Raw genomic sequence first — 144,179 nt, forward strand, 5'->3', positions numbered from 1 at the left:
ACCACATTTACCAGAACACTTTCATAGCTCCAAGTTCGTTGTTGCCGTCCACAGTGTCATTGTAACGTAGTTAATCAGAACAGAGATTCGACAATATTAAAAATTTGCAACAGGAAAAGTAAAAAAAATATTTTTTTCTGTCACTTTTACTCCAGTTACCGAAAAAAAACCTAAATAAGGTGGAACTTGTTCTATGATACTGTTGCAATAAAGCACAGTACCAGTACTCTTCACACCTTTAAGCCAATTTCAGTGAATGTTTCTGTGTGGATATCATATGGCTACAGGTACTCTACTACTCAAAGGTAGTGCTATGTAATTTTGTTTTTCATATTAGCAAGTCGTATTTACATCACCACCACTATATGCTATTATTGTGATATAAACTGGTAGAAAGGGATTAATTCATTTTCTTATATATATATATATATATATATATATATCCATTCAATTCAAGGCCCATGGTAGCATTATGATGCATTATGCACAGAATGATTTGGTTTGAATGCACTAAGTCAGCAGGTATTGGAACTGGTGCAATAAAGTTCAGAGTTGATTGCTTGTGATGTTCATGTCATGATTCAGGCTGAAGGAATTGAGTTACTAACTCAGTTGCAGGTCCACAGTTCTTCCACGTCAGTAACGTTATGACTCTAACCACTCTGACAAGTTGGGATTCACAGTAACCATCCCATTGCCTTTGGGACACTACTTACCATTTGTCGTTTTACATAGTGATCGAATGCTTTCTGTCAGTTATGAAACTCACGTGCACATAAATCACATAGTATAGCTTTCTATATAAATAAAACATAAAGTTATGAGTATTTAGGGTTTCCAATGTGCTGCTGTGAGGTTACCACATTTGCAAAGGGCTGTTACCATTATTTCATGGTGTTCCACATGAAAGCTACATTGCAGTGTATAACAAAAGTGTATGGCGCAAATTACAGGACACATTCCTCATACGCAGAAAAAGAAATTATGTCATATGAACTTAGGTTTGGAAAAGCTTTGTTTTCATGTTACATTTTCTCCAACTCATTAATCATGGGAAACACACAAGAACAGACCGTTCTAATTATGGTGAGCACGCTCTCTTGGTGACATCTGGTTACAGTGTGCACAGCCAGTGCTTTGTTTTACATGTTCCTGCTGCCATGTGATGTATGTCATTGCTTGTTTGTGGATAACATCAACTGTTCAACGATCACTACGACCATTGCAAGCAAACGGCTTACTATGTAGATTTAATCACATAACTCCCAGAATTCTGAAATCGTCACAAGCCCTAGGCCATGTCGCTGCCCTATGAAAGCTATTCACACACCACCCTCCATGCCCTACATCCCCATGTCCCCTGTACCTACAGAACGCCACCCCCTCACACCCCTACTTGTCGATGTCATCGTGCTTTCTGCCAGTGGCGTGAAAGCCTGACACCAAACCAAAATTAATTTTTATAATTCAAATGTGTGTGTGTACACATCTGCCATCTGCACTTTGCCCAATATAAAGCGTGGCCAACAGCAGCAGCAGCACCGACCAGCTGCAAAGAAGAAGACTATCAATTATTTTGTCAATATTTTTTGTTATTAACAGGGTCAGTTTACGTGAGGGCAGCAACTAATGTTTTTCTGCTTCCATGCATCACTTAGAGACAGCAGCTGCATGTGTATTTTACATATGAGCTGACCTATCGTCATAAATTAATAATGTCATGACATTCTGTGTTTATACTTAAGGTTCTTTGTCATTGTTACAGATCCTTATCCAGTATCGACCAATCTGCAGGACCAGGACACTCAGGTGTTCTGTGATGTACTAGTGCCTCAACAGGAACACCAGCCACTAGCCACAGGCTGTCTTCCCAATCAACAGACATGTTTCATTGAAGTATTTAATGACACTACTGCAGCCAGAGCTACTATAGCTCACCAATCCACAGATATGACCCACAAGAGTACTGCTCTCACTAATACTTACAGTATGATAGCGAGTGGATCTAAGCACATCACTGTGTCTGTCACCAGACTGTGACTTTGATGTGATAATAGAAGTGAACAACACACATTGTGTTGGTACTTGAGTTCAGTATTCATGGTATGAGTGGAACTACATTTGCAAAGTGATGGAATATATAGAGAGGAATATGGCGAATGAGTAAGGTTTGATAGTACATATGTATAGCAAATATGTATGTTGAGACAATGGCAGAATTAACTTCGTGGGATGTGAACATATATCTAGAACATACAGGTGCTGTTAAACTTGAAGTTCTGTATTATCAACGTTGAACCTATCTAGCCCTCAGACGCTCAGTTCACAAATGATATTCCAATGTATGTATTCATGCCTGTTGGACTCAGTGCAATATAGGCTGAATTTAAGGCCTATAGAGGAGACCTTTTTGTTGAATACTGTGATTGAAAATAAGTGTATATATGTATGGATTTATGTACAACAATATTATGAAAAGAAAACTTGGTACTCATCATATAGCGGAGATGCTGAGTCACAGAGAGGCGCAGGAAAAAGAATATCACAATATAAGCTTTTGGCCGACAAGGCCTTTCTCAAAAATAGCAACAGACAGGCCTATTCCACCTCACTGGGCATGTTAACACACAAGACATACCTTTATGGTCACTGGATAATCCCTGAGCTATGCTTTAAACTCCAGTGCATGATACGAAAATTGAAATTGGGGTAACAATATCCAGAAGTTGCATTACTGGACCATTCTTTTTTAATAAATCGTGGGTAGTCAACGTTATAATTTAATGCTCCACGATTTCAGTTGCCAGATAAAGGAATACGAAATCAACTACTCATGGTTTCAGGAAGATGGCACCACTGTGCACAGAGTTTACTACATTATGCAGCTTTTGGAAGAGTCTTTTGGGGAACGTGTCGTTCAAAAACCATATTGCTTCTTCGCTCGCCAGACTAGACACCGAATTGTTTTCTTTGGAGAGCAACATAATCTGGAGTACACTGCAACGCCCCCGCACGTTTTGTAATTTAAAAACTGAACTAACTTTGTATGTGTTAAGCATATCACAATCAGATCTTCAGAAAGCGTTTTCCAATCAAATACAAACTTGTATAGCCGCACATGGACGTCACTTCCAACATGTGCTGTAACTGCACAAAAACTTTCTGAACACCACGTATAATCAGAAACTAACATATGTTCAGGTTGGTTCTCTGCCTTTGCAAATCAATGCTCACTGTGGAATATTTATTTTATACCTATGGGAGCCCATTTCTTTTCAGCTCCAGTGACACATTAAAGTACATGGGTGTGTGTGGAACAATTTCTTTAAACTTTACGTATCAGAAGCGTTTCCAAATTCTGCTACATCTACTTACATACACCGCAATCCACCAAACGGTGCGTGACGGAGGGTACCTCGTACCACAACTAGCATCTTCTCTCCCTGTTCCACTCCCACACAGAACAAGGGAAAAATGACTGCCTATATACATCTGTACGAGCCCTAATCTCTCTTATCTTATCTTTGTGGTCTTTCCGCGAAATGTAAGTTGGTGGCAGTAAAATTGTACTGCAGTCAGCCTTAAACGCTGGTTCTCTAAATTTCCTCAGTAGCGATTCACGAAAAGAACGCCTCCTTTCCTCTAGAGACTCCCACCCGAGTTCCTGAAGCATTTCCGTAACACTCGCGTGATCATCAAACCTACCAGTAACAAATCTAGCAGCCCGCCTCTGAATTGCTTCTATATCCTCCCTCAATCCGACCTGATAGGGATCCCAAACGTTCGAGCAGTACTCAAGAATAGGTCGTATTAGTGTTTTATAAGCGGTCTCATTTACAGATGAACCACATCTTCGCAAAATTCTACCAATGAACCGAAGACGACTATCCGCCTTCCCCACAACTGCCATTACATGCTTGTCCCACTTCATATCGCTCTGCAATGTTACGCCCAAATATTTAATCGACGTGACTGTGTCAAGCGCTACACTACTAATGGAGTATTCAAACATTACAGGATTCTTTTTCCTATTCATCTGCATTAATTTACATTTATCTATATTTAGAGTTAGCTGCCATTCTTTACACCAATCACAAATCCTGTCCAAGTCATCTTGTATCCTCCTACAGTCACTCAACGACGACACCTTCCCGTACACCACAGCATCATCAGCAAAGAGCCGCGCATTGCTATCCACCCTATCCAAAAGATCATTTATGTAGATAGAAAACAACAGCGGACCTACCACACTTCCCTGGGGCACTCCAGATGATACCCTCACCTACGATGAACACTCACCATCGAGGACAACGTACTGGGTTCTGCTACTTAAGAAGTCTTCGAGCCACTCACGTATTTGGGAACCAATCCCGTATGCTTGTACCCTAGTTAGGAGTCTGCAGTGGGGCACCGAGTCAAACGCTTTCCGGAAGTCAAGGCATATGGCATCCGTCTGATACCCTTCATCCATGGTTCGCAAGATATCATGTGAAAAAAGGGCGAGTTGCGTTTCGCAGGAGCGATTCTTTCTAAAGCCGTGCTGATGCATGGACAGCAACTTCTCTGTCTCAAGGAAATTAATTATATTCGAACTGAGATGTTCGAGAATCCTGCAACAAACCGATGTTAGGGATATCGGTCTGTAATTTTGAGGATCCGTCCTTCTACCCTTCTTATATACAGGCGTCACCTGTGCTTTTTTCCAGTAGCTCGGGACTTTACGTTGGGCAAGAGATTCGCGATAAATGCAAGCTAAGTAAGGAGCCAATGCAGTAGAGTACTGTCTATAAAGCCGAATTGGAATCCCATCAGGACCTGGCGATTTATTTATTTTCAACCCATTCAGCTGCTTCACAAGCCCAGGGATGTCTATCACTATGTCCTCCATACGGGAATCTGTACGAGACTCAAACGGCGGTATGTCTGTACAATCCTCCCGCGTGAAAGATTTCTCAAATGCTAAATCTAAAATTTCAGCTTCCGTTTGCTGTCTTCCGTTGCCAGGACAGACTGATCAGTGAGTGACTGGATGGAAGCCTTCGACCCGCTTACCGACTTTGTGTAAGACCAGAAATTCCTTGGGTTATCAGCAAGATCTTTTGCTAAGGTATGACGGTGGTAGTGGTTGAATGCTTCTCTGCAGGATGAGAATTGTACATTTTTCCATAGTTTGAAAATTTCAAGTTCTGATGTCGCTAATTATCACATTGTTTTTATCACATATTTTAGTTGTGGCGACCCTGCGAGGATATTTCTCTTCTATGAATCCTCTGATTCATTGTTATTACAAATAATTGCATTGAATGTTGATTGTATCAGTGCTCTCCAAAGTTGACGATTTTGGTGACGCCTGCCATGATCTGGTTCTGTGTCTTTCTGATAATTTAATGTTTTTGTCATGTCAGGGTCGTCCGAATTGATTCATTATTGACCTACCATGCCCAGATATAGAATTGATGTGTCTGGTTTTCTTTGTGCTTTTCAACATTTTAGTTAAATGTTTCACTTATGTTATCAATACTTGTGGTGAGAAAATGTAACTTCATATTTAGATTCATCTTTTGCAATCAGTTTACTAAGTATTTACATTTTATCTGTGTTTTGGTGTTTGAAATTAAGATGGTTACAACTGTGCTGGTGAAGTACAGAGTTAAGAATTCAGGCTATTTGTGATCGCTGTGTGGTTTAAAGCAATCCAGTGCAGTCAATTCGTGGGATGTGGCGTCACTGAGCTGTACTTGAAAATTTTATTCAGATTGAAATATATAAGTGACTCATGTCTTTTATTTTGTTCAGTTCAGTGAATAGGAGATTATTTTTTGAGGACGACAGAATTTGATATATTCTAATTGGATTTCTCCATATTATATCGTAAGTATTTTTTAGTGTGTGGGAACAATATTTTTGGGCTTTGAATGTAGAAATTATTTTTGCAGTGCTGATTTTAGTTTCATGTACATACCTTGCTGTGTCAGGTGACTACTTTCTCACATTGATATGGGCTCATTCTATTTTAATTCTGCTTTTAGAGGAACGTGTCCGAATCGGTACTTCTGTTCAGTTTTATGAATCAGATATTAGTAAGCGGAACCATTGGCTTTCCACAGTAGTAGTGGTAGTAGTAGTAGCTTTATTCATGTGTAGATCTCTTTTTACAAGGATATAGGACATGTCAAGTATTTACAAATTTAGATCAATTTAAAATAAGCTAATTCGTATACACATATATTTACAGACTTATATATTTAGAGACAATCATTAGATTAACTAATGGTATACAACACTTTTCTTACAAATAAGTTATAAAATAATGTAATGCCACATTGTTCACTCATAACCTACTATCAGTCACTGCACACTCTATACACACAATGTTTCATTCACTGCACACACACACACACACACACACACACACACACACACACACACACACACACACACACACACACACTCACATACCACACACACTGGTGATCTCTGGGCCATTTTCTATACCACACCTTCCCATTTGTTGTCCTGAAAAACTGAGTCAGCATCCCTCCATAATGAGCGAGATGTTGAGCTCAGAAAGAGGAAGAGATGTTAGTTTTGTGCTATGCATAGTTTGGGCATAAGTATTGCTAGAAAGGAAAAAAGAAGGAAAGAAACACAAAGTGAAGGTGTTATGTTGGATATTTTATAATCATTAGTATTATTTATTTGTGTAACATTTGTTATCAAACCCCTATTCTGTTTTAGCTAAGTAATCCCTCAATGTATAAAATTTATTGCATAACAGGTACTTTTCAGCTGCCTTTTTAAATAAGTGTATTTTTGCAATTTCTTTAATCTCTTTTGGTGATATATTGTACACCTTTATTCCTTGGTAGAAAATTTTGTTTTGAGTTTTATGTTTATTTTTTCTTGGTAAATGTAAGTTGAGTCTATCTCTTGTTGCATTGTCATGGACAGAGCTATTTGTGCAGTAATGACCAATGTTATTTTTGATGTGTACATCTGGCTGGTAAATGTATTCACATGGAGCATTTGAAATCCCCAGTGTTCTGAACAGATCTTTAAAATGAGCTCGACTAGTATTTTCGGTTGTTATTCTTATGGCTGTTTTCTGGAGTTTGAAAATTGTGTTCATATTTTGTGCATTTGTTCCCCAAAATAGAATGCCATAGCTAAGAATTGAGTGTACATATGAATAATATGTAACTAAAAGACATTGCATGTTACACACTGATGGCAGGATTCTAAGGGTATAGCATGCTGATGACATTCTGTTTCCAAGTACCTTTGTGGATTCACACCACTTCAACTGAGAAACAATATTCATTCATAGAAATTTAACATTGTTACACAGTCTATAGAGGTGCCATCTACATTTAATTTAACATTGACATTTTTCCTCTTCAAACTGAAATTCATGGCATTAGCTTTCTTTATGTTCATTGCCACTTTATTACTTATTGACCAATCATAAACTTCCTTGAGAGTTTCATTTGCTTTCTCAGCAAGGAGTTCTCTTGTTTTCTCAGTGATTGTAATATTACTGTCATCAATGAAGAGGATTTTTTCACCATGAGTAACACTACTGGGAAAGTCATTGATGTATGTAAGAAACAGTATTGGTCCTAATATGCTACCTTGCAGAACCCCTATATTAATGTATTTTGATTCCGATAAGTGTTTTACTAAATGTTTAGATCTATTTGAAGTATGTGTTATCTCTACTCTTTGTATCTTATCTGTTCGGTATGATCAAAACCAGTCATTAGCTACCCCTCTTATTCCTAATGCTTCTAATTTATTTAATAGAATCTTGTGGTTGACTGTATCAAACCCTTTGAAAGATCCAAAAATATGCCTGTGACACACTCATCTTCATTAAGAGCATCAAGTACAACTTTTGTAAATTCTACTATGGCTGGCTCCATATTTTTGCCACTTCAGAAACTGTGATTCGCTTAAAAGATTGTATTTATTCAGGTAATTCATTAATCTGCCTTTCACAATTGCTTCTGTTATTTTTGAGAATGCTGACAGCAGGGAAATGGGTCGGTAATTCTCTGTGTCTTCTGCATTACCTTTCTTAAGCAAAGGCCAAATCTTGCCGGTTTTAACTGCTCTGAAAATGTCCTTGGTGTGAAGGATCATTTATTATATTTTTTAAGGGACCTTGTGTAATTCCTATGCATTGTGTCAGTACACACATTGGTATTTCATCTAAGCCTACTGACTATTTATTTTTTAGTTTTTGATTTGTTTTGATGACTTCATTCTCTGTGGTTGGTGGTAACATCATTGTATTTAGTGCAACATTATTTACAGGTGTTTTTTTGTTTGGGGGAGTTTTTGCTGTAACTTCTCTGCAATATTTGAAAAATGCTCGTTTACATAGTTTGCTTAATGCTGTGGATCATTTATTACTTTATCCCACCCCCTTAGCAGTATGTTATTCTGCATTTGTTCGCCTCTCCCCGTTTACTGTTTTATAAAATTCCAGACTGCTTTGCTTTCATTCTCTGCATTATATATTATTTTGTCATTAAATGACTTTTTTGCAGCGATCAACACTGTCCTATAGATCTTTTTCTATCTATTATAGAAATTTAAGAATTCTGGATCATTGCGAATCTTTTTCATGGAACTGAGGTGTTTAAGTGTTTGAGAGGACTTCTTAATACCTGCTGTTATCCATCTGTTTTTGTGAGATGTTGATACAGACATGCATATTTTGGAAATGCCTTTTCAAAGTTCAATTTAAACAATGTGGAGAATTTAGAGAATTTCATATTCACATTGGTTTCCTTATACGCTTCATCACAGATTTGTTTTTCTAATTCTTTTGAAAAATCTTTTGTATAAATTTCTGATAGATGTCGTTTGTAGGCTTGTAGTTTAGGGAATTCATGTTGTTGAGCCGTGTGCGGCTCGTGTTGATGCCGCTCATAGCTTGGAATCTTGTAATAACGATAGTAGCGTCTCGTTTTCTTAGTGTGTTCACTGGCGCCACTATGTTTGCTCGCCTTGTCTGTCCGTGATTGGCAGCAGCAGCGCTCATTGCTAGCGCTTATTGTGGCACCATCTTTGGAGCAATAGTGAGGCCCGGACAGCGAGTACTCGCCCAACCGCTGGCGACACAGATATACCGTCTGACAGAAGGATGTGGTCGCGAGAGTGCACGACCACGTCAAGGCCCGGATTCAGCAAGCTGTAGTTGAATGGACCGTGATATTCGAGTAGTGCGACTTTCACCTGTGTGTGTGTGTGTGTGTGTGTGTGTGTGTGTGTGTGTGTCCACCCATCGAAGTGATCTCATGGCAATAAGCGGTCAGTCGACGATTCATACTGGAATCCCTCCCGTGCCTGAGTGGGGACGACTGTTGGTTGGTCATTTGGTCGGTCGTCACAGCGGACGACGTGCAGTTGGTCTTCCGACCGCTTATGGCTTCTCCGTGTTTGTTCCGACTTATAATTCGGCCTTGCTGTTTCACAGTGACTGGTTTTAGTATTGCGAGTTGTTGCTGGAATTGTTTTCTAGATCCGTGTATATCTTGTGTTTTTGGACTAGCAGTTATTTTAATGCTGTCCGCGAACGGAAATCAGTTTGGTTGGAGCGCAGCGGTGAGCAGGTCCTTGCAGCGCGAGGGCAAACCGGGGACGCTGGCAGCGTGCTGCCACTGCCAGATTTAGGCGGAGTAATGCGAAAGCGACGAATTCATTGAGTGAAGAGTTAACTGCTAATGCTACCTCGACTATTCTGAGTTCTCTCCTTTGGTCGGCAGGTTGTTGCTCGCAGGGCCGCTGAGCTTGGCGGCAACGAGTGAAGTGTTTCGAGGTGGTGAAATATTGCAGTCGTCTTTCTCTATTTGTTATTCATCATTGAATTTAGTATTATTATTGTTATTAGTGAAGGGCAACCAGTGGTATTTTCTTCCTTGTGGCCGCTAACAATCCAGTTACCTGCCCTGGAGGTTAGCATACTTTTCCGGCAGTGTACCATACCTCGTCATGTTGATGCTGTCAGACACATCGTGTAGTTCGACGGCTTCTTGTATCGTACTGTGCATTTTTTTTGGGTGGTCTATCTTGGTTCTAGTGTTTCCTTCGGCCTTGGGTGTTTTCTGTAGATGTAGTGCTGTCCGTCTCTTTGCTCTTGCCTAAAATATTCCATCGTTGTACCGGTGATCAGACGCTGGGCGGATTGGTTAGTCGGTCGGTCGGTCAGCGCTTAAGCTGCCTCTAGTTTGAGTTGCCATCCTGTTAGGTGAGTACAACTCTTGGCTACCTGTCTCACCTTACCTTATGTTTGAGTTACCTTCCCAGGCCGACCCTTGGAACACTTGCTGATAACCGCTTGTTCTGATTCATTAGATTGTGATGATTGTTTTAAGGATATTTGTGATTTTCTAATTATTGTTGGTGTGGCCTTCAGCCGAGCAATAATTTCACTTCTTTCGTGATAAGGCCTTTACAATAAGTTTTTTTAAAGCAAACTTGTTTTAAAAGAAAGGTATTTGTTGAGATGTGTGCTATTTGTAATTGTTTTCCTGATTTATAATTCAGGCCTTCAGCCGATGTTGTTTGAGGTTATTGTTGGAATTTTTGTTAAAATTCTTTTTCATTTATAAGGCCTTCAGCTATCATACAGTCGATTTTTTAAGAGATTGTTTTAAATTTTGATTTCTTTAAATGAAGTTTACGTATTTGTTGTACAACCGAGAGTAACTGATTACGGCCCCGTCTACAGTTGTAACATTATCCTGCCCCATCCTGAGAAATCAGCTCTCAGTTGTGAGACAGGTTTGGTGAAATATTTATTGTAGAGGCAATTTTGTGAAGATGCAGGCCTGAGAAAATTCAGCCCTCCCCGGCCGGAATCTGATAATGAATGTACTGAGATACATACTGTAACTAACAAAGGAGGCATTTCTAGACAATTACAGGATGTTAAAATGTTGAGCATAATATCATTTACACCATTTGCTAATTTATTTGCCTGGGAGATAGGTACTTGGGACGTGAAAATCTTATATGTGAAGCACGATCTGAAGTATTATGATTATTTGAAGTTTTGTAGAAGTTCAGGCAGTACTTTTGTTAAATACTCTAGAGCGCGTTTCTGCAATGGTACTTTGTTAAAATGTGTTTGTTCTGAGTCCTTAGTTTTCTGATTGGTCTGATACGGCCTGACATGAGTTCCTCTTCTGTGCCAAACTTTTCATCTTGGAATAGCACTTGGAGCCTATGTCCTCAACTTGTTGCTGGATGTATTCCAATCTCTGTCTTGCTCTAGAGATTTTATCCTCTGCACCTCCCTGTAGAGACATGAAAGTTATTCCTTGATGTCTTAACAGATGTCATATAATCATGTTCATTTTTATTACCAGTGGTATTTATATATTCCTTTCCTCGGTAATTTTGCGGATGACCTAATTCCGTACCTTTATCAGTCCACCTAATTCCATTCAGTAGCGCATTATCTCAGACGTTGTCATTCTCTAGTGTTCTGGTTTTCTCACTACCATATAATGTTTTGCTCCAAACGATTCTTAGATAGTTCTTCATCAAATTAAGGCCCATAGTTGATATTAGTAAACTTCTCTTGGCCAGGAATACCTTTTGCCAGTGCTAGCGTGCTTTTTATGTCCTTGCTTCGTCTGTCATGGGTTATTTTGCTGACCAGTTAGCAGAATTCCTTAACTTCACCTACTTCGTCATCCCCAATTCTAATGTTAAGTTTCTCGATGTTCTCATTTCTGCCACTGGTCATTACTTTTATCTTTTTTCGATTTACTCTCAATCTATATTATGTACTCATTAGACTGTCCATTACATTCAACAAATCCTGTATTTCTTCTTCACTTTTACTGAGGATAGCAATGTCGTCAGCGAATCTTGTGCGTGATACCGTTTCACCTTACATTTAATCCCACTCTTGAACCTTTCTTTTATTTCCGTCATCGCTTATTTGACGTATTGATTGAACAGTCGGGCCGATACAGTACATCCCTGTCTACTCTTTTTCAGTCAGAGCACTTCGTGCTTGGCCTCCCACTCTTATTGCTCTCTTGGTTGCTGCACATATTGTGTACTACTCGTATTTCCCTATAACTTGTCCCTATTTTTCTGAGAATTTCGAAAGTCTTGTACCATTTGACAATGTCGAACGCTTTTTCCAGAGTGACAAATCCAATGAGTATGTGTTGATTTTTCTTCAGTCTTGCTTTCGTTATCAACCGCAACATCAGAACTGCCTCTTGTACTTTTATCTTCCATAAAGCCACACGGATAGCCGCCTAACAGATGCTTAATTTTCTTTTCCATTCTTCTGTATACTACGCTTGTCAGTAAAATGAGCTGTTAAGTTGATCGGCTTTTGCTGTCTTCGGAATTGTATGGATAATGTTTTTCCGAAAGTCTGATAGTACCTCGTCTGTCTCACACATTCCGCACACCAACATGAATAGTTGTTTGGTTGCCACTTCCCCAAATTATTCTAGAAATTCTGATGGAATATCATCTATCCCTTCTGTCTTTTTTGACCTTTAGATTTATAAAGCTTTTTTAAATTCTGATTCTCATACTGAGTCCCCTATCTCTTGTATATCGGCTCCTGTTTCTTCTTGTGTGACGTCATCAGTCCAGTCTTCCTTCTCACAGAGGCCTTCAATGTATTCTTTCCACCTACGTCAGTCCCTCTGACAATCATTTCTTTTCCGATTTCTTCACATTTTTCATGCAACCATTTTGCCTTCCCTTACCTGCACTTCCGATTTATTTCAGTCCTAAGTGACTTATATTTCTGTATTCCTTAACTTCCCTGAACATCTTTGGACTTCCTTATTTCATTGATTGACATGTATTTCTTCTGTTATGCATGGTTTCTTCGCAGTTACCTTCTTTCTACCTATGTTTTTCTTTACAACTTCTGTGATTGCACTTCTAGAGATGCCCATTTCTCTTCAACTGAGCTGCCTACGAGCTATTCCTTATCGGAGTATCTACAGCTTTAGATAAGTACAAGAGTAGAACGCTATTCTGTCTTTGGTTGTTCAATCTTTTTCTCATGATCACCTCCCCCTTGAGTCTCCCTCTGATGATTTGAATGAGGGGCTAGTCTGGAACCTTTTGCCAGTGACACTCCTTCAGCTGCAGGCCACTTGCCCTGTGGATAAACAAGTTTCAAGTGATATTATATTATTAAAGAATTCAGAAAACAAAAAGAGGAGTTGGAAGTTAGTTCAGAGGAGGATATATCAGAAAATGGGGAAAAGATTGAGAGTTGCAAGTTGGTTGTTAGGGATCACCAGAATTCAAATAGCATTGCAATTGAGAGGGAGACTTTGGCTGAACATAATGCTTACGCAGTATAAGTTAAACTAAAATTACGAGCTTAATCTGATTTAGGATTATTCGCAGTAAACATACAATATGCTGAGGTGAGTGTGGGGAAACACGATGCACCAGACTCACAGTGAGTATAAAGTTTGATCTATATATTAATATGAGAGTTGGGCAAGATGTTTCACAATTTGGACCTATCAGGGAAGTTTTTGAAATCATATTTCAGTAAGTAAGCTGACAATGAACTAAACAGAGTTGTTGACGACTGTACGTCTTCTTCTTGAGAATGAATGTGGCTTTGTGAATGCTGTGACATTAAGGGGTAAACCTTCAAAGTATTTAATGTTTTTGCTGAAAATTGGCGGTTGCTATTGCCAGATGAATGTCACAGTATTTGATTTGTATTATTGTTGTGATACCTTCTTTTCAGTCTGGGAATTGGTTGATTTGATATGGGAGGCTTTCAACAGGTCTGCATCATGTTTGGGGCTTTAACCAGCTTTCTGTACCAGCATTGTCAGCTTCAGTGCTTTTCAGGAGCTCAGAATACTCTGACAATTTGCTGGGAATGGTTACAAAATTAACTACTCGCCTGTGGAGGGGGGGCTTTTTTTTAAATCTTTAGCTAATACTTCAGTCACCTATAGACAGTTATCTGAATTGGATAGGGAGTGGTCTAAGCTAAAAAAAATCTTATGTGCGCCCTGTACAGAGATAGCTATTTAAAGAGCAGCCTCTGATATGTAGTGAATACCTGGTCTATTTAGGTGACTTCAATAAATCAGCGCATATGTAGGTAGCCGTAGCCTATCTCGTCACAAAACTTTAGAAGTCTCTGGTTCAAGCCTTCCCTTCGACTCAGAACCACAATCTGGTCTGGGGCCAATATTGGACATTGCGAACTTTGTTGACTCTCGGTGAGCAAGTCTGGGATTCTCAACCTCTGCCAGAAACTAATTGTATTCATGAGTAGTGTCTCCACTGGTTGAATCGACTCGCAGATGTGTCAAGAGTTAGTCTCAAATATCGCATCTTCTAAAGACCTAATTAACATCATATAGAATCTTGTCCAATGTATGTTGTCGCCTTTGTTGTTATTCTTTCAGTTTTTGGCATACCGATATTTGTGTGCATCTCAAGCCCTTTCGCAAACTGTTTCAGATGAGTGTTTCAATCGTCTATATCATATGAGTGCTTGTATAATTTTCCGTCCACTAGATGCATTTAGAAACGATGACGTAATGTTTGAGATCATGTTGTAGGTTTCCAAACCAGTCAGTGAAACACTTAAACTCTCTCTTTAGATCAATCGCTGGAAAGTATTAGCACATAAAACTGATTATCGCGCTTTTAGATTCAGTGTATATGACATTACACGTAAAGCTTGGTTGGTGCATGGCCATGAGGGACAGATGTCTGCGTACCTTTCTATTAAAATTTTGGCAACGTGAAAAATTGTAGAATACGTTGTTTTTGACAAGTAGAGACGCATTTCTACGTATGTGCCATCCAGTCTGTTCTTAAGCTTGCCGTCAAGATCTAAATTTAATATTCCACATTCTTTTGATGTCCATATAGTCTTAGGCAGTATATTTCTGGTGCACATTCCGTAAAATCTCGGGATCTATAACTTTCCAGAACATTTCAGCAGATTGGCATTTGTAATTGTTCTGTTGGTTAATGTAGCTTGTAATGTAATAAAATAATTTTGTTATTTTGTGACTTAGTGTAATGTAATGAAATAAAATGAGCCATACTTATATTTTAAAAAATGCAATGGCTCAGCATAAAAGAGAAATAACTAATGTAGGAATATTAACAGCGTAATATGTTGTTTAACTTAGCCCGACGTGTATAAGCACTCAGTAACTAGCTCAGTTCTCAGGGTAGTTACCTAATAGTCGATAATTGTCGTTTTCTTATTTCCCAACACTACGGATGTGCTTATTGCACCAGAGAATATTTGCCACGTCTGTTTGATGAACACCACTGTAATACATAACTTATCGTGGTTTCGTGCCGATTCCCCAACATAAGATAAGAGTGGCATCTACAAATGAAATCTTATAATGGAACTGGAATCCTGTGACCAGACCTTTTCTGCCGTGAATGTTATCTCGTGATATAAAGAAAATCTGTAAATAAAATTGTTAAATTATTAGTAGCTGCGGCCAGTTTCGTGGGATCTGAAATAAAGTTAATTGTCCTAACCGACAGCACGTCTCGTCGATGAGCTAAAAGAAAAATGTTAAAGATTTTTCTAAGATGGCGCCTAACAATGAAAATTCTTTGTTAAGGCCCATCTCTACTTAAGGCAGTCTAGGTATCAGATTCACAACAGATTGACCACATACAGTAATTCTTTTGACATAATAACCATTATATTTTTCGGGTTTTAAGTACAACTTACATTATCAGCTGGTACAGTAAGATGAGCTTTACACAAGAACACCCTCTTAGTTCCGAATCCAAGCAGATAACGTAAGCGAATGACAAAGGAAAGATAGTTCATGCATAGAAGCGCAAGAGTCCATGGAATAACATGTCCATTGCAGTTCTATCTCTTCTTCTTTGGCGTACTTGTCGATTATTTATAAAATTTGTCGTAATATTTAGTTTACATTTCTTTTAAACCCAAGTCCACCCAGGAGAAACAGTACAAGCTAGACGTTTTGATTTTTGTTCAATAATAAACAGAAACATTCCACATCTGTGTGGATTTAAATATAGTCGTTTCCCATTAACTGTATGCTCCAACATCCAGTTGTCTTTTTACTTCGTTGAGTTATTATTGCACGTTATTGACAATTTTGACTGTTTGGGCTATGGTTGCTGTTCCTTCCAACGACCCTAAACCTGAAACATCTACCAGTGCAGAAATTATAAATTAAAAAATCCTCCTGATGATGTTTCAACATTGCAAATCCCATGGAATTCTAATGTGTTTTCCTCTTATTCTTTTCTGCTTCAGAACACGTTCAGTTGCCATCATTGATGACTGAATGCAGTAAGTAATATAATGTTAACAAACTTCAAATTTCTCAGATGCAGATAAATTATCTTCTAGTAAGTAACGAAGAACAACTTAACGTGACATTACCAATATATACGCATGCAAGTGACCAAGTACAAGTAGAGCTCGCACTCTGACGCTACCGCAAAAAATTATCTGCGGCATACAGATAATTACTGGGAATCGAGAATCGACGATTTTGTCTGTTGTCGATATTGATGCTGGTAGGTTTTTTGTGCCGGTAATTGCAAGACTTTCCTGTGATATAATTACGCATTAACAGTTTTACGATTTTTTCTTTTACTTATGCTGCAAAACCTTGCCTCTTGTCAAATTTCATGATTCTAGGTCAACGGGAGATACCCTATAGATTTTGATGAGTGAGTTTGCGAGCATCATAATAACCATATATTTTAATTGCATTGACTTACAAGCTTAAATCTTTTACAGCACAAAGAGACCGTAGATCTTAGTATGTGACATAAATTCCAATATGATACATTTATCCGTTCAGAATATCACCTACTGAGGTACGGAAGCCTAAAGACTCGTTGCTCACATAATCTGATTCACTAAATTCGCAATTGTTAGGAAAATATCCCCTCATGGTCTTTAGTTTCTACAATTCAACTGCAATACATACTTTTCGACGGAATGTATCAAAAAATAGAACGAATCTACAAATGAGAGGTCTATACTGCATCTTCTCTCTCACTGGATTACTGCAATACTCCTCCTAAATGGTTTATACTACTTCTCTGTATTTGATGGCAGCAAAGAAAGTGGCCTGTATTGTGATTGACTACTTCAGCATCATCCGTCATCGTTTGTTTACATATATTTGTAATCAAGCAATGACCATCTAATTGCTCAAGTTGTGAAATACGACTGAGATTTTGGAGTGAAGCCTGTAGTCCTGGTTACAGTTGGCATTTGCTGCACACCCATATACACCAGTGAAGTGACCGTGATCTCCGTGTGTAACATCTCCTGTCTTAAACTGTTCTTAGCTCCCATATGACAGAGCTCTATTGATTGAAACACTGTTCATCCTTGGGAATTACGTCTATCTTTTTATTTTGTAATAAAAACCCATTCACTGTCTCAGTGATTACTTACAGATGTTCAGTAAACCATGTCATGCAACCACGACCTCTGCTGAATCTAAACTCTAAATGTCCATCATGATAGCTACAGTGTAAGAATGGAAGATTAACGTTTGACGTTCCATCGACATCGAGGTCGTTAGAGATGGAGGTATAGAGTATGTAATTGGATGCACTGAACTGTGTATGTAAATGTACTTGATCACAATAAGAACTAGAGTTACTACTACCACTGTAAGTAGCAACTGGTTCTAACATACATTCTGTATCAGCATAAATTATAAAGGACAGCTTTAGCTTATTAGTAAACTTGATAAGTTTTATATACTCATTGTTGCAACCAGATATATTGACTGGGTTAAGCTGTATGAAGTCAACCAAGTTTGCATTTAACTTTAGTTTTGAATGAAAACAGAACAAAAACTGCTCACATATTTGAAGGTGATGGGTAGTAATGCTGCTACGTGCTACCTTGAAAGTTTTTTATGTAATATAAATGGTATCATATCAGCAGTATGCAACAGCAATAGATTTATGTGTTTGCTGCGATGGTACTTTGTGGCATATAGTGGTACAACTCGAGATTGTTCCCTCTCCTTCTACCCTTTCTCTCTTGTTCATCTTTATCCTCCTCATCTTCTTCTATGGCTGCCACTCACAATCAAAGTACTTGATACTATACATATTAAGAGAGTCACTTCTGTACTGCTTTTACAGTATTACAAATGCCTCAGCTTGGTAGGAAATGATATATTAGCGAACTGCAACTTGTTACACTTGGCAAATATGCAGACACACCATGTGCATGTGCATATTATGGGATACAAACGTGAGATACTAACCAGCTAGCAGTGACCAGTGACCACTTCAAACATGCATAATCGTTTGTATAAACATTTATTACTGTTTGTAAACATACTATCAATTTTGATAGTTTTCTGTATAGTCCTGTATAAAATTCTTTGTCTTTATTAACAGTATTATGTAGTTGTAATGTTTCTTTCAAGACCCAGCCCGAATTCCTCTCCTGAACAGATTCAATAGCCTGTCACTAATATTACTTGACTACCACTCATCACTAATTTCAGATGGCGTTAAACTTCCATTTTTATATTTAAATACATTCCTCATTCTTTTTATGTAGGTACGTTTCTTTTACTTTGCCTGACACAGGCAAGAGGAAGTTGCAGACTAATAAAAAGTTAACTTTAAGAGTTGGTTAATTTTATGTACTCTTGTTCTCAAATATGTAAAAAAACAGTCGTTCAGGATGCATGTAATTTTCTCAAACCCTACCTGATTAGCTAGCACACTCGTACTTATTGTATTCTTAAACGCAAATTCAACAGAAGCTCACTCTTTGATTTTTATTTAATGAGCTTTGTAGGCAGTTCGAAAATCTGCTACTGAAATGCAGAATACTCACCAAATTTATTATGAAGCTTGCTCTGTGTTATAAATACACTGAGGCTTGTCTATAAATGACATAAAATTGTTATACGAGTCCGCAACAGTTATCACTAGTCACTGTAATGTTATGCATTGATGGTTATATTTTTAATTTTTTAAGAAAAATGCACCTTAACTCTTTTTTGGATCAGCCATTGTCAAAATCTGTCAGATAAATATAATGAATGGGAAGCAATATTTCTACAATAACTACAGTAGCAGACTGCATAAAAACAGAATGAAGACATACCACATTAAAAAAAATTATACACTGTATGTCATCAGTTACACGCGCACTTGTAGTGCTGTCCAGAGAGGCAGCCTAGCTTAAAGTACAAGAGTCACGTGGCGCAGTGATTAGCACACTGGACTTCCTTTCGGGAGAACAATGGTTCAAATCCGCGTCCGACCATACTGATTTAGATTTTCCGTGATTTCCATAAATCGCTTCGGCAAATGCCACGATGGTTCCTCTGAAAGGGCAAGATCGAATTCCTTCCCCATCCTTCACTAATCCGATGGGACTGATGACCTCGCTGTCTGATTCTCTCCCCCCAAATGAACCGACCAGACAACCTTAAATTACACTCTGTGTCCGTTAAGTGACGTTAAAAGCAATAGAACCTGTCAGTATTAATTACAAATAAAACAATTATTTCATAAAAGTAAGAATTGTAATCGTCATGCTGAAATTCAAAAGTGCCTCTACAAGTTGAAGATATAGTCACTGGATGACAAATAATCTGTAAAAGTAATGAGTAAGACTTCTCATATTAAAAATTCAAATTTACGGCATATATTAAGCATAAACTCATTTCATAAAAATTAATCTGTAAAAACTGAAATGGACAACGATGCTGATCAAACATTTTCGTTGTATAGCTATAACATTATATCAGACAGTTTTTAACGTAACTATACCACTACTGTAAGATATGTAACAATGCGTTTCAATCAATTTTAATTTTTGTAATTTGAGGGTATAACATGTAATAACTTTAAATTAAAAATACACTCCTGGAAATGGAAAAAAGAACACATTGACACCGGTGTGTCAGACCCACCATATTGCTCCGGACACTGCGAGAGGTCTGTACAAGCAATGATCACACGCACGGCACAGCGGACACACCAGGAACCGCGGTGTTGGCAGTCGAATGGCGCTAGCTGCGCAGCATTTGTGCACCGCCGCCGTCAGTGTCAGCCAGTTTGCCGTGGCATACGGAGCTCCATCGCAGTCTTTAACACTGGTAGCATGCCGCGACAGCGTGGACGTGAACCGTATGTGCAGTTGACGGACTTTGAGCGAGGGCGTATAGTGGGCATGCGGGAGGCCGGGTGGACGTACCGCCGAATTGCTCAACACGTGGGGCGTGAGGTCTCCACAGTACATCGATGTTGTCGCCAGTGGTCGGCGGAAGGTGCACGTGCCCGTCGACCTGGGACCGGACCGCAGCGACGCACGGATGCACGCCAAGACCGTAGGATCCTACGCAGTGCCGTAGGGGACCGCACCGCCACTTCCCAGCAAATTAGGGACACTGTTGCTCCTGGGGTATCGGCGAGGACCATTCGCAACCGTCTCCATTAAGCTGGGCTACGGTCCCGCACACCGTTAGGCCGTCTTCCGCTCACGCCCCAACATCGTGCAGGCCGCCTCCAGTGGTGTCGCGACAGGTGTGAATGGAGGGGCGAATGGAGACGTGTCGTCTTCAGCGATGAGAGTCGCTTCTGCCTTGGTGCCAATGACGGTCGTATGCGTGTTTGGCGCCGTGCAGGTGAGCGCCACAATCGGGACTGCATACGACCGAGGCACACAGGGCCAACACCCGGCATCATGGTGTGGGGAGCGATCTCCTACACTGGCCGTACACCACTGGTGATCGTCGAGGGGACACTGAATAGTGCACGGTACATCCAAACCGTCATCGAACCCATCGTTCTACCATTCCTAGACCGGCAAGGGAACTTGCTGTTCCAACAGGACAATGCACGTCCGCATGTATCCCGTGCCACCCAACGTGCTCTAGAAGGTGTAAGTCAACTACCCTGGCCAGCAAGATCTCCGGATCTGTCCCCCATTGAGCATGTTTGGGACTGGATGAAGCGGCGTCTCACGCGGTCTGCACGTCCAGCACGAACGCTGGTCCAACTGAGGCGCCAGGTGGAAATGGCATGGCAAGCCGTTCCACAGGACTACATCCAGCATCTGTACGATCGTCTCCATGGGAGAATAGCAGCCTGCATTGCTGCGAAAGGTGGATATACACTGTACTAGTGCCGACATTGTGCATGCTCTGTTGCCTGTGCCTGTGCCTGTGGTTCTGTCAGTGTGATCATGTGATGTATCTGACCCCAGGAATGTGTCAATAAAGTTTCCCCTTCCTGGGACAATGAATTCACGGTGTTCTTATTTCAATTTCCAGGAGTGTATAAGTACATAGTAAGGGACTAACATGTGAATGTAGAAAGAACTGTACGTTTTGGTACTATCTTCATGTCACAGCTGTTGTTTGCTTTCGGCGTTGCCAGCGTGGTCATATCTACAGTGGCCCACTGCCGGTGCACACGCGGTGGAAGGCGGGCAAGCAACCTCCTCATCCCAGCCCCTCCCCAACTCGTTGCACTACTACGCGAGCAATTCTTTGGAAATTTCAAAGTATCAGTTCAGTCTGAAACCATTTCGTTCATTATGCAAGCACTGTGGCTCCTTTTTGTGGTGAACAAAGATCTCCACTTCTTCTAGTATGTCTGGGTTGTAGCTTTTATGTGCGTTGTGTAAATTTCTAAATTATCTTGCATATGGCCTATTTAATGTGCATCAGTATACAGATTATTACAGGAAGTACTATTCTTTTCATCATATGTGTGGTCTCTAAACCTAACTGCAAAATACTTGCCAGTTTGGTCAACGTAAAATTTGTTACAATCTCGGCAGTTTGTTTCGTAAACATAAGAAACCGTAAATTTATTGTGGTTCTCGCTGATTCTATTGCGTAGCCTTGTGTACCTCCCCTCCCCTGACCCCGGAATTCCTTTGGTGCGAAAACCTATGTTCACCGTAGCTTTTTTTAAATAATGATCGATTAGTTCGGAGAGTGCACCACGTGTGTTATTGCTACATACTTTTAATGGTGAACATCCTTTTTACAGTCATCAGTTTCCTTTTTTCCCCTCAACCTGCTCATTTTTCCCACGTAATACTCTTTGTATCCGTTGACCGTCTCCACTTGCATGGTTCTTTCTGGATTTCGTCATTTTCAAGTGGTCACTTAAATATCGTACATATTGCTGATCTAAAATAAGTACTTTTGTATCTGTCTTGATGGACAGAGTTTACTGATGTAATCTTATAGGTGTTCTTTGGTTTTCTGAATACTCCATGCAAATGCGTGCCATCTTAAAGTGACCCTCTCTTTCAACCTCGATAGAAAATTTAATTTTTCGACTATTTGCACTCATCTTTTCGGCTAAATTGCAGACCGTTCTGATCACCTTGATATAACAGTATGTTGTCGCCAACATATCTTCTACAACAGACAATCAGCCAAAGCCCCTGCTAAATTACATTGACGTAACGAAAATCGTATCACCAAGAATGATTTGTCCTCTGAAATATGTTTATTCACACTTCGCGCCAGTCGCATAATAGTGGCGCTACTAGCGCAGCTATGAGGATGCAAATCAGGTTTTCTTTAAATACACGTAGTAACGGTCGTGAGCGTTACTTACCTCTGGGACTGGCCGTGGTGCGTTGATGTTAGTCAAGAATGTTTTTAACGCGACAAAGACGCCATTGTCAAAACCTCACTGAGTTTGAACGAGGTCGCGAAATAGGGCTACGAGAAGTTGGATGTTCCTTCTGCCATATTGCAGAAAGACTTGGCACGAATGTAGCCGCTATACGTGGTTCCTGGCACCGATGATCATGGGATGTGTGGTCGCAAGAAGACGGACGGCCACATGGCATTACCGAGGGGGAGGATCATGCTGTTCGGGGTATGGCTCTGGCTCATCGTACTGCATCTGCTGCAGAAATCTGAGCAGCAGTTTCATCTCAGTGAGACAACGAACTATTGAAAATTGGTTACTTCAAGGACAGCTCCCAGCCAGACACGCTGCAGCTTGCATTTCCCTGGCCCAAAACCACCTCGATTCGCGACTTCAATGGTGTCAATCGATAGCTCATTGAAGGGGAGGTGTAGGGGTGCCTTGTGTTTTCTGATTTGTTGGTTAGGAGGAGGCCAGTTGAGGACGCCAAACAACCCGTCTCTGTGCTAGATACACAGGAGTTGTGGTCTGGGGTGTGATTTTGTATGACACCAGGAGCACTCTTGTGGTTATCCCACGCGCCCAGACTGCAAATTGTACGTCAATCTGGTGATTCGACCTGGTGCGCTGCCATTCATGAAAAGCAGTCTAGGAAGTGTTCCCCTGCAGGATACCACTCGCCCACATACCACTTTTGTAGCCGAATATGCTCTACAGAGTGTCGACATGTTGCCTTGGCCTGCTCGATCACCAGATCTGTTTCCAATCGAGCACATATGGGACATCATCGGACGATAATTCCAGCTGCATCCACAAACAGCAGTAACGGTCCATGTGTTGACCACCCAAGTGCGACAGGCATGGAGCTTCATCCCACGAACTGACATCCAGCACCTGTAAAACACAATGCATCCAGGTTTTTTGCTTGCCAGCAACATTGTGGCGGCTACACCAGTTATTAATGTACCAGCACTTCAATTTGCAATGCTTTATCTCGCAGTTACATTAACCTTGCAAATGTGTTACCTAGACAAATGTATTCCCTAAATTTCGTTATTACATATTAATGATTTTTTGGTTTTGCTATATTTTCCGTCATCGTATTTCCTATGGCTAATCCACCTTCTGATAACATATTTGTTATTAAATTTAAAATAGTTAAAAGACAAACATAATTCTAAAATTTCCATTAACTTAACCCACTCACCATAACTAATTTTATGTGTATGCCTCGCAATTTTACTTTATAATGTCCAGAGTTTCACTCACGGGTATGTTTATATACAAGTTTTCTATATCGAAAGAGCAAGTGTTGCAACTTTCTGAATCTCTGTATCTTTGAACAGGTTCGTGAACTTTTATGAAATGACTGAATACTTTCTTTGTAAATAACAACTCCTTCTGCTTGTAACACCACCTACCGCCCACAGAGTGTAATTTAAGGCAGGATTCCTCACGGAACAACACTAGCGATGATACAAGTGTATGTGTTTCTAACGAAGTACAGTGTAACAAGTCTTTAAAATGTGATATGTCTTCACTCTGTTTTCGTACAATGTCGTATTGTAATTATTGTCGAAATATTATTTTTGAATTGTTCTGCCTGCCGGTGTCTGATGATGGCTTTGACAGAAAGGCGTTTGAATTTATTTTTTAAATAAAAATATAGTAGCGATAAAGACGGATAATTACACTCATATACACTCGGATTTATCATGCACTACAATGTTCTCCAGCTCTCTTTCGCCGTTTTTGTGACCCTTTTGTGGTGAACAGCAATACAGATTTAGTCCTACAGGAAAATGTTCCTGTTGTAATTTATAATATACTAACATCTACATAATTTGCTAGGTTAGTATTTATGAAAGAGTCTCGAATTCAAGTCCATGTTTCTCAGCCTATTGGTTTATATCACGAGGAACTGTCCAGAGGCCACAAAGGTCGTCTTTGATGGGAGCAGAAAATCATGCTCACAGATAAATTTTACAATCCTTTACACAGAGAATGACCACTGGCCCAAATTTCATTGTTGTGTATATTTTTCGGCCTTTTCTGTGGATGACAGCTGCTGTGTACGTTTAGTGCCTCTCTGTTTCCCAGCTGTTTCAGATTTTGCAACTCTGAATAGGGAGCAAGCAACCATTAGATGAAAGCTGTAAGAAGGATTGGTAGTAGTGATAGCTAATATACGACAGATTTACGTTTGGAAGAGTTGCCTGTATGTTCATGTGCGTCTGAGGAAAACATTGAACGATGACCATGTTGGCAATGCAGCAAGAACATCAACAACTTGCTACTCCTAGTAGATATCTTGCCTTTATTACCTCCCCTTCTGCTTGTTCAGTAAGTTGAGACTTGTGGCAAGCAGTGCGATTAATCACTCAATCGAAAGATGCATTCTCAGCAAGATGAGACATGTCGATATCGGTATATGCCAGCTGGTCAAGGGTTGTTTTAACAGGCATTGCGTTTTGTCAGAATATCGTAGCATGTCTTCTCAGCAAGCTGAGATTAATCAACGACTTCATATGTGCATTCAACGAATCGTCCTGTGTGTCATATTAGACCGAGCTTATTCAAATGCTTTGACGAAAAGCATTTGCCTCATCAACTGTGTGCTACATAAGAAATACGTTGTAAGAAAATTCCGATTGTTTCGACACTTTGCAAAATGGTTCAAAGCAGCATTATAGAAACGTGAGCCAATTTTTTAGCTTACATCCTTAACACAAGAAGTGTGACTTTGCAGAGTTGTTGATTATGACAGACTAAAAACAAAGTAATGTGTCGTTAGTAAAATAACCACCCACGACAACTGTTATAACTGTCTGAAATGCGAGAGTTTTTACAGCGCGGAATACATACAAGAATGTTCCACTTGAAAATTATGTAAAGTATCAAGTCGGTGTGATTGCGGAGAAGATGAAAGTTTATTAGCGCAGTATTACTGAATGTCCACAATGAGCAGTTTCTGTGACTGGAAAACTGAGCGAGTTAGATTGATTGTAGCTTTACTGTCGACTAGAAAGCAACTCAAAAACTAACGCTCTAATCACAATATGACAATAGACTTCCTTATGCCCGTAGCTTTGTTAATAACTCAGAAAACTATTGCCCACAAGATCATAAAACTTTCTGAACTCAAATCTGTAACCAAATGATAGGCAATTATACAACACAATTTCAACAGTAGGCTGAGTAACTGCTCACATGGTTGTCAGCAGACAGGGACTACAGAGTCAGCAGTGTCCTGCGTGACTTATCTTACCAAGCATGTCACCTCAGCTATGCCTCATCGGAATATCAGTCAGACCCCATTTGAAGCACTCGGTTACAGTTCATTGGACTCTGGGGGCATGCGTTTTATATAATGCTTCACGTACAATGCGACTACTGCTGACGTCTTTAGATGTGTAGTGTCGGAAGTTCCACGCGGCTTTTCGCGGATGATACTGTAGTATACAGAGAAGTTGTAGCATTAGAAAATTGCAGTGAAATGCAGGAAGATTTGCAGCGGATAGGCACTTGGTGCAGGGAGTGGAAACTGACCCTTACATTGACAAATGAAATGTACTGTGAATACAAAGAAAGAAGGATCCTTTATTGTATGATTACATGACAGCGGAACAAACAATGGTAGCAGTTACTTCTGGGAGTATGTGTACGGAACGATTTGAAGTGAAATGATCATATAGATCATATAAAATTAATTGTTGGTAAGGCGGGTGCCAGGTTGAGATTCATTGGGAGAGCCCTTAGAAAATGTAGTCCATCAACAAAGCAGGTGGCTTACAAAACACTCGTTCGACCTATGCTTGAGTATTGCTCATCAGTGTGGGATCCGTACCAGGTAGGGTTGACAGAGGAGATAGAGAAGATCCAAAGAAGAGCGGCGCGTTTCATCACAGGGTTATCTGGTAAGCGTGATAGCGTTACGGAGATATTTAGAGAACTCAAGTGGCAGACTCTGCAAGAGAGGCGCTCTGCATCGTGGTGTAGCTTGCTGTCCAGGTTTCGAGAGGTTGCGTTTCTGGATGAGGTATCGAATATATTACTTCCCCCTACTTATACCTCCCGAGGAGATCACGAATATAAAGTTAGAGAGATTCGAGCGCGCACGGAGGCTTTCTGGCAGTCGTTCTTCCCGCGAACCATACGCGACTGGAACAGGAAAGGGAGGTAATGACAGTGGCACGTAAAGTGCCCTCCACCACACACCGTTGGGTGGCTAGCGGAGTATAAATGTAGATGTAGATGTAAAATTTTTTGGAGGCTATCTCGTAAAATTGACTGACATTGAGATGTGGTCGGCTCGCATTGGTGCCATTTGTTTTTTGGCATTTTATCACAGTTGAGTGGCGTCTTATTTCTCCCTGAGTTACTATCGTAACGATCTGCTGACTTGCCTCCATCAGTGGGAGCAGCAGTGCTTATCGATACTAGTACTGCTGTACCATCTTTGGTGTGACCGCTGTATTTCCGTGTGGGGCTGTGTGGCAGTCGGTCGGTTGGGAGAGAGCAGCGAGGAAGACTCCGCGGCGTGAGGTCAGGCCAAGACCGCTGGCAGCGTACACGCGCGTTTGAATTGTGAGGCGCTAACTGCGAAAGCTACAAATTTTTTTGCCAACCGAACCTGGACACTGAAGTTGAGTGATCAGTTAACCTTTTATGAAACCTCAACGGCTGTGAGATCTCTTTGTTCATTGCCGGTTGTTGCTCCCTCGGCCATTCCGGCTAGCAGCAACATATGGTGTGTTGGCGTCAGCGAAATTTTGCAGCCGTCTTCCTGTATGGTCATGAACTATTAAATTGGTTGTTACTTATCAGTGAAGTGCACCACCTTTATTTTCTGCCTTGTGGCCGTTAACGCCCCAGTTACCTGCCCTGCTCGTTAGCATAGTTTTCCGGCAGTGTGTTTTTCCTCGCCGTGCTGATGCTGTCCTGCACGGCATGTAGTTTGACAGCCTGTTTGTTTGTTCATATTTTTTTTAGAGTCGCTATTGTGCCTTCGCTGTTTTCGGACGCCAATTTTGACGACGTAGTGCTGCTGGTATCTTCGTCCTTGGCTGATACTTTCCGTTGGCGTGCCATTGGTTGGGCGGAAGGGAATTGATTAGGTTGTTGGTTGGTCCTTCAGCTTTCCCTGGGTCGGATTGCCATCCAATTGTTTAACCCTACTCTTGGCTGCCTGTCTCAACCCACCTTATGTTAGAGCTACCTCCTCAGGCCGACCCTTGGAACACTTCTGAGCACCAATGTTCTGTTGGTTTTCGATTGTGATTTTCATTTTGTCTGAAGTACTGCACGAGGCCTTTAGCAATCTATTAATTTACTTTGATTTAATTTCAAAATAAGACCTTCAGCCATCTTAAATTAAAATTTGAAAACTGATTTGTTTAAAACTAATTTAAAAAAATTACATGAAATTCTTGTTATCCACACCCTAAGTCCTGAGTTGTTCAATGTCTTGTGTTTGGCCTTCACCCAAGTATTTATTTTCTCTTTTAAAGGCCTTCAGCTGTGTGTATTCTTTAAAGCAATTTTTAATAACTTGTATTAAGGCCTTCAGCCATTCTTGTTTTTGGTGTGGTTTTGGGCCTTCAGCCCAGAAGGTATCACAAGTTTTACTAACTAGGCCTTCAGCCGTATTGTTTTAATTTGATCCTTTTAATGGAATGTGTAATTAAGTCCTTCTTAGGAAAATAGAAGTTAGAGTGTTTGTGGAACAAACAGTAACTCATTACAGCCCCTTTTCAGAAGCATAACCTGATCCGCTCTATCCTGCAAAACCAGATTTTAGACATCATTATTCAGTCCTGACCTGAATACCTTTGTTGATACTCATTCATATTAAATAGTGTACATTGATAATAGTACAGATATAGTGATACTGTTTCACCAGTATTGTCAGTGTCTTCACATAATTAGACAGACTTTAAAGATGTAGGGCTACTGTAAGCTATACCAGTTCTGCCAGTATGTTTACGTATTTCGATGGACATTTTCATTTTAGTGTCAGCAGACAATGCATAACTTCAGATGAAACGATATAATAATGTATTTTCACGCTTTCCTTAACATCAGTAGTAACATATGTGATCTTTTCTGAGACACTTGATTTCACGAGTTACATGCACTACCATACGGCTTTGAAAGTAATGAAATTCTAAAACATAAAAAATATATTTATAATCAGTCTGCCAGTGTGCGGATCTTAAAGCGTACTGAAAAGTCACACATCCGAATGTCTTATGTGAAAACTGTTAATTCATGTGAAAAGTATTTTTAAATAAAATAAATGTTGTTAAGATTCAACATTTTTATTCTTCATGTCTACATGTTTGTAGTCTCTACTGCTAAAGGTTCTCAATTGTAGGGTGTAACGTGGCAGTGCGTAATGTAAGTGTGTTGTTGCATGAGAATCATGGTGCTGTAATCGAGTTTCGAATTCATAGAGTTTATCGCGTGGAGCAGCCTCTCCTTCAGCGTGGAAATGACAGACCGCACACAAGCCATGCGACATCTGCAGCAATCTGATGTCTCGCGTTCACTTCATCGATCATCCTCCATACAGTCTCAGCTTGGTTCCATCAGGTTTTCATCTGTTTGTGAAACTTAAAGAACAACTTTGAAGACCTTGCGTCGATAGTGATGAAGCGGTGCAAGTATAGGCGAGGTTGTGGCTCTATCAATAAAGTAAAAATGTTGAATCTTTGGTCATCGCAACAGTAATTCGTAGGCTAGGAAGCAGTAGACAGACCAGGCAGCTATTTCTTTTTCTTTATTGTTATTTTAGCGCAACGACCTTGCCGCAGTGGATACACTGGTTCCCGTGAGATCACCGAAGTTAAGCGCTGTCGGGCGTGGTCGGCACTTGGATGGGTGACCATCTAGGCCGCTATGCGCTGTTGGCATTTTTCGGGGTGAAATCAACCTCGTGATGCCAATTGAGGAGCTACTCGACCGAATAGTAGCGGCTTCGGTCAAGAATACCACCATAACGATCGGGAGAGCGGTGTGGTGACCCCACGCCCCTCCTATCTGCTAGAGATGGGCAAAACTGTTCTTTTCAGAGATCGGATCAGAACTGTTCACTCCCTGAAATGAATTAGCTCTTTTTCATGACTCACCACTCATTTACAATAGAAAATAAATGGAAGGCACATTGCCCTTTAAACTTGGTTTATTCCAGTACTATACCTGTATTTTGGTCTTATTTGAGCCTATTTTGAAGTAACACAGGTAATGAGTAAGAATTTTGTATTGTGTATTGAAATTTCCACGATATGACAAAGTTTTTGATTATTGATTTATTTTGCACTATCGTGGTTTTTTGGGTGATCGGAAAATGTTGTAACTTGAGATTTACATTAACAATATATTTGGCTACAATGTATTAAAATATCATTAACCTCATACAAATACATCGCAAGCCATATATTTTTAAAGTGAACGTTTCCTTCCGAAGACGCCTAAAATCGCAAAATCCGTACCAGAATAAGAAAAAAACTATAAATTTGACTGTAAAACGAAAGTGCTGCATATAGCCTTACGCAGAATAAAACAAGGAAAATATTGGTGTATCACATTTTGCGATACGTTTATCGGTTCGCTCGTAGTTAAAGCGTAAATTCGAGTGTCCATAATAAAAATCCTATAGTAAGAGGAGTCGTCAGGAACCTAATCTAATCAGTTTAAACAAATGAAAATAAAATAAAAACAAATGATGTATACATAACATAATAATGTAATATACGTAGCGGTATTACTACGAAGAACAATATCCAGTAGAGACGAACTCCGATGCAGAGCCGCTGAGTCGAGCAGGTCGAGCCGCGAGCTGTATTACTGCGTGAGCCGAGACCGCAGAGACCAGAGTGACACCTGAGTCGCTTTGCTCAACGCTCTGGCTAGAGTCGAGACGGTGGGGTGAGCGTTGAGCGGGCGAGTTCCGAGGGTGGGGGGAGCGGTGAACTCACCCGCTCCGAGACAAATCGTCTGTTCTCTTGCGAGCAGGTTGTTGCAAGTAGTTCCTATGTTATCCGCTAGGTGGCTCTCTGTCCTGTTGCTCGCATCAACTGCCCAGAGGGCAGGACGTGCGACTGAGACGATCGCCGACAGAGTGCGATGCGAAGTCAAGCTGCGCCAGACACTGCGCGCGGCAGACGACGCACAGAGACGGCACGGCATATGTGAAACACTAAATCCAATGGGGCACTGCACAATGGAGGCAGCCAAGGTAGAAGCAGGGCAGAGGCCGGCGCTGGCTGTGTTGTGTGGCGTGGACTGTGCTGTGACCAGCAGAGGCGCCGCTGATATGCTCCGTCTCTCTCTCTCTCTCTCTCTCTCTCTCTCTCTCTCTCTCTGCCGTGGGAAACGTTTGGAGCTACCGTTCTTTTTTTCTGAATCACTGATTGTTCACTCCTTTGAAAGATTCAACTCTATGAATTAGTTCAAGAGTGCATCCCCCATCTCTACTATCTGCATCCTCCACTGAGGATGACACGTCGGTCGGATGGTCCCGGTAGGCCACTCGTGACCGGAAGACGGAGTGCTTTTTTTAAATTGTTATTTTAATACCCTGTACAAAAGGTATGCCGGCAGAGAATAGATAATATGTAGACAGATACACAGAAAATACGAATATGAAATAACAGGTGACTCACATAATTATAATAACGAATACGTTCGAACTTGCATAAGCAAGTGCAACCGTACACGAAGGCACAATGAGTACACTGTCAAACGGTGGAGGGCACTGAAGAGACACAATTGCACTGGAACGGAGAAACACTGCACAGAAAGCACTGAATATGATCTTCGATGCACTGCACACACTATTGCAAGAAAAAAAGGGGGGGCTGCCATAGAGAATAGGGGAGGGTAGGAGGGAGGTGTGGAGGACACCAGTGGGAAAGAAGTGAGGGGGAGGGGAGAGGGTAGGGTTGGATATGGAAGCCTGAGGGGGGGGGAGGAGAGGGAGAGAGGAGGGGGAAGGAAGTTAGGAGGGAGAGAAGGGGAAGAGGGAGCCCTGGAGGAAAAGATCAGGAGAAGGGGAGGATCAAATCTGGTAGGACGGGTAGATGGAGGGGACGATGGCATCATCTGGGAGGGGAAGTTGGCGGAAGTCACGTTGGACAAGGGTATGGAGTGTGGAAAGATGGAGTGCAGGTGGGATGCAGGAGTACAGGCGCGGCAGTGGGTTGGGGTGGGAAAGGACGGGAGAGACAAGTCGGTGAGGTCAGGGCAGTTAGGCACACTACAAAATGTCAACAGACAGAGCTATAAATGAATAATCAAGTACATTTACTTACCTTTTTAGAATCTGTCATGCAGAAATTAGTAAGAATTTCCTGTTTGTGAGTAAAGCCATTTATCAACTCAGCAGTTAACTATCTTTCAAGCTGCGCTGGTTCTCGCAGACCTAACTAGCTATGACGGCGGCAGCGATTGTTCCGTGGAGCTGAGTTGTTGAACTGAGGAGACGACCTGCGCTGATGTACTGGTCCCCGAGCGCTGTCGTCGGCGTCCTTTGTCAGTGCTGGAGAGGGCGCTGGTGTCTTGTAGTCTTCCCGCAGAGGGGAGGTGCTGCGCCTCATTTGCGTGTACTGTCACGCTCGCGCCACCTCTTGGGATCCGCCGATAGTGACGTTCGCGCTGGAAGGCTTTCGACAGCCAGTGCATGCATGGTGTCTTACGGTGGCACCTAACAAATATGCTATAGTGACGATATCAACAAACTGGTCTCTCGCTTTGAGAAATGTATTTGTTGTCGGGGTGACAATGTGAGAAACAAATATGTAGACGAGAAGAATAAAGATATAGAATATTAATAACTTTTATTTTATTTGAAAAGTCTTAAGAGTTTTCTCATTCAAATTCAGAGGCATTACTTTTCAGCATGTTCTGGTGTATATAATATATATCCAACTGCAAGTGACCAGCTGTAATTTCGTAACTTAGAGTAACCATTGCACATGAAATTTTCGGATGAGGTTAAAAAAATGGTTCAAATGGCTCTGAGCACTATGGGACTTAACTGCTGATCGGATGAGGTAATACAGCGTTTGGCAACAACATTTTCTAGTGAAGTTTAAAACAATCATTTATAAAAGTGTGTGTGACATGGAAATGCAGTAAGTAACACCAGTAGTGTCAAAATATTAAAGTATTTTTCAGAAATAACTCAAGTCCTGTTGACAATTTGGAACATGACGCAAATTTACGCAAATCAAATATGACCAAGTTGGCAGCTACATATTGCTCGGCTGCTTTGTGTTAATGGCTGGTAAAATACCAACCCACGATAGGAGGAAAGCTAATTGGCCAACTGGAATCCTTAAGATGGGGTAGAAAAAATGGAAACTGGTCTCTAAAATACTAGTTTGTGATTCGGAGACCTAAATATGTGTGTTTTGGCGTAGAAACTCTGACTTATGAAGTGATCTAGCTTAAGAATAAACTAAAAATGTGATTGATCTTTAAAATGTTGGGATTTCGTGAGCTTCTGGGCGTTCTGCTAAGATGTTGTTTCCATTTTCTGAGCGGAAAATGGAACCGAAAACTAACCAGAACACCCAGGACCTAACTATTGATCAATCACTCTAAGCAAACCTGAGAGATCACATTACAGGGATGTGACTGGGATATCTCTGATTCGTCTATTTCAAAGAAAAAGATATCATTAGGAGAGGGGAGGCACATGTGATGTCATACAACTGGGGCTTGGCTTATGGCGTCATGTATACGAGATATACAGTAGTACGATACATACATTCGCACTGAAAAGTGTGCCAAGATCGGCATAGCTAAACTACTGGTAGTAACTGGCAGCAAATACCGTTATTATAAATTATTAAAGAAGATGAAACGTAAAAAAGTGTGAACATACACAGATCTGTTCTTAAATGAAATTACATCGTAATTCTCTGATTATGCTATAGTTACCACAAGCTAAAAATTAAGCACTAAACAAATACAGCGCCTGTTGTCTACGGGGAGCGTCTTTGACTGGAAATCAAAACGTCATGAGACCCGGGTTCGAACCTTGCTACTACTTAAATTTCGATTAAAAATTATCAGTAACGGTGGCCGAAGAACGACGGCATAAGAAGTCACACTTGTTCTGCCAATGCCCTTGTCAAAGAGGGTGGGGGTGAGGACAGGTTCAGGACACTCGCTTGCCCATGGAGTGAGAAACTGACCCTAAAAGGCGGAAGAATAAGCAATGATCAACGTCTTGAGGATGCAGAAAGCATTGGAAACCACTGCATTAAAGACACATTTTGTGTATCCCAAGGACATGGGGACTGTAATTGGAAATATTGCAAGTTTCAGGCGATAATACTGGTGGAGCAATAATCGCGAAGAGCCTGAAACGGGAAGCTAAACTTGGGAATATCAGTGTTTCGGGAAAAACTTTACTTTCTGTAAACTGAATATTAAACAACCAGCTCCACTTAAACTTCGTAGTGACTTATTTAAAACACCTTCAGATTTAGAGACAACTCTTTTTTTGGATCTGGTATTGGATCAGTATGTAGTCTCTAACATAGTGTATATCCTACATTCGCCACAACGCAAGCAGTGCAGTGTTACAGACTAAACCACAGTGAAGCCATACTCTACACGACTTATACCTCCCTGCCTGTTGTCGAACTACCTGTTTTATACTGTAGCAGCGTCAAAAGTTATCGAAACATTTCGGTATTTCCAGATTTGTAGTACTGGAATTTGTGTTCAGCATTGTGCAAAATTATTTTTTCTGATCTGGTCCATTCACACTAAATTGTGACTTAAGTTTAGGATACAGTTCTGCTGAATTTCCTGCTCATTTCGTAAATACGAGTAAAATGTCGACTGCAATTATTTGAACCACACTTCATTAATTACGTGAGATTGAAAGCACTTTGCTTATCATGTTCTAAACATTCACTTCAAATGTTGGTTCTGATGTATTCTAATGGACACCTTCGGGTACAATATAAAATTGCTCCAAATTATTCGTATCTTGTGACACTATTCTTCTAACTGATACTGATTTCGTGTGATTCATGTATTCACCTTAGGTTTCTCCTTTACATATCGTCTCCAGAAGTCATAACGCTTATTGAAAGTCAGATACATCTGTATTATTCGCTGGTTTTGTGGGAGATATCTTCCAAGAATTAATCCCGCATTGTCCAAAATTAAAATATTGCTCAAATTACTTTTCGATGCATTGTTTGAAAAGCATTCTGAGACAACTGAAGCATCACAGTTTATCTACAAAGTGAAAATACTCAGATTAAGATAAGTTTTTTGAACCAAAAGACTATGGTTTAATTGATATTAACTAGTTAATTTAAATAAATAGATTTTTTGTCCATTTCAGAAATATTTTACCTTGGCATGAACGAGATCCCTGGCCTTCATTTGGACATTTTTTGGGTGATTTTCGGTTTTGGATGCTTTCAGTCCTGCCATCATGCTGTTTCAATGAATATATTACAAACTACCTGAATTAGAGCGGATCAGTAGCCGTGGGGATCACGTTGTTGTATTTTTATGCAATGAAGCATTCTGAAAATATGCTTTCAGTGTTAGTTTGAATTGTAGGCATAATAATTTAATTTATAAAAAACATTTACTTCTGTTTTAGCAATTGGCTGATGCCATAATAATGACCTCGAAAGCCACCATTAGAAAGAGGAACCTGCATCAGCTGAATAAGGGCAGTTGTGGGGAGGCATTGCAGTGCACCCTTTAGTGAATTACAACAGTTGGGAGTGACAGTTTCAGATCACATAGGGCATTTTAGATTCTGACAAAAAGTGTCAGCTCTGACGAATGTCATTTGTAACTTGAAAAGTATGTTGGTATAGTTTGTTCAATGATAGTAAACAAATATTACACAATTTTTTGTTTGTTTCTCAGTTCCTCAATATCTTCTCAAATATCAGAGGAAGCTGTGAACCTGCAACCATAAACAAATCAACAACCACAATTCAGTATGCTATATCCAAGGGAGTTGTGGACTTGAGAGACTCCAGAAACAATTAAAATAATTATTTCACCTGTAGCCTTATTATTGACTTTTCAGCCAATTTCTGTTCGGTGTTTTGATTTATTTCTTTCATATTAATGTGTAAAATTACTCCTCAAGTATACACAATTTGTGACGGGTCTCCAACATATAAAGTAACGTGCAGTACATGTACCACCGACAATCACACTATTATTTCAAAGACAGTTTCCTTCAACTTGTAGCTTAAAATATTTTTTCTTTTTTTTACATACAATTTTGCTGACATATTGATTTATGGGTGTGATATTGTTATCATTAGTACTCATATGCTCTCATATTTCACAAAAATACGGTGACACTGAGATTTCCTTGTATTAATTGTATTTAAGTCTGTAACGTTTGTGGGTTTTGAATTAGATTACCCATTAAAGTAAACCCAGATATGCCCTGAATTCAAAGAGATGTTCTTGCGTACACTATGTTTAGATCTAGTAATGTGATGTGATTACAAATTTATAGAATATTACATAGACTGACAATGTATACCCTGTGAAATTGTTTATAATGGACATAGTAAAAGTAATCTGAATTTACATGAACCTGAGTAATCGTAACTATCTTCTCAGTTTGCATGAAAATGTGTAATGAATGTGGCTTACAGCTGTGTGATGTGCTGTGGGCATGTGGACCTGTTCTGTTATGGAGGTTCATCAGCAAGTAACCACACTTTCTATAGGAGAAAAGAGTGTGACACTTCCAGCTCTGTCAGATCAGATACCTACCTTTTATGCTGAAAAATAATGCATAGAAATGACAAATACAATGGTCCCAGTGATTGACTCACGTTTTGACATTAACTGCAGTAAAAAATCTAGAATAATTTTCTCTTTGACATCGTGATGCGAATTAAGAAGATAATTACACACGAACTAAACGATATCTGTAGAAGAATAACAAACACATACTACAGAAGTGCTCATCCTGCACACCATCAAACTATATCTCACCAACCCGTCGAGCCTCTAATGTAGAATCGCTCCATCACACTGCACAAGACCTTCCGCAAACATTGACAGCAAACAAACATGTGTCTTCAACCATTATATCCAGTGTTCACCGCTATGCGGGCTGTGACTAGATTGCTCTGCTAAGCTGGAATCAATGAGTTCTTCCTAAACGCTATACAGACTAATACAAAGATAACCAATGTTGGCTGCAGTTGATAACTGGGTACAGAACTGTATCCTTGCAGGAAACTTGCAATGAGGCTACCGAAATTATTAAATATTGAATGTTGCAAACGGAAGTCCGCTGTCAACTTAAATTCGTACTTTAGAGAAATACTAGTTTGTATTCTTGTGTAAACATGAATTTCTTGCCACTGATTAATAAGTTTCAATAGCTTTTGCAGTGACTACAGTTGTTAGGTGACGTAACTAATGTGATAACACATGACCACTAACTTTATATGATGGAATAAACTACATTAATTTCATTTAGTGGTTCTCAGTATTCGTCACGAAATACTTTCCGTAGCATAAGTAGACGTAGCAAATAATTAATTACACATAATGGAGGATATAAGAGTGCAGCCACCACTCATGTCACATCATTACAGTTTCATCTTAGCCCGAAATAAATTGCAGGTATTGACAATCTATGTAACTTTATGAGAGTCACTTCCAGTATTACCTAAAACAACTAAAAGTATCAAACTACTGATGTTGGTTTTGAGATAATATTGAGTTTTTATATAGCCCTCATTTCACATTCTGAGCTATCACTGAAAGGAAATGAACTTGATGTGGCGCTCTGTCTGCTGCTTATATACACTCCTGGAAATGGAAAATAGAACACATTGACACCGGTGTGTCAGACCCAACATACTTGCTCCGGACACTGCGAGAGGGCTGTACAAGCAATGATCACACGCACGGCACAGCGGACACACCAGGAACCGCGGTGTTGGCCGTCGAATGGCGCTAGCTGCGCAGCATTTGTGCACCGCCGCCGTCAGTGTCAGCCACTTTGCCGTGGCATACGGAGCTCCATCGCAGTCTTTAACACTGGTAGCATGCCGCGACAGCGTGGACGTGAACCGTATGTGCAGTTGACGGACTTTGAGCGAGGGCGTATAGTGGGCATGCGGGAGGCCGGGTGGACGTACCGCCGAATTGCTCAACACGTGGGGCGTGAGGTCTCCACAGTACATCGATGTTGTCACCAGTGGTCGGCGGAAGGTGCACGTTCCCGTTGACCTGGGACCGGACCGCAGCGACGCACGGATGCACGCCAAGACCGTAGGATCCTACGCAGTGCCGTAGGGGACCGCACCGCCACTTCCCAGCAAATTAGGGACACTGTTGCTCCTGGGGTATCGGCGAGGACCATTCGCAACCGTCTCCATGAAGCTGGGCTACGGTCCCGCACACCGTTAGGCCGTCTTCCGCTGACGCCCCAACATCGTGCAGCCCGCCTCCAGTGGTGTCGCGAGAGGCGTGAATGGAGGGACGAATGGAGATGTGTCGTCTTCAGCGATGACAGTCGCTTCTGCCTTGGTGCCAATGATGGTCGTATGCGTGTTTGGCGCCGTGCAGGTGAGCGCCACAATCAGGACTGCATACGACCGAGGCACACAGGGCCAACACCCGGCATCATGGTGTGGGGAGCGATCTCCTACACTGGCCGTACACCACTGGTGATCGTCGAGGGGACACTGAATAGTGCACTGTACATCCAAACCGTCATCGAACCCATCGTTCTCCCATTCCTAGACCGGCAAGGGAACTTGCTGTTCCAACAGGACAATGCACATCCGCATGTATCCCGTGCCACCCAACGTGCTCTAGAAGGTGTAAGTCAACTACCCTGGCCAGCAAGATCTCCGGATCTGTCCCCCATTGAGCATGTTTGGGACTGGATGAAACGTCGTCTCACGCGGTCTGCACGTCCAGCACGAACGCTGGTCCAACTGAGGCGCCAGGTGGAAATGGCATGGCAAGCCGTTCCACAGGACTACATCCAGCATCTCTACGATCGTCTCCATGGGAGAATAGCAGCCTGCATTGCTGCGAAAGGTGGATATACACTGTACTAGTGCCGACATTGTGCATGCTCTGTTGCCTGTGTCTATGTGCCTGTGGTTCTGTCAGTGTGATCATGTGATGTATCTGACCCCAGAAATGTGTCAATAAAGTTTCCCCTTCCTGGGACAATGAATTCACGGTGTTCTTATTTCAATTTCCAGGAGTGTATATATAACATAGTTCACGCTGAAAGTTCTTTTTATCAGTTTACTGACTGACAGGTAAAAAGTATCATAACAATGTAATAGCCAGTTACAGTAATTCTTCCTACTTGTCGAGAAGCATGGTATCTAGATGTTACTGGTGTCACAAGGCAACTTTATTTTAGCTTGAATAATAATTCCAAGCAATTTATTTAATTAAACCCTCATAAAATTATGTTGCAAAACAGAAGACAATATTAACTATATGCCTATGAAGAAGAAAGACTTAATTGTTCGACTTCCCTGTGTACTCTTCATACATTTTTATAGGTAATTCTTATTTGAAGTATTAAATGACTTTCGGTTTTGCTATTTTATTTTGAAGAGAAGCTGGAAAAACTGAACGACTTCTACTTCAGCACACCTCGTGTCAAAGGCCTTTCACAAAGGAAAAGAAAAAAATAGTGGTCCTAGAAGCATATTTTACTCCAGGTATGAGAAAGTGGTCATGACAGACAACGGACTTACAATGATTGTTGGTTGAAACAATGCTGGATGGGAAGAGATGGAGGTTGACATCAAAGCTCTGCAAATTTGGCAGCACGAAAGCTAAAATGAGGGATAAATTCAGTCATTACAATACTTCTGATGGTAACACAAATGTCTCAGAAGAATATTTACGTAAGGTTGTAACCGTAAGCATTTGCAGTGAAGTTTTTATGTACGTTATTGCCAACAGTACATTGTATGTATTGATGATGAGTTGGAAATGTCACACATACCATGGAACATGTTTTATCAGCTGTGGCTGGAATAGGTTCCCATCTCCTTTGTGGCATTAATTTCAGAGTGTCACTGAGCTATTCACTTGACACGGTGATTCGGACATTACTTATTATTTCAAAAGAAAGGATACAAGTCTTCACTACATAATATTAATTGGTGTTATTCATGTCATAGTTTTGTAACACAACAAAGCATTAAGACAAATTTTCGCTACTCTTGGTCATCCTTGAAATTTCGAAGAATGGCGAAGAATGAATAAGACACATTGACAACCTGAAAAGAAATAAAGGAACAGTTAGAAGCTATTCCTAGAATTATTACACTGTTACTTAAGAATTCTTAAGCCATTACTTTTCAGTATCTATTACCTGCATTAACATAGCCAATATAATTTCTGTACTGCCATAAAGATTGTAAGAAATAACGGTTTCATTGGTTAATAAGATAAAATTTGTTTCTATTATCAGTGCAACAGTTGTGTCAAAGTCAAAGAACTTGCTCTTTATTCTTTTGTCCCACTTCATTTTCTAGTGATAGAACATTGCAACACTTTCACAGGCTCATATATTAAATGATTTTTGGTAAAATGCGCGAAATAATAATAGGAAGTATGACAGTGAATAAGGTTATCTTGAATTAATAACAGTTGGTGGACAATGAATATGTGTGATTGTTAGCATTAAAGATTATTAAATTATTCTATACAAACGCAGGACTCCTAATGTTACATACACATGCTGTACACGTTGTTTCCGTCAGAACTTAGGAGACGACGGATAAACACAAGCAGTATTTATATTTATCAGATTGGTGCAGCACCGCACACTGCAACAGCGTATGTGAGAATGTTGAGGAACTTTTACCCTGGACGCCTCATTTCTTTTTTAAGTGACATGCTGTGGTGAACAAGGCCATCAAAGTTATTGGCCTGGCCATTTTCTTCTTGGGATATTTGCAAGAGCCTATCTATATTAATAAAACTCAAGGATTAATGTTGAACTCTGCTGTTAAAGAGGTGGATTTGACCGGAAAACGCCTGTGACTTCTAGCAGAGAGCTCAAAAGTGTATTCAAGAGACTTAACACCGCTTGGTTGACATAATGTTTCGTAAATAACTATGAAAGCCAAACATAAGAAGTTAACTTTGACTTTTTGTGTGTGAAACATCTTACTTTAAAATCGTCATAATATGGTTTAACTGAAAACCGTTTGTTTGGTGTAAGTCAGCTTTTAAATGCCATCTGAAAGGTCAGGTGGTATAACATCAAGCAATGTGGTTCAGGTAACATAACGCATAAAACTCTGAAGACAAATATTTGTGATAGTCCAGTGTAAATATCCTGTAAAGCCAATATGAAATATAGAAGTTACATTGTTGTGATCTGTGTTCAAATTATTAGGCTGAACACATGTACACAGCCATTAAGGTAGAATTATTTAGGGAGATACGCCATAGACAGAATCTTCTCTGTAAACAACTGTTAATGATTTACTAAATTTGTTTTCTTAATTCTATATCTTTAAGAACTTCTATAATCTTCATGGATCTAATAAGCGATTATGAGTGAGGTTCTGGACTACCTGTCAAACAACTAAAAAGTCGTAACCTCAATACCCAAGAGGTGCCACATTTATCGACATAAATCACGGAAATCTGACATTAAACAGAGGCCCGTGTGTGGATCACCCCTGAGTTGGCTTACTAGACATACAATTAATTTAATTACTTCAAACCCACAGCAAAATAAATGACATAATAGGGAATGAGAATGGGTGTGGTTGAAAAATTAATGACAAAGACCTATGGTATCACAAAGAGAATTGTTAGCTAATATCAAGTTGAAGAGAGAATAAACATACAAATAGAAACTTCAACTGTGTAACTAACTGGAATTTACGTGTAAATGAGACTGGCTACTGTGAGTGGAAGGATGTCAGTCTAGGTTAGCGCACTCTGCCGTATTGTTCCACTGATTGGTCTCTCACGTGAAGATACAATTAAATATACAATGGACACTGGGAGTAACAACTGCGAGTACAGCTGCTATGAAAAATGATGGTCATCAAAACGATTGATAGGCTTTTGAATTTTCCGAAGCTGTGCAACATTACTGATACAGCCGGTGAAAGACGAGACACTGTTGTCAGTGTGCGGGCTCTGCTGAAGTGTCGTACTGCGGTAGATGACCACCACATCCGCTGGTGATTATCTCACAAGCGCGAAAATATGAAGTTTCGCCCGCGTGTCCGGATGTCTTTACAACTAACTGCTCTCCCTCCGTAGAATCGAAAGAACTCTAGCGACTGTCCTCCGCGATGGTCGAGAAGCAATTCCTCGTCTCTCCCTTTTAGCTGAGAACCTTATGAAAAACAGCCATTCCTCCCGATGTTCAAGAATTAAGTTATCATGGCCCAGCATTGGTTACTCTGCCAATCATCTTTTCTAGCAAGAAGACCTGATCTTCCTCAATCAATCACTGGAGTGCAGTACACATTCTGTTCTCTGAAGAAACAGCACACAATGCCTGGAGGTCCTGCAGCCAAACTCCCGGCTCATTTCACAAGATGAGGGAAGCTCCCTAGTGAAAACAAGCTCCGTCTAGTGCATAAAATGATTTAGTGGGCACTGTTTCGGTGGGGCGTGGTGACACCTAAGAAATCCGACATCCGGAGAAATTGGCTGTTCCGTCTCACCGCTGTTTTAGCTGGGCGCCAGCCCGACGTTGCTTTGCCTGGACGAGCACATGGGATAGGGAGACCAGACTCCCACACAATGCCCACTCGCTAATGAAGCGGGCAGACCTGCGCCAGGATGCCCGGCGTCGCCATTTTCTAAAGAAGTGTCATTTCGGGTTCAGCCATGGCGTTCCCACCCTCTTGCTTGGCCGCTAGCGTAACAAGGCCGGCCCAGGGCCCATTTTGGTGACTCTAAAGGAATCCGCGAACTGGCTTGCTGCTTGGAGAACGTTCTAAAGCTACTCCTGCTGCAATGGTCACCTCCAGCACCCAAAAATCTGTTTAATTCTATTACTGCTACTGAAGTCATGCAAGTACTGTGAGATCAGTCAGTGGTTTACACTATCCCTAATAGTCCACCAGATTAATATCAATCAGGGAAAATTTCGATACTCCAAAGGCGGATGAAACTGTATGATAATAAAAAATAATAGAAGAGGTCCCTGACGGATATTACCACAGCAGTGGCCTGTCCAGAAGGCACCGCCGTCTTTCAGCTATGTGACACAGAAGGAGGTAAATCTACTTAGAAAGACTGTGTACACTTCGCTTGCTACTGTATGCGTACTATCATTTGCTACCATGTCAGTGTCAATAGGTAAACCATACTCTTCAATGCTATAGAACAATCAAGTTACAACAATATTAATACTCATGTGTTTATATATAGGAAGGACATAGTTTATAATCTTTTCTCGGTGTTGGTTGTCTGGAAGATTAACTTGTGCACCAGTCGATTTTCGGATTTTCGGATTGCCAATGTGCACAAATTGCAGAATGCTGTTAAATACAGCGCAGCAGCTGTTTTATAAGCTGCGGTCAGACATGCATAATCCCTTCCATAGTTAAACATGTAGCTTAAACAATTTTCTTGAGCTGAGGAAGATCTCAAAGTTTGTATTAATCATGTATCATGTTACATTGTAAGATGGGCCGGTGAAATTTGTTCACTACTGGGTTTGTGATTTGAAGTATAAGTAAATTACATATATTTACAGTTTGAGCTCGCCTTTGTGAAACATCCTTATGGTTATTTACGATAACATTGTTAGTCCCCTGGTAGTCTTATTCCTTCACACAGAAGTACGGGTTCGATCTTAATTAGTCACACATATCCATTCTGTCAAAAATTCCTGCAAAAAATTCTGTTATATAAAGATCAATAAACTAATAACCATCTACACGAAAGAGTTACAGTATTTCAGATAACTGGTCAATTTTAACGTATACAAACTTCCAGTTACTGGATTTCTAATATTTGCTAGAAGTAGTTACCAGTTACAATCATTCCAAATATTCCTCTCAACGCCACAGTCTCTCTCCTTCATAGCAGAGTTCTCAGCTTCTTCATGACACCATGACTAGTCCTCCCACTGCTAAAGTACAAATATATAATGGCATCCATCACCTAGACCTAGTGCTTCAACAAAAAACACCTTCAAATTTCAATTATTTGTTCTGAAAAATGCTTTTTTAAGCGTATGTTTAAAATCGGTATAGTGTTACTGAAGTAATGTGAAACATATAGTTATAGTTAACGAATTATAGTTGACATATAATTGTTGGTTTCTGCGGTTACATCTGACTCCAGATTTTTCCCAAACAATACAGTCAGATATAGCATCAAGTAGTTACCAACTTAGTAGAATGTACATGTTACCCCTGGAGTGCTATTCCCACATCGCAAACCACTTGTTACCGGTGGTACAGCAGGTCTTAACAACGGTTCTTTGTAGGTAATAAATTGTTGTTATTTGAAACATACGGAAGCCTGTTGACGTAGTAGACAAAATTGAGGTTTTAATGTCAATTTTACTTTTTGACACTAAAATCACGATTCTTTAATACTGGTCAATGTTTTCGAGGGAAGTGTTAAGGTCATGGTCTAATGTGCAGCTGGGGTGATATGGGACACCTGATACGTCTAGGTAAGACTCTCATGGGTGACACGTACGTAAGCATCCTGTCTGATCACCTTCAACAATTCATGTCCATTGTGCATTCCGATGGACTTGGGCAATTCCAGCAGGACAATGAGACACTCCACACGTCCAGATTTGCAACAGAGCAGCTCGAGGAACACTATTCTGAGTTTAAACACTCCCGCTGGCCACAAAACTCCCCAGACATAAACATTATTGAGCATATCTGGTATGCCGTACAACATGCTGTGCAGAAGTGATCTCTACCCCTAGTACTTTACGGATTTATGGACTCCTCTGAAGGACTCATGGTATCAGTTCCCTCCAGCACTACTTCAGACATTAGTCGAGTTCATGCCATGCTGGGGCTGCACATTAGACTGAACAGTCCCCGGCTTACATGCAGGGTCTATTGGATTCATGAGGATCTCTCCATACCCGTACACGTCCATCAGCTCAATAAAATTTGAAACGAAACTCGTCCGACCGGGCAACATGTTTCCAGCTATCAACAGTCCATTGTCGTTGTTGACAAGCCCAGACAAGACGCAATGCTTTGTGTCGTGCGGTCATCAAGGGTACAGGTCTGGGCCTTCGGCTCTGAAAGCCCAAATCGATGATGTCGAATGGTTGGCACGCTGACACTAGTTGATGATCCAGCATTCAAATTTGCAGCAATCTGCAGAACGGTTGCACTTCTGTCACGTTCAGCGATTCTCTCCAGTCGTCGTTGGTCCCATTCTTGCAGGATCTTTTTCCAGACGAAGCGATGTCGGAGAGTTAATGTTTTATCGGATTCCTGATATTCACGGTACAATCGTGAAATGATCGTAAGGGAAAATCGCCACTTCATAGCTACCTAGGAAATGCTGTATCCCATCGCCCTCGCATCGGCCATAACACCACGTTCAAACTCACTTAAATCTTGATAACCTGCCGTTGTAGCAGCAGTAACGAATCTAACAACTGCGCCAGATGCTTGTTGTCTTAAGTAGGCGTTGCCGACCAAAGCGCCGTATTGTGCCAGTTTACATATCTCTGTATTTAAATACGCATGCCTATGCCAGTTTCTTTGGCGCTTCAGTGTATGTCCATGTGTAAGAAAATAATGTGCTGTAATCAAGCATCGAATTTTAAGTGTTCATCCACACATGGAGCACTGTCTTCTTCAGCATGATAACGACAGATCACACACAGTGCTATGACATCTGCGTTTCACTGTCATAAATCATCCTCCACACAGTCCAGACTTGGCTGCATAAGACTTTCAACTATTTCCAGAACTTAAAGAAACCTTCGAGGACTTTACTTCGATGACGATAAAGCAGTTCAAGCACAAAGAAGGTTGTGGCTCTGTCAACTATGTCAAACATTCTACAGTGACAGTATCGAGAAACCGGTCTTTCATTGATGGGAAAGTGTTCGTCGACAGTGTGGCTGCGTTGAGAAACAAATATGTAGACATGAAGAATAGAGATGAAGAACGTTAAAAAAGTTATTTTGTTAAAAAGTTTAAAGTTGCCACACAAAAATTTCGCAGGCATTGCTTTTCAGTACGTGCTTATAGACTGTGCTAGATGTCGCGTCGTCTGTTTCTGGATAGCCATCGTTTCTCAGTTACAGTATGTAGGAGGTTTTTATCACAAATGTCAGTTCGTTTCATTTTTATCGTTCAGTGGATAGTTTGGATATACAGCGCAATTATTTGTGAGAGAATGTCTATCCACTTATATGACCCACGAAGTTTAAAACACATCCACATACGGAATATTACCATTTTGCTCAAATTTTCAATGATACTTGCATTCATCTGGGACAATTCTGAGTGGTGCTGTGTACCAAACTGCTAAATTAACGTCATGACATACCAATTCTGAATCCGACCACCATGATCGGTTAGGTGTTTAACTTGCCAGAGAAACTCTATCTGCAGCAACTGTTTTGTGCAACTTCCTTCCGAGTCTGTGTGGGCCAAACGAAAACGGAAAAACTTATCGATAATGCAACACATAATGATGCATATATCACTTTCTTCTCTATAAATGTTAGTGCATTAATAAATCTAGGTTTCTTTTCATAATTCAAGCGTTTCCTTAGCTTCAGCGACCTTTACCAGTTAACCTCAGAATGATGATAGTATGGCTTCCTTCTTCAACTTTTATATTCTGGAAACTTTTTCTGGTAACTTTTCACAAATTTTAGCGTATCTTTTAGTATTTTCTTCAACTACGACAGCGCTCGCAGATAACATATTGTCTGTCTGCCACATGTTCTCGAAATTTGTAGTAATCTGCTGATAATTCCCTTGGATTTTAGCGGTAATCAGTGGGTGATTCTTCTCAATTTCCCTGGTTTGACGCTTAAAACATTCGTTATTGTTTAAATTTTTGCATCAACATATGGGCAGATGTTCTATCTATGCAGCCCTTTTCTCTCAGCCTGAATGCTTCAAATGTGTACATACTTTTTCATATATAATATATGATGATGTAATTACCTCTTCGTTTACTTCATATGTATGCCATCTACATTAATTTCTCGTCACATACATACATCTATCATCTTTTAATAACGATCTCTTGGAAGTTTCATATTTATCATTCATCATTCAATTTTTTGGTTTTATCAATAACGAAAAAGCTGTACTGCGTGTTATTCCAGAGATCTCTGCAAATAACTATAAATTCAGTGAATGTCAAGTCGGCCCCTATTTGTGCTTGATAGGTATGTTTTAAATCCATATTACCTTGTTATAAAGTGACAATACGGTTGTATTATTCCTTACCAAGCGTTTTGGAATCCGAGAATATGTCTGGCTCAAATAAAAAATATTTGCTTCCATACGAAGACTGAATGAGCAACATTTTCGCTTTTGATCCTGATAGTCCACAGTAAAATCATTAAACATAAACACAGCATTCATCTTGACTCTTTCTAGCGGTGGTATATCACTGCTTTCACAGAATATCTTGTATGTTATACCGTCAGTGTCATCCAATAACTCCTCTACACTCTGGTATTTGCGCTGAAATAAAGTTTCTGAAAATTAATACACATCTTCGAAGTGAACTCCATCCACATGCGTTAACAATGATACTGTAACATTTATTGCTGTTATCCAAAAGACTCATAATTTTTGTCGTATATTGTAGGTCAGAAGTGCTCCATTCTTATTCTGTTTTTCAATAGGGTTGAGGTCCAGTCATCTACTATAATGTCCTTGAGTGGAGAGTATGTTTCTCCCACCAAACCATAATAATGAATACTTCTTTGCTGCATCATATAAGAAATTTCGTAAACAGAGAAGAAACGTTCATATGTCTCGTACTTTTTCATTTAATATACTCCTACATGTAGCAGGATACACGAACATGTTCAAATAAGAAGATACTTTTATGTGCACTTACGGTATAATGCAGTCATATACAGGGTGCTCCTTTGATAGCGACCGGGCCAAATATCTCACGAAATAAGCATCAAATGAAAAAAAATTACAAAGAACGAAACTCGTCTAACTTGAAGGGGGAAACCAGATGGCCCTATGGTTGGCCCGCTAGATGGCGCTCCCATACGCCAAACGGATAATAATTGCGTTTTTTTTTAATTGGAACCCTCATTTTTTATTACATATTCGTGTAGTACGTAAAGATATATGAATGTTTAAGTTGGACCACTTTTTTCGATTTGTGATAGATGGCGCTGTAATAGTCACAAACGTATAAGTACGTGGTATCACGTAACATTCCACCAGTGAGGACGATATTTGCTTCCTGATACATTACCCGTGTTAAACTGGACCGTTTACCAATTGCGGGAAGGTCGATATCTTGTTGATGTACGGCTATTGCGATCAAAATGCTCAACGGGCTTGTGCTATGTATGCTGCTCGGTATCCTGGACGACATCATCCAACTGTCCGCAATGTTCGGCGGATAGTTACGTTATTTAAGGAAATAGGAAGTGTTGAGCCACATGTGAAACGTCAACCGCGACCTGCAACAAATGATGATGCCCAAGTAGGTGTTTTAGCTGCTGTCGCGGCTAATTCGCACATCAATAGCAGACAAATTGCGCGAGAATCGGGAATCTCAAAAACGTCGGTGTTGAGATTGCTACATCAATATTGATTGCACCAGTAACATATTTTTATGCACCAGGAATTGCATGGCGATGACTCTGAACGTGATGTACAGTTCTGCCACTGGCCACAAGAGAAATTACGGGACGATGACAGATTTTTTGCACGCGTTCTATTTAGCGACGAAGCGTCATTCACCAACAGCGGTAACGTAAACCGGCGTAATATGCACTATTGGGCAACGGAAAATCCACGATGGCTGCGACAAGTGGAACATCAGCGACCTTGGCAGGTTAATGTATAGTGCGGCATTATGGGAGGAAGGATAATCGGCCCCATTTTATCGATGGAAATCTAAATGGTGCAATGTATGCTGATTTTATACGTAATGTTCTACCGATGTTACTACAAGATGTTTCACTGCATGACAGAATGGCGACGTACTTCCAACATGATGGACGTCCGGCACGTAGCTCGCGTGCGGTTGAAGTGGTATTGAATAGCATATTTCATGACAGGTGGATTGGTCGTTGAAGCACCATGCTATAGCCCGCACGTTCACCGGATCTGACGTCCCCGGATTTCTTTCTGTGGGGAAAGTTGAAGGATATTTGCTATCGTGATCTACCAACAACGCCTGACAACATGCGTCAGCGCATTGTCAATGCAAGTGCGAACATTACGGAAGGCGAACTACTTGCTGTTGAGAGGAATGTCGTTACACGTATTGCCAAATGCATTGAGGTTGACGGACATCATTTTGAGCATTTATTGCATTAATGTGGTATTTACAGGTAATCACGCTGGAACAGCATGCGTTCTCAGAAATGATAAGTTCACAAAGCTACATGTATCACATTGAAACAACCGAAATAAAATGTTCAAACGTACCTACGTTCTGTATTTTAATTTAAAAAACCTACCTGTTACCAACTGTTTGTCTAAAATTGTGAGCCACATGTTTTTGACTATTACAGTGTAATGTATCACAAAGCGAAAAAAGTTGTCCAACTAAAACATTCATATTTCTTTGCGTACTACGTGAATATGTAATAAAAGTGGGTGTTCCTATTTAAAAAAAACGCAGTTGATATCCGTTTGACCTATGGCAGCGCCATCTAGCGGGCCAACCATAGCGCCATCTGGTTTCCCTCTTCAAGCTAGACAAGTTTCGTTCTTTGTAGTTTTTTCGTTTGACGCTTATTTCGTGAGATACTTGGCCCGGTCACGATCAGTGGACCACTCTGCACATATTGCTATACATGGATGCACAGCATGCAGTGAAACACGGTATGATGATTTTGTATGTAAGATGTAGATGCTGATACTCTTTGTTAAGCCGGTGCATCGTTTTTACGAAAAACTGTACTCATATGCGTCGCGTCCATTGATAGCATGTTAGGAGACACAATTTGCATACATTTAATACTCAAAATTAGAAACCTTTACAGGCCATGGGAAGACCCTATCACATACTGCATGGTTGCCTGATAGCATTGATGGAGTCTGTTTAGGTGATGTATAATGTGACCAGTGACGGGCGACGCGTAGTAATGTTGCCACAGCCAACTTAAGTTCGTGTAATTGTTCAAACGCTAAATAAAGCATCCCTAAGTGTTTAAATAAATAAAATACCTGTTCTTGTCCTGTTAACGTTACATGAAGACGTCTGACACGGAGAGGAGGTAGCTGACATGTGTCTGAACTCTCTGCACTGGTTGACTTTTGAAAAGCTACGGCCCGATATTGTTTAAGCAGTAAACCGTTTAAAGAAAATGTTCACGCTTCAGCAATAAATAAAAAAAAAGTTTCTCCTACATGTTTAAAACACTACATACATGCCTGACGGCTATGGTTTGTAATAATATAACATAGAAGACCAATTGCGTCACATACACAAGGTGCCACCCTGGATTTTCGAAAAACGTTTCCCGCCATCTTAGGACTAACGTACTGTCTTCAGTAGTATATACGTCCACTGTAACTCAACACAGGTGATCCATATTGGATTTTAATGTCAGTAGGGTGGGGAGGAGAGAGGAGAGGGGGGAAATATTTTGCCTGTCCTAGAGCTATCAGGAGGAGGGGCAATGACGTTGACCTTGATATTAATAAGTGTTTGAGAGGGAAGGGACGTGGTCTTTGCGTGTGTTGTGTCTTATAGACAGCAAAAACTGGCTGCAAATGCTCGAGATACAATTATCATTCATTCACCAACACATGAATGATGTCATGACCGAAAAGTAAATGAATGCAGTTGATAATTTTTATCTCATGCTGATTAAAAGTGAGACATGAGCACACCAGATTTCGACTTATTCTTGAAGGTGAAAATCCTATGCAGAGACATCGTCTTTTTTTCTTTGGCTCAGAAATTCCATGCTGAACTGCTGAACGTAAACGTTGTATGGAACAGTTAAGTTTTCCAGGCACTGAAACTCTAAAATGAAAGTGATTCAGAATCACTGAGAGTATGGAATGCTGAAGAGATACCTTGAAACAAATTAACCCACAGATAAACAATACGTTTTATGTTAGCCTGCGGGCTTTCATAGTCATTGTCACTGAAGGTAAAATCATCTGGATTGTTAGGCCATGTCACGTTCCTCTTCAGTTTCTTCAGCTTCTTGCACAAACGAAGTTTCAATCTCTCTGTTGGGGATCTTCTAGTGTTCCCAGTTAGCTGACCTGCGACACCACAAGATCCTGATGAAGATCCCAACAGACGAGTTGAAATGTTGTTTGTGTTAGAAGAAATCGAAAAGGAACATGACACGACCAAACAAGCCACAAGATTTTACCTACAGACAAAATAGCGTTTTCCTAAAATGAACGCCGCATTTTTTTACTCATACAGTTATTCATTTAAACTTTTATTTCATTTCACAATCGATTTTGACTTCTTAAGCTTTTAACCAGCGATTAGTCGCATAGAAAAGCGTGCTGTACTACCACTATTAAATAGCAACAAAGTCGCATGAAAGCAAATTAACAAAAGGTTTGTTACCTAGGAAAGGTGTCACATATATACAAATTGCCGGACATTCACAATTTCTATTTAAATTCGTTTTTTTTGTAAATTTAATTGTTAATGATGATTAGCCAGTAGCTGGTGCACATAAGCAGGGAAATGTAGAAAGACAGAATGCTGACCAAAGCAAAAAAGCGAGGGCAGTCTAATAATTTCAGAGTCCTCGATACGTAGATTTCTGTGTGTATGAAAAGAAAAAGGAAACTAATAAAAATGAAATAAAAGTTAAGCTTTACAATATAGAAGTTCAAACATTTAAAATTACACATAGTTGATAGACAATATGAACAGTCCTAAATGTTAGTGTATAAACTATCAATAGTCAATACTATTTGTTAGTGTGGAAACTAGAAATGTAATTGTTACTTTAGATTCAATTAGCAGTGAGAACAATAGGAATAGTGTGGTTCTGTTTGTCTGATGATTAGTATATCTGTTTGATTTGTAAGTGAATTAAAATTTGCTTCTCGAAGAATATTTATTTTCTTCCCTTTCATTCTATTATGAATTTGATGTTTCTGGTAAATGTTTTGGAAAGTGTGTTTTTTGTGTATGAGATGTATCGTTAGAGTGTGGTGGTTCTGTTTGTCCGATGATTAGTATATCCGTTTGATTTGTAAGTGAATTAAAATTTGCTTCTCCAAGAATATTTAATTTCTTCCCTTTCATTCTATTATGAATTTGATGTTTCTGGTAAATGTTTTGGAAAGTGTGTATTTTGTGTATGAGATGTATCGTTAGAGTACTTGGACAATTTTCTTCACATATTGTGTGTTCTTTAAATCGAATTCTGAAAGTTCTTCCGGTTGGCCCAATTATACCATTTCACAATCGTCAAACCCAGTTTTATATATTTCTAACTTATTTAATGTTCCATTCTATGAAAAGTGTGTCTTATAATCCTTTTAACATGGTTGTCGGTGTGAAATCCAATTTTATTTTCGGTTTGTTTAAAAATGTTTGGTTCTTTGTTTGATATGTTACCGTAAAACGGGGAAACTGAGAAATTAGTCTTTTTTAACAGTTTTTTTTTTCTCTGGAATAATGTCATTCCTGGCTGATTTTCGTTTGTGCTTTTCTTTAATCACTTATGCTTCAAAATCGTTCTCTTTGGCTAAATTTTCAAGGATTGTTATTTCTTTGTTAATCTCATCTTCATAGCTACATGAAAGAATACTTTTTTTGAAAATTGCACCTTTTTCTTTCTCTTCTGTTCGTTCTGTGTCGTCTTTGCGAGTTCTTTTTGTTCGGTTATGAACAATGAGACTGTTTCTTTTATATGCTCCTCTATAACTTCCTTGCAATCTGTACGTACTCGTTCATTTTATTTATGAAATTTCCCTCATATTACATGATCGCTGCAATTAAGGCACGGTATGAGACAGACATTGTTCCAGAATTAGCCTCCTCACCGCCACGAATGACTCCCTGGAGAAGGGGAAGAACCCTCCAGCGGTGATTCGTAGAGGTCTCTGCGCGCGGTGCATCAGCAGAAGCAGCGACTTCTTGATGGAGAGGGGGCATCCCTGCAGTGACGTCACTGCGTCGTACGCCGCCACGGCCAGGTTCTCGCTCTGCAACAGTCCACCAGCACCCACTTCATTAATGTCCACGGTTATATACACAACAGTTCCGTGCATGTAAACATCTTCTGTTACTTTATCTCTGGAAGAAACTACGCAATCTTTAACTCGTTTCGAATTATAAATATATGGATCAGGAGCTTTGATAGCCTACGGTTCATGGTCAGAATCACACTGGAAAAATTACATTTTGAACATTATCACACTTCTCATAATTCGACTGTTACTCACGCTCAAACTATAGAGTTCACGACACATCTACTTCAAGGTAAATTACAATTGGCACCCCACAAAGGCCAGTCATCGGTCGTTTACTGCTCCAGCCTTGCCTAAAGACACACCCCGTTAATTTGAAGCAGAGGGAAGAACGAGATTGCCTCCAGTTAATGAAAGTATTTCAAAATGGAACATTTGCGCCGCAGTGAGTCTACGCTGATATGCCGCATTCTTCCAGCGCCAATAATCGAATTTTAGCGTTTCAAAGATAGCAATCTGATCGTGCATCTCAGGTCTGCAGTCTACCAATCTGAAAAAGGAGGAAGGGAGTAGTGAGAGACTGAAGCTTTGGTTTGCGCTCAGAATAAGTCCCCTGAAAATTGCCAATGAACGAAAAAGAATTGGAAAAAATAAGTTAACATATTTTCATATTTCCATGCACTGATACATAGCAGTAATATCTTTGGAAAACCTTCTTCCCTAAGGAAAGAGTATTATGTGAATGAAATGTAGTAACTAGAATTACACAAGATTAACTTGAATTCCACCGAGAAAATTTCGGAGGTTTTATAAAGATGTTTTCTCAGTGACTCGATACTAGGAACCAAAAGTCTTTTGTCAGTGATTAAAGCGTAATTGCTTTTCGTTTGATTTCTTAATCCTATTTGTCTTCGTGTCTGTACCGTATTGAGATGCTAAAATTAGTATATGAGTTTTGCTATTTGAGCAGCAAATTAACTGATAATTGCAGAAGTAGAGAGGATAGAAAATGCAGACTAGCAATAGCAAGAAAAAATTTCTGGTCAATGAGAATGGTTTGGCGTCTAATCAATTTAATGTTAGGAAGATAACTTTACTTTATACTAACACACAACTACTTCTCCAATGAGGGCAAGGTATACAAACAAAACTACGGCACAGCCAAGGGCACCCACATGGCACCCTCTTACGCCAACCTGTTTATGGGGCACCTAGAGGAATACATCCTTTTCTTTATGAGTTATCTGTGTTCTGATTAGTTTGATGCGGCCAGGCACGAATTCCTCTCCTGTGCCAACCTCTTCACCTAAGATTAGCACTTGCAACCTGCGTCCTCAATTATTTGCTGCATACACTCCAATCTCTCTCTTTCTATAAGCTTTTATCCTCTACAGCTCCCTCTAGTACCGTGGGAGTTACTCTGTGACGCCTTAACAGATGTCGTACCATCCTGTCCCTTATTGTCCTTTCATCGCCGATTCTCCTGAGAACCTCCTCATTCCTTATCTTAACAGTCCACCTAATTTTCAACATTATTCTGTAACACAGCATCTCAAATGCTTCGATTCTCTTCTCTTTCGGTTTTCCCACAGTCCATGTTTCACTGGCATACAATGCTGTACACCAAATGTAAATTTTTCAAAAATTTCTTCCTCAAATTAAGGCCTATATTTGATACTAATAGATTTCTCTTGGCCAGGAATGCCTTTTTCCAGGTGCTAATCTGCTTCTTATGTCGTCCTTGCTCCGTCCGTCATGGGTTATTTTGCCGTCTAGCCAGCAGAGTTCCTTGACATAGCCCACTTTGTAATGACTAATTATTATGTTAAGTTTCACGCTTTTCTTATTTATGCTACTTCTCATTAATTTTGTCTTTATTCGAATTACTCCCAATCCATATTCTGTACACATCAGACTGTTCATTCCATTCAACAGGTCCTCTAATTCTTCTTCACTTTCACTCAGGATAGCAATGCCATCAGCGAATAGTATCATTGATGCATGAATTGAACAGTAGGGACGAAAGCCATCAACCCGGTGTTACACCCTTTTTCTCTTCTTGTTCTCTCTTGGCTCTTGTACGTATTGTATATTACCTATCTTTCCTTATAGCTTACCCTTATTATTCTCAGAACTTCGAATATCCTGCATCATTTGACAGTGTCGAACACTTTTTCCAGGTCGACAGATCTTACGAATGTATCTTGGTTTTTCTTTAGTCTTGCTTCCATTATCAACTGCAACGCCAGAGTTGCCTCTCTAGAGCCTTTACCTTTCCTAAAGCCAAACTGGTCGTCGTCTAACATATCCCCGATGTTCTTTTCCGTCCTGCTGCATATTATTCTCGTCAACAAAGTCGATATATTAACAGTTAAGTTGATTGTGTGATAATTCCCACAATTGTCAGCTCTTGTAGTCTTCGGAACTGTGTGGATTGTGTTTTTCGAAAGTCAGATGGTATACCACCAGACCAATATATTCTCCACACCAACGTAATTAGTCATTCTGTTGCCACAGCACACAATGATTTTAAAAATTCCGATGGAATTTTATCTATCCCTTCTGCCTTATCTGATCTTAAGTCTTCCAAAGCTCTTTTAAATTCTGATTCTAATCTGGATTTCATATCTCTTCTATATAGACTCCTGTTTCTTCTTCTATCTCGTCATCAGATAGGTCTTTCCCCCATAATGGCCTTCACTGTACTCTCTCCAATTGCACTCTTAATATTACCACCCTTGCTTTTAATTTCACAGAAGGGTGTTTTGACTTTTCTATGTGCTGAGCCAGTCCTTCTGACAATCATTTTTTTTTTCGATTTGTTCACATATTTCATGCAGCCATTTTGTCTTAATTTCAGTTCACTTTCTATTTATCTCTATTCCAATTGATTTGTATTTCTGTATTTCTGAATTTCCCTGAACCTTTTTGTACTTCTTTCTTACATCGATCGCTCGATTGACTTTGATACCCAGCGTTCCTCCTCAGTTGACTTCTTTGTACCTATGCTTTTCTTTCCAACTTTTGTGGTTGTACCTTTTAGAGATGTGCATTCCTCTTTAACTGGATTGGTTACTGTTCTAGGCATTATCACAGTATTTATAGCCTCCGAGAACTTCAAGCGTATCTCTTCATTCCTTAGTATTTCCATATCCGTCTTCTTTGCGCATTGGTTCTTCCTGATTAGTCTCTTAAACTTGAGCCTAATATTCATCAGTACTAAATTGTGATCTGAGTCTATATCTGCTCCTAGGAATGCTTTACAATCCTGTATCTGATTTCCTAGTCACCCTAAACCTCTGGTCTCGTTTAGGTTCGTTGATGATACATTCATGATCTGGACTGGGCCAAGAAAAATATCCTTATTACTTCACAAGCTCAGCAGAATGTCTCCGATCCAATCCACCATGTCTTCTTCATCTCAGCGTTCTACCTATGTGAAGATTGACCTTCACCTCTCTGATTGCGGCTTTCACACTTCTGTCCACGTTAAATCTACCAACAATTAACAGTATCTGCAGTTTGACATCTAGCATCCCTTCCACACCAAAAAGTCCCTCCCATACAGCCTGGTCACCTGGGGATGGGGTATTTGCAGTGATGAGAATTCCTTTACTCACTATGCTGACTGTCTCAAAAAGGCCTTCACATACGAGCACTATCCTCCAGACTTAGTCGACAAACAGATCGCTTGTCCCATATCTCCACATACCCCAAAACCTCTCACCACCCCCAAGAATCAGCTGCAAAGGAGTGTCCCATTTGTCACAAAATGCCACCCTGGACTGCAACAACTTGAGCACAATCTTGTCAAGGTTTTGATTATTGTCATCACGCCCTGAAATATGGGACAGTGTGAGTGTGTGGGTTTTATTTTGTCAAGTTGCACAATGGATTGATCCAACAAGTACCCTTTGGCTCGTGCAAGAAACAATTTCCACCTCACACTACTACAGAAGTGAGACAGACGCTCCTAATGTACCAACAAGAACTTCTTGAAAAACATTCAGCAACAAATATCTTCTGGAGTCGTCCACTGTAAGGGAAAGACACAAAAATATTCTATATTCTTATGTAACTAGCGGAATACTTGGGTACTGGAGTATTGCTAGTTACTGTAAGAAAAACATTAAGCGAACGAAAAATGTTATTTATTGCAAAAAATTCTGAGAAATCAAGTGAAACTTTTTCGTATAAATTAATAAATTTCCGGGTTATTTTTAGGACAGTAGATTGCCTCTTATGGTTAGGAATACTATTATTTTACAAAGTATGGAAAGGTTCTTTTCTCCTTTATCTTTAAGACTGTTATTTACTTGGCAGAATGGCTGAGTGCCGTGCCTACACAAATTGAATAACTTTTGTAGGTATGGTCAAGGCTGTCACACGAGTAATGTAATGGAATGTACTGTTAGGGAGGAAAGATGGGGCTTACATATGCTGTAGTGCACAATACAGTGAGCTGCGGTGACTACTGTCTGTGTCGCTAGCTGCTGACAAATAACACAACTATCTCTTTCTATCTGGATTGACCTTCGCCAATCAAACTCTCCCTATGCGTTGAAGAAGTCAAGGACTCCTATCCATCCCTAGTCTATTGGCATGGTACACCAGTCACATAAACAGTCCACTGTGATGCCACTCAGTATTCGCTCACAGGTGTTTAACTAGTACTCTGTCCGTGTTCACACTGCACAATAAGTGTGGCGGCCAACACAGTGAACAACACTTAATCGCGAGCGACTCAGTACAGAGTATCACTCCGATTCACTAACGACAGAGGTGCTCTCCCAGTGAAGTACTGAGGAGAGACTTTATTCCTTGCTCTTTGCATACACATACGAGCGCACTCACTCTCATTATGTGTTCCCGCTCCAAGAGCCACAATGGAACGGCTCCTTTTTCTGGAAAAATTGCAAGGGTATGTTATTCGCTGTCTTCCCTCACGCCTCTGGCTCTTTGTGTCAGAAATATTCCGCCAATCAGCATTGTCGTTTAAGACGACCAATGCAGAAATATATAGCATCTCCATTAGGCGTATACTGCCCTCCTGTGAGAACTCCCTAACTATGCAGTCAGCCCGTCAAAAAAATACGTCTTCTGGGCGCTCCCACTCAATGTAGCGGAATTTGCTTTTAAGCCGAACACGGGGGTCGTTATCCCTTTGCTCTGGCAAAAGCTGTCCTCTCTCTCTGGGCGGTCGCTCCGGCTGAAGTAGGTGTGTTGATTCACCCCTCTGAAGGGATGGGCCTCCCAGCACGCTGGCTGCCTCTTTAGAACGAATATTCCTGTGGCCGTCATGTTGTGTACACCAGCCTCGACCTTTTCAACCTCAGTGCACACTTTCGATTTAATTATTAGATTTGCATATTGCTTACATGAATTAATACAAAATTCACTCTACCTTATTTAGTTTGGGTTCGAATGAAGCGTCTTGATGTGCAGAATACGATTGTGAGGACGGAATATGTAAGAAATGAAGGTCAGGAGACCACGCCACCTTACAACATCTTAACCAAGATCCTTCCCACTCTTCCTAAACTGATGTTATATCGCCCATCCAACCTCCAGAACATTCTAGTTCATCCTTGTATCACTCCAAATGTCAGCTCCTTGCCACAGGGATGATATCACTATTGAAGATCCAGGTGTAAGATGTGCACAATCGACAAACCCTGCCTTTACCATACTAGTCCTGTCAAAGGCTTATCATACCACATCAGAGACAGGGCCACCTGTGAAAGCGAACATGTCATATACCAGATCTGCTGCAATCATTGCACAGCTTTTTATACTGGTATGACTACCAACCAACTGTCCCCCAGAATAATGGCTATCGTCAAACTGTGGCCAAGAGTTTAGTGGACTACCCTGTAACACATAATTCGGCTGAATAAAACATGCTTGATTTCAATGACTGCTTCACCAACTGGGCCATGTGAATCCTTACCTCCACCATGAGATTTTCAGAACTGCGCTGATGGGAGTCATTCTTACAATAAATTCTCCAATCCCGAAATTATCCTTGCCTCAACCTACAGTCTCCACACCCTCCAGCCTACAGTTTCTAGTTTCCAACCCCTCTGTCCTACGCATCTTTCCTATTCATGAACTCTCACCTTCACTGAACACCCCAATCATTTCCCCTTGCAGCTAATCTCCTTTTCGGCTACCAGTTTCTCCTTCCGCCTCCCCGTCTTCCCACAGTCTCACAATGCTCCACCAAGCAGCCTTGTCCTGTTGCTGTCGGAGATGAAAAGGTCCCAGCAAAACTATAGTGTTCTTAGAGATATGACTTGACTCATTTTGACCAATTCCTGGACTAAACTAACATATTTCAACAATATTAAGCATAGAAATGTTATAAATGTTTGGTCACTCATAGATCATTCACAATAATTACAAATAAAGGATTGTTCATAAACAAATAAGCTCGTGTTTTTGCGCAAGTTCTCTCACATTAAATGACAACGAATTGTCGTTAGATCATTTATGCCTCTTGACAGATGTGTCTCTTGGATAAATTTTCAGTTGTGGTGTCTGCTAACACATGCAATTGGCCACTTTTAAATTAGCTAAGTTTTGTGTAGCATTTGCATCAACATTGAAACAAAGTTACTGGCAAAACAGTAAACTGTTAATTAAATAATTACAAAAGTATGTCAACATGTAAGGTATTCATCATGTGTTCATTAGCTGTGTAAATGTGGAGAATACGATGTTCTGACAAGCATTTGCATAAGTCAGTGTATTATAAAACAGATAGAGATGAGTGCTTTCAGGGATGACAGATATCGTGCAAGGCTATCATCTGAGATGTCACACATTGAAATCGTATGAAGCGGTTAAAAGTTGTTAATGAAGAGGTTCATTACGAAAATGTATATTCGCTACCAAGTATTGGCTTCTGTAATATTTCAAAGGTACTGAAATACTGTTGTGTCACTGGATGTGCTTCATTTTATTCCGTAGTAGAAATTAAGCCATTACGTATCTGACTGTAAATAAATAAAAAATGAAAATCAATTTAGTAGCAGATTGCAGTTGTAACACTAATGATTTATGCAACAACATGACGTTTTTCTATTAATTTGAGCTAAGAAACTATTTGACATACGCTTAGCTGCCAGTCTAGTGAAGGCTAGCGAAAAACATTTTCCTGTGTGACATTAACAACTGTGAGTGCAACTGCATTATTGAATGCCTGTTCTGTCCTCAGATCCTTGTTAAACTGTAAAACATTCAGTTAATGGGCAACTAACCCTTCTAAATATCAGTTTTTCACAGTCAGTTTACGTACATTGGTAGTTTAAAGTTTGCACCTGTGTTTTTGTGGTGGCTTTTCTGACTAGTAATCAAAACGTCTTCGGTTCTGGACTAGAACCTAGTCACTGGTTAAATCTGGACAAAAAACATCACCAATGGCGGCCGAAGACCCGGCATAAGACGTCATCCTCTTTCTAACAGCAGTCAAAAGAAGGCGCAGGAGCGGACAGGAGTTCAGGGCACTCTCTGGCCCTTGCGGTGGAAAACTGCCCCTAAAAGTCGGATGAGTCAGAAATGGTCACTGGCATGAGGATGCAGAAGGGAATGGAAACCACTGCTTTAAAAATACATGATGTGTATCCACAGGACATGTGGCCTGTAACTGAAGTACAGTGTAGAGTCAAAGAAACTGATACACCTGCCTAGGTCCCCCGCGAGCACGCAGAAGTGCTGCAACACGACATGGCGTGGATTCGACTAATGTCTGAAGTAGTGCTGGAGGGAACTGACACCATGAATCTTGCAGGGCTGTCCATAAATCCACAAGAGAACGAGGGGGTGGAGATCTCTTATGAACAGCACGTTGCAAGCCACCCCAGATATTCTCAATAATGCTTATGTCTGGGGAGTTTGGTGGCCACCCTGTAGCAATTCTGGACGTATGGGGTGTCGCAATGTCCTGCTGGAATTGCCCAAGTCCGTTGGAAGGCACAATGTACGTGAATGGAAGCAGGTGATCAGACAGAATGCTTACGTACGTGTCACTTCCGAGAGTCTTATCTAGACGTATCAGCGGTCCAATATTACTCCAACTGCACGTGCCCCACACCACTGCAGAGCCTCCACCAGCTTGAACAGTCCCCTTCTCTTCAGTCATTGTCGGCCCCGTTCTTGCAGTATTTTTTTCGTACGGGAAAACCCTTTCTTGATTGCTACCTCGAAGATGCTGTATCCCATCGCTCGAGCGCCGACTATAGCACCACGTTCAAACTCACTTAAAAGTTGATAACATGCCATTGTAGCAGCACTAACGGATCTAACATCTGAGCCAGACACTTGTTGTCTTGTCTAGGCGTTGCTGACTGCAGCGCCGTATTGTTCCTGTTTACATGTCTCTGTAGTTGAGTACACATGCCTATACCAGTTTCTTTGGCGCTTCAGTGTAGTACCATGATGATCTGTCCATTGACCGAAGATTTCCTATTGCTTCCCCATTCAGATCTCCTGAAGGGGACTGCCAAGGGCGAGGTGACAATGAGAAAAGTATGGAATAACTAACGAGGGGATAACATTCAATGAGTCAGAGCATGAGATGTTAGAAATTTGAACTCAGTAGAAAAGTTAGAAAATATAAAAAGCAAAATGCAACGCTCAACTTAAACGTACACGGGATCAGTGAAGTGAAATGGAGAGAAGATATGGATATCTGGTCAGCATAAAATGCTCTAACGGGGGCAGGATTTCTTATAAATAGGAAGATAGGGCAGACAGTGACTTAATGTGAACTATTCAGTAATACGTTGTTCATTCGACAGGAAACTAACGCCACAACAATATGCCGATTTCTCAACCAGAAGAAGATGAAGACGTAGAGAAAGTACTATGAGGATATTCAATCCGTAATTCGGTATGTAAGGAGAGACGAAAATCTAATAAGGATGGGGAATTAGAAGGCGGTTATAGGGGAAGGATCCATGCTATGGTTCTCAGAAAGGTTAAGAGAAAGACAGGAATACAGCCATATACATGTCGTTGGAACGAAATAAATATTGACTAACTGGGTACAGCAATTAATTTCAGATGGTAACAGCGGATAATCTGTTCCAGAATCACAAGAACAGAAGGTATACTTGTAAAAGACCTAGAGATACGGGAAAATTCCATCTGGATTACATCAGGGTAAGACAGAGGTTTCGAAAACAGATTTTGGATTGTAAGGAATACACAGGAGCAGATATAGGTTCAGATCACAGTTTAGTAATGATGGAGAATAGAGTTAAGTAGAAGAGAATCATCCAGGAAGAATCAATGTGCAAAGAAGTGGGCGACTGACGTACTGAGGAATGATGAGACGCAACTGAAGTTCGCTTAAGATGCAGATACTGCAACAATGAATTCCACTGTTAAAATCAGAGGAGAGGGCGGGTAGTGGAAACAGCACATTGAACGCCTCTAAGAAGTTGATGACTTGTCTGACGACATAATAGTAGAGAAAATTTTAATCGTTGTGGAAGACGTAGGGAATCGAATATTAGTCAAAATTTAAAAGAGCTCTGGAGGACTTTAGATGAAATAAAACCGTTCCCCCCCCCCCCCCACCCCACCCCCTCCTCCCTGCTTCCACCTCACCCTTCCCCTCTCCGCACTCCTCCCATGACATGCCAAATTCTCGGAACAGGCCAATCAAGGAGCTCGAAGTCCAACACTCACACACAGACACACACACCCACATGACATGCACACACACACACAAAACAAACGATCAATCAGTCAGTCCCCGCTATTTTGGGGCAACGAAAAACAAACAGCCAACGTGGGGGTTTCCTATCGGTAACAATGGTCGGAGGGCATGACATAAATCTTGTCGGGTGATAATGGCAACAGCATAATGATCGATCTTGTTGGCTGGAAATGGTATATATGTCGATTGTCTGTCTACCATGCTAATTATGTAACTCATAATATGCAACATCAGTTTCCGTACTATTTTCACAATAAATGGTGAACCAGTGTGTTACAATTACATTTTCATTGCCGTAATATTTCTATGACACTTAGGCTACAATTACAGCTTGCATTTTTTCTATATCTACAGCCTACAAACTACAATTTCAGTAGTGTATATTATAATCATATACAGGTTAAAGGTGCAGTCCGTTACCTCTACAACACATTGGTTACTATTTCATTTTCATCTTCTACCAGCATTTTACGTCTTAAATGAATTTTAAATCGTTTCCTGCTGTACACAAAGCTGTTGATAAACCCTGCTTCTCGAAAATTACCCCATGCTGTGGTTCTCACTTCATCATTATGTACGAAGAGCTTATTATCTATTCCTAATAATACCAATTTACATTGCTTGTTAATGGAAAGAGTATAGACCTCAATATATATTGAGCAGCTGACTCATTTGGGGGAGCGGCGGGGGGGGGGGTGATGGAGAGAAGGAGGGGACCAGGGGACCAGGGGACCAGGGGACCAAAGGGGTCTGGCTTAGTAGACGGGAGAAATGTTCGGATGTTGTGTGTTTGCCCCTACCCCTGCATGTAGGCAAACCGAAAGAAGATTATATTGTCTAAAGTCGCCACGGCATTCCTTCTGGAGCCATTTAAGGACCAGATTACTGGAAGCTGTACCTGGAAGTATCAATCGGACAATAAAAGATTTAGATCTCCAAAAAGTCTTAATACAATATTTTGAGTGCTGGCTATTACAGAAATAATAAATAATTCATGTAAACTTCCACGAAAGGCATCAAAAGAATAAATGAAATCCTGTAATAGTGGCTGTTGTGGTGTTTCAGAATTGGTCCCCTTTACAGGTATGGTCAAATAGCTGGTATTTAATTGTATAATAGGTATTTGTAATGCCGAAATTTTACTCTTGAAAAATTAAATAAATTTTAATCTTCCACGTCCAACTGTGACGCTAATACTTTATCGTGAACAGTTTCATGTGTTCCATCTGAATATCGCAGTGCAAAACAAAATGTTCACAGCAAGAAAGCTCAGAGCAAGGAAAAACTATTTAATACCACGTGTCAGTCACTGAGCGAAGAGCCACTTACTTCTGTAATAAGGTCATCCCCGAACCAGCAGTAAATGAAAAGTTCCGCAAGCATGCCAGTCAAGTACAAGCCGAATTTTCCAATCTGCTGCAGTCCGTCCGCACTCTATAAAGGAACTGATGTTAGAAACCAGATAAAGAAATGCTACAGATAAAAAATGGAAATCAGTGACTACTATAAAAATACTTTAACATCGAACAGTTTCAGTGCATTTCAGTCACTTCGTCCACGAATCCTATTCTAAACTCCCATCATAAATGATAGCCTTTAAGAATGTGCAACATATCAACCTATACATAAACGTAACTCACTGCAGCTCATATTTATAAAGAAATCTAACAATCAGTTGCAAATAAGATAATCCGCTCTGATCTAGACTACTAGATAATTTAGTCTTCTTTTTATTTTTTTTTAAGAGAACCTCTTCCCTCAACACCTCTCATTCGCTAATATGGGATAGTGCCCCTTGAAACTGAAACAGTAGGAAGGACAGTAAATAATGTGCGTATAGAGGATAGTAGGAAGAAAGCGCGATTAAACTTGTTCGTGATTTTGGTTTGTGTAGCATTGAACCAAGCTGCGGATGGCAGCCGCTGCTTCAGCTCTACGTCAGAGTTGATCAATCACAATGGCTGGTAAGGGCAGCCCAGAGCAAGATGTTTTCAATGGGCGAGAGATCTGGAGTGTGTGTTGGCCACAGTAACTGTCCCAGCAGCACAGTCAACATGTAATCTTGCGTTATTTTTCTGAAAGATAATGTCGTTGACACCATATATACGGGGTGAACATTAATAAAACCGTCAAATTGCAGCGACGGAATCCTGACTGGAAATCGAAAAAAATAAAAGTTCTGTCAACGTGTGTCCGGAAATCGACGGTGTGCGTGCAACGACGACAAATGGTCCCAGTATACAGTCCAGCGCTGTATCGGATCCACTTAACAACTAATGTTGTCTCCATGGGATGCATGCACGCTTTCACACGACGCATCATGGATTGTCATGCAGGAAACACATAATCGTACTTTGGCTTATACCATGTTGGCGAGCCACTTGCCTGGAGCTTGTACTAGGGTTCGTCTCAATATCCTGTAGGACCCGAGTCTCTAAATCTGGTGTACGCTCAGTCCGCCACCTCCCCCCTGCATGTTTGTCTGTCTGAAAGGACCCATGATTACACAAACGCCCAAAAGGTGCTGGGAATATTTGTGATGTAGTTTATGTCTGTGAGGGTACCTGTTTTGGTGTAGCCGTGCTGCCTCTCGACCGTTTCCATTTGCTCAGCCGTACATGATCTCTGCTTGTTCCCGTCACGAATACCGGACCATTGTGCTGCTTACAATACGCTGCGTCAATGGCACAACCGGCAACGTGCAAGGAACAAACGGCGTGTGGTCAGAGGAACTGTCATTCGTCAGCGTCATCTACGTTGACCAAGAAGCATTTCCGGACGCATGTTCACAGGACATTTCCTCCTCCATTTTGAGTAAGGAATACGTCCCTGCAGTTTGCGGTTTCCCTAATGTTTGCCTTGTATAGGGCACATACATCGGCGGAGCCACTGGTTCCTACTATCCAAAACGACTATGCGAATAACAGATGATCCTGTTTTGTCGATAATCGCATCTGGGACTCTTCTGAAAAGACGATGTACTGTCAGAGCTTTGTCCTCGGCTCTCACACTATCAACGCGCCCCTCTCCTCTGGCGCATCAATGGAAGGTGCAAAAATCGTCGCTCGAGCGATAGTCTGCAGAAGCTGTTGCACATTCCGTGTGGGTACTTGTCCCACCGAAAAAGTATCCACCTCCTGATCGTCCGTGGCGTAGCTGCACGATTGATTCCAAATTTTCAAGAGGATCGTGGCATCCCAACTAACGTGAGTTGTGATATCGTGATTCGATAACAGAGAGACTCGATAGGACACGATCGTGGTGCTGAAAAATTTAGACACTTGGTGATAAACGTATCGTCTTCTTACAAAACGCTTATAACCTTTTTTATCACAAAGAACCTTACTTACTCTCATGGTATTTGAGAACAATAAAGAAGCTGCGTGGTTTTCCTCTTATACAGAATGATGTGGGGGTGGACATGGTCCTCAACGATATATGAATACTTGTGTTGACCCACTCTGCCTTTCAGAATGTCGAAATCACTAAGGGAAACTAAGATAAGTTTCCCCAGACCATAATGCTCCCTTCTTCGGCTTTGACCCTTCCGACAATTGTTACAGGGTGTTTGCTTTCAGATGTTTCATGTCATACACGCCAACGGCCATATGGGCGATGGGGCTTAAAACACGATTGGTCTGAAAAGGCAACCTGTCGTCACTCAGTGAATTTTCAGCTGCGTTTATGTGACCGGCTCCACACAATGAGCGATCGCGAGCCTGTTGTGTTGTGGATTCTGGAGGCGGTGCGGCCTGAACTTACGGCAGTCACTATAGCGTGTATGAGATTCTGTATAGTGACAGACTTCGCATTAGTGTATGTTGTTAATAGAGAGTTGCCTGATTACCTTTTACTGTTTATATCCGCCGGAGTGCTCACGCCATTTTAATGTTATTCTTCAAATATAGGCTGTGTGTAAGTATAAATATGCTCCAACTGTTAGCTGCTAAATTGGCAACACCGTGAAACAACACCCAATATACGTAAAATTAGCGTTAAATATCTACGCGCCCCGATATGAAAATGATTAACACGTAAGCGGAACCGCGCAAAGTAGGTAACAGGATGTACTGCGTTTGTCACTGAATGAACATGGGAGCGTGAACCAGGAACCTGCTGCGGAGTCCCATACGCTGCAATATTCGCTGAACGGCCTTTGAGGAGACAATCTTGTTAGTCCTGTGGTTAACCTGGGCGGTCATTTGTTCAACAGTAGGAGGCCTGTTCGCCCGTATACTTCTATGCAAGCGTCGTTCACCCGTATCATTCATGGCCCTGCTGAATCACAGTTACCTTGGCGCCGTTTTGGATAGCGCCATTTTGTCTTGCTCCGCATACTGTAACCACAACGCATGCCAAAAGTTTACAAAATTGACCGTATACGAAGTACTTTCATCATTCGCCTGAAAGCCAATTATCATGTTCTTTGGAACGTCAGATAAATTTCTCAGTTTCTGTGTTACGACAAAGACTGCAGTGTTTAACGCGTCGCCCCGTTACGCTTTCTGTACCCTCCTCTGCTAGTACTGCCACCCGCCGTCTGTGAGTGGCTGTTGCACGTTGACATCGGACTTAGCGCTGGTCACAGTAATTTGACTGGTTCATCACACAGGCTACCCTGAAATATATCAGTGTTAGTAACAGGAAACCATGGTGGCTTCTTGGCGCGGCCGGACAGTACAACGGTATCATCTACAAGTTCAACAATCCGATTGTACATCAACAACGCACACTTACACAGAACCTTTCGTCGAAGAACAACATTAAAATGTAGTGAGCAGTCCGGTGCATACAAATAGTAAAAGGTGATCAGACAATTTTCCATTAACAACATGCACTAATGACAAGTCTCACTATACTGAACCACATAAACACGCTGTAGTCACTGCCGTAAGTTCAGACTGCACCGCCTCTAGAATCTACAATACAGCAGGCTCGTGATCGTTCAATGTGTGGAGCTGGCCACAGAAAGGAACCACATTCACAGCTTGCGGCAAGACTTCTCCCATGGGTGCATTGATTGAATGACGGCTTCCATGTCCCGACTGCCGCCAACTTCCGCAACCACAGAGAGCAGAGTATCAGGCATCAGGAAGTATAGGTAACGTTTGACCTGATAGAGCCGATATAGGTAATAGTGCCGTACACGCCACACAGTGCAATCGGTATGCGCGCAACAGCATGCATATCTAATATGTTCCAAAAAGCCACGCATAAAAATGGAATTTTTCGGTGTTCATACCTCTGGTTCTATTGGTGGTAAAAAGGTAGAGTCAAGTGTTTCGGATAGCCCTTGGACCATAGAGGATTTGTATATCCAACAAACTATCGTCTTAGCTTTACTGTACCACAGTACAGGGTGAAAGTATGAATATTACACACTTTCTGCTGCTTAGGAAAAGGAAGCAGATCGGTTGAATCTTTTTGCATTTGATATAGATTACGATGGGCTTGATGGGACTTATGGAGCCACCATTAGTTCATGGACAGTTCCTCGGAAAACGCCATGGAAAGGTTCTTTTTTCTGCTATATTTTCGCACGTCACCAGAAGACCAGAACCCAGCGGAGGATTCGAAGAGGGCGAGAAACAGAAAATAGCTGAAATTTTTGCGATATGTTCCTAAGCTCTCACTCTAGTATAGCATTGAAAATCCGCTAGATATCTTCATTTCTTTCCAAGATACACGTGTTCAATTTACGCTACTTCTGCACGTAAAATCCGGTATGAGGTGAAATATAAATAATAAATAACGGCAACAAATTGCTCAGATTTTAGCGATATATTCTCTAGCATTTATCTAGCCCCGAACCATCTCCGCGTTTTCAAAAGTCTTTACCTGTTATAGAGAAACACCCCAAAATTCTTGATTTTTGTGTACCAAAACCCAATCGCGGAACCCGATATGGCTATGTACAAGAAATGGCTGTAGTTTTTGCGATATGTCCGTAAGTCTCTTATCTCGAACAACCTCGAAAATTGTCTTCATATCTTTATCCGTTTCCGAAACACAAACGTTCAGAGTGACCCTAGTTGTACACGTAAAGAACGCACGTAAAATCCGGTGTGAGGCGGAAATGTAATCTATAAAGTGACGTAGCACGGGGAAAAACGCTGCTAAGTGTCTCCATTATCACCTCGGAACCCCATGTTGTGGTACTGAAGCAGATGCAAAATTTTTTTACACGGAAAATCCGGTCTGAGACGTAAAATTTATTTTGCGTTATTTCCGGATCACATAAGTAAACTAATGAAGTTTTATTGAGCAATAGATTCCTTTTCGTATGATTTAGGGAACCAGCGGAAAAATTCTCCTGTCGGAGCACAAAAAATGTAAATATGTTCCTGTTTACTCAAAAGGTTCAAATGGTTCAAATGGCTTTGAGCACTATGGGACTTAACATTATGGTCATCAGTCCCCTAGAACTTAGAACTACTTACACCTAACTAACCTAAGGACATCACACACATCCATGCCCGAGGCAGGATTCGAACCTGCGACCGTAGCGGTCGCGCGGTTCCAGACTGAAGCGCCTAGAACGGCTCGGCCACACCGGCCGGCGAAGATAGTAGACAGTGGCTGGGCTGAAGAAATAGTGAAGGAGATAATGGCAGTGTGAGAGAAGTAGAGGGACACAGTGGCAGTGATAGTGAGAGAACAGTGCAAGGAAAAGAGGAAAGGAGACAGTGTCAGGGAGGGGGGAGGAGGAGGGGAGGAATAAAGAGAAGGAAAAAGTGGTGGAAGAAGATGACAGCCAGTAAAAATGAGAGACTGAGTATATGACAATGACAGTGAGGATGAGAAAGAGTGACTGCGAGAAGAGACAGCAGCAGTAGGAATGAAGGAAAGAATGAGATATTAGCAGTAAGAGAGAGCAAGAGAGAGACAATGACGGTGACAGGAGACAGTAGTAGTGGGACTGCGGCTGTAACATGGGAGATGACACTAAGGGATAATGACAACTGGGAGTGAATGGTTATGAATGATTTCCAGCAGTATACTATTGGGTGTGCGTGTATTACAGATAGGGGAGCTTGTGGGAATTTGAGGTGAGCTGCATGTTAAAAAAAGCTGAAATATGCATGCCAAAATTTTTGGGAAAGGCTTTAAAGGTGCTGTACATGTTATGTGACACTAATTGTCAAGGCTAGCGACATCTCTGTGTGTTTTCTGCATGTCTTCGAATTGATAGACATGGAAAGGAAGCAACACCTCAGGAATTGCGTTCTGTTTAGACGTGGCAGCTGGGTGACATACTCGTACTGTACAGTCTCTTTCTCTCTATGTTAATTCAGAGGTTTGACTTAAGCTGTGGTGTTGAGATGTAATTTGATGCAGGTCGTACTCTATTCCAGTATTCCATCGGGAAAACAGATGTTTTTTACCCACATGGAGTACCATCTGCGAAGGGTAGCCAAGCTGGCAGTTTTTGGTGGGCGATAATGCATGTCCTTTGCATTTAGTGGGGGTGTCACGTGACAGGGATAATCATGTTTCAGATACTTGGAACTCAGAACAGAATTTGGCATAAAATCATCATCTGGAGAGCGAACATGATATAGATAATTTTTATTTAATAGTCTTGATCGCACAGCTTTTGGAACAGAATTACCAGTTTCGGCTATGGAATAGTCATTTTCATCCTCTACAATAGAAGTAAAAGAATGTGTTTTACCAGCTACGAAGGTAAGAGATAAAAAACAAATGACAGAAGTTGTAACAAAAACACAATATACTTGTCACTCTGCTGCAGTGCAACAAGTTATCACATGTAAACATAACAATAGTCAGCCATGCATGCTTCGAACAGTTACACTATTCAGACACATTAACGTGACCGATAGTCAAAAGCCTGGATAAGCACCTTTAGCGACGCAGACGGCTGCGAGACATGGAGGAAGAGTCGTTTGATTCTGGAAGGCATCAATAGAGATGTGGAGCAATGCCAATTCCAGTGCCGTGGTTTGCTGCACTAGGGCTCTCCAAGACACGAACAGGACCATTGAGGCGGTCCAACAGATTCTCGGTTGCACGGAGTTTGGTGGCAAGGAGAGTAGAGTAAACGCATCCTGGTGCTCTTCGAATATGAACTGTGTGACACGTCGCATTGTCGTACTGAAAAAAGCTATTGTGCCGAGGAAAACCAAATTGCATGTAAGGTTGGACGTCGTCCCCAAGAATAGATGCTTACCTATGTTGATCCACTGTGCCATCCAGAATATCAAAATCATGAAGGGAATGCCACAAAAACATCAGGCAATAAAGCTCCCTCCTCTGCCGTTGACCCTTCCAAGGACAGTTGCAGGGTATTTGCTTTCAGACGTTTCAGGTTGTAGATGCCCATAGCCATTCGTCCAATGGAGCATAAAATGTGATTCATCTGAAAAGGCTACCTGCTGTCATCCAGTGGACGTCCAGTTGTGTCCGCAGCTCGTGGTCGTGCGGTAGCGTTCCCGCTTCCCGCGCCCAGGTTCGATTCCCGGCGGGATCAGGGATTTTCTCTGTCTCGTGATGACTGGGTGTTGTGTTATGTCCTTAGGTTAGTTAGGTTTAAGTAGTTCTAAGTTCTAGGGGACTGATGACCATAGATGTTAAGTCCCATAGTGCTCAGAGCCATTTGAACATCCAGTCTTCAACGCTAATGAGCAGCAGTCACCATGAACGGCTATAGAAGAAACATTGTTGGTAAGCATTTGGTGCACCTATGCGGTGAGTTTCTCAACAGTTTGACATCTGGTCTCCCACACACATCTCCACAGTTGTTGTTCACCCCTTTCATCTATGTTATATGGTGCACCACAGCTGCGTTGGCAGTGATTTTTTTATGCACAGTATACGACAACCATGGCGGCACGCGAACAATTTTCAAACTTAGCCGTTTTGAAAATGCTTCGACCCTTGGCCCGAAAGCCACTGATCGAGCCCTTTCGGACGTCAGATAAATCACTCCATTTCCTCATTACGATGACGGCTTCTCTGGTCTACGCGTCCCCCGACAGTTTTTATGCACCCTACACTGCTAGTGCTACCCCCTACGACTGTGAGTGGTTATTGCACATTGACGACGAACATAAGCGGTGGTCAAATTAATGTGATTGGACAGCGTATGAAGGATGGTGAGAAACAGTCTGAAAAGTTTGTAATGGTGTTGCAGGGTAGGTGGTACCGAGAAATATTTGTTAGGAAAAAAATTAGCTAGGTTGGGTGCCGTTTCGCGGTTAATTAGCATTGAAGTTAGCCAATGAGTTCATTGCGTGCACAGATCCAAGCGGTCTCGCCAAACGTGTTCTTCGTTTGGTTTTCTAAAACCGAACAAGAGAGAGAGAGAGAGAGAGAGAGGAAAAACCTGGCCGTAGGATGTAGTAAGAATCGAGTCCGAGGCAAAGTCTGATCAGACTGGAGCGCTACCATCTACGTTATGCGAGCAACTGACACTAATTGTATTCGGCGGGCCGCTTTAATTTCCGCACTCAGCGGCCTGATTGGCTAACTTCAATGCTATTTAACTGGGGAACGGCATAAAGTATCGAATTTTTTTCATAACAATTATTTCTCAGCACAACCTACCCCGTAACACTCTTACAAGCTTTTAACAGTTTCTAACCTTCATGTATGTATGATGCTCATTGATGCATGCATAACTTAGAAATAAATATACAAAGTAATTAAAAGGAAATTGATTTGCAAACACAGTTCTTAAAGTATTTTCAGTTACAAAGAAAAAAGGATGACTTTTTAAAATAAATGTTTAACTACATAAAAATGTATTTGTTTTCTGACAGTTTAAACTACTCAAAACTAAAAATTGATTACAGAAATCATTCTAAAGTTGAGTCCACTGCGACTGCACTAAAATTATTCCCATAGCGGAAGAAGAAGGAATATACTTCGAGAACATGCATATTGTCCTGTTTCTCACATTCCAGTTTATGTTTTGATTAGAACAGCAAGTCTTAAGAATGAAAGTGGAACAGGAACGTACGTCAAGTAACGAAAAGAAGTAATTACGATAGTATTCCGATAAAGTAAATGAACAAGAACATGATTAGTAGTGGGAAGGTAGTAAAGTGCCGCTGGAGGGCGCCGTTTACTCGTAGTTGCACGTTACTCTCTGTTGGGCACACTTCTCGTGCCGTGCTGCCCCATGTACCGTGCGTCTACAAAGCTCTACAGGTGATGGCGACACTGTTGATCTTAGCAAGCCTTCGACGGTGCCCGATAACACTTCTCATTAGGAAATGAAATGTGAGGACAGAAGTTCTTCAAAGATTTCGAAATAAAAATTTTCCTCAAGACACTTTGCTTATTAAGAATATGGTCAGGATGCTATTTCTTACTATCAAAAAATTCTAGTACCTCCAAAAAGGCGTGGCATCTACATTCGGGAGCGGTGTCCCAAATCTTGGAATTATTTTCTGTGTGCGTTACACTGTCTTCTTGATTTTTTAAGTGATCACTGAAAGCTTTTTAATTGCAGTTATGTGTGTGTACTTCAAATCTTGTTTCATAGGTACGTCCCATCTGTCTAACATAAAAGCAGCTGCAAACATCAGATGTGATTTTGCAAACTCGTGATTGTGAAAATTTACTGTGATTTTGCCCAAGTTTATGGCGAAGACGCATTTGCGGACTGTAATTAATTTGGAAAAAAATATTACATAGCCGAAATCAGTAAGTCTATTCAAAAAGCTGTGCGCTCAAGGCAGTTAAATAAAAAAATACGATGCCTTTTTCCGGTTTACGTATTATTTATCTGTGCAAGGATGTAAAAGACGGACATGCCTTAACATACTACTGCCAACAGTATTAATCCTTACAGTTACACAGAGTTTTTGTTGCTTGAGTCATACGGCCTGTTCTTCCACATATATCTACTACATTTTAGTACATTGCGCTTCCAAAAACAGTAATGCTCGACAAACAGGTTTCACATAAAAATGGAAAATGTACATTAGAACACACAGAAGTAAAGCTGTGAGGACGGGGGCGTGAGTCGTGTTTGGGGAGTTCAGATGGAAGAGCACTTGCCCGCGAAAGGCAAAGGTCCCGATTTCGAGTCTCGGTCCAGCACACAGTTTTAATCTGGCAGGAAGTTTCAGTTTCATTGGAACACACATTTGACGACAGAAAAAAGGCTCGCACGATGTATGAATCCAAATGCCCCAAAACTTTGAAGACAACCAAGGATTCACAAAGTGAGGACTATCACAAATTACAGAAAAGCACCCACATACACCCTCCTCAGAATATTCAAACGTACTCATACAACAGTATAAAACAAAAATGACAGAATAGTGAAAAACACAGAAGAACTAACAAACCAAACAAAACGGATATATAGTCCAGATGCAGCTATTTTTGTGTCATTTGATGTAGAAAACATGCACTCCACAACCCTAGTTAAAGAAACAATAAAGATAACAGAACAAGACCTAGATAGTTATAGTTAGTTACCACAAGAACATGTAACATTCTTATAATTCAGTGTCCACCAAAATTACTTTTAATTCAATTAAGAATTCTACCTACAAGAAGGAGGCTTGTCGATGAGATCACTAATTTCGGGAAAGTTGACAAATATCTTCATGAACAAAATAGAAAAAAGAACTATCCAGAAAATAGCACCAAGAAAATACATTATACTGTACTGATGGAGACACTTAGATGACGTTCTCTGCTTGGTAAATGTACAAGGAAATAAAATGAAGTAACTACATGTAGAACAAGCAGGCCAAGTAAACTTTCCAGATACATCCATCACAAAGAAACATATCAACACCCATTAAGCAATTACGGAAAAAACACCACAATGCATCCATCATCCAACCACCCATAGGCCCAAAAATAATATGCCGTCAGATACATGCCTCACAAACCAAACACAGTATCACTTGGCAAACATAGCTTTAATGAGCAGTTGGACATAATGATTCAGTTAGCAAAAAATTAAGACAGAAAATCCAGAAAAACACGAAAATAAAAGACAAAACATCACACAAATCCAGAGATCCACCACACCCATCACACAGACACAGACAAACATCACCACCACTACACAGGAAGAGCACAATACAGAAACTCAACAGACAAGCTGGAACACACCCTCATACAGAAACAAACTGGTACACATAATTAGGAACATCTTCAAGAAACAAGGAATAAAAATATCATAACAAAGCAATAACTCTACAGACAAATGTCTCAGTACCAAAAATGTGGAATTCACCAACTCCACTGTAGCAGTTGTGATCCTGTGTATTTGGGGCTGACCAGCAGAACTATTGAAATAGCGTTGTTTTATTTATTTATTTATTTATTTGGATCATCAGCTCTTCTGACTGATTTGATGCGGACCGCCACGAATTTCCCTCTTATGCCAACCTCTTCATCTTAGAGTAGCACATGCAACCTACCTCCTCAATTATTTGCTGGATGTGTTCCAATCTCCGTCTTCCTCTACAGTTTTTGCCCTCTACTGCTCCCTCTAGTACCATGGAAGTCATTGCCTCATGTCTTAACAGATGACCTATAATCCTGTCCCTTCTCCTTTTAAGTGTTTTCCACGTATTCCTTTCCTCTCCGAATCTGTGCAGAACCTCCTCATTCCTTACCTTCTCAGTCCACTTAATTTTCGCCACTGCTAATCTGCTTTTGATGTCCTCCTTGCTCCATCTGTCTAGCCTATGTAGCAGAATTCCTTAACTTCATCCACTTCATGACCATAAATTATGATGTTAACTGTCTCGCTGTTCTCATTTCTACCACTTCTCATTACTTTCGTTTTTCTTCGATTTTCTCTCAGTTCATATTCTGCACTCATTAGATTGTTCGTTCTATTCAGCAGATCGTGTAATTCTTCTTCACTTTCACTCAGGATAGAAATGTCAGCAGCGAATCATATCATTGATATCCTTTCACCTAGAATTTTAATTCGACTCCTGAATCTTTCTTTTATTTTCATCGTTGCCTCTTCCATGTACGTATTGAACAGTAGGGCCGAAAGACTACAGTCCCGTCTTATACCCTTTTTAATCCGAGCACTTATTTCTCGGCCGTCCATTCTTTTTATTCCCTCTTGGTCCTTGTACATATTGTCTATTACCCATCTCTCCATATGGCTTACTCCTATTTTTTCTCAGAATTTCAAACATCTTGCTCCATTTTATATTGTAGATCGCTTTTTGCAGATCGCCAAATCCTATGAACGTGTCATGATTTTTCTTTAGTCTTGCTTCCATGATCAACCGCAATGTCAGAATTACCTGACTCGTGCCTTTACTTTTCTAAAGCCAAACTGATCGTCATCTAGCGCATTCTCAATTTTCTTTCCCATTCTTCTGTATATTGCTTTTGTCAGCAACTTTTATGCAAGAGCTGTTAAGCTGATTGTGCTATAATTGTCGCACTTGACAGCTCTTACAGTCTTCGGAATTGTGTGGATGGTATTTTTCCGAAAGACAGATCATACGTCTCCAGACTCATGCATTCTACACACGACTGTGAATAATCGTTTTGTTACCATTTCCCCAAATTATTTTAGAAATTCTGATTGAATGTTATGTATTCCTTCTGCTTTATTTGACCTTAAATCCTCTAAAGCTCTTTTAGATTCTGATTCTAATATTGGATCCCTATCTATTCTAAATCGGCTCCCGTTTCTTCTTCTATCACATCAGACAAATTTTCCCCCTCATAGAGGCTTTCAATGTACTCTTTCCACCTATACGCTCTCTCCTTTACATTTAACAGTGGAATTCCCGTTGTACTCTTAATGTTACCACCCTTGATTTTAATGTCACAGAAGGTTGTTATGACTCTCCTGTAGGCTGAGTCTGTCCTTCCGACAATCATGTCTTTTTCGACTTCTTCACATTTTCCTGCAACCATTTCGTCTTAGCTTCCCTGCACTTCCTATTTATTTCATACCTCAGCGACTTTTATTTCTGTATTCATGAGTTTCCCGGAAAATTTTGTACTACCTCCTTTCATCGATCAACTAAAGTATTTCTTCTGTTATTTTCTTTGTACCTATGTTTTTCTTTTCAACACTTGTGATGGCCCTTTTCAGAGATGTCCGTTCTCTTCAGCTTTACTGCCTACTGAGATATTCCTTATTGCTGTATCTAGGGCCTTAGAGAACTTTAAGCGCATCTCTTCATTCCTTACTACTTCCGTATCCCACTTCTTTACGTATTGATGCTTCCTGACTAATCTCTTAAACTTCAGCCTACTCTTCATCACTGCTGTATTGTGATCTGAGTCTATATCTGCCCCTGGGTACGCCTTACAATCCAGTATCTGATTTCGGAATCTCTGTCTGACCTCCTCCTCTTGTGATTCTTGATCAGAGTATTCGCTATTACTAGCTGAAATTTGTTACAGAAATCTATCAGTCTTTCTCCTCTCTCATTACTTGTCCCAAGACCATATTCTCTTGCAACCTCTTCTTCTACGCCTTCCCTTACAACTGCATTCCAGTCTCCCATGACTATTAGATTTTCATATCCCTTTACATGCTGTATTACCCTTTCACTATCCTCATACATTTTCTCTATATCTTCGTCTTCAGCTTGCGACGTCGGCATGTATACTTGAACTATCGTTGTCGATGTTGGTTTGCTGTTGATTCTGATAAGAACAACCCTATCACTGAGATGTTCACAGTAACACGCTTTCAGCCCTACCTTCCTATTCATAACGAAACCTACTCTCGTTATACCATTTTCTGCTGCTGTTGATATTACCCTATACTCATATGACCAGAAATCCTTGTCTTCTTTTCATTTCACTTCGCTGACCCATGCTATACCTAGATTGAGCCTTTGCATTTCCATTTTAAGATTTTCTTGTTTCCCAACCACATTCAGGCTTCTGACATTTCACGCTCCGGCTCGTAGAACGTTATCCTTTCGCTGATTATTCGGTCTTTTTCTCATGGTCACCTGCTTCTTGCCAGACCTCTCCCAGTGATCCGAATCGATGACTGTTCCTGAATCTTTTGCCAATGTGTAGATCATCACGACACTTTTTCAGTCACAGGCCACATGTCCTGTTTATACACGTTACGTGTCTTTAACGCAATGGTCTCCATCGCCTTCTGCATCCTCATGCTGTTGGCCATTGATTCTTCCGCATTTAGGGGCAGTTTCCTATCCCTAGGACAAGAGAGTGCCCTGAACCTCTGTCCGTTCCTCCGCCCTCTTTGACAAGGCCGTTGGCAAGAAGAGGATGATTTCTTGCGCCGCAACTATCCGACCACCAATGCTTATTATTAATCGAAATTTAAGCGGTTGCGGGATTCGAACTCGGTACGAAGGACGCTACACCTAGACCACGGGTTAGCCATAGTACAAGGAACACAAAAGAGCATGGAAATATGGCACCAGCCATTTGCATAACATTTCCGGAAAGAAATCACCAACATACCACGACAGAAAAGGTTACAAGAGACGTCTTCTAACTGTACAAGAGAACTTCCAAATTCTAAGAACAGTGCTAAGGAAGAAACACACTACAAATGACGACACAAAAATTAGCAACCAGACGTTATTTAAACTAATTAAACGTACTATAGAGAAAGAACAACTCACTCCCACTCCTAACAAAGCGAACAAAACACGAACGCATCGGGCAATAGCAAAACAAAGTACACATAATGGCGAGATTACAGTGGTTCTTCAAAACAGAAAACCATGAATATGATTGGTGGTAGTGAAAGTACTTTATACTAAAATATACCACATATTTGTGGAAGAACAGAAAGAATGATGTAGGGAACAAAGAATCGTGAGTAATGATAAGAATTAATGGTGTTTATAGTAGTAAGTTAAAGCATACGACCTGTTCCTTATCCTAGCAAACAAAACTGTAACGAATAAACCATATCGTTACAGTGACCACTGAGGATGCTTCTGATAAAGCGAAACGCACTTGGTCTTAATGAGTCTTTCATTAGAGACGCGAAAGACGATATTTAACTTATACAACGTGTATATCTGTGACTGTGGAAAATAGTCGAAGAACAAAGAAGACAACATGTCTAATGAGAACTGTTTATTGGTCATGTACAACAGGAGAAAGATCACTCCCTACAGCATAACTTTATGGAGAGGGCTATCCGAATGTGGTAGGAAGGAAAGCGCAATGTTTCAGTAACTATGTTGATTAATGGAAACCAACACAGCTGTGTTATTATACATTGTTTTTTTATGGGCGGTTCCGTTCGCATAACCATCAGTAACACAATAAATGTACAATAATGCAGCTATGGTGGTTTTCATTAATCATTAACAATAATGTCTGCTGGGGTGCTCAACATGATCAAGATTATTATACCAGTCGTGGCTGGAAAGATCAGATGGCGAACTGATACTTCAGGAAGGTTTTAGCATTACCCTTCTTTGCAGAAAGACCAACTCAGAATAGCGTCGGTGACACAGCAGAAGGATAAGCCATAGACAAGGGGCGAGGAAAATATAGCTGAGCATCATTACTTGGGAATCGGCCAGCGATGTAATTCACAATGCAGACGTGCAAACTGGACGATTGTAGCCTTGTTACACCAGCAGCGTAACAATCTGTGCCCCTGAAGAAGTATCAAAGTAGTACCGGTCTCTCGTGCGTGCGATTCAGTCCCTCAAAATACCTAACAGGCTAGCATGTAACACTGGCTACAAAAAGTTTGAACTGATCCTACAGCTTCTCACTGTAGGACTTCGATAATCATCTGAAGATCTTATCTGCAACTGGCATCACTGTGGTACTACAAAGTACGCATGTCAGCGGTGCTGGAACGCTAGAATTGTTGGCAGTATGGGTTTCTTTACATTTTGAAAACAACATTTATATGAGAGGTATGCCTCCTCTCATCGACTGTAGTGTCAAAAAGTATCGGAGTTGAAAATGTTTACTCACGATGCAAAATAACAAACCATGCCGACTCAAGTGTCTTTAGAATAGATGTTCTTAGGCACATAAGGACAAATCTGTCTATTATGTGTACCACTTTTTTCTATTGCATGGAATGCTTTGCGGAAGCACGTTACTTGACTGACTCACGATTTTCTGCATTGCATTCAAACAAAAATTGCTTGCGGCCTACATCTACAGATCTCCGTCGACATCTAAATAATTACTCTGCCATTCACAATTAAGTGCCTGGTAGAGAGTTCCCCGAACGACCTTTAACGGGGGTAGGACGCCAAAAGGGCCGACTTGGAGCAGGAGAGGCACCACAGGACATTTTAATTTCCACTGTCTATACTTTTACAAAAAGAAAATGGTTCAAATGGCTCTGAGCACTATGGGACTCAACTGCTGAGGTCATTAATCCCCTAGAACTTAGAACTAGTTAAACCTAACTAACCTAAGGACATCACAAACATCCATGCCCGAGGCAGGATTCGAACCTGCGACCGTAGCGGTCTCGCGGTTCCAGACTGCAGCGCCTTTAACCGCACGGCCACTTCGGCCGGCTATACTTTTACAAATAAATTCATAAAACTTTAACAGCATGACGAGGAAGGATTCAGGATGCATACTCATAAGCGTGGAAGCTGAAAACGTAACAAAACACATTTTTTTGCATGTGAAATTTCATCATTTTTTCACTTACTACTGGTTGCATTTGTTGCTATAGGTACATTTTTCTACCTAAGTAAGAGAGATTCTTCGATGACTATTGCACAGCATACAAACCATAGTTACAGGTGTACGAAACTCTAGAAGTTATTTAATTTATGAAAAAATGAATGAACTGTTACATTTTAAACTTCGTGTTTAGAAAAAATTAAGTTTTATAGTTAATTATCTCAATTTTTTCCACAGTTTTTTAATAGATTTGGAAAATTCTAGAGTTTCATACACCTGTAACTACTGTTTGTATGCTATGAGAAATTCATCGAAGAATCTCCCTTACTTAGGAAGAAAAGTGTACCTATAGCAACAAATGCAGCCAGTAATAAGTTAAAAAAATGATGAAATTTCACACGTATAAAAGGTATTTTGCTACGTTTTTGAACTTTCACTGCGATAAGTGTGACTCCTCAATCCTTCCTGGTCATGGTGACAAAGGTTTATGAATTTATTTGTAAAAGTATAGACAGTAGAAATTAAAATGTCCTGTGGTGACTCTCCTATTCCAAGTCGGCTCGTTTGACGTCCTACCCCCCTTAAGCAATTTCACTATCGTTCCACTCTCGATCGGCAAGCAGAAAACGAAACCCTAAATCTTCCCATGCGAGCTCTGATTTCTCTTATTTTACGTGGGTTGTCCAGAAAAAAAAGTTCCGATCGGTCGCGAAATGGAAACCACTGGGAAAATCCGATAAAGCTTAGCACGGATGTGTTGGTCAGTGTCTCTAGTATGCCCATCGATCGTGTCGCGTCGCACTTTTCAGGTTTGAGTGAACAGTGAGCACTTAAAGATACGTAGGGAATGGCGTCTCCCGCCAAGTATGATGGCCTGGTTAGAGATTTCGTCTGTATCATGTACTCCACATAACACAACTGTCGAGCAGTTTCTTCTTCATGCCAGTTCTCGGCCGCACATGCAGGAGCAATGAAGACACTCCTGCAGCGTTTCCGATGAGAAGCGTTTGATCACCCACAATACAGTCCGTAATTTGCTCCCCTGAGTCTCATCTCTGCTCACAAGAACCATTGGCTATGAAGACAAAATTTTTCCACAGACAACGAGCTGCACATCAGTGCAGATAACTGGCCAAGAGCACAGGCGGCTGCTTTCTATGACGATGATATTGGAAAGTTGACACAACACTACGGCAAAACTGGAAGTTGGAGCGGTGACTATGTAGAGAAGTAGGTGGAAAGTGTATCTAACTGGTGCAAATAAAACGTTTCTAGTTTTCACTATGGTTTCCATTTCGCGACCCATCGGAATTTACTTTCTGGACAACCCTCGTATTACGAGTATCATTTCTCCCTACGTAGGTGGACGCCAACCAAACATTTTCACACTCTGAGGAGGAAGTTGTTGATTCAATTTCATGAGGAGATAATGGCGCCACGGAAAACTCGTTCGTTTTAATGATTGCCACCCGAATTCGATTGTCACATCCGTGGCATTCTCTCCCCTACTTTTCTGTAATGCAAAACGAGCTGCCCGTGTTTGGACTTTTTCGATTTCCTCCGTCATTCTATCTGATGCGGATTCCACACTGACAAGCGTATCGTTAGCTGTGTCTTTAGCGGTCCTGTTGCATTTTCTAAGTCTTCTACCAATAAAACACAGTCCTTCTTTTTTGTTCCCCACAACATTATCTGTTTGATTGTCTCCTAAATCGATTACGTAGATGAGGAACAGCAGAGGGCCTGTAACGGTTCCTGGAGGAGCGCCCGATATTACTTCTGTTCTTTTTGATAACTTTCCGTCAGTTACTACGAACTGTGTTATTTCAGACCGGAAACCACTGAGACAAGACTGCATAGGCACGCAATTTAATTAGAAGTCGCTTGAGAGGAACAGTGTCAAAAGCCTTATAAAAAATCTAAAAATATTGCATCAATCTGACATTCCCTGCCGATAGTACTGTTTACTTTGTGACAGTAAAGAGCTAGTTCCGTTCTCACCAGAACGATATTTTCTGAATCCATGTTGGCTGTTTGTGTTTTCTACAAGGTAATTCATAATGTTCGAACAGAGTAACCGTCCTAAATCCTATTGCAAATCGACGTTAGCGATATAGGTCTGTAATTCAGCGGATTACTATTATTTCATTTCTTGGGTATTGGTGCGACTTGTTCAACTTTCCATTCTTCAGGTACGATCTTTCAATGAATGAAGACGCTCCTGCAGCGTTTCCAATGTGAAGCGTTTGATCACCCACAATACAGTCCGTATGATTGATAACTATGGAACTATTGTATCAGCATACTCTGAAAGGGTCCTTACTGACATACAATCTAGACCAGAATCATTGCTTTTATCAAGTGATTTAAGCTGCTTCACTACACCGAGGATATCTACTTCTAAGTTTCTTATGCTGGCAGCTGTTCTTGGTTCGAATTCTGGAATATATATTTCGTTTCCTTTGTTGGGGAAATTTCGGAAAAATGTATTTAGTACCTCTGCCTCAATGGCACTGTAGTCAGTATCATCATCATTGTTACCGCACAATGAATGTATTGACTGAGTCTTGTCATTGGTGTACTTTACATGTAACCACAATGTCTTTGGGTTTTCTGCCAGATTTCCAGATTTTCGTTGTGGAAACTACTAAACGCACCTCGCACTGTAATTCATGTTCAAATTCAAACTACGATTAAACTTCGCCAGTTGTAAGGGTTTTATGTTCTTTTAAATTCGGCATGCCTTTTTCATTACTTCTGCGACAGTGTTCTGAGCTGTTTTATGTAGCGTTGGGACCCGTACAATATCTTATTAATTTGCTTGGTATACAGGGTGAATCACCTAAAACTTGTACCACAAATATTGCGGAAATGGAAAGTGCTATTGATGTGTGGTTTTTACAGAATGGACTGGTAGTTAGGGCTTCGTATTGCTAGATAATTAACAAATTGAAATAATACTTAATAAAATTGTAATAATACTTAGTAAGTGTATTTTTGTGCAAACATAAACTGTTTTGAATGAAACAATGCTTATTGACATTAACAAACTAAAAGTTGCAGGAGTCCAGAGCGAGTCGTTTCCACATCGACATTATGTTTCGTAGTTGCTTGGTACGATGTCGTTATGTTTGCTTTTTCTGCATTAGTAATTCTCATCTTCCACTCACGACCTACTTCTAGAACCGTCTCATACTAATTGACTAGCAAATCACAATGCACTCAAGATATACTAAACATAGAGATGGCTGAATGCAGTCACTCACCATGGCGACCTCGAACATCTGGAAGCAGGCAGCGGCGCCGATGGAGAGGCTCTGTGCCAGTAACATGCCTTTTAGGGACCTCTCCAGCAAGTCTGAGTTCCTGTCAAAACAATCATACATGATGACACACTCTGTAAGATGTCAGCCGAGTAGCCTTGTAAAGCAGAAAAGTGAGAGACCTGATGGAAAATTATCTTTCAAATTACATACAGTTAGCAGACACGATCACAGATGGTCACTAACTCATTTAACAGCTGCTGTGTTTTCGATTGTTTAATGGCTGCAAGAGATGCTCACTGTGATGGAGGCTATCACAATACAAATTACTCAACACACGAACTATGTTTAGTTTTTTTCTACAGAGACGTAAGAATTTTTACTGGAAAAATCCTCAAATGCATTTCGAGGCCTGCAATCGATATTTGACTTCCACTTCGCAGAAGGACTGCACGGCGTCTTCCGCAATACCACGTTTCATTTAGAAAAATGGTCTATGGATCTTAGTGCAAACATGTTTCGTACATGCTCAACGTGATATGTTGATAATGGGACCGACGAAAGGAAATAGCCTCTGTTCACAATGGAGGAGCCACAATCTATCGGCAGATATTACCATAGTCTTCAAAAAATTAGTTTATCTTCCAGAAGTCACCCTAAGCTACAAAAATCAGGAATGCGTGTGAATTAGGGAGGACAGTTCTCTTTAATTGGGAAATGGCGCAAAAGCTTTAACAGTACCTTTCTTGCTGTACACTATACTCCGAAGAAGCTCACAAAAGGACGTGTACCGAATTACATATTAATATCACATTTCCATCTGAAACAAGGGAACATATGAACTAGGGAAGATCATCATGAATATAAGGCCGGCCGGTGTGGCCAAGCGGTTAAAGGCGCTACAGTCTGGAACCGCGTGGCCGCTACGGTCGCAGGTTCGAATCCTGCCTCGGGCATGGAGGTGTGTGATGTCCTTAGGTTAGTTACGGTTAAGTAGTTCTAAGTTCTAGGGGACTGATGACCTTAGAAGTTAAGTCCCATAGTGCTCAGAGCCATGTGAACCATGAATCTAAAATGTTCATGTAGGGAGGATAATATCTCCAATAAGACACTGTAAATTGGAGGGTCTATTATGTGTAATGCATGTCACTTTCATAGTGGACCATTAACTCAGGATGTTTTCCCCAAAAGTTTAAAAAATGGCATTGTTAGTATCCTACAGAAAGGGTGACTCCATAGTTGTTAATACCTATCGTCACTTCATATGTCACATTCAAAATCTTTTGAGAATGTAATGTACTTCAGGTTTGCCATATCATTGTGTTATAATGGGTTACTTATCTAATCACAGTTTGGATTGGAAAAGGCCATTCTACTGAGCACATAATAAAATTTTTAAAAGATAGAATATCACCAGTTGGTATCTTATGTCACAATGTCAGTCCCACTCTCCCGCCAGAGGTTCGAGTCCTCCCTTGGGCATGGCTGTGTGTGTGTGGTTGTTAATATAAGTTAAATTAAGTAGTGTGTAAGTCTAGGAACCGATGACCTCAGCAGTTTGGTGCCTTAGAAATTCACACATATTTGTCAGTCCCACAGGGTTCGATCATTGGCCCACTGCTGTTCTTGCTTTACGTTAATGATTTGCATTTTATTTGAATCAGGATGCAGAATTAGTCCTCTCTGCAGATGATACAAATTTGATGTGAAGCCAAACAAAGATGCATTAATAGAAAAATAGTAAATGATGTTTCTGTGAAAGTTACTGCACGGTTTTGCTCAAATGGGCTAGCTCTGTACTTTAAAAAAACGCAGTCCACACAATTATGTGCTGTCAAAAATATTCTCCCTCCAACTAACCTAGCATACCAACAACAAATAATAAACACGGTATAATATCGTAACTCTCACGTGTGAATATTGCTGAAAACGTAAACTAGAAAAAAATAGTACTTGCTAAAACGTCTAGGCTCAGCTACTTCTCTCATGAGAATAACTGCCAAATCTGGGGATGTAGAAAACAGTAAGTAAACATGTTTTGCTAACTTTCATTCATTGATGTCTTATGAGATAACATTCTGGGGAACCTGCTCTCTTAGACAAAATATATTCATTGCACAAAAGAAAATAATTAGAGTTCTTTGTGGAGCTCTCAAATATACATCTTGCACACATCTCTTTAAGCGGTTGAGAATATTAACTACAGCCTCACGATGCATTATTCACCTTCGGAATTTGTTATCAAAAATCCACGTAAGTTTAAGAGTAGCAGAGTTACTTACAATTACAACATTAGAAGGAAAAGTAATGAGCGTCACACATCTCTTGAATCTAACTTTGGACAAAAAGGGGTAAAACATAGTGTTATAACAACCATAGTTAGTCTGTGAGACCTGAGTTTCTCCTGGCGTATACAACTTTCAAATAACTTCCGGGAATTCAGCCAGGTAACACTTTCAGCGACCGCCAATATTTCGGCGGGAGAACACCCCGCCATTTTCAAGGCAAACTGCAACGGACAGGCGGCGTACATGCAAATTTAATACCTCGTTTTACGATGGAGGTGGAAAAGGATGGTTGCCTTCCCTTTCTCGACGTGTTGGTTAGGAGGAAGGATGATGGATCATTGGGACATGCAGTCTACAGGAAACGTACTCACACCGACTTATACTTACAAGCTAATAGTAGTCACCATTCGGCTCAGCGTGAAGGGGTACTTCGTACCTTGGTACACAGGGCACATATCGTTTCTGACGCTGAGACTTTGCCAGCTGAGCTGTCCCATCTTGAAGTTACATTTCGTCAAAATGGTTACAGTGATAGACAGATTGAACGTGCGTTGCGCTATCGACCAGCTGTACATCAGGTGATTGATGATAATTCTGAGTCAACACCTAAGTCTACTGCCTTCTTGCCTTACGTAGGAAACACGTCCAATAAGATCGGTCGTATTTTACGGAAATACGACGTGAAATGTGTTTTCCGACCTCCATCTAAAATTAGAGCACTTTTGAGTTCCGTTAAGGATGATCTTGGACTGCGTAAGGCGGGTGTATAACGTGTGCCTTGTAGCTGCGGCATGGCATATATTGGTCAAACTATCAGGACCGTGGAGGACAGATGTACTGAGCATAAACGGCACACACGATTACAGCAGCCAAATAGATCTGCTATTGCCGAACATTGCTTGGATACTGGTCACCCCATGTTATATAATAACACCGAGATATTGGCATGCACGTCCAGCTATTGGGACAGTGTGATTCGGGAGGCAGTTGAGATTAAATTAGCGAGCAACCTTGTTAACAGGGATGGAGGTTTCTGTTTAAACTCTGTTTGGAATCCGGCTCTCTCCCTTGTCAAGAAACAGAGGGACAGACTCAATGCTACCTCACCTGCGAATTCATAGTCTCACTATCGATAGCTCTGACTTTGGCCATCTTTGGTGGCACTAGTGTTCAGTGTGTGTGTGTTATCTTTCCTGCTTGGGTCCGAGAACCGAGGTATTAAATTTGCATGTACGCCGCCTGTCCGTTGCAGTTTGCCTTGAAATATCGGCGGTCGCTGAAAGTGTTACCTGGCTGAATTCCCGGAAGTTATTTGAAGCATAGTTAGTCTATCCATGGAAATAGGATATCTGATAGATAGTAGAAGGGTTTTCAGATGCAGATTAAAGAGGGTTCTCCTTTAAGACAGCTTCTATAGCATAAAAGAATTCTTCAATACAGGTAATTAGTCATATATTTAAAAAAGTTGCGTTAAATAGCCAGCGAGCAGGTATATAAATATAATTTTTTTATTTTGTTGTGTATGAGTGATCTATATTCGTTCTGTTGACACGTTCCACATCATAACGTTTATCGTGAATTAGATCTGTGGAACAAGTAACTAACCAACTATTCCGTTTCTCTTTAAAGATCGATTTTAGTTAGTTATATCTGCTAATTCGAGTCATCTTTGTCAAATTTTAAGACAGCCGAACTTCATAATATTGATCATTTTGTGCCTCCAAAACTGAATAATGTATAGGTTAATGAAAGGCACCACTGTTGTATTTCAGAATTGTATATTGCGTCACAATCGGTTACCAACAGCGTACGGTATAGTTTTATGTTCCCTACACGTACTGTTAGCTGTGCCTGTGCTGGGTACTCGGCGAAGTGATTCGGTGTATCAACTTATTCCAGAACGTACAATTTAGTTTTATGTCTGGTAATTAGACATTTTTTTGAATCAACCCAATTTTTCTGTCGAGCGGCAGGCGTTGGACACGTTATCTTCGACATTCTGTAGCGCCGTTGGGTGATGCCCCACGTGGAGATGCATGGTTGCCTCTTTGAACATCTTACAGTGGGGTAACACAAGTCATAGGGTAGCGATATGCACGTATACAGATGGTGGTAGTATTGTGCATACTATGTAAAAAATGACAGCTCATTGACAGAGCTGTCATTTGTACTTAGATGATGCACGTGAAAATGTTTCCGACGTGATTATAGCCGCACGACGCTAATTAACAGACTTCGAACACGGAATGGGAGTTGGAACTAGACGCATAGGTATTTCCTTTCAGAAATCGTTAGGCATTTCAAAATTTCGGTATCCGCAGTGTCAAGAATACCAAACAGTGCCGAGAATGCCAAATTTCAGACATTATATCTCACCACGCACAACGCAGTGGGCGACGGCCCTCACTTAACGACCGAAAGTAGCGGCGTTCGTATAAAGTTGTCAGTGTTAACAGTCAAGAAACACTGCGTGAAATAACCGCAGAAATCCTTGTGGGACGTACGACGAACGTATCCGTTAGGACAGTGCCATACGTTCGGCTATAATGGGCTATTGCAGCAGACGAATGACGCGAGTGCCTTTGCTAAGAGCACGACATCGCCTGCAGCACCTCTCTTGAGCTAATGATCATATCTGTTGGACCCTAGACGATTGGACAACCGTGGTCTGGTCGGATGGGTCCCCATTTCATTCGCTACGAGCTGCTGGTGGGGTTCAAGTGTGGCGCAGACCCCACGAAGCCACAGACCCAAATTGTCAACAAGGCACTGTGCTAGCTGGTGGTGGCTCCTTAATAGTGTGGGCAGTGTTTACACCATTGTCCCAAGCAAAGATGAACTTTCTGCCGATGAAAACGCATCATGTCAGAACATTCTGGACGATTAGAACGAATGATTTGGCCGAACAGATCGCCCGACATGAATCCTACCGAACGTTTATGGGCACAAAATCGTGCAACGGCACCACTTTCGCATTTATGGACGGCTATAGAGGCAGCATGGGTCAATATTTCTGCTGGGGGCTTCAAAACAGGTGTTGAGTCCATGCCACGTCGAGATGTTCTACTATTCTGGGAAAAAGGAGGCCCAACGCGATATCTACATCTACATCTACATCGATACTCCGCAAGCCACCCAACGGTGTGGTATCTCAAGACTTTTGTCACCTCATTATAATTTGTAAACAGTATTGTCATTGTGGTATACAGCGTAATGTTGTGTAACAAATCAGCCACCATTCATTCCCCACACAGTTCTAAAAACAAACTATCTTCTGTTACACCAGGTTACATTGAAACAATTGATAGTGGGCTAGGAAGCGATTATATTGACATGGGGAGCCAGTGGTAGGAAGGGCATATTTATTTTGTTATGGACATACACAGAGTACACCACGCAACAGCAACATGCCTCATAGTAATTGTTCAAAGTGACGACCGCCTTTCTCAATGCGTGCATGGGAACAGTCCGTGAAATTCTGCCACACACTCTCTCGAATATCCCCGGTGTCTCTTGTACCATAAGACAGTCAGCTCGGATCCTAGCAAGCAGGTCTCCATCCGTTTCGACGAGGGTTTCATACACCAACATCTTGATGTAACCCCAGAAGAAAAAGTCCTAAGGTGTGAGATACGACGATCATGGTGGACATGGAACAGGACTTCCCTTTCCATTGCAGTGGTGAGGGTATGTGTTGTTGAGGTGGTTACGAAGATTAACATCGAGGTGGGCTGGTGCACCATAATGTTGAAACGACGTCATTTCACAGACAACAAGCAATATAATGTTCAAGAACTGTGGAAGCACACCTTGCAGGAATGTCTTGAATGTTAAGTGTTCAAATATAGAGGCAGCAAATAAGGTCTTGTTAGGTAAAATTGGACAATACCCATCCATATGCTGGTAGACTCTCATTGAGGGTGGCCACTGATTTAGGTGCCTGGTCATTATCCTCACTCCAGACATAGCTACTGCGGGTGATGAAAACACCATCAGCAGTAAATGAGGCTTCACCCATGAAAAATACTGACTGTATGAAGTTGGGGAATTCATCATTGCACTGCATTATCCATTGAAAGAAATAAACATGGTGCTTAAAATCTGATGGTCCCAATACTTGGCGTGTTCATTTTGATGGAGGTGTAATGCCTGTCCCACCAGTACTCTTCACATAGTATACTGCGAAATGTGTGTTTCATGGGCAAGTTGATGGCGGGTGGTCGGCCACATGATACAACATCATCTTCTCAAAGTCCACTGTTTGGATGTGTCTTTGGCAGGATCCTTGGCGAGCTCTCTGTGGTGTGAACGACACCATCACTCGCAGGCTGGTATCCATGGAGATAAACGTCTTCCAATTAGGATGACACCTGTTGGAAAAGCGTTCTCTACACATTTGTGCTACTTTATGGGCAGCACATCCTAGCATAGCGTACATTAAATGCCTGTCTGCCAATTCTTGGGAAAAGTAACGTTCCATCTTTGACTACGTCCCATGCACTGTACACAACAACACATCTCAACATGGTCACATCACAAGGTGTCTGATGCAATGGACAACTGACACCATGGATAGTTGTGTGCGTGTGACACACGTTAATGAGCTGATACAGGACATGTAGTCGTCACATGACCTATGTACTACGAGCTAAGCAGCGTAAAGTAAGTCTGTTTGGTGGCCAGGGATGTAGGCTTTTTATCACTTGCCGCCTGTTCCAACTAAAAACAGACACCCAGAACCTTTCCGAGAGTGCAGCAGGACTGCATGCGCCTTTGCAATATATGTATTGAGACTGGCGGTCGTCACTTGGAACGACTATTATGAGCTATGTATTTGTTATGCAGTGTACACTGTGTAAGTCTGTAACATAGTAAAGATGAGTTTCGACCATTCCTTCCCTATATCAATGTAATCGACTGTGGGCCCACTATCACCTTTTCCAAAAGATTTGAGAGACCCTGTACAAAACATCATCATGCTCATACCTATAGTTCCCAGTCACAATACATAATGTCAGGTATAATTTTTATCTTGAGTAAAGTGAAAATATTTTTTCTTTCCTTGATTCTGTAATTTCTTCGTAATGAGTTCCCCACAAATGAAATACATGGCGTAATGCAATGACAAAAAGCGCTCACTTCGCTGAAATTTAACACTGATTATATGTGTTACTGAACTTGTAGACAAATGCTCAATACATCTTGTCTTTCCCCCAATACGCATGCGAATAAACGCCCAAAACTTGCAAGTGCTCGTACTATTGTGGAGTAATGCTTAAACGCTTACCTAATAATGGCTTGATGATGTAGGACGCACTTCTCCAGTCGATAGTGAAGGTCCCAGTAGCCAGTAGTCTGTAATGAGTCCAAGGGTATAGAGGAGTTCTCTCTGGGGATACTGACAATTTTGTTGTTGAGCAATGCTAGTTGCATCCGTAGCTGATTGATGAGGCTGACGTTGAAGGAGTCTAATACCATGGTCATCACCACGACGTGCACCGTTCCCACCGTGCAGTAGACCCAAGAGACGGCAAAGCCCAAGGGCGTCGACGCGTCGTAGGGCAGTGCCAGGAAGAAGGGCAGGCCCTCCGGGCTGACGGGAGTGAACAGCCAGTAAGTGGTTACGAGCACGCCGAGCGAGATGTAGGTCAGCGTGAAGCGGCGGACATTGCGGCCCTGAGTGAGCAGCACCGGCACGTCGTCTGGACTCAGGAATTCTGCGAAGTCCTGGCCCACCTGTAAGACCCAACGCACAACGTAAGCCACTGACTGAGAAACCTTCTGGAGACTGTCAATTTAATGGCTTCTCAAATAAGACTGATAACGGTTTCCTACAACACTACTCAATTGGTGCTGATGACCACAACACAACACACATGCCTCAGTCCAGTGCGGTTCTACTAGACTTGGCAACGCTGTGTCCATGCAACCTTCTTCTCTCTTCAATGAAGCTGTACACGGCAGTTAGTAGTTGTCAGACAGACACTCGCATAGTAACTTACATGTTGTTTTTCACGATTGTATAAAAATGTAATTATTGCTGGTGTCCTAACAGTTGTGTGTAGTCTAAGAAGCGCAATTATGAAGAAGAGAACAGAGAAGGACGGACTGGGGAGAGGAATCCGTTTCATGACAGGCGTTCAATAAGTAAAGTAACATATGTCTTTTTTCTCGGCCAATTTCTGCTGAAAAATTTGGAATTTGTTGTGGGACATCGTAGAATGTTCGCTCTTCAGCTGACCCGTGCTCCAGCTCGCGTTTGTGCCGTTGACAGGTTGGCGTCGTGTATTCGGATTGTGACCTCTCGTTTCCTTAGTGCATTCACTGGTGCGACTACGTTTGCTCGCTTTGTCTGTCCGTGAGTGGCAGCAGCGGCGTTTATCGATAGCGAGTACTGTGGTACTATCTTTGGAGCGACCTCAAGGATTTCCGGGTCATTGTGTGTCGGAGTGCAGTTGGGACGGAGCAGCAGTGAGGTCCGACCGCGCCAGTACTCGCCGAGGGAGCTGGCGATATGTGCACTGCACGATGGAAGGATGTAGTGTGCGTACTGTAAGACCTTCGGTACACACACCATCAGATTATTTGACTTGTCGCTCTAGCGAAGTAGGCGAGTGCCAGCAATATGTCTCGTGGTCTTATCGTGGCATGTTTATCTTCTGCTGTTAGGTCAGACGATAGAAATGTCACTTGCTCGCTTAGAGTAGCAGATTCACGGTGACCAACTTTAAACAGAACTTGATTAATTTTTCACACACATTTATTAAAATAATAAAAATCATCGATATTACGTAACTTGATTCTAGATGCTGTTTACAATTAACAGTCTGAAGTTCCTTTTGTCTTGGTACGTTAATCTTATTCTCACATATCTCTGATACTTGACAAAGTGTCTATTCATTTATCTTCATGGCTATGTACAGGAATATGATAATCTTATTAGGCGCAGACTGAAACTTGACTGTAGACTAGTGCAGACTAATGCAGACTGACTGATCGGAGGTCTGTACACTCGTTATAATACCTCGCGAGTTCAGGTATCACTGCGCGAGTGTGATCCGCGAGGAGAAAAGGTTCTACGTTAGCAGCAATCTCATTGCCTGCGTTACATATTAATACGCGGATTGGCGGAAGCAGAATTTGGTCCGTCTCTAAGACAGCGCCATCTCGTAGTGCGGAGACGGACGAGCGCTGCGCTTGCGCTGTTGTGCGAGGTGCATTCAAGTTCTAAGGCCTCCGATTTTCTTTCTCCGGACTGGAAAGAGATAGAAACATGCGCATTTTTTAAAAATGAAGCCGTGTTCATTGTCAATACGTCCCAGAGATGGCAGTACCATATGGCAGATGGAATTTTACTGCCAGCGGCGAGAACGAAAACTGTTTTAAATACTTAAAATGGCGACGTTTTCCTTACTTGAACAGCATGCAATCATTCGTTTTCTGAATTTGCGTGGTGTGAAACCAATTGAAATTCATCGACAGTTGAAGGAGACATGTGGTGATGGAGTTATGGATGTGTCAAAAGTGCATTCGTGGGTGCGACAGTTTAATGAATGCAGAACATCGTGTGACAACAAACCGAAACAACCTCGGGCTCGCACAAGCCGGTCTGACGACATGATCGAAAAAGTGGAGAGAATTGTTTTGGGGGATCGCCGAATGACTGTTGAACAGATCGCCTCCAGAGTTGGGATTTCTGTGGGTTCTGTGCACACAATCCAGCATGACGACCTGAAAATGCGAAAAGTGTCATCCAGGTGGGTGCCACGACCACATGGCTGCCCATGTGGCATGTTGCCAAGCAATGTTGACGCGCAATGACAGCATGAATGGGACTTTCTTTTCGTCGGTTGTGACAATGGATGAGACGTGGATGCCATTTTTCAATCCAGAAACAAAGCGCCAGTCAGTTCAATGGAAGTACACAGATTTACCGCCACGAAAAAAATTTCGGGTAACCGCCAGTGCTGAAAAAATGATGGTGTCATGTTCTGGGACAGCGAGGGCGTAATCCTTACCCATTGCGTTCCAAAGGGCACTACGGTAACAGGTGCATCCTACGAAAATGTTTTGAAGAACAAATTCCTTCCTGCACTGCAACAAAAACGTCCGGGAAGGGCTGCGCGTGTGCTATTTCACCGAGACAACGCACCCGCACATCGAGCTAACATTACGCAACAGTTTCTTCGTGATAACAACTTTGAAGTGATTCCTCATGCTCCCTACTCACCTGACCTGGCTCCTAGTGACTTTTGGCTTTTTCCAACAATGAAAGACACTCTCCATGGCCGCACATTCACCAGCCGTGCTGCTATTGCCTCAGCGATTTTCCAGTGGTCAAAACAGACTCCTAAAGAAGCTTTCGCCGCTGCCATGGAATCATGGCGTCAGCGTTGTGAAAAATGTGTATGTCTGCAGGGCGATTAAGTCGAGAAGAACGCCAGTTTCATCGATTTCAGGTGAGTAGTTAATTAGAAAAAAAATCGGAGGCCTTAGAACTTGAATGCACCTCGTACTTAGCGGGCGCGCTCTATTGGGAAAGTTGTGTACGCACTGACTACGCGGAACTATGTACACAACAAAGGATGTGGTCGCGAGAGTGCACGACCACGTTGAGGTTCGGATTCAGCGAGTTTAACTTGAATGGATCGTTATATTCGAGTAGTGCAACTTTCACTTGTGTGTGTGTCCTTCCGTCGAAGTGACCTCATGCCATCAAGCTGTCAGTTGGCGGTTTTATAGTCCGACGTTTCCCTTGCCTGACTTTATTGGCAAAGACCGATGGTTGGTCGTTCGGTCAGTCGCCTCAGTGGACGACGTGTATCTGGTCGTCCGACCGTTTCTGTGTTCTTAGCGTTCATGTCTACGGGCAATTCGTCTTGTTGCTGTATAGTGACTGTTTTAGCATTGCCTGAGTTGTTTGTGGAATTGTCTTTTGCGGTTCCATATCCATTTAATCAGATTTTGAATAGACAGTTTGATCTTAACTCTGTCTGCGTACTAGGATTTGGTGCAGTCAACTTGTGTAATTAAATGCTTGTCATTTGACGATGATAACTGTTATTCTATCGCGGTATTGGTTATTGCATCTTAGGTAGATTTTGCGAGTGTGCTGGTCGACGTTTAAGCTGCCCTAGTTTGAGTTTCCATCCTGTTAAGTGAGCGTAACTCTTGGCTGCCTGTCTCACCGCTTACACAGCTGTAGGGGCTTTTCTCAGATCGATCCTCGGAGCACTGTCTGTGGCTCACTCCCTTCTTTATTTGGTCTGATTGTGTCATTTGTTTCAAAATATGAAACTTCCTGGCAGATTAAAACCGTGTGCCCGACCGAGACTCGAACTCGGGACCTTTGCCTTTCGCGGACAAGTGCTCTACCACTTGCCCGCGAAAGGCAAAGGTCCCGAGTTCGAGCCTCGGTCGGGCACACGGTTTTAATCTGCCAGGAAGTTTTGTATCAGCGCACGCTCCGCTGCAGAGTGAAAATCTCATTCTGTTTCATAATAATATTTGGTTTAAATTATTCCTATTGCTTGTGTCCTTCAGTCGAAAAACAATTAAAAATTTTCTTAATACGTCCTTCAGCCGTCAGTGTACCTCGTGTTACAGTCAATTTTTTTATTTGGTTGTTTTAAAAATTATTTTGGTATTTTTTAGCGTGTAATTCTCTTCCTCATTTGTAATTCAGGCCTTCAGCTGTTAACTGTTCTGAAGTATTGCTTGTGGCCTTCAGCCGACAAATAATTTCAATTCTTTCTTAATGAGGCCTTCATCCGTCAGTGTAGCTTGTGTTAGTCAATTTTTTAAAATGATTGTTCTAAAAAATTATTTCCTTAAATAAGGTGTACGAGTTTACTGAGCAACCAACGGTAACTGAGTAAGGCCCCGTCCACACCTTTTCCTGCCTTCCCTAAGTACCACGTTTCATCAGCTCCTGCAGTTTCATGAAGTTCCTATGGGTGACGTGCTATATGTAACCTTCAAAATGGCCTCTGTGATGGAGGGTTGTTCCAAAAAGAGAGCTGTCATTAAATTTCTTTTGGTGAGAAACCAGAGCATCGCAGGCATTCGTACGCACCTATAGATTGTCTACGGAGACCTGACAGTGAACAAAACGATGGTAATAAGCTGGATGCGGCACCTGGCATCGTCGCAACAAGACCGCCCAAACTTGTCTGGTCTCCCGTTGCCGGCCGGCAGCACACAGCTGTGACTCCTGCAGTGTTAGAACGTGCAGAAACTCTCATTCGAGGTGATCGACAACACCTCGCTGCACAACTGGATGTCTGTGTTGGCATCGGAGACACATTCGTCCATCAGTGTGGTTACTGACAAATCTGCACTGGGCACTTGTTCCTCATACACCCTACAACCAGGATCTTGCACTTTCCAACTCCCATCTGTTTGGCCTAATGAAGGACGCACTCCGTGTGAAGCTTTACGTGGGTGATGTGCTTGTTACTGATGCAGCAAGACGTTGGCTCCGACGTCAATCATTAGAGTGGTACCACGCTGGGTAGAGCTCCCCCCCCCCCCCCTCCATAAGGTGGCTTAAGGCCGTCGCATGGAACGGAGGTTATGTTGAAAAATAGGCTTTTGTAGGTATAAGGGTGCCGAATAATTTGGTGTATTGGAATCGTAAATAAAACGAACCTGCTGTCAGAGAAAAAAAAGTTGCATTACTTACTGAATGCCCGTCGTAGTAGAGAGAAACGGTATACGGATGTCACAGTTCAAGGCCAGAGTGTGGAATTACCATGACATTAATCAGAGTGCTTCCATCAAGATATTCCTATTGGTTCCCATTTACAGAAAACTCAGTTGACATCACTGAAGTAAAAATTTTAATTTCAAATTAATATCAACTTTTACCAGGTAAACAGATTTTTCACAACAGACTTTTAGCACTGCGAAAAAAAGCAGAAACGTCACACAGTTGTTTTTCTGAAGGAGTACTGATTTCAGGTAGTTCTCCACACCAGTAAATCCTCTGCGGGTCTCTTCACCTCTACATAAGCGCACTGTACCCTACATAACGGCTTACTGTGTTTAAGTCTCGATATTCCTCTACAGTTTTTCCCCCAACACTTTCTTCTGCTATCAAATGGATGATTTCTCTATGCCTGGAAATGAGTCCTACCAAACAATCCGTAATTTATATGACGTTGTGCCACAAATATAGTTTCCCTTTAATTATATTCAGTACGTTACAGAAAGTGACAGTTCATAAAGAGGAATACTGCACAAGTTGTTTCTGTTTAGACTCTGATCCTTGTTAATAAGAAACTGCAAAAAATTTCTGCCAAATGCCTCTGACAGACGTACGATGGAGAGTCGAGTTTCATTTGGTTCAAGTGGCTCTGAGCACTATGGGACTTAATAACATCTATGGTCATCAGTCCCCTAGAACGTAGAACTACTTAAATCTAACTAACCTAAGGACATCACACAACACCCAGTCATCACGAGGCAGAGAAAAGAGTTTCATTTATCAAAAGGGATACTGTAAGTTATTTAAAAAATAAATAAATAAAATAGAATTTAGAGTTCAAAACTGAGTCCCTGACTTCCACGACTCAACAGGTATCAAATACCAACCGCAGCTTGCTCTATCTGTAAGATATTTATTAAATGACGTGGCATGAAAGCTCTCGGATCTGATTGTATAGAAGGGTACTTCCCGTGATTCTGACATTCAATAAGCCGTAGAAGGTGTTTCAATAACAAAATACACTGCCTGTCAGGAATGCTACCCATTGTAACTCGTCTATGTCAGGTAAAAAAAATTTAAAAAAAGGTTTGTGGGGCTTTTAAATGCCAACACACAAATCATCATTTCTTACCAGGCATTAGTATTTTTCACAAAGCGTATTTAGCGTCGAAATATTTTGAGCATTGTTATATTCAAGAAGTCCCTCTAATTGTCAAATACCTGCACTTAAATATCAAAACACGTCGTCAGTTCTAATCTGTTATTTTAATTAGTGGAAAATGGGTTTCCTGTTGATACTGGCGGATGGCTGTCCCGTTCCAGTTATAAATGATTCGGCAGCTGTAGATTTGAAATAGAGGACCTTCGACAGGACGAAAGACTAAAAGGACCGAAATGGAATGGTTCAACTACTGAAGTATGAAAGAAGGCCCCAGAAAAAAACATGCGCAGTATCAAAAGGGTATGCCATGAGACTGATCTCGATGAGTATGAATCACAGTACTCAACGCTCAAGGTAATGATCTGAACTAACTGCTGAACATTTAAATGAACATGCGTGAACTACACTTTGCAGTTACCAGCTGGATTACAAACAGGGCAAAGCGAAACTGAACAAGCTGAAAAGCACTTCACAAAAGTAACTCCTTGTTTATTGTTGTGTAACGGAATGGTGTTCATGAGTGATGGTTATAAAATGAAAAATAAATGTTTCATTATTAATGAAATAAAATATTTCATCATTAATGTAAACTGTTAGCTTCTCTTCGAATCATTTCCATCCGTTTAAAAAACGTAACTCCGCCAGGTCACCGTGTCATCCTCAGCCCACAGACGTCACTGGATGCAGATATGGAGGGGCATGTGGTCTGGACACCACCCTCCTCAGTTTGCCTCACAAGGGCTGAATGTAGCCCGCTTGCCAACAGCGCTCGGCAGACCGGATGCTCACCCATACATGTATTAACCCAGCCCAACAGCATTTAACTTCGCTGATCTGACGAGAACCGATATTATTACCGCGGCAAGGCCGTTGGCCTCAAGTCCTTCCGCTTGCAGCTAATTAATGTAAGATTAGAGCCCACTCCTGACATAAACCTTATATGGACTATCTACATCTGCGTACATACTTCACAAGCCACCGTGGAGGAGCTTACTTAGTACCAATATTATCTATAGTTCCTTGTCGTTTGACCGAGGAAAAAAGGCTGCAGTATGCGTCTGTCTTTTTTATTTTATTTTTTTAGTCATCAGTCTTCTGAAGGGTTTGATGCGGCCTACCAAGAATTCCTCTCCTGTCCCAACTTTCTAATCTCAGAGTAGCGTTTGTAACTTAATCCTCGATTATTTGCTGGATATTCAAATGTCTCTTTCCCTCCACAACTGCCCCTTGTACCATGTTCGTCATTCTCTGATGTCTTAGCGGTTGTTCTATGATCTTGTCCCTTCTTCTTGTCCCTGTTTTCAAAATATTGTGGAGAATCTTCTTACTCCTCATCTTATCAGCCCACTTAATTTTCAACATTCATCTGTAGCACCATATATCAAATACTTCGATTCTCTTTTGTTCCTGTTTTCCCAAAGTCCACGTCTCACTACCATAGAACGCTGTGCCCCAAACGTACATTCTCAAAAAAATCTTCCTCAAACTAAGACTTTTGTTTGATACTAGTATACTTCTCTTGACTGTACACGCCCTTATCTCTCTTACAGTATTCTCATGATTCCTACGCGGGGTATATAATGGTCGCTAATTTCTTCAGTTTACCCAACGGGGGTTCATGACATTAGGCTACTTTTTCTTCTAAGGTGTCCCATTTAAGACCAACGAGCATTTCTGTTCCACTTTCGCATGCGCTATACCGATCCGCTGCTATCGGAGTTCGATGTCTGTTGTCTACCTACGAGATAAGGACTCCGAGCACGGAAACGAGACCCTAGAATTATTCACGCTAGCGTCTTGTGTGCTATTTCGTTTACAGATGAACTGTACCTCCCGAGAATCCATCCAACAAAACTAAGACCTCCATTCGCCTTGCCTAATACTGATTTTACATAATAGTCCAATTTCATATCACAGCTCAGTATAGCCCCAAATCGTCATATGATGTGCCTTGCTCGAAACGTTAACCCATAATGTTGAAAACTGTCAGGTATTTTCTCTTTGTTACTTGCACTACCAGACATTATTCCACATCTATAGAGAAATGTCACTCATTACACCAAGTGAAACTGTTGTCGAAGCTCTCTGCAATTCCTTACTCTATTTCAATGACGATACTTTCCTGCACACAACAGCATCGTCAGTGAACCATCGTATAGTGCTCCTGATTCTGATATAAATGAGATATGTACACTACTGGCCATTAAAATTGCTACACCACGAAGATGACGTGCTACAGGCGCGAAATTTAACCGACAGGAGGAAGATGCTGTGATATGCAAATGATTAGCTTTTCAGAGCATTCACACAAGGTTGGCGCCGGTGGCGACACCTACAACGAGCTGACATGAGGAAAGTATCCAACCGGTTTCTCATACACAAACGGCAGTAGACCGGCGTAGCCTGGTGAAACGTTGTTGTGATGCCTCGTGTAGGGAGCAGAAATGCGTACCATCAAGTTTCCGACTTTGATAAAGGTCGGATTGTAGCCTATCGCAGTTGCGGTTTATCGTATCGCGACGTTGCTGCTGGCGTTGGTCGAGATCCAATGACTGTTAGCAGAATATGGAATCGGTTGGTTCAGGAGGGTAATACGGAACGCCGTGCTGGATCCCAACGCCCTCGTGTCACTAGCAGTCGAGATGACAGGCATCTTATCCGCATGGCTGTAACGGATCGTGCAGCCACGTCTCGATCCCTGAGTCAACAGATGGGGACGTTTGCAAGACAACAATCAGCTGCACGAACAGTTAGACGACGTTTGCAGCAGCATGGACTATCAGCTCGGAGACCATGGCTGTGGTTACCCTCGACGCTGCATCACAAACAGGAGCGCCTGCTATGGTGTACTCAACGACGAACCTGGGTGCACGAATGGCAAAACGTCATTTTTTCGGATGAATCCAGGTTCTGTTTACAGCATCATGATGGACGCATCCGTGTTTGGAGGCATCGCGGTGAAGGCACATTGGAAGCCTGTATTCGTCATCGTCACACTGGCGTATCACCCGACGTGATGGTATGTGGTGCCATTGGTTACACGCTTGGCTCACCTCTTGTTCGCATTGACGGCACTTTGAACAGTGGACGTTACATTTCAGAATTTCAGATGTGTTACGAGCCGTGGCTCTACCCTTCATTCGATCCCTGCGAAACCCTACATTTCAGCAGGATAATGCTCGACCGCATGTTGCAGGTCCTGTACGGTCCTTTCTGGATACAGAAAATGTTCGACTGCTGCCCTAGCCGGTACATTCTCCAGATCTCTCACCAATTGAAAACGTCTGGTCAATGGTGGCCGAGCAACTGTCTCGTCACAATACGCCAGTCACTACTCTTGATGAACTGTGGTATCGTGTTGAAGCTGCATGGGCAGCTGTATCTGTACACGCCATCCAAGCTCTATTTGACTCAATGGCCAGGCGTATCAAGGCCGTTATTACGGCCAGAGGTGGTTGTTCTGGGTACTGATTTCTCAGGATCTATGCACTCAAATTGCGTGAAAATGTAATGACATGTCAGTTCTAGTATAATATATTTGTCCAATGAATACCCGTTTACCATTTGCATTTCTTCTTGGTGTAGCAATTTTAATGGCCAATAGTGTATGTTGCGAACATTAAATGTCGTAATGCTCTTCCTTAGCCGCGCGTAGTGTCCGTGCAGTTAGAGGCGCCGTGTCACGAATCGCACTGCCCCTCCCGCCGGGGGTTCGAGTCCTCCCTCGGGGGTGGGTGTGTGTGTCGTCCTTACCGTAAGTTAGTTTAAGTAGGGTGTAAGTCTAGGTACCGACGACCTCAGCAATTTGGTCCCTTAGGAATTCATATACATTTGTTGCTCTTGCTTAGAGCACATCCCGATATAACGTGGATCCGTAGAATTCTAGCCATTCAATATACGGTTCTCGGTTGCATTTGTGAAACATATGTATTAACTATTGCTAGATATTCGTTGCAAGTTTATGTAGGCCTTTATTATTTTACAATAAATGGTATTGCAAAAAACTGTCTGTTTACCAAATGTGCAAGACGTTTGAAATAAGTATGAAACAGCACACTTCAATGCACAATAAGAAAACAGTTTTTGTTAACATGTAAGCACTCTGCTGGTATCATTGATATGCATTTGGGAGAGCTACATAAATCTAAAGGACACATTCTGGCAATGTTGGAAGAAGTTGAGGTTTTTAGCGTGCAACTGAGAGAGCAAACCATACGGTGATTTTTTTATATACATATTTCCTAATGAAAGCAGGAAACATGCACAAGACATATTCGCATGTCAAGGTAACTTCCTACAGATACACACCATCCGCTGGTATATAAATGATGAGAGGTGCAATTCTCCATGACAAATAAAACCAGAGGGTATTAGCGGTGCTTGTGTTTAGTGTTGTTACCAGGCCTCGTGGAGTATATACCTGGTAGAGTATAAAAGAGGTATGAACACATGAGTGATCACTGTAAACTGCACTCATATGAGACAGCGTTATCAGCGCCTGACAAGTCTGAAGTGTCCTGATTGTGAGTCTCCATTATGCCAGCTGACGGAATCATGCAATATTGACATTTGTGGGCATTCAGATGTAACAGTGGCCCAACTAGTTTACGTCTCTGTTGATCCATCATGGACAGGGGACACCGGCTGTTCAAGTAATTATCAACGAAATTCACCAACAGCCATGTAATTGAGATGTCATTTTATTTTGACTATGGATTATACGGTACTGTATAATAATGTCGTTTATTTTTGAGAGCTGCATATGGGGCCTGAAATTGGCATAGTGGAATGCCGAAACTGGTAATCAAAATAAAATAACATCTCAATTATACGCCTGCTGGCGAATTTCATTGATAATCCTACTTTAGCACTCATGGGACAGAACAGTGGTGGCATTTTTCAACAGAGTAATGCTCATCTACACACTGCAGGTGCCTCGCTGAAGTGCCTGATTGATGTTGAGTTAATCCCATGGGCATCAAGATCCCCAGATCTGGCCTAAGTGAAAATATGTGGGACCTTCTAGGAAGTAAATTCCATCCCACTATCAGTATCCTGATTATGAAGGACCACTTAAACTGTTGTTGGCTAGCTTCTTTCACGAGAGGATAGCACAGGTTTAAGATACTTTTCTCAACTGAACAGTGCTTTCATCCATGCTGGAGGGGGTGCAATGTAATACTGATGAGTGGGCTCAATGTGACAAGTTCACTTTTTTAGGGCAGTGTAGTTATATACGGAGACGAAGAGAAACGTAAATATGGTTTGCTGGATGATAATATCTCCCAAACAGGTGTCCGTTATCCAGTGTACTTGAGAATGACTGGATTTGGCCATACTGACCTGAAGAGCGAGCCTGTGGAAGTCGCGCTCACACATAGCGATGTGTAGCAGGCGGACGAGCCAGATGGCGGTGGTATCAGCCACACTGAGCGTCAGCGTGAAGACATCCAGGTCCGTGGTGCCCTCACGGCACATCACGGTGAGCTGAGAGCATAAGAATGTGAAGCAGACGGTCGCAAAGAAGAGGGTACGCAGCCGGAAGAGTAGAACAGAGCCGGCCGCGCTGCGCGGGTGTCGCATGATGGCCGCCCAGTGGAGAGGCCGCGTTAGGTAGCCCAGGTCGCTGGCCGCCTCTACCGCCGCCACCGATGCCTTCGCTGGACGAGCTGCTGCCATGGTATCCGGAATACACTACACGTACAGGGAAAGCAAGTTTCATAGTGGATAGAATGTCTGTCGCTTCTGGAGTGGGTTGTGATTTTAATATGTTGCTATCTGACAAGCCCTGCTACGATTGAATGCTCTCAGATGTCAGACAAAAATTATTTAACTGACCTAACTGATTAATGTTCTTAAATAACCGATTCAGGCTCAGTGGGGTAAAGACTAATCCTAGTTAAATTAGAGTAGTAGAATCCCATGAAGACATTTATTACAAAAAATCAAGAAAATTGAAAAATAGAATCTGCACAGTTACAACACTCAATTAATTCTACTTGTCAGACTAAACTTAAGATTGTCACAAGACCCATCTTCTACGCAAAATTCACTCCTCACTCTCATTTTCACAGCAGGAACGCTTAAATGGTTGGTGCTGTGTAGTCTCTTTGTTAGTAAAAATCTCCACTGTCTCTGGCGCTGACAACAGAGAGCTCAGTGAACTATCTAGTGGAACTGAACACATTTATCATTACAGTTCCCTATTTTTCAAGGTGTGGCGCATATCTCACGATAAATAGTTGAGTGGAAAGCATATCTACCACGCCGATCTGCAGAAGGCTGTGGTTATTGTGGAGGTGAAGTATGATGCACAGATGTGATTTCAATTGCACAAACGGCGTGTGGTTCTATTCAAACATTTCTACGTTCATAGTTACTCAACTACAGAAGCCAAAACAATCTGCTTGTACTCTTGCCAGGAGCAGACACTTCACTCAAGTGAACAATTTGGAAAACTTATAGCTCCATGGAAAAGCGCCGATTTTTCTCTCTGATCACAGAGAAACAAAACGATTCTGCACAATCAGCACCTTCCCAGACTAAGTTTGAGAGTGATCGCTGCACACTTTGCCAGCAATGTCTTAAATTATACACTCTCCAGAGATGCATGTCAGCTGGACACCCACCAGAGAGTCCCCGACACTTTCCACTTTGATATTTGCAAACCTCGATTCACTAATCTGGACTCTCAACTTAGCCACTCTTTCTAGACACGAGACAGCTGGCCAATCTCCGAGCAGTTCACATAAAATGTTCTAGAAGCTTCTAGAACAATTTAAATCGAAGTCCTCTTGAAGAACTTGGCCAATCACAATGCCTTCTGTGTACGGTGATGGGAAAGCGCTATTCATTTTGTATGGGAATAAATTTTTATCATCGACTGTGAGTGCCTGTATGGCGACAGGAGACACATTCCAATAGGACTCAAAAAATTGCAGATGATTCTTGTTAGGCGGCTACCTTTATTATCCCATTTTAACTTTCGCATGTCCTCCAGATGGAAGGCAAACCTCGTTGGGCTGCTACACAGGACGACTTTGCAGCGGGCTGTAAAATTATGCCCTTCGGTCCTCAGAAAAAGCTCCCAGCTTGCCCCCAACCCTGAAGTCCGTCACTTTCTCAGCTCCTCTCGCTGTCCTAGCCAGCGCAAAAATTACTTTTGTAAAGCATGCAATACTTCAGTTGTTGGTATGAAACAGTATCAATCTCTAACTTTAATACTCTGATAACCCCCCTCCCCCCCAACATTCGATCCCAAATGATATAATTAATCTATCTAATAAATAAATTACGTTAACTGATTATGTAAGGAGGCAAAAGCTTGCCGCCTTACAATTCAAAAGTGAGGAAAGTTACTGCCAGACAGGTTCAGCTTGATCTGAGTGAAGCGTAGAAAGCAGATTGCTGAAGAATCGCAGTAACCTTCAGTGCTACTGAACACAAGGAGAACAGTTTCTGAAAAGGATTGTTGCACTTGACGAGAAGCAGATACGAGATTTTGAGCCAAAACTGAAGGCTCAGTCGTCACAATCTGAAAGTTCCGTCTCTCCATGCCCGAAACGTTCTGCCGCCAACAATCAAAGGTGAAACTGATGGTGATCTTTGTTTATGACATGAATGGGGTCATAGCTGCAGACAGAGGCCCCAGAGGACGTCTTTAGCAGGCGTGTACTGCAAGATGTTTTGCGCAATATTTTGCACCGGAAAATTCGTCAAAGAAAGCCTGACGTGCTTGCAGCTGGAGTCCGCATTTTGCGCGATGATACAAGACCGCATATTGCCCTACCTCTGAGAGAAATGCTCAACAAATATGGATGGGGAATACTTCCCCATTCACCATATAGTCCTGATATGATCCCACCAGATTTGTTTCCCAAATTGAAGAAACAATTCCGTGGCAAACATTTTGGTCCACTTTATGAAGCTTCCAGTGAGCTGACCCGAGAAATCATCAGCTCAACATTGAGTGTGCCCTATACGGAGCACAAAACTTGCCAAAACGTTGAGAACCAAGAGTGGAGATTATGCTGAAAGCCTATAAAGGTATTCTGTAAAATAAATTATTTTCTTCCATTCTATCTAACGGTGTGTAGAAGTTTTGAAACGACCCTCGTATGATTTATGAAATTCCCTATTAGATTGTCTGGTCGTACCATCGATAGAAAAAAGTTTTAATATTTATGATAATTCCTCTTATTGATTAGATGTAGCCCACCATGACACTCTCATGGCCTGGAACCGCGCGACCGCTACGGTCGCAGGTTCGAATCCTGCCTCGGGCATGAATGTGTGTGATGGCCTTAGGTTAGTTAGGTTTAAGTAGTTCTAAGTTCTAAGGGACTGATGACCTCAGAAGTTGACTCCCATAGTGCTCAGAGCCATTTGAACAATTTTGAACACTCTCTTGTGCCAACCTCTTCCTCTCAGAGTAACTCTTACAGGCAACATTCTCAATTATTTGTTGAACATATCCCAGTCTCTGTCTTCCCCTGCAGGTTTTACCTTCTGCAGTTCTCTTTAGTGCCATGGTAGTTACTCTCTGATGCGTTAACGCATGTCCTATCATCCTGTCCCCTCTTCTTGTCAATTCCACATGTTCTCTTCTCACAGCTTCTGCTGAAAATCTACTCATTTCTTGCCGCATCATCTTTATATAGCACCACACCTCAAACGCTTCAGTGGTTTTGTTTTCCGTTTTTCCCACAGTCCATGCATACAATGCACACAATGCTGTGCTCCGCACATACATTCTCAAAAATTTCTTGCACAAATTACTGCCGATGTTTGATACTAGTAGACTTCTTTTTGCTTGGAATGGTCTCTATGCCGGCGCTATTCTGCATTTTATGTGCTTCTTGCTTCGTTTGTCATACGTTATTTTGCTTCCAAGGAAGCACAACTCCATTTCATCTACTTCGCTCTCCCAAGTTTTTATTTCACGTTTCTCTCTGATCTCATTTCTTCTATTCCACATTACTTTTTTCGTTCTTCGGTTTGCCCCCACTCTATCTTATCTGCTCAGTAGGCAGTCATTACATTCAGTATGCTCTGTAATTCTTACTCTCTTTTTTTGAGGATAGCAACCTCATCAGCGAATCTCATCATTGGTGTTTTCTCCCTTTGAATTCTGATCCCACTCCTGAAGCTTTGTTTTATTTCCATCATTGCTTCTTCGACGTACAAGCTCATCAGTAGGGGAGAAAAAAATCGAACTGCGACCGTGAGACTTGGTGTTAAATTTTGTCTATATACTCGTCCTACAAAGCAACATGTTTTTTTTCTCAACGGTTGATGATTTGGCAGCAATTTTGTTTATAAAGCACTCTGTCTTGAGGCCACGGGTGGCCTACCGGGACCATCCGACCGTCGTGTCATCCTCAGCTGAAGATGCGGGTAGGAGGGGCGTGGGGTCATCACACCGCTCTCCAGGTCGTTATGATGGTATTCTTGACCGAAGCCGGTACTGTTCGGTCGAGTAGCTCCGCAATTGGCATCACGAGGCTGAGTGCACCCCGAAAAATGGCAACAGCACATGGCGGCCTGGATGGTCACCCATCCAAGTGCCGACCACGCCCGACAGTGCTTAACTTTGGTGATCTCACGAGAACCGGTGTATCCAGTGCGGCAAGGCCGTTGCCTAATTTTGTTTATAGAAGTGCACTTTAGTCGTTGAAGAGTCATTATACCTCGAAAATCACCGAGTAATCGGTCTGTAGATGATGGCCACACAATGGCCGAGGAATGATGGAGACTGTACACAAAGAAAAAGCCAAGCCTTGAGAGAAAATAGCAACTGAGAGTGAAGGACGTCTTGGAAGTTTTGCCGCATTGTCACGAGGAAGCTAGGTGTAGGATCGCTAAGTAGCCATGAAGCCAATGAAATAGCCGACACCCAGGCGCCAGTCCATCAAGAAATTAGCCTATAAAGAAGGGCATTATCATTACACACAGAGTGTGAGAAGAGAGAATGTCTTTTGTAGGGACACCTATACGTCATGAGGAGCCAATGAGAGGCTTATGATGCAATGCGTAACTATACAGGGTGTATCATAATTAATGGCGTAAACGCATACAGTTGAAAGTAGACTATACTAGAAGCAAAAAAGTCTCTGTAAACATAAGGTCGAAAATGCATATCTTAAGAGCTACGAGCAAGTTTTCATCTTCCATACTGTGAAGCAAATCTCTCCTATTGCAAGCTCTTTGCTTTCCGTATTTTGGGAAGTGATAATATAGACAAAAACAAGAAAAAAAGTCCAGTAAACATGTGCTCTAAAAGGCATACCTTAAAAGTTATGAGCACTTGCTCATTAGAAGAGTTGTGTTTCAAAGTACCATAGCTCTTAAGGTATGCGTTTTAGATCACATGTTTACTGGAAATTTTTTTTCTTGTTTTGGTCCATATTATCACTTCCCAAAATATCGAAAGGAAAGAGCTTACAGTAGAAAAGATTTGCTTCACAGAGGATGAAAAATTGCTCGTAGCTCTTAAGGTATGCATTTTGCATTTTTTGCTTCTAGTGTCGTGTACTTTCAACTGTATGCGTTTACGCCATTAATTATAATACACCCTGTATGAGGAGAGACACCTCTCTTCTTCCATCCACCTCTGAAGAATGCAATTAGAGCCAAAGCAATGGAAGCATGTCTTCAGGATCAGATGATGTCGGGGATAGGCGGTATAACGTGTGGAAATTATGAACTGAGAGAATAAAACTCTGGGAACAGGACGTTCCAGGCATAGTAACAGAGCAGATCAGAAGGAAGAGGAGGTGAGTAGTACGCTACAAATGAGATGTATAGAGTAGCAAGAGCCAGGCAGGGCTAAAACAGGAGTATGAGTAGCCATACAGTGATAGGGAGATGCAGCATCATTACACTACTGGGGTGACAATAGTCGAGGGATACCTCCTAATATAGTGTCGGACCTCCTTTTGCCCGGCGTAGTGCCGTAACTCGATGTGGCATGGACTCAACAAGTCGTTGGAAGGCCCCTGCACAAATATTAAGCCACGCTGCCTCTACAGCCGTCCATCACAGTGATGTGTTGGTGGTGCAGGATGTGCGCGAACTTGCCTCTCTATTATGTCTCATAAATATTCGTTGAGACTCATGTCGGGCGATCTGGGTACCCAAATCATTCGCTCGGATTGTCCAGAATGTTCTTCAAGCCAATCGCAAACAACTGTGGCCCGGTGGCGTGGCGCACTGTCATCCATAAAAATACCATCATTGTTTGGGAAAACTATAAATGGCTGCAAATGGTCTCCACGTTGCCGAACATAACCATTTCCATTCAATGATCGGTTCAGTTAGGCCAGAGGACCCAGTATGTTCCATTTAAGCACAGCCCACACCATTATGGAGCCACCACCAGCTTGCACAATTCCTCGCTGATAATTTAATATTTTATTTTTTATTTTCTACTTTATTTTAATCTGTTGCACGTGAACTGGCATGAATATAGCACATAATATTTTAACACAATTTCAAATATGTCAGTAATAACTAAGCTCTCTGAGCACCATGGAACTTAACAACTGAGATCATCAGTCCCCTAGAACTTAGAACTACTTAAACCTATCTAACTTAAGGACATCACACACATGGATGCTCGAGGCAGGATTCGAACCTGCGACCGTAGCGGTCGCTCGGATCCAGACTGTAGCGCCTAGAACCGCACGGACACTCCGGCCGGGCTTTTGCAATGACTTTCAAAATTTTCTTACCAGGACATTCTAATTGCACCTGCATGTTTGTGCAGTAATCTCGTCAACTGTTGTAGAGAGACCTGGGACAGTCCATCTGAGTCTTTTTAAAAGGGTAGGCCGCCACAAACTATCGAACGCCACAGCTATATCAGTCATTATGCCTGTAAGATACTTGTCGAGTGTGGTGTTCACAATATTCACTGCATGATTTATCGCATCCTCGGTAGATTTCCATTTCCCGAAACCGGTTGCAGTGGGCCCAAGCCCACTACCCACTAACTGTCTGTGGTCACTCAGGCGGCGGCACCGAACCCTCTCCTTTACTTTGGCTGCAGAATTTACCAAACAAATCACCATGGAAGATTTCGGTTCTCTTGAGTCTTTGTCTTACCTCTCTCTCTCTTTTTTTTTTTTTTTTTTTTAGTGTGCTGCTATTCGAGATTTTTCAAATTCTCTGCACCCGACCGACGTTCGCTTAATAACACTGTTATATATGGCTTAATTTGGTCCACTAGCAGTTGCTATTCTGCCAGGATTTTATCAGGTTCCGCTACTTTCTTCTTCTTTAACTTCAATATTGCCAGTCTCCTGGACAAATGGGAACACAACACTGTTCTTCAAATTCTGCTCTAGTAATTCAGTAGCAGATACCCTGCAGTGGTTGTATTTTAAATTCTACCTTTAAAAATTCCCAATTCGCCTTGCGTAGGTTGTGTAGTCACTCAGGCTGGATGCAATTGCCTAAGTCATTATCTGTGTTTGAAATTGTAGTCAGACGACCTCGAGGACATAATACGGTATACTGATGAGGAATTCCGCGTAACCAAAATGGTTACACTTATTAGGCAGTATAGCACGCAAAATTGACTGGATGTATAAACCAACCAGAAAAAAATTCCAGGCCTAGGGAAGAAAACAAATACAAGACGATCCGTTCGTCCACTATCATGGAAGCCATTGCTCCACTTGTTCAGACGGTTGCCACTAAATCAGAGATTGAGGTAACACAGGCCACGCAAGGAAGCACACTTTTCATTAAATCCAATGACAAGAAAGGTGCAAAGGGAATACACACGCATCTGACAGAGCTAATTGATCCGAAGAAAGAAAATAATCTAGAAAATGAAGACAGCGCACAATGTAGTTATAAATGAAAACAGAAATAGAAGAGGACATCAGGAATGTAAAACAAATTTCGTAGCTGAATAAAGAAATGGTATGCGAGCCATTAGGAAGCGTAGACCGAAACTGATAGTGTTTGACGTCCTCAGAAAGAGAATTGAGTCATTATACGAACAGAACTTGGACGGAACGATATATAGCATTTCTTAGAAGAAACAACAGTCAGTTTCAAAACAGGACCACGAGAGAACTTACAGTAAATTATCTGCTGGAGGGAAATCCAAAAATCAAAGCACATTCGGTTACACCGAAAAGAATATACACTGGATTTCGATCAACTACTGTGAACAACTACGTTGCAGTCACCAAACGCTGTAACTGCCACGAATATGTGCAAATTGCAAAGTACTATAAGGAAAACAAACCTACATGCTCCCACTGTGGATAGCGCGACCATCTAAAAAATAATTGTAAAAATATCAAGGAGCTCCAGTGTACATTCGATCAGCGACAAGGAAGAAATCATGCAACCAACGAAATAAAGACTGATCGACGTACCAAATGCTACTATAGCGGCAAATTCAAAGAATGTTCCTGTAGCGGCAAATTCAAAGAACCGAATATGAATTCTAAACCACTGTGTAATCTGCTGGCGGGCATCACAGGAAACGTCAGAGTAAATACAAACGCAGCAAATGTCAGGTTGACGGTAGAAGAAGATGAAGCATTATACAGAAATAAAACTGTTAAACCAGAGCCCACTGATCAAATGGATTATAAAGTTATCTGTCATCTTCGTAAGAAACGGAAACCTCCGTCGAAAAGAAAGCGAGACGCGTAGAGAGCCAAAAATTTCTGGTCTAATGTGAAGGGTAAAACGAAAAGACACAACTCTAAAACGTGCCTGACAACATACACAAAGGCGATAATGAGATGGACAATAAAAAGGTCAACAATAAGAATAACGGAGAGGAGTGGAGTTTCTGGCAGTGGCTAATAGGAAAATACAGAACGGACAGCATGCCTACCTCTAGACAAGGAAGAGTCAAAGAATGATATATTCACAAATTTAAAAAAAAAAAAAAATTGGAAGTGCAATGAATGCAAGGTGTGACGCCACGCAGCACATATCGGAGTGTGACAGCACGCAATAGCTAACAGAGGAAAATTATGAAAATGCACAGGTCATAAAACCTATAAATGGCAGTGAGAATTACGAAAAGAATACCAGTGAGGACATGAAATGTAAAATGGAATAAGTTTGTGGCCGGACCCGTGACCTGTTTACGAAATGTGTGAAAACGCAGTGATACTAGTTAAGGCGGAGGATATGAATGTGTTAACCATAGCAATAAGACACCTGGTTAGGCTCACTCATCAAAAGGCTGTACCATAAATTTTCATGTCATGGAGGAAGTTCATCATATTCAGCCCGGTGTCAACAACCTGCCTACAAATAGAAAGGAACTGCAGACTCTAATTCACGTCATCTTTAAGAGGAGGACGAAGAAACTTGATACTGAGCATCTGTACATAAGGCCGAATTATATGTGATACAGGTTAGACTCGCCTCATAGGTATGTTCTTACTAGGTCCCTGTAGTTTTCATGTACAGTCAAAGAGCAGCCCAATGGTAATGCAAAAGAGACAAATGATTTAAACTGGCCAGATAAATGCGATTCGCAGTGCCATGGTGATGCAAGAACTTGGGAAAGTGTTAGAGGAGCTGCACTTACAAATACAATGTAAACGGAAGCCATATTACAGAAATGGGACATTACTCCACATGCCAGTTACAGCCGAGATCGCAACATCTGGTCACCATCTGATGGCCACGATTTTGGTGCCAGATAAAGACATGACAGAGACAAAGATACGACAGCTCTGCGACGAACACGCAGTGGCAATAGAAATAATGACTACCTTTGGAAAATTTTACATAACTGTCCACCAGCTTAGCTGGGTGGTAACCTGCTCGCCTCCCATGCAAGGGATCCCGGATTCGATTCCCGACTGGGATGGAGGATTTCTCAGCTGGGGGACTGGGTGTTGTGTTGTCCTCATCATCATTTCATCCTCGTCACCGAAGAGCAAGTCGCCCAATGTGGCGTCGAATGAAATAAGACTTGCACTTGGCGACCGACCTTTCAAGAGGGATCTCCCGGCCAACGATGCCATACGCTCATTTCATTTCCGGTTTTTTACATAACTTATCTATATTTTCAATACATTAACACATTAAAAATTTACACACATACAAAAAATTTAAAAAAACAGCAACAATACTGAGTCGAACGGACGTAATGGACGCAAACACAAAATGAACATTGTTGCATAGCAGAGTAACAGTCTTCATGTCATGAATAAGCCACTCAACCCACCTACTTTCCAAAATTGCGCAGGTGTGACGGTAAATATAGATATCACCCTCGGAAATTCGAAAGTCAGTGACCACATTGCCAATTGGAAAGTCTGTGATGGACTTACAACACGTGACCATAATCTTGTTGCCAACTTGGGACCATGGCTTCTTGGTGCCTGCGCCACAGTCGAACCCTACCATCATCTCTTACCAACAAAAATCGGGACTCGTCTGACAAGCCACGGTTTTTCTGTCATCTAGGGTTCAACCGATATGGTCACGAACCCAGGAGAGGTGCTGTAGGCAATGTCTTACTGTTAACGAAGGCACTCGCGTCGGTCGTCTGCTGCCATAGCCCATTAACGCCAAATGTCGCCGCACTATCCTAATCATACGCGTCACACGTCCCACGTTGATTTCTACGGTTATTTCACTTAGTGTTACTTGTCCGTTAGCACTGAAAACTATAAGCAAACGCCGTTACTTGTGCGTGGTGAGAGGTAATGCCTGAAATTTGGTATTTTTGGCACAGTCTTGACACTGTGGATCTCGGAATATTGAATTCCCTAACGATTCCAGAAATGGAATGTCCCGTGAGTTTAGCTCCAACCACCATTCCGTGTTCAAATTCGTGCTGCCGTAATCACGTGGGAAACATTTTCACATGAATCACTTGAGTACAAATGATTACTCCGCCAATGCTCTGCCCTTTTATACATTTGTGCGCGATAGTGCCACCAACTGAATATGTGCATATCTCTGTCTCATTACCTCCCACCTCAGTGTAGTATCAACATAGTTGGTGTGATCGTAAGGGAGAAGGCGAGGAGTTCTGCGTGCTGTGACGTGGGTGCAGTATCATTTCATATTAGACGGGACGGTACAAGCCAGACATCGTCTCTGTACTAAGATCTGGTATTTTCTTGGAACAACTCCTTGAATGCGAATAGAGCAAGAGTTAACATTGTTTCTGAAATAAATTAAGAAGTTGCAAACCACATCTGCTTGACGTTATCTCAATTTATCTTCCAATGCTTACCTCATGTAATCAGGTATTTAACAGTATAGCCAGGTCTAGGCTCTCTCGGCCACAGGTAAGATGGCTACATCACTTGTCAAAAATCCTGTCACCAAATCTCAAACAATACCCAAGTCACTCGGTGCCATGTCCTGAAAATGCGGATTATAGCGGGTGAGGTAAAATTTGATGGCTCAAAGAAGCAACATCGTTGTGTGCAGAATCAGCTAAGATATTGTCATGGAGCACGAGACTTCAGTAGTATGCCCCTGTGATGGTTCGTCTCTTACAAGCATAATACTCTGACACCATGTTCCAACAATCGGCATTGGTCAGTCGCAGTCACGCCGAAGTATCAATACCCCTGAAGCCGGGAAGCGCAAACATATCAATGCCGTTACTCGGTCAGGAAGGCAGCAACCTCGACCTACATGTGTGCGACTGCAAGCGAGCTCAGAAGAGCACAGAAGAAACTGCCTTTGTTACCCTCGTAACATTGTGTAAGAGTCCCTAGGTAGGACGCAACATTGGCTCACAGGAGTTTGATTAAGCAGTTAAGTTATTGTAGTAACTTCGTTAAGCAAATGTAGCGAAACTGATGCCTGCTGACAATTTGAGAAGAGTAGAAACGATTCGGTCATTATTAACGACATAGTAGAGCGGAGCCTCTCCTAAGCAACATACATACTCCACCCGCACTAGCCTGAATCATTCGACCGGTAGGATCGATGTCGTTCATGTCATTAGCGCTGGATTCTCTGGTTATAGTATCGTGACATCAAGTGTGTGAGACTGTACCAGCGTTGGTCTTAAACTTACTGCTTCACAAGAAGTTCAGTGATTCTTAGTCGCGAATAACGAAGTCTAGCATCCAGTACTGAAGTCAGCACAGTAGCCAGCCAGCATTGATGGGTAGTCCAGGGTTGTTTACCAACAGGCTCCGGTCCAGGACAGGAGCTGTCCTTAACTCCAGCGTCGCATGTATGGCAGCCACCCGAGCCGGCTGCCAGGTCCCGCATCAGCGCATCACGGCATCTGACATTGCGGTCCTCCTAAGAGGACAACTTATACAGGAGAGACTGAGTACTCCCCAATACGAAACACACGCGCTGCAGTCCTCGCCATACTGAAGCAGAACTACTGAGGAAGTAAATCGCCGCACTAGGGTATCATCGACTTCCGCTCCCCGCTGATGCAGAGTCCTCATCAGCTGTGATTCTGCTGTTGGATTCAGCGGTTTACATAGACAGCAGCATTCGCAGAAGACACGTCAACGACTTGTGTTCTAAGTAATAAACGGAATGATCTTGAATACTGTTGTATTGCGTCTAACGGCGCCACAAAGGTGCTCGGACTAATCCCTGATTAAACAGTTGGAGTCTCCAACACGGTAATGGGCGACCCGCACTGAGTGATTAAGAATATATTTTAACCCGCCACAGGCTTTATAATAGATAAACAAATCCTGGGAGCCATCACTGACTTCAGCTCTAAAAATAGTGTGTTATCCACTCTTACCCTTAGGGAAGCTAATAACATATACTATCGTCAATGCACATGCCCCCATGAATGAAACTAACAGAACAGATCCTGTGAGAATAGAAGAATTTTGGAAAGACCTGGAGGAGGTACTACCCAAGATTCCAACGAAGAATGTCATCCTGCTTCTTGGATACTTCAACGCTCAACTCAGGAAATAAATAAATTTGCGAACATACCAAAGAGCTATCCAGCCCACAAGAGGACTAATCCTAATGGCGCACGACTATTGGAAATTCGTAAGAGTTTTGATCTGATAAAAAAGCGACAGCACTTAAACGTGTTCCAAGGATAGACAAATCGTGTGTATCTACGAACACTCTGCTAAGAGTTCCAGATCGATCATGTAGCAATATCAGGATGTGCAGAAAGGGAAATTCAAAATTTCAATGTCTTCAGCGGTGCAAACTTATTATTCAGATCACTTTCTTTACAAAATTAAGATCAAAATTCTACCAAGAGCCCATCAAACTGAAAACACTATCAGTATCTTGAAGTATAATACAGAAAGAAGAACTTGCGAAGATTTAAAAAAAAAGGTTCAAATGGCTCTGAGCACTATTGGACTTAACTGCTGAGGTCATCAGTCCCCTAGAACTTAGAACTACTTAAACCTAACTAACCTAAGGGCGTCACACACATCCATGCCCGAGGCAGGATTCGAACCTACGACCGTAGCGGTCGCGCGGCTCCCGACTGTACCGCCTAGAACCGTTCGGCCACTCCGGCCGGCGAAAGATTTTAATATTAGCTCGAAGCAAAAAGATTATCAAGGGTGTGAACAGTTAAATGGTGCAAAGGAAACATTTCACTTGGAGAAGAGAATGAACGGTGCCCGGAAAAAGTAGATAAAGCAACTGAAAAGCGTCGGAAACATGTTTTGATTGGTGTTATCAGAAAATAGCTGAAAGTCTAAAGAACTTCCAGGAAGCAAGGATAAATATTTCAAAACTATCCGAAATCACAAGATAAATTATGAGAAGGAACGTTTAATTCAAATAGAAGATGACTTCTGAGAGAACAGTATAGGAGACTGTTTTAGAACGTTCAAGAATAACTTAAGTAGATACGTCAGTTTTAGGAAAGGTGGTATAAGGAGAAAACAGTCGGATGTTGACCAGATACTTTGAAGAGCTCTGAAACATTCATCTAAAACGAAAAAGAACCGAATCCCTATTCAGAGCGAATTAGTGTCGAAGAGGTTAGGGACTTCGAAAATACTTTGAAGAACAATAAAGGTACTGTGCACGATCGGTTAATTCCAGAACTCTTGAAGTATGCGAGGGAGAATACGATCATCGGACTGACAAATATTATAAGTGCACTCTGGGAAGAAGAGCAGCTTTCAGAAGGATGCACGTCGTCACTGATACATACTATACACAAAAAAGGAGCTATGTCAGAGGTTGGGAAGTACAGAGCAATGCCATTAATACGATTGGCTCAAAGGTATTCTCAAAAGCATTACTGAACAACCTAGGAGGCTTCAGAAAGGGGAGATGATGTGCAAAATAAATTTTGAATCTGCAACTGCCACTCGAGTATCAAAAACAGAGAAGCAAAAATTTCTCGCTCACATTTGTAGTTCAGGAAAGCTTGTGATTCTGTAGATAAATGAACACTGTTTCAAATTTTACAGGAGATGAGTTTGGACAGAAAATCCAGTGAACTGATTACACAGAGATTAAGCAATACAGCGTCCAAGGTCAAGTTCAGAGGAAACCTTTCAGTAAGCCTCACGATTAAATACGAAGTGAGACAGGGAGACGGACTCCCTCCTTTGCTTTTTAGCTGTATGTTTGATAAAGTGATCAGAGAGTGCGGACAAGAAGTGAAAGGTGTCCGTGGAATACGACTGGGGTGCAAGAAAAAGAAAAAAGAAATGCGCAAGCCTTGACTTCTACTACTTTGGACAGTGTGTTTTACCAACGTATAGTGTAGTGCTGAATTGTCAGTACTCAATTTCCTGTATATGCGTGTTTCTCAGACGAAGATTGTTTCACCAGAAACGAAACGAGGCTTCCTCTCCATTTAACGGCACCAAGATTCAAAATGGCTCTGAGCTCTATGGGACTTAACATCTGAGGTCATCAGTCCCCTAGAACTTAGAACCACGTAAACCTAACTAATGCAAGGACTTCACACAGATCCATGCCCGAGGCAGGATTCGAACCTGCGACCGTAGCGGTCGCGCGGTTCCAGACTGAAGCGCCTAGAACAGCTTGACCACACCGGCCGGCCGCCAAGATTCGCTGATTTGTGACGGAGGTACTGCATGATTTTCTGGATGATATTCCACATGATCTTCACGGAAGGATGTTGTCCTAGTATGTTGAATTTCTGTCTGACGTGGAGCATCTGACTCGTAGTCACCTGTGCCAGACGTTTCCTCAGATGAATGTGGAAAGAGAAGGCTATGTTCGTGGCCAGCTCGTTTAGCTGATGTGACTGCTTTTTTAGGGGTGAGTTGTACGGAAAACCTGTCAGGTCCGCAGTGGACGTCCTAGCAAACTTTACCGCTGCCGAAGAAATTGTTCCACAACTCTGGAGATATTTCAACGGGTATAAGAGAAGTTTATACTACAGGCATTTGGATCAACTTTAGTGCAAAAAATATTTTGTGGAGGTTGCGGAGACAAATAAAAGTATTAAAAATATATATGTCTGCTTGACTGTTTGGCCTCGTCAGTAGAAAATGCTCTGAAAATTTTAAATTTTATCGTTACGGGCATAATTTTTGAGAATCATTTCTGTATCAAGATTCACCATTTTGAAACGATTCTTTTGCTCTTTTCCGCTGACCCTGAAAGTTATCTTATCGCTGCAGTAATGTGCCCCGTGTAGAGAAACCAACCAAGGGCACGAGAATTAATGAAAGCTGATTCTGCGTGATGCCAGATTCTCTGTGCTGTCATGGATCCATCGTCAACTGACGCTGAGAGCACTCGAGGTATTTCTCTCTTCCACTTTCCGTTAATTTCCATCGTATTCTGTCATGGTAAATTCAATAATCAACATACAAATAATGTTCTCTTTTTATTTAACACATGAAGAGGTGTGCAGAACGGTCAAAACTATTAATAAAATAGAAATGGGTAAGAGCGGATCCACCATCTATAATCCATCGTGTCACTTGAAGTCTCGTTGAATTTCATAACGAATCGTGCTTTACAGTGTTTCGCACTCAAATTCGCCAAGAAAGGTGGTGCTGCTGTAAGACGCAACAGTCGCATAATTTTAGGACATCAAACTGTCATCTAGATACGTATTTTCTGTAGTTTCTTTAAATCACTTAAGAAAAATGCCACGTTGGTTCCGCTGGAAAGCGAACGGCATATTTCGCTCACTATTCTTCCACATTCTGAATTTATGCTCTCACTCTCTCTGTCTCTCTGTCTGTCTCTCTCTCTCCCTCTCTTTCTAATCACCACATAGTTGTTAAAGCCTACTCTGGCCTCCTTGCTTCCTGAGATTCTGAGACAGAAGCTAAAATATGGAGGATGGAATGTAATCATGATTTCCACAGTGTAGGAAAGCCTTTTATTTTTCGTTGCATAATTGGTAGTACTGCCGCTGTACTCGTGGTAAAGTTTCAAGGTATTACATTTATGTTGTTTCTGCATGCCTACAAGGACAGGATATGTACGGTTGGTGCGACACAATACCTATCTGCCATATCAATCAGTCGGCCAGGATAAGATAGTAGTTGATGTCTCCAGCACAAAGGTAACTCTTAGGTTAGTTGTGATAACGACCCAGACAGTGTCTGTTATTCCATACATTGGATGTGACACCAGTTCCCTATGGAGATTATCTCTTGAATTATGAAAGGTGGCTTGTGGACTGCATAAGAATATGCATATTTACTACTACAGTTTACTGCTGAGTATTAAAACTTGCCTGCTTACATATCTGCTCATTTCACCCATTTCCCGTTCTATGTTGGAACCAACACTATAATTACCATCGCCACTGCCAACGCTACCAAGAGCACCAACACACTCACTCACACACGCACAATTCCCCCCTCCCACCCCCCTCCACACATACACATACACACGCTACAACCGTCGCCTCCATCATACCCCTTGCAATTTTCCATCACCATCATATTTTCACGAATTAGAATTCATAGTCACGCATTGGAGACTGGAACACATCCAGCAAATAACTGAGGGCATAACTGAGGGCCTAGTTTCCAATTGCTAGTCTGAAATAAAAAGATCAACACAAGAGTGGAAATCGTGGCTGGTTGAATCATGCCCAGACAAAAAACAAAAAAAAACAAAAAAAAGTAATGGAAAATAGCAGAGATGAGAACAATGAGGAACTTAAAAACAGAATTGTGGATAACAAAGTAAATGAGGTTCAAAAATTCTGCTACCTAGGCGGCAAAATAACCCATGATGGACGGAGCAAGGAGGACGTAAAAACCAAAGAGAGCATTCCTGGCCAAGAGAAGCCTGCTAGCATAAATTTCAGCAAGAAAATTCTGAGAATGTACGTTTGGAGCATAGAATTATATGTTAGTGAAATATAGACTGAGGGAAAACGGAACAGAAGAGAATCGAAGCCTCTGACGTGGGGTGCTATACAAGAATGGTGAAAAGTAGGTGGACTGAGAAGGTAAGGAATGAGAAGGTTTTCCGCAGGATCGCCGAGGAAAGGAGTATGTAGTAAACACCCGACTATTCGCTGGGCTGGATCAGAAAACACTTCATAGCGTGTACCGTCACCAGATCACCGAGGAAGGGTTCTAACAACATTCGTTATCAGAATTTTGGTGTTCCACTGATAGTGACTGGTGTCCTGTGAGGCTAACCATGGCTAAATTAGTGTTGCCAAGCTTCATAGGCTATGCAACGTTACGACAGCGCGGTCTGGCTGTATTTGTGTTTCTAATGTTATCAGTAAAACTGTAAACAATTGCCACTAGATTTGTTTTGTTATGTTAACGATCTTGGTCACTATGATCTGTTGTATGTTTTACGAAGGTTAATAGCTTTTATTTAATTTGATGAGCACACAAATTCAGAGCATTGATCTTTTGGGGGTTAAAATAAGGTTGTCTAATTTCATAACCTGGTTTATTCCCATATTTTAATGAGACAGTCTTCTGAATACTGTAGTACAGACAATTTACTGCGGGATGTTCTCAGATTCGTCAGGTAGAGTACACGCCAGTCTTGCAGACAGAAGTCAGCTGCAAATTGGTTAGTCCAGTTATATTAACTTTCTGGTATCATTTTGACGTTTGATTCATCACTCTCCTGATATTGGTTATACGACATTCACAGTATACACTGTGTCGATTATGAAGGGTGTAACATAAAGGCACTCCCCAACTTTCAGGACACTACTCTCACACAGAGAATAATTAAAAAAGATTGTGTCGTCCCTTGTTTTAGTGCAGATTACGGATGAGACGTCTTTTCAACTTGATCAGACTGTACACTTTCAAAATTAACACGTCAGTCCTCAAGCTACTGTCAAAGCTTGTCATCAACGATGATTTTCTGTCAGTTTGTGGCCTGGAATTGTTGGTGTCTGAAGCAGCACCTCGTATTCTTCAGTCAAGGCTTAACAGACCAATGTTTTTTTAGAGAATACCCTATCTGGTCACCTAGAAGATGTGACTTTACCAGTACAACGAAACGTCTTTCCCCTATCATTTCTATGTTAAAGACCGACAACTTTTTTATTACAGGTACTGTGACAGATGGATGGGAAGAGGTGAATCATTTCCTTGGCATCCACGTTCTACAGGTCTAAGATCTTTGGATTTTTATTTGTATGGCAATGGAAGACTCCTGTGTGTCGAACCCCGATATAATATGTAGATAGTTTTGCTGCCAGTATTGTGGAGGGCTGTGAAACAATACACGATACCCCTGGAATACGTCAGCGCATAAAGGATTCAGTTTGACGGTGGATTGGTGCATGTATCAACACTAACGAAGTGCATTTTGAATATTTAGTGTAAGGAGATGATTTTTGTTGTGTCCAGGTAGTTCTGTTCTCAGAGAAGAGAGTAAGAAGAGCACGTTCCGTAGACACTTCTTCCTCATGACTTTGCTGCTACAGACATGATAATTAGATCCACATTCCACATCAAAGGTATAGTGGATACCTTAACTATGATCTTGCGCTTCGTTGTGCGAACAGGGAACGCGAAGAACGGAAAAGCCCATAATCCGACAACATTTCTTAAGGAATCCTGAATCATGCAGTTCTTCAGGTACTGTCTTCTTTAACATCGATTACTAGTAATCACACATACTAGAGTGTATTCCGGCGATCTGTAAAACATCAAGAGCAGTAATTATTAAAAAGGGTGACGACCAATACGTTTCAGACTATAAGAGCTACCGACCAATATACCGCCCATCAACACACTGGCCGAAGTCCAACAGAGGCCCCTGTGTGACCTTCACATGACAAACAGCTTCATTTGGTGCACCAGACTTACTTTGGCTTAAAAAAAGTACAAGCCGATAAACGAGACAATAAATAGGGCTACAACTTCGGTGGAGAGCACTTCTAGTAAATACCCAGTAGCTGTAATGGGGTATATCGCAGGCTCTATTTTCACAAGACAGCATTATTTACATCTTTATCAAATGACTGCACAAAAATAGAAGTCATAGTATCAATTTCTAATGGTAACTGAAAATTACTTTCATTTCCTTCTAACTCGACAGGTTTATTGACAAAATAGGATCTAGTATTTTATGGATTTTTGTAATTGGAGCACAAGTATTAAAATAAAATTTAAGTCGTAGTACTACTACTTATCACCTTATTTTTTCTGCATGTACTACAAACAGTTAACTTAGAAAAATTATAGGTGCTCTGTTAAACTTAACGTACAGACACTCTTTTTTTGTTTTCCTCATTGATTCACCTTCACTGCCCCCCCCCCCCTCACCCCCTCCTCAGACTCCCTTTGGGCCATTAATATTCCGTTCCATCTTCCCTGGCACCTCTTGTCCATGCCCTTCAAGTCCTGTTGGAAGTGCTCTTCTCTATAATTCCCAGATTTCAAGGGAAGAAGTTAACATGTGCATGCAGAAAGTGAACTATTACACTCACGCTAAAATGCAACTTCCTCAAATTGTCCAACATGGTTTTTGCAATGTTCTTATACTTTCGATGGTTTTTATTCCCTAGAAAGAATTCAGTAATAGATCTGGAATCAATAGATGAAACTTTTAATCTTAAAATTTTTATATTCTCAATTTCCATCATCAATAATTTTTCTTCTTTACTAAAGATAAGTTAGTTGAAAGTTACTTAAAGCAGAATCCATCTTTTGGAAGAACCGTTACAAACTGCTTCAGCAGGCCCAGTTTGACGTGTAGTGATGCCAAAAGTATTTTCTGTTGTCTACTAGAGATTCCTGCAAGATACTTTTAGCCACAGAAACAAAATTCTTTGATTGGGCCATTTCTTAACACCCCAATATTTTGCTTTGTCCAGTTGCCGCACTCACGAAAAAAAAAGGAAATTTTCGTGTACCCTTGCAGTCTTAACATAATCTCTATTTCTAAATACAGAATAAACTACACTGAAGCGCCAAAGAAACTGGTACTGGCACGTGTATTTAAACACAGATATATAAACAGGTAGAATACAGCGCTTCAGTCGGCAGCTCCTATATAAGACAACAAGTGTCAGGCGCAGTTATTATCTCGGTTACTGCTGCTGCAATGGCAGGTTATCAGGATGTAAGTAAGTTTTTTACGTGGTGTTATAGTCGGCGACGAGCGACTGGACACAGCATCTCCAAGACAGCGATAAAGTGGGATTTTGCTCTACGACCATTACACGGGTGTATCGTGAATATCAGGAATCCGGTAAAACATCAGATCTCCGACATAACTGCGCCCGGAAAAAGATCCTACAAGAACGGGACCAACGACACCTGAAGAGAACCGATACACGTGACAGAAGAGCAACCCTTCCGCACACTGCTGCAGATTTCATTGTTGAGGCATCAACAGGTGTCAGCGTGGGAACCATTCAACGGAACATCATCGATATGGGCTTTCGGAGCCGAAGGCCCACTCGTGTACCCTTGATGACTTCACGACACGAAGCTTTACGCCTCGCCTGAGCCCATCAACACCAATGTCGGACTCTTAATGACTGGAAAAATGTTGCCTGGTCGACGAATATCGTTTCAAATTGTATCGAGCGGATGGACATGTACGGATATGGAGACAACCTCTTGAATCCATCGACCCAGTATGTCATTAGGGACTGTTTAAGCAGGTAGAGGCTCTAGAATGGCCTGGGGCGTGTGCAGTTGGAGTGATGTGGAACCCCTGATACAACGACACTGACAGGTAAACCGTACGTAAGAATCCTGTTTGATCACCTGCATCCATTCATGTCCGTTGTTAATTCCGACGGACTGGAGCAATTCCAGCAGGACAATGCGACTCCCCAAACGTCCAGAATTGCTACATAGTGGATACAGGAACACTCTTCTGAGTTTAAACACTTCCGTTGGCCACCAAACATGTACATTGTTGAGCATATCTGGGATACCTTGCAATGTGCAGTTCAGAAGAGATCTCCAATCCCTCGTACTCTTTACGAATTTATGGGCAGCTATAAAGGATTTGTGGTATCAGTTTCCTCCACCATTATTTCAGAGATTGGTAGAGTCCATGCCATGTCATGCTGCGGTACTTCTGTGAGATTGCGGGTCCCAACAGGATATTAGGCAAGTGTTCCAGTTTCTTGGGCTCTTCAGTGTATATTCCATTATTAAAAACCGAATGTGATAGAAGAAAACTAAGAACATTTTTCAAATCAGCATAAAAAGTTAGTAGGAAAACGCTTTTACATTCAGTCATCTGATACCATACAGCCTGGTGAAATCTCTGGTAGTCTGCGATGTCTTCCTGGGTAACAGAGCTCCAAACCTCTAAATGCCTGTGCTCTTTAGGACGGACTGTTGAGTAGCGGGCTGGATGAGTAGGGTGATGCACACACATAAAAAAATCGTTTTCCATTACCCAGGTTCCCAAAACTGCTGAAGATAGATGTCGACTGTGAATATTGCGTCACAGGCTCAGTCCCTTTGACTTTTCAGAGATGTCACTAAACCCGCCCAAAGATGTAAATAACAATGCATGAGCAGCGCCTATTAGACGGATGAGGTCCAACAGCCGATCAGGTCCATGCATTCCACCAGGGAAGAGGTACACAGCTTCTGTTGTCTGTAGTTCAACCAAGCGTAGACTGTCAATACAGCGGTTCGATCGCGTCCGCATTGTTACTTTGTGGCTGGAAGGGCTCTCAACAAGGGAAGTGGCCAGGCGTCCCGGAGTGGACCAAAGCGATATTGTTGGGACATGGAGGAGATACAGAGAGACAGGAACTGTCGATGACTTACCTCGTTCAGGCCGCCCAAGGGCTTCTACTGCAGTGGATGACCGCTACCTACGGATTATGGCTCGGAGGTGTCCTGACAGCAACGCCACCATGTTGAATAATGCTTTTCGTGCCACAGGACGTCGTGTTACGACTCAAATTGTGTGCAATAGGCTGCATGATGCACATCACTCCCGACGTCCATGGCGATGCCCATCTTTGCAACCACGATACCGTGCAGCGCGATAGAGATGGGTCCAACAACGTGCCGAATGAACCGCTCAGGATTGACATCACGTTCTCTTCACTAATTAGTGTCGCATGTGCTTTCAACCAGACAATCGTCGGAGACGTGTTTGGAGGCAATCTGGCCAGGCTGAACGCCTTAGACACACTGTCCAGCGAGTGCAGCAAGGTGGAGGTTCTCTGCTGTTTTGGGGTGGCATTATGTGGGGCCCGATAGCTGAATGGTCAGCGTGAGGGACTGCCGTCCTCAGGGGTCCGGATTCGATTCCCGGATGGATCGGGGATTTTCTCCGCTCAGGGACAGGATGGTGTGTTGTGTTCATCATCATTTCATCCCCATCGAGCGCGCAGGTCGCCCAATGTGGCGTCGAATGTAACATGACCTGCACCAAAGCGGCCGGACCTGGCCCGTAAGGGGCCTCCCGGTCAATGACGCCAAACTGTCATCATATGTGGGGCCGACGTACGCCGCTGGTGTTCATGGAAGGCGCCGTAACGGCTGTACGATACGAGAGTGCCATCCTTCGACCAATAGTGCAACTTTCTCGGCAGTATATTGGCGAGGCATTCGTCTTAATGAATTCTCTCCCCCATTGTGCACATCTTGTGTGTGACTTCCTTCACGATAACGACATCGCTCGACTAGAGCGGCCATCATGTTCTTCAGACTTGAACCCTATCGAACGTGCCTGGGAAGAAGTGTTGTTTCTGGAAGACGTGACCCACCAACCACTCTGATGGATCTACGCCGAATCGCCGTTGAGGAGTGGGACAATCTGGAACAACAGTGCCTTGATAAACTTGCGGATAGTATGCCACGACGAATAGAGGCATGCATCAATGCAAGAGAACGTGCTACTGGGTATCAGAGGTACCGGTGTGTACAGCAATCTGGGTCATCACTTCTGAAGGTCTCGAGGTATTGTGGTACAACTTGCAATGTGTGGTTTTCATAAGCAATAAAAAGGGCGGAAATAAGGTTTATGTTGATCTCTATTCCAATTTTCTGTACAGGTTCCGGAACTCTCGGCACCGAGCTGATGCAAAACATTTTTTGATGTGAGTATATGACATCGTCACGTACGCGGGTATGCGGACGCGGTTCTGTTACTTGTCACAGGAGACGCGAGGACATAGTTGGCTCAAAAACAAGTGTTATATCACTGATGGGGCATTAAGAATAAACTCACAATAGCTGATCAAAAGACTATCTCCAACTGGAGAGCCACTCTCAAATTATAATGGAGCTCCATTCACATAAGTAAAGAGAGTAGATGTTTAGGGTTGTAAACGACGAAAAAAGAAATTTCTCATCTCATGTCAGTCAAGTCACAGAAAAAGCTTTCAAAACTTTTTACATGCTCCTTCGAATTGGATGTGTGAGTTAAATAACATTTGGCAGCTGCGATATGCACGATATTGCTATCTATTTTGCCGTTGTTGGATTCGCAGCAAGCGTGTGGGCTGCGTTATTAAGGCGCGAAGGAAACTAAGCCGTATGCAGCGAAAAGTGCATCTGATATTTAAGGGATTGTTTGATATACCACTGGAAAGCTGTTAAAATTTCTTGGACTATATCCTGCCGACATTATCGTTAGCTATCGAGCAGCGTGCTATTGGATGTTGAGAAGGTTGAGGGAGACCACTAGGGAAAATATCGCGAATGAATTGCAGCTTACATCCTGAAGAAACAATCCGTAGCAATAAGGACCCTGGCAGTTGCTTTTATAAAATGGTCCCCGACGTTCTTGGAAGTAAGAAAAATGGTTCAAATGGCTCTGAGCACTATGGGACTCAACTGCTGTGGTCAATAAGTCCCCTAGAACTTAGAACTACTTAAACCTAACTAACCTAAGGACATCACACACATCCATGCCCGAGGCATGATTCGAACCTGCGACCGTAGCTTGGAAGTAAGATATTGCATAATTAGTGTTGCAGTATTGTGTGACAGTACGGCCACCAAAGTACGTTACTACTGTTCGTGTTTAATGTTGTTACCAGGCCTGACGGGATATATGAGGGGCATGAGCAGCTTCGGATATTGAGTAATCATCATGGAGGACATAGAGATGCCACCTTCCCGTGTGATACAGAGTTATCAGCATCCCAAAGAGTTCCAAAGAGGTCTTGATGTGGGTCTCCATTTGGCGTGCTTGTCTAGACGTGTAATATGTAGATTTGTGGGGAATTCGGATGTGACAATGGCCCGGTGTTGGACTGCATGGGAAATAAGGGCAGGAATAGTCACCGTAAGGGTCGGCTAGGACAGACCATCGCAGTAGTGGATGGGCATTTTGTGCACCATGCACATCGTAACTCCTTCACATCTGTGTACCGTCCTAAAATAAGCGAAGCAATGGTCTCCCTTAAACATTTCATGGCATCGCGCTCCACTGACCGGAGACTAGCCGCAGCTGGACTAGGGAATTACCGTCGTATGTATGGGCTGCCGTTAACATCAAAACACAAACGGCTGCGTTTGGAATGGTGCCTTGATCGGGAAGTATCGACCGGGAAGCATGGACCTCGGGAAGCATGTCGCATTGTGTTCAGGAAAGAATCGCGGTTTTATTCTATCTCGGATGACCGTCGTCGGCAAGCGTGGTGGCGATCTTGGCAGAGGTTCTGCCAGTGGATTAGAGACGAAGAGTGTTGTTACTCTTGACGTCATGGTTTGGGGAGTCATCGGATATCACTTCTAGTCACGGCTAACAGTGTTTGAGGGAACAGTAAAGATACAACGGTGTCGTGCGTACTTATGTACCGGGTGATCAAAAAGTCAGTATAAATATGAAAACTTAATAAACCACGGAATAATGTATATAGAGAGGTAAAAACTGACACACATGCTTAGAATGACATGGGGTTTTACTAGAACAAAAAAAAAACACCCCATATTGCTAGACGCGTGAAATATCTGTTGCGCGCGTCGTTTGGTGACGATCGTGTGCTCAGCCGCCACTTTCGTCATGCTTTGCCTCCCAGGTCACCAGACCTCAGTCCGTGCGATTATTGGCTTTGGGGTTACCTGAAGTCGCAAGTGTATCGTGATCGATCGACATCTCTAGGGATGCTGAAACACAACATCCGACGTCAATGGCTCACCATAACTCCGGACATGCTTTACAGTGCTGTTCACAACATTATTCCTCGACTACAGCTATTGTTGAGGAATGATGGTGGATATATTCAGCATTTCCTGTAAAGAACATCATCTTTGCTTTGTCTTACTTTGTTATGCTAATCGTTGCTATTCTGATCAAATGAAGCGCCATCTGTAGGACATTTTTTGAACGTTTGTATTTTTTTGGTTCTAATAACACCCCATGTCATTCCAAGCATGTGTGTCAATTTGTACCTCTCTATCTACATTATTCCGTGATTTATTCAGTTTTCAAATTTATATTCACTTTTTGATCACCCGGTACTACACTTCATGCGACAGTATCGTGATGCCACTTTTAAAAGGACAGTATTCGTCCACACAGGGTGCGTGCCTCTCCGAACTGACTACGTGATGATGGGGAACTACTATGGCCACCAAAATATTCAGATCTGCCCCTGATAGAGCATGTGAGAGACCAGCTCGGACATCAGTTCTGTCCTAGTGCCATTGGTTCAAAATCGTTCAAATGGCTGAACCTGCGACCGTAGCTGCGGCGAGGTTCCGGACTGAAGCGCCTAGAAGAGCTCGACCACAGCGCCATTATTCAGGATTTCAAGGACGACTAACAAGCGTCTTTGCCTCGGGTATGGATGTGTGTGATGTCCTTAGGTTAATTAGGTTTAAGTAGTTCTAAGTTCTAGGGGACTTATGACCACAGCAGTTGAGTCACATAGTGCTCAGAGCCATTTGAACCATTTGAACAAGCGTCTTGTCTCAGGTGTGGATGTAACAGTTCTGTGACACCTTTCCCGACCGAATCAGTGCTTGCAACCAGGTGAGACGGGGAGCTACGTCATACTGATAAGTGGTCGCATACTGCCAAGTGCTTTATAAATCAGATTCGATTTTGTAATCACTAAAATTACATCACGCTCCCTTACTAATTTAAGAACTTTTATTTTGTTTCCTCCTCCGCTTCTGGGTACTTAATTTTTTTGTCAGGCATTGTACATTAAACACACATATTGAATAATTTCTTTTCTTTTGCATCTCGTATTTCTATTTAAATTGGGAAAGATAATTATTGTTGCTGTAAATAGATTTATGTTGATACATATAACTAAATACCCGGCGACCTATATCAGACGCGAGGACTGGACCTCCAACGAGTTCCGCAAAGCAATTAGAGTTGCTAATGCATAGAGTGGGTGCTGTGACTCGAGTTTTACTGAGACTGGCAGGCATCCAATGTGTAATACAGTTAGAATCATAATTAATTCTGAAAAGTGGTGAAGATATATTCTAGAGGTTCTCCACACTCCGCTGGACACCACCAGAAGATAGCTGGACGGTTGCCAACCGAAATATTGAGGCAAGAATTCAACATGATCGGACTGCAATCTCGAAACCTCATAGAATATTTAGTACGCTGGGAAAACTTCAAGAATCATATGGCGAAGGCATGTTTATATTACACTCCTGGAAATGGAAAAAAGAACACATTGACACCGGTGTGTCAGACCCACCATACTTGCTCCGGACACTGCGAGAGGGCTGTACAAGCAATGATCACACGCACGGCACAGCGGACACACCAGGAACCGCGGTGTTGGCTGTCGAATGGCGCTAGCTGCGCAGCATTTGTGCACCGCCGCCGTCAGTGTCAGCCAGTTTGCCGTGGCATACGGAGCTCCATCGCAGTCTTTAACGCTGGTAGCATGCCGCGACAGCGTGGACGTGAACCGTATGTGCAGTTGACGGACTTTGAGCGAGGGCGTATAGTGGGCATGCGGGAGGCCGGGTGGACGTACCGCCGAATTGCTCAACACTTGGGGCGTGAGGTCTCCACAGTACATCGATGTTGTCGCCAGTGGTCGGCGGAAGGTGCACGTGCCCGTCGACCTGGGACCGGACCGCAGCGACGCACGGATGCACGCCAAGACCGTAGGATCCTACGCAGTGCCGTAGGGGACCGCACCGCCACTTCCCAGCAAATTAGGGACACTGTTCTCCTGGGGTATCGGCGAGGACCATTCGCAACCGTCTCCATGAAGCCGCACACCGTTAGGCCGTCTTCCGCTCACGCCCCAACATCGTGCAGCCCGCCTCCAGTGGTGTCGCGACAGGCGTGAATGGAGGGACGAATGGAGACGTGTCGTCTTCAGCGATGAGAGTCGCTTCTGCCTTGGTGCCAATGATGGTCGTATGCGTGTTTGGCGCCGTGCAGGTGAGCGCCACAATTAGGACTGCATACGACTGAGGCACACAGGGCCAACACCCGGCATCATGGTGTGGGAAGCGATCTCCTACACTGGCCGTACACCACTGGTGATCGTCGAGGGGACACTGAATAGTGCACGGTACATCCAAACTGTCATCGAACCCATCGTTCTACCATTCCTAGACCGGCAAGGGAACTTGCTGTTCCAACAGGGCAATGCACGTCCGCATGTATCCCGTGCCACCCAACGTGCTCTAGAAGGTGTAAGTCAACTACCCTGGCCAGCAAGATCTCCGCATCTGTCCCTCATTGAGCATGTTTGGGACTGGATGAAGCGTCGTCTCACGCGGTCTGCACGTCCAGCACGAACGCTGGTCCAACTGAGGCGCCAGGTGGAAATGGCATGGCAAGCCGTTCTACAGGACTACATCCAGCATCTCTACGATCGTCTCCATGGGAGAATAGCAGCCTGCATTGCTGCGAAAGGTGGATATACACTGTACTAGTGCCGACATTGTGCATGCTCTGTTGCCTGTGTCTATGTGCCTGTGGTTCTGTCAGTGTGATCATGTGATGTATCTGACCCCAGGAATGCGTCAATAAAGTTTCCGATTCCTGGGACAATGAATTCACGGTGTTCTTATTTCAATTTCCAGGAGTGTATATTGGAGGTATAACTGTAAGATTTCATGTTTATTTCAATTACTAACCTTTTTCCCTTATTATAATTAGTGTGATACGAAGCTGAAAAACCGGCACTGGTGTTTCTAAGTCCTGTTGCAGGCAACCAAGGAACAGGAGTCTAAATTGATGGCCTCAGTAAATGAACCAAAAATGTTCACAAATAAGCACCAACTCTAGAGAGTGAATATATGGCAGAGGGAGTGGGAGAACAGTGATTAAGAGCGTCGTGTGTCTCCTTTCTCCGTGACGGATCGCCTGAAGACGTAAGATGTCGACCATAGCCAAAACTTGGTTCTCTTTTTGACCAGCCACGGTCCTCTATGTGAACCTACACTCGTGAGCTTAAGTCAAAGAGTTGAAAGTACCTGCGGGGATTTGGCTCCCATAGACATATTACCGCTTGCACTGTGAACGTTTTACACTTGAGATGAAAGAACTACCACCGTCAGGGGCCAGTGGAGAGTCAGACAGGAGCCTTGACGAATAGGGCGCACTAAGCAGAACTGCTGCGTCATCTTAACAAACGCGACAGGTACAGACAGACATGACCATGCGTCGCACAAAGGACACATTCGGAGGACGTGGTGGCACGTGGAATCGGCGGAATACTGGCACAGATACAAACAAGGGGATGTACACCGAGGCCAACGAGAAAGACAGGCCGCGGCGCTTACGTCACGAAGGTAGTCCTGAACTCGCTCGCTCGCTCAGCTGAGCAGACAAAATGCGTTTCTGAACCTGTTAACTCGCGGCTGGGCGTGTAAGTACTAACGAGAATTGCATCTTCCACTGGAATCTGCTATTTGAAGTCTTACTGATTAACACTAGTACAGCAAAATTTAATTTAAGATCAATACTCGATATAAATGGTATAACGGCTTGTTTATAGCATTTAGTCTCTTCTGCTTAACAGTACTCATTATATGCTGGAAGTGGTGCCTTATACAACTGATAGTCATTTTAGTATGATTTTATTTTATTGTACGCCAGTACAGCCGTAACAAATTATAAGCTGGCCCATGGACTTCCCATCATTATAGGACTAATAACAGTAAGATTCGTTAATAGCGGATTCCAGAAGAAGATTCAGTTTTCGTTTGTACGGACACGCCTAATTGCGAGTTAACAGGTGTTGAGACGTAGTTTGTCTGCTGATTTGAGCGAGCGAGCGAGCGCAGGACTACCTTCGTGACGTACGCGCCAGCGCCTGTCTTTCTCGTAGGTCTCGATGTACACAGACACACACACACACACACACACACACACACACACACACAGAGAGAGAGAGAGAGAGAGAGAGACAGGGATGCTGACAGTTAGTAGTAGCGACAGACGCTGATACAATAGGGCATACAGCACAAGTATAAGGTAGGTACAATGCAGGCTGTATGGACTTAGTGTAACAACAGCCAGACGCGATGGGTATGAGATCAGTACGACCACCGTAACTACTCTGAAAGCTGGTCTTAACGAAGATACAACATCGAAAATAAAAAAGAGGTTATATGTATACCACATGTCCAGTCGACGTATTATATTCATATAATGCGTGTTAGGAATGTGTGCAATTAGTTTGACTGTAATGTTTCGTTCTATTGTATATGTAAGAACTTAAAACTATTTAGACGACCAGGACCTGAGTACGGAAACCTGTTTGAGGACAGAGCGCTATCAACCGCATTATCCGCTCAACCCAGTCAGCCCCTCCTAAGTTGCAGGACTGACCAGATCACAAGTAGGTAAGACAGAGAGACCATTTCCAATAGAACTACATTTACTAAAGTATACCACAATAGAGCTTCCTACGTTCTTCCTTTGTTGAATCACCGGAGCTGGGTACACACACTATCGTGAGAAAAACTAGAGAAGTTGAACTATGAGAAATATTATAGACTTCCTAAGAATCAACTTTATTGACGTCGTTTATTCGTACATGATCGAATTAGAAATATTTATGCTGTCGTAGGTTTTATCTGGGAAATATTTGTTCAATGATTTACGTCCATGCACAGGCAGCAGCTAATCACCGATATCCTACCAAGGCATTTTACAAAGTAGGTAACATTACGTAAAGTTACGCGAATTTTTTCCGACACATGAAACCAAAGCTGACTGTGGAGTAGTTCGATTGGTGGTCTCCACAATCAGTTTAGCTTTCGTATGTCTCGCAAAACGGGGAAAAGTTTTCGCATAACTTTACGTGATATTATCTACGTGATAAGATGGTAAAGCAGGATACCGGTGATTAGCGGCTATCCATGCACTGACGTATTTAAATTGAATCGGTGTATATGTTATTGGTTTCCCAGGTACGTATATCTGACAATGGTATCTATATTCCGAAATCGATTATATGCGGTGCATAAATAATCGATATAAATTATATGCAGCCTTATAAGGTCTGTAATATTTCACGTACCTAGTAAACTGCAGCTGCGTGCCCCGGAGAAGTCGTCGTCAGCAATGCTGGACACAGTAAGAGCCAAACAAAAATTCGTTTGCAGCATTATAATTTCTGACTACTAGATGAAAAATGTCGAAAGACTGTGTCTCCCTTACTCGCGGGAAAATAATTTCTTACTCTTCCAGATATCCAATATGATTCTATGCTTATCCTTCTGACTGGAGGTTTGAGGGACTTCGGTTGTTCACTTAAGTAATACAACGGAACACCTACAACCGTCCTTACGATGTTATTTACTATACCAGTTTCGGTGCTTCAGGTCATAACTGATGTGAGGAGGTTAACGCCAATGGTATTCCCGATTCCATCAGCGGCCAGTTGGTAGTTGAAGGTTGGAGCCACAACATCTTTGTTACAGGTAGTATGCGAAAACCAGTTCATAGATATTGGTTACTGATGGAATGGGGTGTAATATTGGAGTTAACCCTCTCACCGTCGGTTAAGACTTGAAGGTGGTGTACTGAAGCACCGAAACAGTAGCCACATAATAAATAATATCGTAAGGACGGTTGAAGGTGTTCCATTTTATTAAATACAATATTTTAGTGCTATCACGTACATTGATGCTAGCAAACTAAGCAAAATTTGAATTAATTAAAATGCTGCTGTAGAACACCGATGGGAGACGTCAGTATTGTGGTGAAGGTGAAACAAAATAATTTTTTTAAAATTCAACGTTTTTTTACACTAATGAACATCACAAAACTATTAACGTGCAGTAACATCAGCTTTGACTTCCGTACTCAAAAATAAAAGCGGTTGGAAGTGAAATTACGCTTTGAGGCTTTTAAATTTACAAGTACTCCATTTTCAACTCGTTAACAAAACATGAGGTAATAGTTTATTATGCAGCTCATCAGCAGGTTATGAAGAAAAGAAAAACATCTATGAAATATAGCAACATCAGCTAATAACTAAGTGTGCGAGTTGTAACAGTTCGAATGTTTTCATTATTCAAAAAATGTTTGAAGAGCGATAGTGACAAAATTTTTCAGACATAATTCATGCACGTGCACATCGGTTTCATGCACATTGTCTTTTTGTTTTACTACTCTATGCTTGTCATAGCATCTTACATACTGAAACTTGCATCTATTCTGAAAAGACAAGATAATCTTACCGCGCCTATTTCTCTGGGGCGCGCAGTGAGCGCCGAGGATGTAGCTGGAGCTGCAACTGCCTCACAGAGCCCTCTCCCGCCACAGAAAGCTATTTAACATCTCAGGTGCGTGCCGCTGTCCACTTTCTTTCCGTGATTTAAGCATGTTTTAATCACCATGGTCCACAAACTCTGTTACCCGACAATTATTTTCATGTTACGAGCGGCGAATTTTATGACGACTTCGGAAAAACTGATAGTCACTTCTTGTCGCCTCTGCATACCAAATGAAACCTCGTCGTGGTACCTGCCCCGTAATTAACATCTCTATAAATATGTTAATGTTCTAACTGTCATTCTTTTGTGCTTTGGTCAGTGAAGATAAGCGCAGTAAATCATTTATTTGCATCCTTCAGCAGGGCTCAATTTCGGTCGGAACGCACCGCAATGGCGTTCCGGCACTAATTAGGAAATTTTTCATGATCTCACTGGAAAACGTCGGCAGCATAGTTTTAAAATAGTACACTCGTATTAAATCGTAACGGAAATACAGTTCGCCGCTGAGCTGGCACCAGTGAATGTGAGAGGAAAGCGATGGGTCTGGACATGGGACGAGACACTGCGCGCGCGCGCGTGTGTGTGTGTGTGTGTGTGTGTGTGTGTGTGTGTGTGTGTGTGACTCTGTGTGTGTTTGTATGCTTGTGTGTCTGTGTACGATATACCAAAGATAAGTTGAGCTTCGTTCCGAAGTTGTGACTGGCATATATCGGTAAACCTCGTAATGGCTGTCTTTTGTTTACGACTGTCACAACCTCAGAGACGTACAGTATAACCTACATAACTTGGGCTCGTTCCGTTGTTGTGTTCGGTACATATCGTCTTTTGTTTACGACTGCCAGCAGCTTTAGCGATCAAGTAGCCTGGCGACGTTTCGTGTTGCGTGCATCAGTCAGAAATAAATAACGCAAGGAGCATCTGTACAATGTGATTTCACGAAATCTTGTTTCCGCTGTGTCGTATTTTTCGCCATAGCTGCTGATACTGTGCGCACGGCGCAAGCGTGGTTAAAAGTTGGTAACCTTCTGAGCCGATACGTAAACAACCTTCCCCTCGCGTTCCTTTGCCCGTGACGCTAAATGTATTTTTATCTTTATCTGCCCTATAACTTGCGAGGCCCCTCCCGCCGGAGGGTCGAGTCCTTCCAAGGGCACGGGTGTGTGTGTATTCTTCTTAGCAAAAGTTAATTTAAGTAGAGTGTGAGTCCAGGGACCGATGACCTCAGCAATTTGTTCCTTTATGAATTCACACATTTTATTGTCCCATAACCGGGCTATAGCGTAGTTCGACGCTCAACGTATCTTGGAATACTTTTACAGTAGATGGGAGCTCCCATCGGGGGCAATTTCTAACTCCCGTTGCAAAATGGGGGTGTTACACGAGAGGCGTTCAGTAACTAGTGCAATACATTTTTTCTAAGGTAATTTTGGTTACAATCAAGAAATCAGCTAAATTTCGATTACGCGATAAGTCACACAAATCTGAATGCTGTAAATTCAACTAAATACTTAGGGATTACAATTACAAATAACCTAAATTGGAACGATCACATAGATAATATTGTGGGCAGAGCAGACCAAAGACTGCGATTCATTGGCAGAACGCTTAGCGGGTGCAACAGGTCCACTAAAGAGACTGCTTGCACCACGCTTGTCCGCCCTATTTTGGAGTATTGCTGTGCGGTGTGGGGTCCGCATCAGGTGGGACTGACGGATGACATCGAAAAAGTACAAAGAAGGGCAGCTCGTTTTGTATTATCGAGAAATAGGGGACATAGTGTCACAGACATGATACGTGAATTTGAGTGGTAATCATTAGAACAAAGGAGTTTTCCGTTGCGACGTGATCTTCTCATGAAATTTCAATCACCAGTTTTCTCCTCCGATTGCGAAAACATTCTTCTGGCACCCACCTACATAGGTAGAAATGATCATCACGATAAAATAAGAGAAATCAGGGCTCGCACAGAAAAATTTAAGTGGTCGTTTTTCCCGCGTGCCGTTCGTGAGTGGAACGGTAGAAAGACAGCTTGGGGGTGGTACATTGAACCCTCTGCCAGGCACTTTGTTGTGAACAGTAGAGTAATCATGTAGATGTAGATGAAGATGGTGAGAAAAAAGGCAGAATTTGTTGTGGCACATCGTGGAGTATCCCCGCTTCAACCCGTATATTTTCATAAATTTCCAATAGTGATGGCGCTGTCTGTAGCCTTCAAAATGGCGTCTGTCATTGAGGTTTTTTTCCAGAAAACCAGAGCATTGCAGATATCCGTAGGCGCTTGCAGAATGTTTACGGAGAACTGACAGTGAACAAAAGCACGGTGAGTAGTTGGGCCAGGCGTCTGCCATCAATGCAACAAGATCTTACAAGCCTTTCTGACCTCCACGTGCCGGCCGACCGCACACAGCTGTGATCTCTGCAGTGTTGAAATGTGCGGACAGTCTCACTAGAGATGATTGGTGGATCACAATGAAACACCTCACTGCATAACTGAACGTCTGTTGGTAGTGCTGACACACTCGTCCACCAGTTGGCTAGGGGCCTAGCCGTCTAACAGAAGGCCATAAAGAGCCACGAAGGACAAACTGTGCCGAATTACTTGCTATTACGAGGCTGATCGAGACAATTTTTTGCCAGACATCGTCACAAGCGATGAAACATGAGTTCATCTCTTCGAACCGGAAACAAAACGGCAATCCACGAAAAGGCGCCACACCACTTCTTCTACGAAGAAAAAATTCTAAGATGTACCTTCGGCCGGTGAAATGTTGACGGCCGCCGGCCGTTGTGACCGAGCGGTTCTAGGCGCTCCAGTCCGGAACCGCGCTGCTGCTACGGTCGCAGGTTCGAATCCTGCCTCGGGCATGGACGTGTGTCATGTCCTCAGGTTAGTTAGGTTTAAGTAGTTCTAAGTCTAGGGGACTGATGACCTCCGATGTTAAGTCCCATAGTGCTCAGAGCCATTTGAACCATTTTGTCGACGGTCTTCTGGGTCTGAAGCGTATTGTGCTACCCTCACGAGATTGAAGAAACGAGTTCAGCGTGTTCGTCACCACAAAAATGTAAACAAATTGCTTCTTCTCTATGACAACACAAGGCCTCTCACAAGTCTGCGCACCCAAGAGCTCATAAAGCTTCATTGGACTGTCCTTTTTCATCCTCTCTACAGCTCCGACCTCACACCTGTCGACCTCCATCTGTTCGATCCAATGAAGGATAAAATGAAATTTTGTTGCTAGAAGAGGGAGGAATAATATGCTCTATTAGAGTCCTGAGTAAAGCCAACTTTCTTTTAAAAAAATGTTGCATTACTTATTGAACGCCCATAGGGCTGCCTGTGTGTTTGTCTGCGCAAACATGGCTCCCAATAGAAGGTCAGACTGTAATGCAATTCTTTTTTATTTGGAAGTTAGTTTAATCGGGATAGTTCTTATGTATATTCCATGAAAACCTGTTCATCCGTTTAATTTTCATCAGGTATATGAAATAAAAATGTTTCCCGCCATCGTTCTCGTTTGACATCCATTAAGTAATCCATAAGAGCTACATCAGTTTCTTAGTACCAGACTGTGGATCTCAAAAAGATCTAAATAGAAGTCCGCAAGACAATTATATTTATCTTTTACGTTTGACCAACAATTACGATTTTTTCTTTTGATGATGCCTGTTTCAGCACCTACAAAACAGAAAGCAGAAAAGAAGTGATTGTGACTAACTTGTAAAAGATTAGCACACTCCTCGCAGAATTTGTGTAGTTATTTTAGAGGTCTACAATTCAGTAATAAATCAAACGAGTTTGCTCTGATGGTTTAGGCAGCATATTGCAAGGGAGCGCACTGGCAGTCCATTTCTTCCGACTTGAACAGCAATTACTGCCACTACTTAATCCTTACGTTACCTAAATTAATCACAGTCAATAAATACATATGTGATTAAAAAAGAAACATGTATATCGCATAAATGGTTCTCAACTTATAAATGCCTACCTGTATATCAGGTTTTGAATTCAGTCTTCATAGAGCACGATTCGCACGGTATCGGCGACATTCTAAATTGTAATAGGTTTCTCTTGTCAGCTATCGTTAACTCCACAGAAAAACCAACAAAACATCCATCTGGCGCTTGCGAAATACACATTCAATAATTAATCAAACAGGTAACGTACATCAGTCACTTGCAGTTCAGTAGTTGCATCGACTGTTTCACTCTGATCTGACTGCGTTCTTTCGTTTTGTTCGAATTGTTTATTTACACTTTGGGAATATGAGGTTATTTGACAGTGAAGTAGTTACGTATACCTCTACTAAAATTAGTGACTTCTTTAATGCCAAAAGTCAGAAAGTTTATGGGACCAATGAAAATCACAATTTAGATTTGGAATCTACGACTTCAGCCGGCGATGGAAAGCACATGCAAACAACAAAGAAGACTTTCTCCTACGCTGTCGTCGCTAAATGAAAATGTCTCCAGGTTGGTGGTTATGGATATAGATAATCGGCTTTAGAATGTAGTAGTAATTGTAATGACGATGAAAAGTCAGATTTTTGGCCTAGCAAATAATACGTAGAGCAAAAAGCTAAAACACCGTGGTTAATTATTTAAAAACGCAAAGTTGTCAGATTTGTAGAAGTGCATATACACTAGGTGCTGAAAGAAGCAAAAAGGTTAAAACCGAGTGAGCAACGAAGTTTAGGAACTGTAAGCTCACATGGAACAAATAAAAAAACAACAAACTTATCTTAGGGAAAAACTATTTGATCACTGCATATTTATAGCTCACGGTTTAGCTAATAAAATCCTGAAAAATGCAGAAAAACACCGAATCCAGAACTCAATTACTTCCATGGCAAAGGAACCACAAACTTACAGAGCATGTTTTTCGCACAGCTTGTAACCAAGTGAAGTTAAATGAGCCGTTTCGTGAATGTGAGACAGAAACTAACCTCCGAATTAAAAATGGTTTGTATAAGGGCCGAATACTGAATGCAAATGTTATTTTTATTTATTTTATTCATTGAGATTTTCCTCCAACATAACAAAAAATCCGAAAATTTTTACATCTTTTACATAAAATCTTGATTTATCTCATGAGGATGTCTCACCAGGTGTTTCGATCTTGTATAAACAACATTTTTGTCTACCGTTATGCATGTTGCAGTTGTTTACATTCTGTATTATTTACATTGTTTCTACTTTACTATCAACTGTTTGTACTGCTTCGTGGCCAAATAAATGCAACCTTGCAAAATTTCCGTTTGTTGCTTTAATATTGAACACTATGTGAGTCGTTTCTAATAGCAAGGGAAACACAAATTCAAGACAGTAAATTATCCAACACGGTGAACACATCACATCAGTGACTGCAACTGTCTGATGTTTGTCTTCTGGGAATAGGTTATTGCCTCTGAGGGCACATTATAAAGCAAACAAGCAGTCTACTCCTTTCCGTAAGGCGTGAAAAAGTGAGACAGAAAACTTAAGTTACAAATAATTTATCATCACCACACAACAGAGAATCATGTAAGAGAGTTTAATACCGTGACCTGTTTGCTGGAACCGCGTGTGTCAGTCCTTGTCAATTTCGCTCATAGTTAGAAAATGTAATTAAGATATTCATCTGTACTACCTGAAGACTCTTAAGGAGATGGAGGTCTGTAAGTATAATTAAATGAAACGTGAAAGAATTTACGTTTAACGTCTCGATTAGTTTTTATCGTCAAACAGACGTACAGCTGTTACATTAAGAGCCGGCCGGAGTGGCCGAGCGGTTCTAAGCGCTACAGTCCGGAACCGCGCGACCGCTACAGTCGCAGGTTCGAATCCTGCCTCGGGAATGGATGTGTGTGATGTCCTTAGTTTAGTTAGGTTTTAGTAGTTCTAAGTTCTAGGGGACTGATGACCTCCGAAGTTAAGTCCCATAGCGCTCAGAGCCATTTGAACATTTTATTACATTAAGATAGTACTTGGAAAGTCTGTATGACCCCCCTGTAATTTATACATTGTCGTTTATGCTAGTTGAATCGGGACAATGAAATAACAAAAATGTTGATTAGATCTGTACAGCTCATCGAGCAATACGAATAATTTATAGGTACAACGCATCTTTCAGTATGGCGTCAATACGCGACAATCTTCTATACTTTCAATCTCTCCAACTCTCGACGACTAAATGGTGATTTCTCTAAATATCATTTAAGTTTAAAATATTTCACAATGAGATTGGGGAAAAAACCTTACAGAGATAGAAAATCCACGCGCCAAGCATCTGTTGAGTGTTACGATCTCTGCGGCAGATATTTCTACTATCGAATATTCCAACAATTAATTTAAGTGATATTACAAAATGAACACTGTTTAACATTTCTTTTTCAAAACAAAAATACGAAGATACACTACTGAATGTAATACTTTTGCTTACTGTTATGTGTTCCATTGTCTCCGGAACCTTTCGAAGACTTTCTAAGTTGTGTTTTCGCTATGTTTATTGTATTTAGGATCATCCCATTACTTTTTTGTTTCTTGTACGTCCTTTTCTTCATTATCATCCGTTTGTAATCAACTGCTGGTTTAATGAGTCCGTCACATTTCTTCATGTCACGGTCTTTAGTTATACGCATTCTATATCTTTTATCAGATATTGTGTGTCCTGTACGTAATAACATAAATCGATTCTAATCATAGGTACTACAGTTGCATATAGTAACAGCTACATGTTATGCGCACACAACGTATGGCAAAAGCTAACTGCTGCTTAGTGGAGAGCCGGCGTAAACGCTTAGAGAACGACAGCACTGGCTAAAAGTTTCTAAGTCAACTGGGCACCGTTCAGCTGTATGGCTTAACAGTTTCCGATCCCACCTAGAGGGTGTTCAACTTCGACGGACCATGCACATTGTGTCTGGAACGCTTCGGCTTACGCATGTCGGTGGCTCCCAGCGCCAAGCCACAAGCCACATCGCCTCACATAAGGAACACGCAGGTTCGATTTTCTTTTCCTCCCGGTCGCGCAGCAAGGCGGCCGGCTGATTTTGTTACTGAATTTTTGTCCCTTTTACCTTTTTGAGAAGGATCCTTTGGTTTCATGACAGCATTTCGATGAGGACGACCTCAGATGATTAAGTGATTTTATTTTTTACATCAAGTGTTGGAACTTTAATTATTCCGATACCTGTCATGTACATAACAAATGACTGTGGATTAAGAAATTGTCCTGCGGTTTCTTCATTTTCAAAAATGGACTAATGCAGTTGCGGCTGTTGCACAAGAAGAACTCTTTGATATCCTTCTGAGTTTTAATTCCACTCTTCATCCTTTCTTTTATTTCCTTCTTAGTTGTACGGATTGAATAACTGAGATGAAAAACTATACTCTTGCCTTACGCCCTTTTTAATTCGAGGACTTAGTTCTTGGTTTTGAACTTCTATTGTTCTCAAAAAATGGCTCCAAGCACTATAGGACTTAACATCTTAGGTCATCAGTCCCCTAGACTTAGAACTACTTAAACCTAACTAACCTAAGAACATCACACACATCCATGCCCGAGGCAGGATTCGAACCTGCGACCGTAGCAGCGGCGCGGTTCTGGACTGAAGCGCCTAGAACCGCTCGGCCACAGCGGCCGGCTTTATTGTTCTCTCTTCGCGCTTTCACATACTGTATGTTACCCATCTTTCCCTATAGCTTCCTCGTATATTTCTCAGAATTTCCAAAATCATACGCCATTTGATATTGTCCAACTCTTTTTCCAGGTCGACAAATCCTATGAATCTGTTTTGATTTTTCTTCAGTCTTTCTTCCATTATCAACAGCAACGCCATAACTGCCTCTGTGGTGCCTTTGCCTTTCCTAAAGCCAAACTGATCGTCATCTAACAGATCATCAATTTTCTTTTCCATTTTCCTGTATATTTTTCTTGTCAGCAACTTTGATGCGTGTGGCGTTAAGCTGATTGTGCGATAATTCTCGACTTCTCGGCTATTCCTATCTTCAGAATTGTTTGTATGATGTTTTTCTGAACGTTAGATGGTATATTTCCGGTCTCACACATTCCACACATCACCGTGTATAGTCGTTTTGTTACTACTTTCCCCAATTATTTTAGAAATTCCGATGGAATGTTACCTATCCCTAATGTCTTATTTGATGTAATGTCATCCAAAGCTCTTTTAAATTCTTTTGCTAATATTTGATCCAACATCTCAACTCTGTCGGCTCCTGCTTCTTCGTACATCACTTCACCAGAAAAGTCCTTCAATGGCCTTCGGTGTACTCTTTCCACCTATCCTTTCTCTCCTCTGCATGTGACAGTTGAATTCCCATTGAACTCTTAATGTTATCACCATTGCTTTTAATTTTAAAAAATGGTTCAAATGGCTCTGAGCACTATGGGACTTAACTGCTGTGGTCATCAGTCCCCTAGAACTTAGAACTACTTAAACCTAACTAACCTAATTACATCACACACATCCATACTCGAGGCAGGATTCGAACCTGCGACCGAAGTAGTCGTGCGGTTCCAGACTGTAGCGCCAAGACCCGCTCGGCCACACCGGCCGGCTTAATTTCACTGAAGGCTGCTTTGATTTCTCTGATTGCTGAGTCAGTCTTTTTGACAATAATTTCTTTTTTCGATTTCTTCGCATTTTTCATTCAGCCATTCACCTTAGCTACCCTGCACTTCCTGTTTGTTTAGAACAAATTTCTTTATTTCACGACCATGATCACAATCTTGTAGGTACCCAGAATATCGGTTTCGGTCAGCAATGACCGTCTTCAGATATCAGTACTGATTTGATGATTCAGTTTGCTCAGGTATTTGACTCTGTCGTAAGCCAGCCAAGGGACCAGTTTCGTAAAATGTGACATGGTCGCGGATGGTTAGTGATCCAGAAAGTGTAGAATAAATATCTTTATTTCATGTCTATGTTTACAATCTTGCAGATCCTCAGACTTCCGGTTTCGGTGAACAATGACCGTTTCACATCTCGGTACTGATTTGCTGCTTCAGTTTACAGAGTCTTTTATTTCGTTCCTAAGTGACTTATATATCTGAGTTCGATCATTTCCGCGCACTTTCTTCTACTTCCTTCTTTAGGCACTCAACTAAAGTATTTCTTCTGTTATCCAGAGTCCCATTGCAGTTACCTTTCTCGTATCTATGCTTTCCTTTCCAATTTCCGTTGCTGCCTTTTTTAGAGGTGTACATTCCTCTTCATCTGTACTGCCTACTGAGTTACTCATTTTCGTGGCATTTAGAGCCTCAGAGAACTTCAAGAGTATTTTTTCATTCCTTAATACTTGCATATCCCACCTCTTTGCACATTGGTTCTTCCTGACTAGTGTCGTAAGTTTCAGATTCCACATCGTCACTAAATTGTGATCTGAGTCTATATCTGCTTCTAT

At 41.8% G+C, this 144,179-nt stretch overlaps 1 protein-coding gene and 1 pseudogene across 1 annotated transcript; both read right to left on the bottom strand.

The window, feature by feature from the left end:
- Nucleotides 1-39,700: 39,700 nt before the first annotated feature.
- LOC124620124 (odorant receptor Or2-like) lies at nucleotides 39,701-103,437 on the bottom strand. The gene is made up of 6 exons (XM_047146794.1): nucleotides 103,102-103,437; nucleotides 91,176-91,624; nucleotides 83,604-83,703; nucleotides 64,078-64,182; nucleotides 52,875-53,036; nucleotides 39,701-39,968 (listed from the first exon to the last, which is right to left on the bottom strand). The coding sequence occupies exons 1-6, from the start codon at nucleotides 103,435-103,437 to the stop codon at nucleotides 39,906-39,908; spliced, it is 1,215 nt and encodes a 404-aa protein (XP_047002750.1). The 3' UTR covers nucleotides 39,701-39,905.
- Nucleotides 103,438-107,281: 3,844 nt separating this feature from the next.
- Nucleotides 107,282-107,399, bottom strand: LOC124620746 (annotated as a pseudogene).
- Between the last annotated feature and the right edge of the window lie 36,780 nt (nucleotides 107,400-144,179).

The sequence above is a fragment of the Schistocerca americana genome, chromosome 6, assembly GCF_021461395.2.
Source record: "Schistocerca americana isolate TAMUIC-IGC-003095 chromosome 6, iqSchAmer2.1, whole genome shotgun sequence".
Lineage (NCBI taxonomy): Eukaryota > Metazoa > Arthropoda > Insecta > Orthoptera > Acrididae > Schistocerca > Schistocerca americana.

What these genes read in the sequence shown, in the direction of transcription:
- LOC124620124 (XM_047146794.1), bottom strand. Translation starts at nt 103,437, where the DNA reads ATGGCAGCAGCTCGTCCAGCGAAGGCATCGGTGGCGGCGGTAGAGGCG. An exon ending in CATCATCAAGCCATTATTAG is followed by an intron (nt 83,704 to 91,175) that starts GTAAGCGTTTAA and finishes TTGTTTTGACAG; the next exon opens with GAACTCAGACTTGCTGGAGA. An exon ending in GGGATGACCTTATTACAGAA is followed by an intron (nt 53,037 to 64,077) that starts GTAAGTGGCTCT and finishes GGACTGTTGCAG; the next exon opens with AGCGAGAACCTGGCCGTGGC.